Below are 132,891 nucleotides of genomic sequence, written 5' to 3' on the forward strand. Positions count from 1 at the left end.
CAAGCCATCTATTTTAAGTCTGGAGAATTGGAATTCATCACTATAGCTGCATAATTATTATTGGAGCACCAATACTGTAGCTCAAATATTGACCTCTGAAAATGAAAACTAAACACAAAAGTCGTCTAAAAACTGAAAACCAGTGACATTAAAGTTTGCTATTAAACACTGGTTAGAAACTGAAAAAAAGTGAACGCATACAAAGTTCACCTGTTGTCAGAACACAAACTATACTTTAACAGGTGCAGCTTGGGCCATGAACATTATTTGTCACGTGACATTCACCTGAACTGAGTCTGAAAGGGGAATGCTGGTACAAGCACTAAACTATTTATCACTTGGGCTTTTACTCACTGCCAAAGCAACCAGTTGGCCAAACCTGCTTCTTAGCTTTTAAAGTCGTCATTTTATGTGTCATGCTGCATTTATTTTCCTTTACAATGCAGCCAGATGAAATAAACTTTTGAAAATATAGTGTCATATCCTGAAAAGTGAGAGAGATGAATTTATACAGTTGCAAAACAAATCTGATGGATGTAACTGGTGAAACAAGCAAACGTTAATTTCTCAAGTTTCATCTGCATGCATCAATAGCCACATTTGTACAGCGCTCCCAGGACAAATGCCATTCAACTGCACTAGTCAAGACTGAAATCTGAAGATGCTAGACTTTACCGCAGTGTACGAGTGTAGTAACGAGCAAAAAAAAAAAAAAGCACAAAGGCGAAACATATAGGTAAGATTTCATTTTTTACATGTTTGCATGTTATGAACATTTGTGCTAAACAAGCCACATGATGATAATACGGTCACTTACTGCATTCACCATAAGGCAAAGTAGCACTAAATTCTAGGCTTATGCCTTATGCTACTTTTGTTGAATAAAATAAGCAAACAATGTAAATGAAATATGACAACAAGATGTAGTAAATGAGTCGTTCATAAAAGGGATTCATTCACTAACGAATCATTCCCTCCGTTAGAATGAGAAGTGAAAGCAGGAGAGGGGTGTTTTTCAGGACACGGATTAAATCAAATTAAAAAGGGAGGGAAGATAATGCATTTCCATGAACAAAAACACATGGGGCTCTATTTTGACGGTCCATGAGCAAAACGGAAAGCGCAGGGCATGTCAGAATCCATATGTGCTAATATGAGGATGGGAAAATCCGCTTTGCGCCATGGCCCAAGGTCTAAAAGGGTTGAGTTTATTTTCTTAATGAGCTATAGGTGTGTTTTGAGAATAAACCAATCAGAGTCTTATATCTCATTCCCTTTAAGAGCCAGCTGTGTCGCATCATAAGCGCATTTGCTATTTACATGACGTAAAGTAAGTTCACTTTCGCTTTTGCTCTCGTGGATAGGGAAATCTTTATACACAGACATCAATTAGCCTATAAATAATTAATTTTGTTTGTTAAGCGCAAAGATTTGTTTAAAAATTATTTCTAAATTCAGTTCTAGTTTCCACCAAACGAATAAATGATCAATAATAACAAAGTGTGGTCAAAATACTTACATTTCCAAATACACCTGATATGCCCCATATGGTCTAAAAATTGACAGGTGGGCAAATCTAAGCTTGTTTTTAATAAAACAAATATAAATATGCATATAATAAATAATACTGCTAATAATAATAACATTATACAAAAGCAAATTGAATGAACTGAAAAAGCCTCCCGAGATGAAGGATTCAAGGCAGGGGTTTTTAAATCCATGTAGGCTATAAAATAATAAGTTTTGTAATATTTTCATTTTTTATATTTATATCATATATATATGCTTATTATTTCATATATATATATATATATATATATATATATATATATATATATATATATATATATATATATATATATATATATATATATATATATATATATATATATCCTTAATAGTTTAATTCTTTTTCATATGTAAAGATATTTGCGTGTTGCTCTACATCTTGTGTGTATTAAGCAGTGTGCAAGCGAGGCGCACAACTAACGCGCTCTGCACCTGACTTTAGACCGGGTTTGTTCTGGTCTAAAGAACAGACTATTACAGTTTCTCAAAATAGCAACGCGCCAAAACACGCCTTCTTTTTTAGACCAGAACGCCTATGGGCGCACATATGAGCACAAATGCATTTGCTATTTAAAAAGCATGGCGCAACACCTCAAAATGACCCTTGCGCCGAGCTGAAAGAAGCAAATAACAATTGTGTCACGCCTTGCGCCGGGTGTATGATAGGGCCCATGCTCTTTGTTGGCAATGCCTGTGCGGATACCTTCCATCTATGTAAAAAAGTGATATAAAATTATAATTTTTGTAATTTAAAAAATATTTGCACACTGACCACCAGGAAAAATCCCTGATCAGATTTATGCATATATCTATGGCTCTGGGTGGTCACAGTTCTCCACTGCACCTTGATCCCGCATTTATTTCAAAGGAGCGCTACCCTGTGAAATGGCTGCTCTATTGAAGCATTCGTTCCAATAGATAACAACAGGGTTGGTGACATCTAATGTAAATATCTATGGTAAAAAGCAAACAATTCAGTATAGTGGATTTTATGATGTAATATATCAATCGTTCCCCAAGTTTTAATAATTTTTAGAAATGACTTTTAATGTAGTAAAGAAGATATTACTGAGTGTGAAAGGTCTGCAAATTTTCAAAGAACAGAGTCCACAATAAATTAAATTACAGTCTTCAAAATTAAAGAACCGATTATGAATTGTGCTGCCTGGAAATCAGAGTTTGGTTTGTGTGATTGGCAAGATGAGAAAGTACTATTTTCTGTACTGCAAAAGCACATTTCATGTTTCTAAAGGTTGAGGAATACACTTAAAACAATGCTATTGTTACTTTTTATATCACTTTAGAGGGAATTACATGGAGCTTAAATTCAGATAATGCCATGTTATCTGGGAATTTCACACATCAATATTTTCTGCTAACCCGAAAAGAACTAATCACATGGGGAGCAACTCCAAATCATTTTTTTCCTGTTTTATAATTTGGCAGTTCTGGCAGCATTGACAATTATTGTTCAGTTAGGTTCAAGCTGATTTAATTGGGTTGAAAACCTTAGAAGAGTAAAAAAGAGAGAGTGATATTCAATTAAATTCAACATAACACAATGTAATAAAGATCATTTTTTTCATTCACAAGTGTCTAAGGCTTAATTCCAAATCTGTTTTTAAGATTGTAACTGTACTGTGCATTTACACCGTGGCCATATTCATCTATGTAAACACACGAAAACAACACTAACATTATAGCAGATACTGTAAAACGGTTATTCCAGGTCACCCTGTCTTTTCTGACAGGGTATTCGAGTGTCAAATATGAAAGTATATAGTGGTACTGCTATACAGGAGTTATTATTATGGATTATAGATAGCAAATTTTATATTAGGGATCATAGAAGCATGTTTTTTAAATAATTTTTTTTAAAAGCATGATGGTAAAACATGAACACTATTGTGAATGTATTAAAAATATGCTTGTTTGTTGTAAAACTTAGTAATAATGACTGAAAATACTAATTTGTGCATCTCCTGACTTCCGTGTGCAACCATGCTGCTGTTGTAGATGGTGTATTCTGGGAATTTTTTGTACCCCTTGGTTGACTCCAAGTGTGGTCCTGAAAAATAATAATTTCAAGGGCTATCTAGCCCTTCCCCTTAACCCTACGCTTTCAAGCCAAAGAGAATTGGGACACCCCTACCCATTCACATGAATGTGCAAAACAAAGGGTAGGGGGAAGGGGAAGGGCTAAGGAGTGGAATTGGGATTGGACCTTAATGTTTGCTCTATCACCTATGTATGCTTATTTTCCTTTGTTATTTAGATATACCATTACCATTCCATGTGCACTAAATTAAAAGTAGCAAATGTTGTATTTCTTACATATAAACTAAACTTGGAATCATGCTCTTAAATTGGAATCCCATCATAACATAAACCCTTGCTGTCTTCCATTTGAGACATTATTACAATCAAAATGCAAATTAATGTGAAAATCAGTACTTTATGGATTTAGAAGGAGACATTCCACTCAGTGGTACTGAGATGGCAACTTCTGAAGTGTTTCCTTTTTCTCATGCGTTATTCAGTGCAGCTTTTAAACTTTCCTTGTAAACATTCCACATTATCTTCATGAAGAAATCAGTGGCGCATGGCAATGTGCTTCGTTAACTCACTGAAACAATTGCATTTTCCAGCTTTCTCTTCACTTTAGCTCTGAAAGCACGCACCTGCCATGTGAGTTTCACTTTCTTGCATTCACTCGCCACTTTTTGTTGCTCTTCAGCACTTTCTGACACACCGTTTTCCTGTAGTTGATTGTGGAATGATTTCCAGCTCCTCTGTTTCACTGATTTTCTTGCATCAATCTTAAATGCTAATTTTCTATTGAGCTTTTCATTTCAGCACATGCTGTAAGTGGCTGAATGACAACTGATTTGGACATCTGACCAAGCATTTTAGAGTCGGCAGTGTGGCCCTGCTTTCTAAAAATTAGAGAGACGGAATCCTTAAATTAAAAAATGACAGTCCCCATGGCCTTGTTTACACCTAATGATGTGTTTTGGTCAATTTGATCTAAAGTAAAATCTGAAGTAAAGGATCTCTTTAGTCCATTTCGACTATTTTCCTGATTTCATTAAAGGGTGGGTCTATTAGAATGCATTCTGCCACATGAAAGTTTACTATTAAAGCAATGCTTTTAGTGTGTTCAACTACCTTTGGAAATGGTTGAAAGTGGGAAATCCGGGGTGCCGTTTAATTTATGTTTAGTTGCATCTATTTGTAACCAAATGAACACAAACACATCCCAAACCCTGTAGAAAATGGAGCCTGTGAGAAATAAGGCAATGCTGTAATACATTATTAAAAAAGTATAGTGTTTTTTGGACATTGGATGGAGAGAAAACTGATTAAGAAGACATCTAGAAGCAAATTAACAATGTTTGAAATAACACAAAATGGGCACTTTAAAGGAATTGTTCACCGAACATGAAGATAACTCCATTATGTATTCACCCTCAAGCCATTCTCTGTCTATATATCTTTTTTTCTTTAAGATGAACACAGTCAGAGTTTGTTAGTTTTTTGTTTGTTTTTTTTTTCATCTTGGCTCCTCCATGCTACATGAGAAATGATTGTATTAACTGAGCCAGGTTTCTCCCAAGGTTTTTTTTTTTTTTCTTCACTTTTGCCCATTGGTGAAGTTTTTTTTTTTTTTCTCGCCACTGTTGCCCTGGCTTGCATAGTTCGGGACTTGTAGAGCTGTGCATCGATGAATTACTCTTTAGTGTTTGGACTCCCAGCAGTGAATATTAAAACACCTTAAACTGAACTGAGCTGATCTAAACTGAACTGAACATAAACTCTGAAAACTGAACTACACTGTTTCAATTTACTATAATCTTCCATGCGAAGCTGCTTTGACACAATTTACGCTGTAAAAGCACTATACAAATAAAGACGAATTTAATTGAATTGAACTGAATAATTGTCTTGGATATTGGTTTTTATTTTGAAGCTTATAGTCAAACTAACTCATATGCCATAAAGGAGTTAATGCATATCTCATGAAGAAGGTCATGTGTTTTTGTAACAAAAATATTTACATTTATTAAATTATAAACTCGAATCATTGACTTCCGATGATGACCAAATGGATAGTTTGAGTGACTGAAGTATACAACGTATGACACATGACATAAGTCCAGTAGACACATGTATGCAGCATTGTAAGAGTAACATAGTGTATAACAATGGTCATCAACCACAGGAAGCAGTCCATGGATCAATTGGTAGCGGGCCGCACAAGAAAGTATCAATCAATTTTTTGAGTATGAATGGTCTTTTATTTTGATAAGTCTTCTATTTTGATGAAATGACCGTATTCTCTTGCTTACATCTAAATCACGTTAGCGTAAACATTTTTAAATGTATTTGTTACAAAAACACATTGATCCAATTCATAAGACAACATATGAATTCTACAAAATAAACGCCACTACCCAACACCAGTATATAGCATGGAAGAGGATAAAATGTAAAACTATGTTGATCTGACAAAAAAAAATTATAAAAAAATTATATACATCGAAGATGGCTTACAAGTATATCACTGTATATGGTAATTTAGATTTTTGTGTGAACTGTTCTATAAAAAGCTCAATGTCATGCATAAATTTAGTGCTTCAGCTGTCTCACGATACTCGCCGCTAATCACTTGTTCATATATGCATTCCATTAGTGGCTCAAGTAATCAGTCTCGGACTGTGTTTGCACAGAGGAATCTACATGTATCCCGCCATATGACTCATCAAGTGCTGTGTGATGATTCCGACTTGATTTTGCGGCACACAGCTTTTGCTCATTCCGACTTCCTGCTTGCTGCATCTGCTTGCAATGCCCTGTGGGAATACAGCTGGGCTTTGGCCTACATGTAACAAAACCACGAAGAGCAGCAAGAAAATATGATAAACGTCTGGCTAGTTGCATTGTTCTATTTGTTTCTGGAGCCATTTGCAATTTTGCATTCCCGTTTAGACTAATTGCATAATCACAAATCAAGCACCGCATGTAATCGGTGCTTTCGTAAACAGCACTTGGTAGGTAAATGAGGAGCTTGTCATCTAAGCAATCAACACACTCCGACACGCGCATTTGTGTTTTATGTATGAGACACCTGGGATTTTTTGAATGCAGTCGTGGCAGGCTGGTGAGCTGCAAATTCGCTCTCCACAGGAAGATGTGGACAAGACAGTCGATGATTCAGTGGAGTTGTCTCAGCTTCCTGGATCCCTTGCCTGGCTGACTCTTCTCTCCCGGGCAAGTCAGATCTGTTTGATAGCATTTAGCAGGACAAGCAGATGTCAACCGTTGCTGACCTTGCCAATTATTACCCCAACGGAAAGCTAATGACAGCATTTCTATTCACCCCTGCTGGGGAACCTGAAAGCTGCCATTATGTTCCTTTAATCTATGCAGGCATTTGCATGTATTCTAATGTCGGAAAAGCTAATAAAAGAAGACCGTATTCATTACGTGAATGACTCGATTTCCGACAGATTTTTAAGACTGACAACTGGATTATGCAAACTGTCTTTCTTTGAAGCATCTGGGGAGACTGGTTTCAACAGCCTCTTTGGCATTGGTCAGCACAGGGGCGTTTGCTGATCAATGATGTTAATGCAGAAGATGCACAATGCTTGATCTCAGCAGACGGCCAGGTTCATCGATTGGAAGATTGCTCACATGCTCGGCGTCCTGAATCACTGAAACTCTCAGAGTAAAGAGAGAGAGAGAAAGAAAGAAAGAAAGAGCTATAAAGGACCCATGAATTCAGAACTGGACCTTTCTGGATTCATGTTGTTTGTGAGATGCTAATCTAAAGGCTTTTGACCCAAAAATATCTTTGCTAAAATGCTGGGAGTATCAGTATAATAGGAACAAGAAGGGAAACTATCTGCTTGTTAAGTCGTGATGTATGGAATACTGTTTTCGAGTCCTTGCTGCTACTCATTTGAATTGAGAAATCATTTGTTTATGAGCAGTTTTTAGTCATACCACATATTGAAGTGAAATGTTTTCACAACAGTATCTGTACTTGCTGCATCCCAAACACCAATATTTTAACAGTTTATTAAAAATTAATCATTTTCTGGCCATCGGATATTAGACATGGATATATATGTATTGCGATCATGATTTTTGATAGTATTACATTGCTCTGTAAACATTTAATATTACGATTTGTTGAGTCTCCCTATATAGTTTGATATAGTGCCTGGACCTGGAAGATACTTCGTGTTATGTCACACTCAACAAGCGGATTATGTATTTACTGTACATTACAAAACTATATATACATAAATTAGGTGACTAAAAACATTTTTAAAAATTACCACCAAGGGCTGGGTTTATTACTAAACCCTGTGGTGCAAAAGTGTCTATTATTTTATAGAATGTTGGAATATTTTACCAATTTCATGCATGTTCAATAAATAGGGTCAGGGGAGGTTTTTCTTCAATGTCATAAATCTTAACAACTTATTGGATACAAATGAATCATTCGATTCACAGAATTATGTTATCCTCAATGCAATGCAAGAGTTATATTCAGGGGTGCGCAACAAATCAAATTTCCTATTTCGTTTTTTTTTTTTTATATATATATATATATATATATATATATAATTATTTTTTAGGGGTTTCACTTTTATTGTGGTAGGAGAGTGGAGATTTACAGACAGGAAAGTACAGGGGGCAGAGGTAGGAGAAGGGTCGGCACAGGACCTCAAGCTGGGAATTGAACTAAGGTCACCCTGAGCACCTCAGTGCTGTGTCAACACACTAACCACTAGGCTATTGGTGCCAACCTGATTCGATCTTTTCAACCCAAGCTCATTCTGGAAACGTAGCCCCGCGGACATTTCTGGAGACCGCGATTTACGTGGTCGATTTACTCAATTTTTTTTTATCAAGCGAACGATGCGGGGCGGTGTGACGCCGCTCCGCTCCTCCTCTTCGTGCTCGCCGGCTGACGGCTTGCCTCCATGTGGAGGGCTTTCCCGCCTAAACCAGTTTGTCCGCTAAGCTCGCAGAGTTACGTCGGTGGAGCGGAGGCCCGGAGGGAGGACCTACGTTTCCACAATGAGCCTGGATTAGCTCTTTTATCTGTAGCTGATATTAACAAGTGGAGTCTAGTGGAATTTGTCAGTTGTCAATCATTCTCCAGTCCTCCTTTGGCCGCACCCATACATACGTCCTCTTTTTTTTACAAATTCTCTGCACAACATTAAAAGCATAGGCCTTTCTCAACTGCAAATATTCTGTGCTCACAGGAAGTTTCGCTGCAAAGCTCAAGTTAATTTTAGACTATCAGCTTTATTTATTTCTGCAAAAATGCTTCACACTCAACTGTAGTAGTTAAATGAATATATATCGCCCTTTAGCAATACAAATACAATTGTTTAATGAAAAGAACAAAGCGACAAAAATAATTTAAAAAATCTACCTTTTTCACAAGAAGCATATCTAAATTACAAAAAGTATAACAAAACTGGACTAAACAGCTTTACTTGAGACAAAGTTAAATACCATTTGTGCCAATCAAAGTTAGTTGTTAGCTGCTAAGTTCACTTGTATTTGTGTATTGTTGAGTGTATTTGCAAAAAAAAAAATGCAAGTACTTTTGTTTTTATTATAAAGAATTGTATACAGTTTTAGGCATCATTTGATTGCGCATCTACCAATTTTTGCAGTTTATATCTGAAATGAATGTTAACCAACAACATATTTTATTTTGTTCAATGTAAAATTTGATTATGGGGCAGATTATGAATCAATAAGCATTGCGTCTGCATAGTTTTTTTTTTTTTTTTTTTTACAATACTATGTAATAACCTTACAACATTTTTGCCAAGCATAGTGTGTGGTTTGTGAAGTTATACTATAACATTTACATCACAAATCTGTCTCTTAATGTATGGCTTGTAAAGTAATAATCTTGGGTGCTCAGCAGTTATAGTTTGCATCAGTCGTGAAATACAAATTGACAAAAAAGCAGAAACATGTCAAAAATGAGATAAAATACTGGTGGTTGGTTCACCAAATGCATTTTTATTTTAACATTATCAGTATGTCATTTTGAATGCAATGAAGAATGAACCTTTTAGTGCCACTCATCTGCAGATGTAATTTCCTGACTGATGTGACGCAAACATGGACCAGTGTAATAAAATATTGCTAAAGTCATGTTCGTCTCTTTCTAGAAAACTGAACATGCTCTTTAGTGCTAATGGACAGTTCACTTTAAAACTGACATTAAACATGCAAGAAGTACTGTACTGTTTCATATTTGACAAGATCTCTCCAAGGACAGTTATATTTATATTGTTTTTAGGAGTTTGTTTATTAAGAATTAAAATAATAAGAGGACAAATAATTCTGACCTCATATATAACTGACAGTTGAGGTCAGACTTATTAGCCCTCCTATTACATTTCGATTCTTAAACAGAGTTTAATGGAGAGAAGATTTTTTTCCATGCATTTCTAAACATAATAGTTTAATAACTCATTTCTAATAACATGATTGACAGTACATAATATTTGACTAGATATTTTTCAAGATATTAGTATCCAGCTTAAAATGCAGGGTAGGGTAAATAGACAAGTCTTTGTATAACAGTGGTTTGTGACAATTGAAAAAAAAAACATTGCCTAAGGGGACTAATAATATTGATGTTAAAATTATTTTTAAGACTTTCTTCAGAAGAAAAAAATATTATAAGAAATACTGTGAAAAATTCCTTGCTCTGTTAAACATCATTTGGGAAATATTTCAAAAAGAAAAGAAAGAAATCACAGGATGACTAATAATTCTGACTTCATCTGAATATATGGCACTTCTGATTCATTGATTTCATTTCTATGTTTTCCACAAACAGTGACTCAGTGTCTGTAACCCATGTACACTATCTCCCAATAATAGCAGAAAATATCTTCATAGGTGCTTTATAAGCTGATGTTTCTATGGGCCACTACAAGTAAGCCATCTGCTGTATTGGAACCATCAAAGCTGGTCAATGAACACTTGAGAACAAGTTGACTGCAATGTGTGCAATCATTGTAATACGCATAAATGAATATCTTCCTACAGAATATTTCAGCAGATAATTTTGCAAACTAACACAACACAGCCAGACAAAGGCATTTGCCAGCAAAACACTTTGTAAAAACATGTCTGGAGTAGTCGAAAGCAGTACTAACTTAATTGACTAAATATCTATTGTTTTAATCAATACAGTATGTGTATAACAAATGCCGACAACCCAGTTTAAAGACACCAAAGACACAAAATATGGCAATATAAGCTCATTCTGAAAACATAGCCCTATTTACATTTTTGGAGATCCCGAATTATGTAGCCAGAAGTCCATATGGCTGCATTTCATCTTTAAAATAAATGCTACAAGGTGGAATGACACCGTTCCTTTTTGCGCTTACCAGGTGACCACTTACCTCCATATGGACAGCTTTCTCGTTGTTACCAGTTTGTCCAGTAGCAGGGTTCAAGTCCAGAGAAGAACAGTTCCAGAAAGCAGGTAAGACAATAACTAAAGTCAAAAAATTAAATAAACAGTTAATAACAGTTGAGAATGTAGTAAAATCTGCAAATTTGGTAAAAATCTGAAAATGTGTTAAAAATCAGAAGAGGGATTTTCTTTTTCTGAACTGATTTTTAAATCTGTTGGTTGGGTTTGAGGGAGTGGGTCAATTAGTGCTTTAAAAAACACTATTGGTTGGGTTTAGGGAAGGAGGAGGGTGGATCAGTCAATCAGTCAGGACATATTTGGCACTCTCCAGAAATGTATATAGGGGTATGTTTTCAGAATGAGCCTGGGTTGTAATATGTAATAGAAAATAGATAAATAAAAAATGAGCAACTTTTAAAGAAAACTAAAGCAGACATTGGTCAAAGTTGAAACTTTCGAAACTGCATGTGTCGATGCTCTTTGTCCACAAATGTGTCAAGTGGTTGCCTCAAAACTGACGTTTAATTTGGGTTTTGGAATAACCACATCGACCAAGCTGTCTAAATCTACAAAGCATCTTTCAAAAGTAGTTCAGTATTCTGATGAATTTTTGATGATCTCACAAGTGTGAAATTGTCTCTTGCCTTCAAAGTCGCATGCAGCTCAGGATAGTCACTGGTGGAGGGTTTGTGACTGTTATCACTTTTTTTGCCGCATCTGCCAGTGTTTTCATGATGTAATAGTCTTATACAGTAGGCTGTGTTGCTACCAATGCAAATGTCATGGGTTTGATTCCTTGGAAGTTCATGAATTGAAGTTATTGAAATGTAAGTCACAATGCAATCATGCACTAAAAACCCTCCATTTAATCTCATCTTAACAGTATACAGTATGTCTCTTTTTCACTCAGGACACTTCAGTCCTCCTCACACATGAATTCTCCTTATTCAGTAACTTTAGTTTGGTTCCTGAGGGACGTGTAATTGCATTCGTCTCAGACCAACAGTACAAGCAGACAAGACTTATGCATTATTCATCTGCATTCCCTTTGCTGTAGTTCAAATTAGAGGTCATCGTCTAGCAGTGGATGAGGTGATATTACACTAGCCCACTGGAAATAAACTCCGACTGTGGTGGGAAGGAGAACCATAAAACTTTCATTGTATTTACAAGTACCACCATGTGGTTTCAGTATCTCACAAGATGTCTCTCTCTCTCTCTCTCTCTCTCTCTCTCTCTCTCTCTCTCTCTCTCTCTCTCTCTCTCTCTCTCTCTCTCTCTCTCTCTCTCTCTCTCTCTCTCTCTCTCTTTCACCTGTCATAATCTCTCCACCTTGACACACTGCAGGAACACTGTCTGATCATTGATTCTGCTGAAGCAGTAGAGAGCTCAATAACTCAGCAGGCACAACATAACGCCTTAAGAGTGCAATTAACGACAGACACGCTCTCATTTCTATTCTGTAAAAACAAATTGATCATTGACATTCATACGTGTTGATATTTTCAGTACAAACAGACAGTGGTGCTGCAGATCTGCTGAGCTCTCCATAAACCCTGAAACAGTGTCCCACCAAGAATGAATGCTTTTTCTGTTTTACTGGTATATTTTATTCGGAAATTTCCAGATCCTGGTAAATGTAGCAGTTGCTTCAACATGACTTTTTAACACAAAACTAAGTAATAATTTTACAAAAATATTATTTCAAACCCTAGTTTAGAATAAAAACATGTTATCAAATGTGCTGTTTTCCCATGCTTTCAGATGTAGCAGCATTTACTAGAGAAGCTGTACACACTGGTGTCATTATCTTCAATTTTATTATCACTATCATTTATTATTTAATATAATTCTGTAATTTGTCTGTGATGTGAACACAATAGTGTGTAGTTTATCGGTGAACCATGGCTCTATGTATATGCTGCTCTATTTGAAAACACGTTAAAGAAATACTTCTGATTACAGAACTGTTTTTTCGGACAAAAAGGGACATACAATGGCTTATATTATTCACCCAGTCTTTCACATCTGTGGTTCGGTTCATTTGGTTTAGACCAAGGGCAACAAATAACACAATGTAGCATTTTTCTGCCGTTTTTGGGTCCTTTTCACACCCCACTGTTTGCTTTGGTCCAAACCAGTTAAAAAGAACCAAAATGCAGTCATGTAAGAAAATGAACATATTTCCTAAACTACTTTCAATTCAATTCAATTCAGCTTTATTTGTATAGCGCTTTTACAATGTAGATTGTGTCAAAGCAGCTTCACATAAATGGTCATAGTAACTGGAACAGTGTGGTTCAGGTTTTAGTGTTTAAGTTCAGTTCAGTTCAGTTTAGCTCAGTTCAGTGTGATTTAATCATTACTGAGAGTTCAAACACTGAAGAGCAAATTCATCGATGCGTAGCTCTACCAATCCTGAACCATGCGAGGCAGTGGCAACAGCGGAGAGGGAAAAAAAACTTCACCTGATGGGAGTGAAGAAAAAAAACCTTGAGAGAACCAGACTCAGTTGGGCACGACCATTTTAATTTCTCCGCTGGCCAAAAGTCTTGTGCAGAACTTCATTCGTCGTGGTTTAGGCTGGAAGATAGCCTCAGCGAAGACTCGTCTGTCCCTGGAGCGTCGCTGGAATCAGACTCATGATCTCCACTCCCCAAGACCATCAGTGCAGCAGCAGCTCAGGATATGGCCTGGTCCCGGATATGGAATCCTTGGGATCATCACGTCGCTGGTCTTGGATCCAATCAGTGACTCCGCATAATCTGAGGACCTCGGGATGAGTATCCCCAGGTGAAAATAGAGAATAAAGAGAATAATTAGCGTAGCTGCTGTTCATAGTGTATATAAACAAGATGCAGAAGCCTGTGTGGAACCCGCTAGGTGATGCATTGAGTGTATGCTTTACTAAACAGATAGGTCTTTAATCTAGTTTTGAACTGGGAGAGTGTGTCTGAGCCTCGGACGTTATCAGGGAGGCTATTCCAGAGTGTAGGAGCCATGAAAGAGAAGGCTCGACCTCCTTTACTTGATTTTGCTATTCTAGGTACTACCAGAAGCCCTGAATTTTGAGATCTTAAAGAGCGAGTTGGTTTGTAGCGAGACAGAAGGTTGGTTAGATAAACAGGAGCTAGATTATTTAGAGCTTTATAGGTGAGAAGTAATATTTTAAATTCAATACGAAACTTAACAGGCAGCCAGTGTAGGGAGGATAAAATTGGGGTTATATGATTATATTTTCTAGACCTGGTCAGAACTCTGGCTGCTGCATTTTGAACTAATTGAAGTTTGTTAATAGAGGATGCTGGGCAGCCAGCAAATAGAGCATTACAGTAATCCAGTCTCGAAGTCATAAAAGCATGGACTAGCTTTTCTGCATCTGAGATGGATAGCATATTTCGTAATTTAGCGATATTTCTCAAATATTTTTTATATCATATTTCCTAAACAAACCGGCAGACACAAAATGTCGCTTTTTACTATGGATTGCAAACGGTGAAGGCGCATCGCAAGTTATTTCAGAAGGAGACGTGAATTAATTTAGATAAACTGCGACATGGTCATCTTCCGGAAATATTACCAACGATCCATCAGGTAACGTTGTTCCCTTTCTCTCTCTCTCTCTGTTTAAAATTGTTGGTAAAGAGTTGTCAACAAAAATTTTTCCTCCACACCCCATAAGATGGGACAGCGCATCGGTCTACGGCAGATGGATTAGTCAAAAAAGGCGCAATACTTCTTTGCGGTTGGGTCTGAATTAGTTCGGAAAATGTTCTTACCACAAACGAACCACTCCAGGGTTTGTTTGAACGTGTACTAAGAGCACCTCTTCAAGGAGATCTCGGTACGCTTTTTTGGTTTGCTTTTGGTGTGCACTAAAGTGTGATTGCTACATTTACAACTGCCCAAACAAACCGCACCAAGAGGGAAAACAAACTCTAGTGCAATTCAACCGAACTAAATAAGGCAGGTGTGAAAACAGCCTTTGTATTATTTTAAACAAACCTTTTAAAATATGAAGAATTAACAACTTATCAATACTTTATAATGCAATTATAAATTAGCTATTCCTCATTAATAAACACCATTTGTTTAAACCATTTACATAGGGAAGTTTAATGTAAAATGTTACTAAACAAACTTTCAATCTCAAGATTTTGTCTTAAACAGATTAGTAACATTTTTAAGTTTAAGTATCAATTTACACTATGAATTACTGTAGTAACACTTTATTTTGATGGTCCATTTGAGCATCAGTAGAACGTCTGATTAATATCTGTTGATACTGCTCCTTCAACAGACGTTTAATTGACTATAAGAAATTTTGCAAGTACATGTCAACTTACACTAAACCCAACCTAAACCCTAACCTCAATCTAACAGTCTATTTATAATCTGGTGAGAATTATTTGGCATGTGGATGCAATGTAACTTAAATTCAACAAACAGACCATCACAATAAAGTGTGACCATCACTGTTTATTACTTGCTTATTATTAAAATGTTAGCTATTTATTTGTACTTCAAATTATTAACCTATTCTACAGTCCTAATCCAATAAATTCAACACCTACCTTACTAACTGCTAATAAGCAGTAAATTAATACTTAATTGAGCTAAAAGTCTTAGTTAATGATTTGTTATAGCGATTATTGTACCATAAAATGAAGTGTGACAAAGTAAGACATTACTCTAAATTCTTTTCATTGCAGAAAAACAGTAAGGCTGGCACTTAATGACGTCATATAGACCTCATAAAATGGAGTTCCCTGTATTCCCTGCTTCAGATTTATAGATTGTTCACCTCAAGCGGTCATATTCAGAGGTCTTTGCATCCTCAAAACCCACAGCACTTGTATTATTTTTTTTAAATAGGACAGTGCTGGTTTCAAGGGCAGTCAGTGCTGTGGACATAACACGCTGTGGCAATAAAGCACCAGCCCTGCGATCTATCAGTCTGGTTAAATTAAGAAGATTGCAAAATGTGTTTCCCTGTGCGAATATGAACAAATGTGGCTTTTAATGTGATTGCCGGAGGCGGTTGTGCCATCAGTCAAGGTTAAGGTTGGTTGCGGTCAGGGAGTGGTTTCATTGCCATATTAAGTGTGCAACAACAGTACATGTGGATGCTTTGAAATAGCACCTGTTAAAATTAATGAGCCAGCTCTCCTCCCTTTATATGCATGAAATACTTCTGAAGACATGATGGCACCGCTGCATCGGATTACAAAACGTGCACGCTCTGCGTCCAATACAGGATGCGAAAATTTACTCTGGCAACTTGCTGGAGTCATTCATAACGTACTCGGTTAACACGTAAACGAATTTGTCAGAACAGACAAATAATCCTGCTTCGGCTTCTGCCGATTTGTCACAAGGCATCAGCGACACGCACTGCCTCTGATCATTTTGAGCCTGGATGAGAACCAGAGGATGTGCTGTTTCACTCAAGAGCCAGGTGGATTTATCAACCACATAACAAATGCTAGACACATACTGTAATTCCCCTAAAACTAAAGCCAGATGGAGAGAGCATTGGAAACAAGCAGATCGTCTCTGCTCTGTTTTCTACAGCTGGGTGTTCCTACTAAAAGGAATTCGTCAGTGTGAGCTGAAAAAAAAATGGCTGACAGCTTCCAGATTGGCATGCGTGACCTGCTAACATTGGCTCTCCGGTGTGTCCTTGCTCCTGGATGCGCAATCCCAGGCACAGGTGTGCCCATTCAGCATGAATGATCAATGTTATGTGCCATCCTGTTGTGCACAGAGATGAACTGTGTTTCCCAGTTGCTAAAACGAGTCTTTGGTTTAATACGACCTGAGAGTGATGGAACCTCAGACACGCTTCAGCAAAATTACATCTCTGTTTCACCAATGGGTCTCTTTTTCCAGCTCTTTCTCAAGTCCAATTATTATGTTTTTTTTTTCTTTTCATGTAGTGATTGTGAATGTTAAACATTTCTGCCATTGGAAAAATTGCCACCAATATTGGTTTGACTTATACAACTGATCTACTTAGATTAATAAATTATTTGTATAATGGCAAACTAAAGTCTTCATTGGCTGCCTGCAAACAAGGCCCACTTTGACCTGCCATTAAACAAGTCGGTTTTTGTTGGCAAAAATAAAAAATAAATTTGAATGTCAGTTTTGATGAAACATAAGGGCAATTTTTGCCATGATCACCAGCGATCTAACCCTTATAGAAAATAGACATTTACCACAGTTCTGCCACCATATGAACCACAACTCCCTTCAAGCACCAGACACACTGGTTCTTTGTTGATTAAACACACACACACACACAGCTGGGAGCTCAAGACTGTTTACATAAACCATATAAACAGCACATACACACACACAGAAACTGCTGAGTCTTGTTTTCCCCCGTGTAACATTACCAAGCATTTTTCCTCGTTTGTCTTTCCATGTTTCAATCTTTGCTTTGTTTTACCATTTTGATTCTTTGCCGCCTAGCCTGATCTTTTGTCTGTATTCTGACCACATATTCTGGATTACCTTTATACTTCCGTTTTGCTCGCATTTTGACCATTACCTGTCTGACTATTCTTATTATTAAAAGAACTGCATGTGAATTCTCACCACTGTTGCCAGCTTTTGTTACAATTATAAATTCAAGAAGAAGAAAAAAAGATGAGCAATAATTCAGTCAAATAAACAAATATCCGCATTAATACAATATGGTAACCTAATTCAGTTACAGAAACATCTTCTGATTCACAAATTACTAAAAGTAACTCAAACTGTTTGTTCAGCCAAAACAAAATACCTGAAAACACATAATTGCTTCAGAAAACCAAAGATTTAATGTTAGATAACAATTTTATACAGTTTGTTTTAAATATTAGCATTTACTGTGTTAAACGTATGTCAGATTAATTGGTGGTCGATTCCACTGTGGGAACCCCTGATGAATCGAGAACTAAGCCTAATCAAAATGAATGAATGAATAATTCTAGACCAAATTTAGTTATGTGAAGTAACAAATTACAAATACTCAAATTACTGTAATTGAGTAGTTCTCAGTTTCTCAGAAATTGTAATTTCTTAATAGTTTTTTAAAAAATATATATTTTTGTGTTACTTTCCCTTTAGTACATTGAGTACAACTTTTACCCCACTACTTTCCTTCAACATGCAGACACTACCTGTCTATAAAAAATAAGAAAAATCAGTCTTGTGATTCTTGCCCAATCAAATCACACATAGAAAGTAAATCCTGAAGTATATACTGAACAACATCAAGACATGGGTATTTATAAATGCAGCAAACTGTTTGGAAGCATTAAAAGAGTTCAAGAATATGTTAAAAATCTTCACACCCAATGGCCGAGAGACTGTTTAAACAGCATGATAAGAAGATGAGGGATGTTTACTGTATGATGACCAAAATGACCGATATGATAAAATGTACTACAGAATGTTATGATTACACACACACACACACACACACACACACACACACACACACACACACAAACTACATGTAAACACATAAGCCTTTTACAGTGTAATACTAAATAACCACTACTTTTGTGTATTTTTAAAAGGGAAAATTTTTACTCATACTTTAAGTAATATTTAAAACAGATACTTTTACTCTTGTACTACATTTTTGGGCAAGTAATGGCACTTTTATTTGAGTATTTTTGAGTACTATTTCCACCACTGACCAAGTTTAACAACACATGATCCAGCAGTGGAGACCTAAATTACAAATCCTTGTCAAAAAAAAATAAATAAATAAATCAAATAGGCAAGTATTTTAAATAAATTAATTGCAGAAAACTATTTTGTAAAAAATTTGTGAGTCTACTCTGCTATTGACGCTGAGAAATTGTCCTACTGTGTGTAAAATCACTGAGTATTGAGAAAGCCTCCAAATCTGATATTTGGTAATGGACGTTTCTTTTCTGATAAGCAGTAAACCAGTCACATTTACCAATCAGGGGTGTGTTTCCCGAACAACGACAAAACTTGGGGCTGAACTATCATAGTATGATGTATTGTTTGGGAAAAGAATGATGTAGTGATGAGTGTTTCCCAAAACCCGTAGTTTCTCTGTCGCAGATCCATAGTTTGAACCATGTTAGTTATAACGTAAAATGGCCAAAATGATGCTCTAAATGGGGTGGAGTACCTACTTCTTTAGAAAAAAAAAAAAACTCCATAATTTCTTTATGCAAATTATATTGTTTTACAGGCACACACATTAAAAAATAATAATTGAATATTAATCTTAGTAGAAACATGCACTGGCTTTTCAAATTAATTGAAATATATGTAAATGACACATATATAGGCCAATGTTTCCTTTACAAAAATAATTGAGAACATTACATATTCTACTCTAAAACATAAAATCCCTTATAAAAGCTAACACTTATTCTAATATCATATATAAATCATATAATTAAATAATGGGGCTATTTATTAAGAAATGAAATTTAATATTTTTTATTTATTGGGAAATTAAAAAATCCTACTTTAATAATAATATTAATAATGATGATATTATTATTATTAATATTATTATTAATACTGCTACTACTACTACCACTACTACTACTACTACTACTACTACTACTAATAATAATAATAATAATAATAATATTAATAATAATAATAATATATAGAATATTGTTTTTACTTTTTTTTTTTTTTACTGCTTTTACAATTTGACACATACAAACCACTGCAGAAATGTTCTAACCAACAGGCCCATGTCATATACAGTACAGATACATTTCTTAATAAATAACCTAGCCTACTGTAAAATAAAAGCATTAACGTATGCTATGTTTTTTGTTTTCACAGGCTTCGGAGCAAGGACTGTAAAAAATATACTAGCTTTGGAGACGTAACATAAATTCCAGCTGTGTTCAAAATTAAATTAATGTTTTCAAAATACACTGTGTAGGGAGTCCCACATAAAGATTGCTAAAATTGAACTGTAAAAATACTTTGAAAGCAAATTACACCTATAAGAGAGATCACTTTAATGTTGTTTTTTTATCACTCCAAGTTTAAATGTTAGAATGTTCTAAACGAATAGAGCATAAGGGGGACAACTGAAAAAAAGAACACAGCCAGAAACTATGTTTCTACCTACAGCTCCAGAGCTGTATTTGCAAGCTAACGATGGTTTTCGGAAATGCACCCCTGAGCAGAGATTGAAAAATCCAACAACTTTTAAATAAATAGTTAGAAAGTCTTTGAGAAATTATTTGAAAGATGATTTTGAATGTAAGTTGTGTAAATTAAGAAGATAAACGTGTTTTTTGTCTTTTGCGGATTAATTTAAACCTGTACAAATTCATTCAATTGAGAGATTCAGAAAATAGCCTAAAAGGGGCGATTTATAAACAGGTCGGTTAATCCGATAAAGAGTACAGCCTAAGGTCACATCACTTTCCTCACATTATTTACCAGTTTAATTTATCACCTATAAATGCATGCAGAGGATGTTTTATTGTGCATTTCTATTGCTGCTGAACCACATGTATAGAGATGATTACCAGCAAGCTGTTTTATCAAGAGACAGATAATATGAGCACGCTACATTGAACTTATGAGTTTGTGCTGCATGCCTTTGTGTTTCCTACTGAAAAACCTTCTCATTTATGGTGAAGCACAAAACACATTTTCATCTCCTTCTTTTCACAGCCTTTCCAGTGGAAACACATCCTTGATTACACTGAGAATATTCCCCATGTCTGCTTCATAAAGCTAAATTGGGCTGTATAGGCTCAGGACAGTCATAAGCCATTTTGATTAAGTCAAAGTGATGCGCTGACTGCTACAAAAGCCCACTTTTCATTTAGGTACTTTTTTTTTTTACATTCTAACTGTTTTCTAAATGGTCCATATTTTCGTAGCAGGATTAATGTGGAAAACACTACACTCTCATGATCACCAAGGCTAATATTTTGTATCATCATAGGACTTTTATTTTTTATTTTTATTATTTTATTATTATTTGAGATGCCTTGAAACTTGCAGCATTATTTAACGTGTTGACGTAATTTTCTATGAAAGCGTAAGAAGGACCAGATCATACCCAGCAAGCATTTTTTTGTTTTTAAAATATGTCTAATAGATGTTTAATAGACGGCTAAACATAGTCAACTAAATTTGGGCTGTCAGTAAAAATCTAATAGACAAATAAGCCAAAACTATACTAGTCATCAAATAAACAGAAATGAACGACAGCTCAAGTTTAGCCTTGTTTTAGTCAAGCTGTCCATGTTTAGATATCCTTTAGAAGTCTATTAAACACAATTTTTTGCTGGGTATTGAGCAGCTCCTCCACTTTTTACAAACATAGTTAATTATTACAGTCTCGGCCTTGTCCTCAAACCCGTATTAGCTTGTTAGCCCTCGTCTTTCAGTTGCTCTTTGTTGGTCAATGATCCTCTTATCTTTGTCTTTGTCTCTCGATATCTAAAAATGAGGTGGCTTAGGTACGCACAAAATTTCATTAGAAATAGTTTTCCAGGTCTATTTTCAACCCTAGAAATTGCCAGCATAATGATATAATTGGTTTTGACCATATTTGTAATGGTTGTGAGTATTCATTTATTGTTGTGTTGTGGATAAAATATATGCTAAATAATGATTATGCTAGACATATCTATGTGTATAAAAATTATGCAAATAATTATACTAGACAAAGTTATGTGTTATGCAAAAGTATACTTGTATAGTATGTCTTAGGTTATGTGTTACAGTTAGTATATGAATAGTTAAAGTAAGTATAGTTAGATTATAGTTAGAACAAGTTCAATGGCATCCCTTCAGTTTATTAGAATCACAGTAAGAGCTAAGTGATATGACAAGATGCATAAACATGCAATAAACAGTAACTCAGCTTTTCACATGTGTCTGTTGCCTCATTACAGACATACACATTTGTATGTTGTCTCAGTACAAATACACACTCCTGAAACCTCTTTCCGGATCTTTCTGAATGTAATGCTTACTTTATATCCAATCAGCTTGAAGTAGAAAAAACAAGCCACACCCACTGTTTTCTCATAATATACAGTTTCTCTGCATTACATTATAGAAAATTCATGCAGACTTTAAAGACTCTCCCATTTTCAAATTAAAATTCCCACATGCATAAAGATAATACTTGCTTAGGTAAACTTAAAAATAAAGGGTGGGATGTATGATTAAAGCAATCTCACTATTAAATATGTCAAATAAAACATAAAATTTTTCTAAATAAACCTAAACGTATATGTAGATATCTTGTTTGGTCAATAGAATCATTTACATTTTATAAAAATGAAAGCAAACATGCGTATTGAAGGAAATGCTCTTAAGTACAACAAATAATAATTGGTATATTAATAACTAATTATATTATTCTTAAACTATTTTTCATGAGTGCTTTTTTTTATGTTTTTCCTACACTCTCAGAAATAAAGGTACGTGAGCTGTCACTGGGGTGGTACCTTTTCAAAAAATACACATTTGTACTAAAAGGGTCCTCAACAGTATATATTAGTTCCACTTTTGTACTTTTTTAGTTACTAGTATGTACCCTTGAGGTATTAATATGGACCTTTTAAGTACAAATGTGTACCTTTAGAAAAGGTACAACCCCAGCACCAGCTCACATACCTTTATTTCTCAGAGTGTATGATTTTTATTTCCATTGTAAAATAAATCCCATATTCTGTAATGATAAGCCATAATTTGTCCTTTTTTGCCAAATAATTGTGTCAGCTAAATACAAGCTGATAATGCAGTTAGCGCATTAATTATATTAATTAACAATCAAAATCCCATACTGTATGACTACATTACATAAGAAAGACATAACTGAATATAAATGTGTGGCGTCTGGGTTCTCTGTGGCACGTGGATTGGGAAATCCTGATCTGATGATTCAGTCGGCTCATTTACCTCCCACTGATGGAGATGTGAGATGAAAGAAAGATCTTTCTGTGCCTGAACAATAAGCGACGGTGCTTTGTTGCATTGCGCTGTTGAAAATCAACATTAGTCACACTGCTCATATGAAACTCTCTGGATTAAATTATCAGCATTTCTTTCTACATGAAAATTATATGTTAATTCACTTCAATACATTTATATTTTTTACTGGTATTCGATTAATGTGTTTTTATGATCTGTCTTTTACAGATGAAGTAAAAAAGAGAAGTCACAATGCAAAATAGTGAAACAGATCATTTGTTTGATCATATATCAATGGATCTGGCTTACCAGTGCTGTGCATCAGACACTTGAATGGACATGTTTTATAGTTGTTTTCTCTTTCAATAATTCTTCCATTCTGTCAGCTTGTTTGGCATGTAATGCTGGTGTTAGCATTTTTACATGGTATATAACTTTTTAATCTTAACCTCCCTTCAAAGTTTTAATATACTCTATTCCGAGCAGTCAGAACTGGCATTATTCAATTCTGTCAGTGTTTGGCCCACATACAACAATGGCAGTGGGAACAATGCAGGAAGGAAGGAATCTACCTTGAGCTGCGGAGTTGTTGATGTCTCTAATCACTTTTTTTCTGTTCTGTTTGTGTTGTCAGGGATAACAAAATTTTAACTGAATTTCGTGACTCTTTATTCAATGTGAAATATTAGAGCTGTCAAGCTGCTATAAAATTTGACAGTGATATGAAGAGTGTACATGAGTCATAGTTCTGATACAAAATAACCAAACTTCACAATGTGTGTACTGCATGTGTGTTTAATGTCTTTTATGTATATGCAACGGAGGCCAGCTAGTGAAGTGCTATGCAGGTAAACCTCACTCCTCTGACCTCTAAAGATGCTCTAGCGACAGACACTGAAGGCCATAATCTTTAGCCTCTTTCAAAGAGCAGCCAACTCCCATGTAAAGAATCGCTGTTTTGACCCCACCTCAGCGTGAGATGGGTGCAGTAGGACCGGTGGGTTACATGAGTGTATCAGAAGCTTGCTAGAAAAGTGCTAAACAGGTAAACCTCACTCCTCTGACCTCAAAAGGTGCTCTAGCAACAGATGTTAAAGGCCATGGTCTTTAGCCTCTTTATTAGAGCAACCGACTTCCATGCAAAGAATCGGCAGTTCAATCCCAGCTCAGACCAGGTTGACAGCCGTAGTAGCGGTGGGTTACACGTGGGAGCTCGTCCGGGATGGGAGAAAGCTTTGGGGGTGAGTGTAACGAAAGCTAGCTAGCGAAGTGCTATGCACGTAACCTTACTCCTCTGACCTCTAAAGGTGCTCTAGCGATAGATGCTAGAGGCCATGGTCTTGAGCCTCCTCGTTAGAGCAACAGACTCCCGTGTAATGAATTGATGGTTCGATTCCAGCTCAGCGTGAATTAGGGGCAGTAGGACCGGTGGGTAACACATGGGGGCTCGTCAGGGATGTGTGTGAGGTTTAAGGGGTGATTGTAATGGAAGCCAGCTAGCAAAGTGCGATGCAGGTAAACCTCAGTCCTCTGACCTCTAAAGGTGCTCTAGCGACAGATGCTAGAGGTCACAGTCTTTAGCCTCCTTGTTAGAGCAACTGACTCTATGCTATGCAATGAATCGCCAGTTTAATCCCACAATTGAACAATTGAAGTCAGAATTTTTTTCCACTCAATTCTAATATTAGTTCATTCATACATTCATTTTCTTTTTGGTTTCATCCCTTTATTAATCTGGAGTCGCCACAGCAGAATGAAGCGCCAAATTATCCAGCATATTTTTTAATCATTTTTATTAATTGTTTTTATTTTTCTTATACTTGCTTTTTTTATTTCCCAGTGATGGGTTGCAGCTGGAAGGGCATCGTATGTAAGTTTATTTATATAGCACATTTCATACACAGTGGCAATTCAAAGTGCTTTACATATACAGGAATAAAATAAGCAAGTATAAGAAAAATAAAAACAAATAATAAAAATCATTAAAAAAAACATAAAAACAGATCAAATGTGTTATAAAAGAATGAAAGAGAAGAGAAAAACATAATAGTACAATCTGTCGGACGTAGCACAGTGCTCATTCAGAAAAGGCACAGCTAAACAGATGTGTTTTCAGTCTTGATTTAAATGTGCCTAATGTTGGAGCACATCTGATCATTTTCCTGATTCCAGCAGCGAGGGGCGTAGTAGCTGAAAGCTGATTCACCCTGCTTTGACCTAACTCTTGGAATTTCTAGTTTATTTGAACCTAGAGATCTGAGTGATCTGTTTGGTTTGTATTCAGTCAGCATATTTGTAATGTATTGAGGTGCTAGGACATTTAGTGATTTATAGACAAGTAATAATACTTTAAAATATATTCTAAATGTAACTGGGAGCCAGTGTAAAGACCTGAGGACTAGTGTGCTGTACTCTGATTTCCTGGTTCTGGTCAGAATCCTGGCAGCAGCGTTCTGGATGAGCTGTAACTGTCTGACTGTCTTTTTAGGAAGGCCCATGAGAAGGCTGTTACAGTAATCCACCCTGCTGCGGATAAAAGCATGAAAAAGTTTCTAAGTCTTCACTTGAAACAAAGCATCTGATTCTTGCAATGTTTTTGAGATGATAGTATGCTGATTTACTAACTGCTTTGACATGACTATTGAAACTCAGATCTGACTCCACAGTCACACCAAGATTCTTGACCTTATTTTTTGTTGTTTGACCTTTAGAGCCAAGGTACGCATTTACCTTGAGAACCTCATCAAACCTTACCAAACGCAATCACTTCAGTTTTCTCTTTGTTTAACTGAAGATAGTTTTGGCACATCCAAATGTTAATTTCATCAATGCACAGGCAGAGGGTGTCAATGGGGCTGTAGTCATTAGGCAGTAAGGCTAGGTAGATCTGAGTGTCATCAGCAAAGCTGTGGTATGAGATATACACATACACTCCGGACAATTTAATTTCCCCAATTCACCTATTCCACATGTCTTTGGACTTGTGGGGGAAACCGGAGCACCCAGAGGAAACCCAGGCAAACATGCAAACTCCACACCAACTGACACAGTTGGGGCTCAAACCAGCACCATCTTTCTGTAAGGCGATTGTGCTACCCACTGCGTCACCGTGCTGCCCTCTAACAATAGTTTTCATATCTAATTTCTGACTGATTTCTTTTTATCTTTGCCATGATTACAGAACATAATAATTTACTAGATATTTTACAAGATACTATTATTCAGCTTAAAATGCCATTTAATGGCTTAAGTAGGGTAATTACAGTAGGCACAATATGGTAAATAGGCATTGTATAACAGTGGTTTGTTATGTAGACAATCAAATAAAATATTGTTTAAGAGGGCTAATAATAATGACCTTAAAAAATGTAAAACTGATTTTATTCTAAACAATATAAAATAAATAAGACTTTCTCCAGAAGAAACAATTTAATAGGAAATACTGTGAAAAAAAATCCTTGCTTGTTAAGCGTCTTTTGGGAAATATTCGAAAAAGAAAAAAGAAAAATCACAGAAGGGCTAATAATACTGACTTCAACTGTATAGGGATGCTGACTATATTACACTATAGCAGTGCTTTTTTTTGAAAACACGTTTTTAGGATTACATCATGTTTGTTTGTTTGTTTTTTAGCAGCTTTGCACTGGCAAACATGACGCTTGTTGTTATGCCTGCAGTGCTCTGACATTGAGTTGGACGGGCTTGTGAAACTCTGCATAACTTCTGATGTGTGCTCCAACAATGAAGAAATGGGAGGCAGAGGCTTGTTGTCACATGGGAACTATACAGTTTTGACTCATAAGTCCAATTATACCAATGTGTGTTTTCTCTGTAGCAAAGGGTTCAGTTACAAATGCCAAGTTCAAGAACCTTTGAAATGATATGTTTTGTGAAATCTGTCTTCTAAGCTAAAATTGTAATACCATCATAATGACTTTGGTCTTTTTTTATTTACTCCACAATATCATTGCTTACTCTCTGAATATGTATGATTGTGTCAAATATGGGTAAACCCCAATCATTCAGTTCAATTCAATCTTTATATGATGCTTTTACAATCTAGATCAGAGGTACCCAAACATTTTCTTATGAAGGGCCAAAAACAAAACATGATGGTTGTGGGCCGAAGTTAAATGTATTGCATTAAAGTCGCCATGGGTAATTTCCTAATTTATTTCACAATATATAAAAATTCATAGCAAAAAAATACTTTAATCAAGTTACCTAATGCATTATTTCTTTTTACACCTTATAATGAATTTATTACAAAAAAAAAAAAACATTACAATTCATGTTATAACACAATGGAGTTCAACGCTGTATACACTAGTAAAGTTGCCAATGTCTTGTGCATTGTTCTCTCTCTGTCAAGTGACAGTATTTAAAATAAAAATGAAAAATCTGACTAAAATCTAAAAATCTTATTCATTTACAACATTTGATTGAAAAATTTAACTTCAGCTAGCTTTTTTGTGGCTTAACAATAAAACAAACTAAATGTCAAGTTAAATCAGAAATGATAATATCTGTTAAATCTATCAATATTTGTCATTCTCTCTTTCTCCCCAGATGGGACGGTGGGCCAAATCAAAGGTTACCATGGGCCAACTTTGGCCCGCGGGCACTAGTTTGGGCATCTCTAATCTAGATTGTGTCAAAGAAGCTTAACATAGAAGTTCTAGTAAAAGTGAAACAGCCCCAGCAGTTTCAGTTTCTTATTATTAACACTGATAAAAGTTATATTATTTTGATGATAGCTATAAAAAAATTTTTCATAAATCATTTAAGATTTTAAAGATTTTCATTGATCAATAAAAAAATATATATATTTTTTCAAAATAAAATACAAAATAAATAGCCTAATTAATATTTTTAACTTATGTATTGCTAAGCAACATATTACTTTCACATGTATTTACTTTAGTTAAGTTTAATTCAGTTTTTAAATTAATTTAACTAATATTATTATAATATAATAATAGTAATATTAAAATGATCATATGATTTATGTACAATATAGTTTGTAAATGAATATTGTCTGTGTTTTAATAGATATAAAAGAGACTTGTTTTGTTTACCAAATAAGTGAATCTAATTGGATTTGCATTGTAAACATCAAATAAAAGTTAAAAATGTATATATATATATATATATATATATATATATATATATATATATATATATATTTTTTTTTTTTTTTTTTTTTATATGTTAAGTTTGTAGTTATGATTCTCCTAAAATCATTCCGCATAAATCCGCAGATACATTTTTTTTAACAAAATATCCGCTGATTCTGCTGAGTCCTACTTATTACTTTACTTATAGTGTTAGACAAGATGCCATGCATGATGTCAATGAAGTTTATCCTTTTCAATTATTTGTGTTTTTCTAATTTAGTATTTTTTATTTGTTTTTGTTTGTTTATTAGCCAATAATTTTATTAAAAAAACTTTTTAACAAACAATTTTTGGTATAGGCTAGTTTATCCTTGATCTTTTAAACAATGCAATAAACACAAGTGCAAACTGCTTGCTCAGAAATAGGCAACGAGTTATTCACTGCAGCTCTCTGCCATGTCCCTTTTGGTAGTATGTTTTGAAAACTGTGCCATACATAATTCATATAGCTACTAAGCCAAAAGAGCGTAGCCCTCCAAGTCCAACATATGGCAGTGCCCCTCGCCAATCCGTGGAGGGGGCATTTGTCTGGAGTGCCATTCAGACCAATGACAGCAGCATGTGGGCGTGTGTTGAGAGTGTGTGAGGTGCTTTTTGAGTTTAGTAAATGACTGCAGCAAGAAATACTGAGGGGCTGAGAGGCTTGTGAGCGATGGAACAGACTCTGTGTACTGAAATATCAACGTTTGGGCTTTTCTGACGAGGATTCGAGACAAAAACAAAATGAGCAGCGTCTCCTAACTGGACCAGACAATGGAAGTAGCTTCATGCAGCACTAACAATTCACCCCTGGGAAACAAGTACGCACTAAATCAGACTACCTCAGCCAGAGGTAGCTAAAACTAACGTGTGGCTCGAAAGCGACACATTTCTTCATTGGGATGCATGTACAAAGAAGCGCGGAGGGAAAGAGCAGACGCATATGTATATTTCCCCAATGACTTTGATGGCTGCGAGGAGGTATAGTGTATAGTTTCGTTTCTTTCAAATGTTTGCGATGGAGCGTCTGTGAATATTCTTGGCGACTGCGCATCTGATGCTGCTATGGATCGTCCGGAATGAACATCTGAATTTATCTCGTCGAGTTTTTTCCACAGCGCCGCTTCTTCCACCTGAAATTCCGCAACCCGCGTGAAACAGGAGCTCCGCTTCACCTACACAGTCGCTGTCGGGAAAATGACCAGCTCGTCTGTATGCTCTTGAGATTTGTTTGGCCTTTTTGGGAATCTGAAACGAGCAAAGGACGAATTGTTCACCTCAGAAGTGCGAGAAGAAGGAATTGTAGGGCGCGCTGAGCTGTAGCTTAACTACATCCACTCATCTCCAACCTGACACAATGTTCGCACTCGGGATTTATTTGTGGGAAACTATTGTATTTTTCAGGTACGTATCACCTTGTTTTGATGCAAAAGTGTTATTGTTTTTTACTCAAACACAATATTTCATTGTTTTCCATTGAAATAGATGATTTCTTTAGCTACTTTTCCTGAGAATGTTCTGTTTAAGAAGGTAGATGAGATGCCATGTAGCAGTGATTGACTCCGTGGCCTGCTGGTTCATCTGATGAAATATAATGCCTGCTAATTAAAAATAAACTAAGTCATAATTCCGTGTCATTCATCCAAGTCAGAAGAAGTAAGGATTCCTTTTAAATTTGACTAAACAGCGAACACTAGTGGTCATTTAGTGGATAGAAAGTTATCAACAGGCTTATGAAGGAAAGTCACTTACCTATTTAACAAACAATTAAGTGGAAGCAAAATAACTTTCAGAATAATTGATTTTTTTTATAAATTATAAATGACTAACTGTAAATCTATAATATAATTAATTTGTCTTGTGCTGCTCAGCCTTTTAGCAACCCTCACGCACTTAGCGATAAACCGTTATAAAGATGCACTAGCATTTTTGTATTGTGTTGTGTAAAATCAATGCCATAAATAATGTCTGTATTTTTGTTACTATTATTATTATTATTATTTATTATTATTATTATTATTATTATTGTTGTTGTTTTTATTGTTATTATTTTATTGGTAGAGAATAATCAAGCTCTGTTGCCATGGTTACATCGTCACGTAACATCGATTACCATGTATTTAACACGCAATAAAGTTGTAAACTTTTAATTTGTGAAACGATATTAAAATGTTTTTGAAATTATGTAAAAAATTCCACACTAGACCTATATATTTTTCTTTTTCTTTTTTTTTTTCTTTTTTCTGTGGAACCCTAAGCATTATTTAAGAATCCATAACATTCATAATTCTCAACTTAAACAATGGAAACTGTGTTGTGGAATATATTAATATATATTCTTATGCACAATATTTGTTTTTGTTTAATATACAAGTATGCGTAAAATGACTGAGCCATATACATGGCACTAAAATATAGGCCTGTTAATTTTTTTGTTTTTGCACAAATTATTAATTTGCAGATGCAATCTATTTCGAGCCCTCCACATATGGATTATTGAATCAAAACACTGATTATCTCAAGAATCCTCTATAAAACAAGCACATTGTGAAGCATTTTCACCTTATCTGGCCAGTGGCTTGCAGTAATTATTTTGCATTCTATGGGCACTATTTAGTTAATGAACTAGAATCAGGATATTGCAGTCTCAGCTCTTGCTGCTGAACTTTGCAGAGCCTGTTAATTGATATCTCTTTCCCAGTCTCAGCCTGCACCCCAACCTCATTGCACATGCAGACATATTACTAAACATTGATCACTCTGTCAATGCTAATTCCATTGACGAATACAAATTGTACACAAAAATAGTTTGCTCTATGATTTGAATCTCTAATTGATTTTCATATTAGAGTGCACATTTTTGTCCATGCAGGAATTGTCTTGTGAGAGGCTGCGGTGTGCATGTCACCAGAGCTGCTAAAACACAAGGCATGCATAAAGCACACATGACGTTATGTCATTGTGATGTCATACTAACATATGCAGGTAGTTGTGTGCAGTAATCCAATCAATGGCTGTAGTCAATATTAGGCATGGGCCCGTATATGATTCTGACGGTATGATAACCTTGGATAGAAATATCAAGGTTTCACGGTATTATGATTACTGCTTTAAAATATATTAAAATATATTCTTTTTAAATGTCTGGGGAAAAAACTAAAACTTTGTTCCCCTTTGAACACAATATATTTTATTTTGAGAAACATTTAAAATAATTTGTAATAGTAAACATGTCAGGCTATATATAGTTTCAATGTTAAACCGGCATCTTTGATGTCTTTTCTGCTGGAGATAAAAGAAAATGTAAATAAAAAATACTTTTTATTACGTAGGAATGGTATAACAGGAAATTTTGGCTGTTTTAAAATTTTGTTGTCCCATGCCTATCCAATATATACACCTCATAATACATATGCTGAGCAAACCGTATTTTATCCCAATGAAATCTACCAAAGGACTACTTAAATATTATATTAATCTAACATTAAAAGAAATATCATTATATCAAGTCAAATTTAAATATAATTGTTTTATATTATGCTACATAAACAGTAAAAAAGTATACCTATAAATAGGGCTGTGCGATTTGGGGAAAATATCTAATTGAGATTTTTCTGACAGATATCGCTATTGCAATTTGATTTGCAATTTAATTTCATAGTCAAGCTTCAGGTCAATAATCTGCAAGCTGTGACAACAATTCTGCGACAGCTCTTGAAAATTACCTGTTTTTGTTTGGTGTCTGTGACTTTGAAACCAAAATATTCCTATATTACTGATGTTCTGTTTTTCTTTTATGTGTCTATTAATGCTTCTAAAGCAGCAGACGCCACTTTCACAATTGTTCACGCTTTCCTATTTTTTTGTTTTGTTTTGTTTTTTTATTGTGGGCATTCCGCATAGTTCGGTTGTGCAAATGTGATTGGGCAGAACGAAAGTGTGCTCACTCAATTGGCTAGTAAGAGTATCACACACAGACGGCAGTCATGTATATGCTCTAGGCGGGGAAAATTAGAACTAATCGTAACGTTTCAAATTGCGATTGCGTTTCAATTTCGATTAATCACACAGGCTTATAAATACTATTTATCTGCATTTCTAGAAGTAAAGGATATGCCATCACAACCATTTAAATAAATAATATGAATGCTTTGTGATTGTGCTGTACTGTACGTTTCGTATAAGCAGAAAAAATGAAAAGCAAGGGCTTTCTGTAGTCCTTTGCCAATGTCCTTGTACTCCCCCTTTTTTGTGTATTAAGTATACAATGTCATTTGAGTACCAGTTTTCATGAAAACCCATTTCATGAAAATTTACATTAGTGTTTTTGTCAAATATCTTCATGATAAAAACTGAAATAATTGCATTTGCTTCAATTAATTACTAAAATACTTACTATAAGAGATTAGCATCAGTTTATTTTCAGTCTCTCTATTGAGCAGGTAGCGACAGCAATCAAACAGAAGCAGATGCATATCTATACTCTCCCAATTCCCTCATTAAAAGTGAATGTAAATGACTGAAAGGATGGCTAGTTCAGTATCTGAAGAACAAAAAGCCTATATATAGTCGGTTTATTTTTAGGAAGGTTTGTTCCTAACTGCTGAAGCCTCATTAATAATCAAAGACAGAATCATACCACAAATAGCACTGACCCATCACTAGAGATGCTTCTTTTGATTTCGGATCGTTCTTTATGTCTGAAAAGGTTTTTATTCATCGATATATGCGGTAGCAGTTGGAGCACCTTTGGGCTTGTACTGAAATGTTCTCTTCTGTCCTTCAGTTTTGTAGCCGCATTGACAAATTGAGTGCGGCTTGAAGAAATGCCATCTTGGTGCCAGAGAGGCCTTTGATTTCTTGAGTGTTACACGATCAATAGGGATTGTGTTCATCAGTGGTCCTAAGAACATAATGAGCTACACTTAGGGCTAATGATTGGATCCTCGCATTTAAAGTATGCAGGTCTCTGGGTTGTTTGCATATATTTTCTGGCAGGATGCTCTGGTTTGGTTCCTGCTGCATCAGCAGAAAGATCAGGCCCTCTCCACTGCTTTGACCGGCATCGATCAAGGTTCATTTGTTCAGCGCTGCCTTGATCAGTGAAACTATTAATTACGAAAGATGCACATTACAGTATGTATCCAGCTGACTCTCTCCTGTGTGTCAGTGCAGTGAGATGGCTATGCAGGAAAGCAAAACTAATAGAGACTGTATCCTCAAATTTCACAGTGTCACAAAGAATAGCGTGTTTGCGTGAAGAGTCTATAGTGATGGAGAAAAGCTGTGGGAGAGACTCAATAATCTGGCATGCCATGGCTAATCTCATTATGCTGGCATTGCAGAATTGTACATTAAACACAATGAAATGTGTTTCTTAACGTGTGAGAAACAATCAACGCGTTATTTGACTAAAGCTGGATGTATTTGATCAAACGAGCTGTGTTAATTTATTACAATTGTAAATAACTGTTTAGTGTATTTTAAAATGTTATTTACTACTGAGATCACAGCATTTATTACACATTCTTCACATGAGCATTTAATAATCATTCTAATCAATTTAAATATGATTTTGTGTTCAAGAAAGTTGCTGTTATTGTTATTATTATTGTTGTTGTTATTAGTATTATTTTCAATAATATGATTGTTTTATATATACAGTTAAGTCAGAATTATTAGCCCCCCTGAATTATTAGCCCACCTGAATTATTAGCCCCTCTGTTTATTTTTTCCCAATTTCTGCTTAAAAGCAGATTTTTTCTACACATTTATAAACATAATAGTTTTAATAACTCATTTCTAGTAACAGATTTATTTTATCTTTGCCATGATGACAGTAAATAATATTTTACTAGATATTTTTCAAGACACTTCTATATAGCTCAAAGTGACATTTAATGGCTTAACCAGGTTAATTAGGGTTACTAGGCAAGTTATTATATAATGAGGGTTTGTTCTGTAGACTATTGAAAAAATATATAGCTTAAAGAGGCTAATAATATGAACCTGCTTTTACTCTAGTCGAAATAGAACAAATAAGACTTTCTCCAAAAGAAAAAAATATTGTCAGACATACTTTGAAGATTTCCTTGCTCTGTTAAACATAATTTGGGAAATATTAAAAAAAATTATATTATTATTATTATTAATATTATTATTGTCATTAATGGTATTATATACTGTATGTATATATATATATATATATATATATATATATATATATATATATATATATATAATTTATTATCATTGTCGTAATTATTATTATTAATATTATTTATTTTATTTTATTATTATTATTATTTTTGTCATTAATGGTGTTATTATTTATATATTAATATTGTTTTTATTATTTAGTTTCATTGTCTTCATTATTATTTCTTTAATTTTATTATTATCATTAATATTCATTATTATTATTATTATTATTAAAAACAGAATTAATGGTGAAAACAGTGCTGCTTAACCAAGGCTTTTTTTGTAATGCAGAAAACACAGACGGAATAGGGTATATCCCGAAGCATGCTAATAGGACTTTTAATTTGCCTGTAACCTGGGTTAACCGCTTCCGGTGAACTGAATGCCTTTGCAAAATTGGCGCGTTTAAGGTCTGTTTTCTTTAAAAATCAGTGACCTCCACTGGCTGAGTGATATCTGATATAAAGTGGGTCTCAGATTGTACAGGAAGCACTGCATTAAATTATATTTTTCCCGCCATGTCTTTAGAATATGAGCATTTATTTTACCCCAGTATATTCAATGGAGCTTCTGCGCTAGCCCGCCGATTCCGAAAGGCGTGTGCGAGTAAATGGCTTTTTGTCTCGTTTTACACTTGAGCAACTAAATGATTGCCAAACTCTGTTTAACTGATTGTTTTTTATTGTGAAATCCAACCATAAAAACGGAATTAGGCGATAATGTCGAATGTTATGGAGTTTGGAAAATTGTGCATGAACAAATCAGAAGAAATACTTAATATTGTGGATTCAAGTTTATTAACAATAAGTATCAAAAAGACCATTTAAATGTTAAGTCTGCATGTTCTCTGTGTGAATAAATGGCTAGGCTTCATTTACACACTTGTGGAAACAAACATGATGCTTTTGCCTGTGGTGTTTACAGTGTCTGCCACCTCAGCATACCAGCAGAGGACATGAACGTCATGAGTAGAGCTGCTCCTATAGACACGTCACAAGTTTTGCATCATTTTATTTGAGAAAAACACACACGACAACTCAAAAGTCTTCACAATGCACAAAGAAAAAATGTTTGGTTTTAACTTGGAACAAAGTGTGGGGATCTGTACATCCCTACTATTACTACTGTAGAGTAGGATATACTTATACATAGTAGTTATAATACTTTTATTGCATTTACATTTATTATTCGATAGATTTTTTAAAAATCCAAATAAGGGCAGTAAAGTAAAAAAAAAAAAGATAGTGGAAAACAAAAAATATCAAAGCAACAAAACAGCAACGACAATTCCCAGATGACCTTAATAATAATAATAATAATAATAATAATAATACTATTGATAATAATTTATTATATATTTTTTAAGAAATATTACACAATTATAATGTTTTTATTATAACCACATAAAACAATATTCTACACCTACGTGTACAGATTTTTTCTTAAGCTTTTGATGTTGATAAATGCTAACGCTTATCACCTCTTATGGAAGCATTTGATTAAAATTCAATGGAACATGTTTGGGTGTTCTCCAGACACATTTTAGCTTTAAAAGACACTGGAGCAGCATTTCCTGGAGTATTTCCCTTTATGATGTATCCACATTTAAATGCCAAGCACTTCTCCAGTTTAATAGTTACCCGACACCAGCAAATGTTAATGAGCAAAAAGAATAATGATGTGCAGAGCAGGAAAAAAAAAGCCTGACTATTGGTTATTTCCAAAACAATGGATAGCCGGTGACGCAGAAAGTCAATGGACATGAAAGAATAATGGATATCCCGCCAAAACAGTTAGACAGGATTCAGTGGCTGGTTAAGAAAATAGAGCAATTCCCTCCAAAGAAAGACCCATGAAATTGGCAAGAAAAGGACCATGTCTCAAGGACTTAGTTGAAATCAATATACCACAGGCTATTTTATGATTATTATCCTCCATTTTTGTCAGACACACTAATGTTAGATGGAAAAAAATGTCTATTGTTCCATTGAGTTTACAGCAGGAGGACTTGAATGAGTCGATACATATTAAAGTCCATCATGTACAGGGACTTGGCAATTAAATACGGGGCAGATAAAGAGCCCTATGGAAGCAGTTAAAATGCGACTGAAAGTGTTATAAGCTAAAAAAGCCTGTGGGAGAAGTTAAGGTCAGTTAGTGACCTGACACCGAACGGACATCTACACCGAGGTGTCAAAAGCACACTGTTAGCACTAATTAAGCTCTAATGGATCCCATTGCTAATGAAGCCACTGATACTCGTGTATGACAAAGCCTCATTTCCATCCTCTTTTATGGATTCTCCTTTGGAGCCTCGAGTCTGGATATTTAAATCCAAAGCTCTTTTTTTCCCAATTGTTTAATATCACTGTTAAAAATGACAGCATGTGATGTAACTGTGCATTTCAGCTCGGAATAAAATAAGTGAGTCAGAGATATCGCCGTGCCTTAGGGAAGAAAAAGTGATAATTAAAAAAGAAATCTCATAATGCAGCACTCGTGCTCCTCTGTTTTTTAATGCACCCATCTTTCTGTCGTTTCCACAGCCTGGCAGCATCCCAACAAGCAGCGGCTCGGAAAGCTGCATCCCCAATGCCTCCCTCAGAATTCCTGGACAAGCTAATGGGGAAAGTGTCCGGTTATGATGCAAGAATCAGACCTAATTTCAAAGGTAAGTCTATCCACCAAGACACTGCTGGATATCACAGGAATGTAGCCAAGCTGCATTTTGAAAAGTGTTTTTTTAAACACGTGTTTAGTCTCTAATGACGCATTTGGGTAACAAAAAAAAAAAATACAAAATATGCAGCGTTTCTAAAAGCACAAAGACTTTCAAATGCCTTTTTCAGTGTTTTTTTTTATTCATCTATTTTAAATCGATAATTCTAAGCATTAACATGTTGAAATTTTGGTAATTTTGGATTTGAAAATAATCATGTGTTTTTTTTAAACTAATGTTTTGAAAAACAAGGGATTTTAATAACTAAAAATTACAAAAAATATAAAACAAATTATAAAATATGCAGTTTTTTCTAAAACCACAACTATTTGCAAAGGAAATTTGCAAGTTTCTTCAGTGTTTTCTTTTTTCTTTCTTTTTTAAAAATAGATAATCATTACCATGTAATTCTGAGCATTAACATTTTGTGTTCAGGTCATTTTGGATCCAGGTATGTATGGAGTAAAATATGCCAAAATTATTTTTGGTAAAATTATGTGTGAATTTGTATTAGTATTGCTATTGCATTAGTATTAGTAGGAAAATAAAATACAAGTAAATATATACAATTAAAATAAATGTATTTTGTTTTATAACTTTTTAGAGTAACATTTATGCTATTTTGATGTTATTTGTTAGAATTAAATATGTATTTTTCTTTCATTTTGACATCTGAACAGTTTTTATTTGAGTTAAACAATATGTATTCATACACTGTAAAAGATTATATGATTGGTTAGTCCCGACAGCATATGTTTTTAAGTCATTGTAAATTATTAAACTAAGTTTATCATGTTCTAACTTAATTTTGCAAGTTACGCAAGTCAATAAGTCAATGGACTCATAAGATTTTTTTGATTCAGCTTAAAATTATTAAAGACTTTTTAAAAAACTTTTACAGTGTACAAGTCAAATTTCTCATCAGTTATACAAGTACACATTTTGCTGTGTGTAATTTCACATTTCAAATAATTTGGCTATTTCTTAATCAATAAAAAGTAGTAAAATGCATTAATAGTATGGGAAAATTGTGACATTAAAACAAATTATATATTACAAATATAATGTTACATATGATGTTTAGAGTGTAATATTAATTATAATGGTTCTCCCTAAAATACTTTTCAGATAATGTTTATAGCATATTCCATCTAAAAGTGATTTTATTATTTATTCTGAAGGCTATTTAATGATTAAAAAACAGTTTATACTTCAGTGCATGATTCAAACATAATAATAAATTATATTATGAATGCCTCGCCAGAAATAACATTTACATTAGTTATATTAGGAAACCTGCTCCAAAGCTGGCTACATTCCTGTTTACGGTCCATGATCTTGAATCATTATCCTGAGTGAATGTCTATGGTGGTGCTCTGTATCCTTTATATTATATTGTGTGACGCGTGCTGGCACTGTTAGAAATAGACACCCATGATGCATGTCAGAGGTCTCCTCATATTCAACAACATATTAATGTCAGTCATTGCAAATTATAGTCGTGCCTGTTCCCTAGCTATTCTAGGAAATGCACAACAGATCATTTTAAAGGTATGCTGGTAAAATGTAAATAAAAAATGTTTTTAAAAAGATGACATTATATTAAATACATTTAAAAATTGTGAAATGATAAATACAAAAAATGCTTATATACAGTTGAAAATATATATAACGTATATACAGTTGAAGTCAGAATTATTAGCCCCCCTGTAATATTAGTGCCCCTGTTTATTTTTTCTCCAATTTCTGTTTAATGGAGGGAAGATTGTTTCAGCACATTTCTAAGCAGTTTTAAAAACTTATTTCTAATAACAGATTTATTTTGTCTTTGTCATGATGACAGTAATTAATATTTTACTTGATATTTTTCAAAGCACATCTATACAGCTTAAAGTGACATTTAAAGGCTTAATTAGGTTAATAAGGTGAACTAGGCAGGTTAGGGTATTTAGGCAAGTTATTGTATGATGATGGTTTGTTCTGTAGACTATCGAGAAAAAAAAATAGCTTAAAGGGGCTAATAATTTTGTCCCAAAAATGTTTTTTAAAAAACAAAAGCTACTTTTATTCTAGCCTAAATAAAACAACAAAGACTTTCTCCAGGAGAAAAAATATTATCAGACATACTGTAAAAATGTCATTGCTCTGTTAAACATAATTTGGGAAACATTTAAAAAAGAAAATCAAAATCAAAAGGGGGCTAATAATTCTGACTTCAACTGTACGTGTGTGTGTGTTGTGAAAATATGACAACTAAATGGCAATGTGGATTAGTTCCTTAAAAAAACAATATATATATATATATATATATATATATATATATATATATATATATATATATATATATATATATATATATATATATATATATATATACAGTGCTCAACATAAACGAGTACACCCTTCACAGATCTCTCTTTTAAGTTCATATTTAAGTATTTCATACTTGTACATTAATATATTTGATCATATAGATGAGATCAGTCCATATCAATGGCAAATCTGCAGCTAATCTAACAACAACAGCCAACATTTTAGTTTATACGTAAATAATAAATAGTACGTAAATAGTAAATAAAATGTTATTAAAGCATAAAAATTAAGAGAAAAACTGTGTTTCAGATAGTGAAATGATTTTTGGTGTTTTTTTTTTTGAGAAATATTTCTCATATTTTGAAAAAATGCTTTGAATTTGAAAAAAAAAACACTCTGGGCAAATTTACTACCTTTTTTTTATTATGTTAGGGATGAAAACATCCACTAAATTAAACTGCTGTAAAAATGCATCAGATAATTTTTTTTTTTTTTTTCAAAAAGATTTTAGCATAAATCTCTTAATCAACATCAGTGACAGTCCTGATCAAAACTGCTACATTCTTTAGAAAATTACAGGATTTTAACTCTTTGATTGTCAAATTCATAAATGATGTGATGAAAAAAACCCCACACAAAATTACTTATTTTCAATATAAAAAAAGTAATTGTGTACTGGATTTTTTTTACTTTTTATTAAAGTGTGTGTATGTGTGTCTGTGAAAGTGAGAGTGACCACAATTACCTTGAGAAAATCAAAATTTGCATTTTCGCTCTTAGAACTACATGGAGTAAATAAAAACAAGACTGTATTTATGCACCATCAAATGTGGTTATAATGGAAGCCAATGGAGCAAAATCAGCTACCAACAGTAAATTAGGGAGAAAAAAGGAAAATCTAAAAATGCATCAATGCCAATGTTGTTACTAATGGCACACATGTTCAAGACTTTGAATAAAGGTTAAAAAAAATCCAGTCCACAATACATTTTAAATTGAAAATACGTCATTTTGTGTTTTTTCATCAAATCATTGACAACATTTTGGCAATTGAAGAGTTAAAATCCTGTAATTGTCTAAGCAATTTAGTAGTTTTGATCAGGACTGAGGTTGATTAAAAGATTTATGCAAAAAAAAAAAAAAAAAAAATGCTACCAAGATTTATCCTATGTATTTTTTTACAGTTTAATTCAGTGGATGTTTCCATCCCTAACATAGCAAAAGTGTAAGCAATTTGAACAGTGCACAAGGGTTAAATGTATTATCTTTCTATGTCTAAAGATGTAAGGTGACCAAACTTTTATTTTAATGGATAAAACTGTTTAATAATAAAAAATATTGTCTGCATTCACTGGGAAATTGATGCAAATCTTCATTTTCAAGAATAAAGGGTGTACTCATTTATGCTGAGCACTGTTTATTTGCTTTTATTGTGTATAGTGTATATATTCAATTGAATGTGAATATTCATCCCCTTTTAAAAGTATTATTTGAATGCATATTGTTTATTCTAGATGAATGTATCAGATGTGTGATTACTGTGCATGCGTGTTAACCAGTAACACTTTATAATAAATCAAGCAAGCGATGTACTGACATTCTATAACGCTTAACAAATCATTATTGTTGTACGTTTAAACACGAAGTACTGATCTGTTAAGCTTTATATTAAGCTGCATTATATCTATGTCACTAAACGTTATTATAAAGTGTTCTCCTTTGATTTGTTTAGGCAGTAACACTAATGCAGTATGCTAAATGATGTTTCACAAAGTAACCTGTAATCTGACAAATGTCTACACTTTGTATGTGTGTACATCTGACTCTTCCTCTGAAAGTCGTAGGTAGGTAAAGCATTACTGAATGATAGGAACATTACAGTAATGTATCCTTAGATACTTTGTCTGGACTGTTAAACCTGCTTGAACGCTTAAATGGCAAACGGCCCCCCCTGTCTGGTTTTGAGAGGCCTTGCATCTTAACCTTGCTCGTGGCAACGGATTTATTTCTTTTATTTATTTATTTTTTGTTGACAGCCAGTGCTGTGATACCGGGAATGAATTCTGACATCTTAACTTCTGCTGTTTGCTGAGTTTTGCTGCAACCTTGTTATGGTGAACGCCGTCATATTGCGGAGTTTGTTGATTGTTTTCTTACTGAAAATTACTCTGAAGTAGAAGAGATTCTCAAAAACTCCGCATTGTGGCTTTATGTGTGATTTACAGATCCAATCGAAATCATTAACATATTTAATTTCACATTTTTCTTTCTTGTAATCTGCCATTTAACACATTTCATTCCTCTGTGATATTATGCTGGTTAAATTAGGTTTAAAGTCAGTCACGATCATTTCTTTTGGGGATAACAGCTTAGTCAGATTGCGATGTGTTGTAATTATCTTTTATTACCAGTCACAATACATCCTTTGCATATTTTTGCAAGCAGAAAAGCATAAACTGGTCTGGTCATTTGACATTTTAATAATAATAAAAAAAAAATGAAATGATATATAAAAACAAATAATAAAACTTTCAGAGCTTCAAGACAAAAAGTCATATTTGTGGGATTTAAATTGATTCATTCTTATTAGGCCTGTCACTATATCTAGTGTTTGTTGTATAATATATTGCACTAAATATAGTGCAATAAACAATAATATTGTCATTTTAAGACTATGGCTAGGCGATTAATCGAAAAGAAATCGAAATTGACGTATAATCGACATAATTTTTTTTCTGATTACTCTCCTCTCGGTTTATACTTCCATGGCTACTTTGCAGCGCATCTGATCTCTGGTCAGGTAGGACAATGAAGCCATTTTTGAGACTTTGAACTACATTGACGATGATTGGAAGCTTGAGACGGCATATTTTTTATTACAATAAAATTGTCATTTACATTTAATTATTTGTTTAAAATACTATTTGCATAGAAGTTTTATTTTAAAAATATACTGTTTTATTTTCTACTTTTAATATGAAAAACATTAAAATTATAATGATAGTTATGAAAATAATTAAATATTTTCTCCTTTTTGTAAGAAATAAAGGGACTGTTGGTTTTTAGGCAATGTGTGTTTAAATTTAAGTAGTTCAATGTTGACGTTCAATAAATAATCATAAATAGTACATTAGGCCTGTACAATTAATCGACATTGAATCGCAATCGCAGTTTGAAACCCTTCGATTAGTTGATCGCAAGAGGCTGCAGTATAAAATATATATTATGTATTTTTTAATTTTCCACAAATGCGTGTGTGACAGTCTTAGTAGGCAATTGAGTGAGCACACTTTTGTTCTGCCCAACCAGAATTGCACAACCGAACCATGCCCACAATAAAAAGAAAGAAAGCAAACAGGAAAGAGCTGACAGGTGAGATAATGGCATCTGCTTCTTCAGAAGCATTAATAGACAAATTAATTTAAAAGAAAAACAGGATGTCTGTAATATGGCAATTCAAATTCACAGACACCGGACAAAAACAGGTAATTTTTAGAAGCTGTTGTAGAATTGTTGCCACAACTTACAGATTATTAAGCTGAAGCTTGACTACAAAATTAAATTGTGAATCGAAGCGCAATCGCAATACCTGTCAGAAAAATCCCAATTACATATTTTTCCCAAACCGCACAGCCCTATAGTAGATAGTTTGTGCTTTCTTTAATTATTTTAAAATCAATTTACCAGCATGGACCATGCAGTACTTTGACCTAGACTTTTTTGTATAGGGATGAAGGGGATGATAAAGGAACAGTAGGATGAAGGGGAAGGGAAGTAATAGGATAATCAGTGAACGGGTATGTATGTTGATCAGGCATCCTACGATGATGCCCGGAGACTCAGAGTGGGGGTACTGTCTATTTAATATTTTGGTAGAGTCATCAGACCCCCCAATTCAACCTATGAGGGAACAGAGGGTTATAAGGATTGTTATGGGAAGTGAGGAAATAGAGGGAGGGAACGTAGGTTCGAGAGAACGAGAAGTACAGTGCTAGAGGCTGGTCTGCCTTAAATAAGTTTAGGGAGTAGGTGATTGGTTAAGGAGACAAAGTGAGGCGTGGTTCTGCTGCTGAACTTTTGTTAACAAGTTAACTCTATTCAATGCACCCTTCATTCAGAAATCTCCCTCTTGCAATATGTGTGCTTATTTACTGTACAAAACATTTCCGTGAATTATAAAATGGTGAAATAAAATAAATAAATTAAATAATTGTTCATTAATCGTAATAAAGTCAAAATCTTCAATTAATCAAGATTTAGATTTTAGGCTAAATCACCCAGCCCTAGTTAAGAGCATTTTATGGCACTAATTTGATAATTCCAGAATGACGATATAATATAATCACAATGCAAGTGCACTCTTGCAAACAACACATATTTTATTCTTAAGAATATTTCATTTAATTATAGACATAATAATTATTTTATAAAAGTAATTTATAGTAAATACTATAGTGTTTTTTAATCATACTGACACCTCCGATATATTGATTATTGTGACAGGCCTAATTCTTATATCAACATGCTAATATATAAAAGCAAATCTGATTGAGATGCAATGTCAGTTGATAGCCACTGTCTGAATATACACTGGCCTTCATTATGTAATTCATTCAGTTGGTTTTATGAGGGCACATGGGCCCCGTGGTCACATGACCAGACCAGACATTATGAAATACAAAGGTTCGTCACGGCTGTCAGGTCAAGCGTGTAACTGCACTCTGAGCCGGAAGCTCACGCGTCCTCAGCTTTTCTCTGCTCCAATATTAGAGCACATCCCTAAAATTCAGATTGCAAATCCTGACAGCATCTCTCGATAAATTTTGGGTAAAAAAATAAAGTGCATATATAACGGCACTGATGTAAACAGCATCTGATGTGAGAAGACATTTTTTTCCAGCTCTTGAGAAGGAGATCACCTCTCCTGCCTCTCGTGTTGCAACGTTGAAAAAAATAATAAATGAGGAAATAAGATAAGAATTGCCTGAAGCAACGAATGTGCTGGCATGAGAAGAAATTACACTGATCATGACTGGGACTCACTGTGGGAAATCCTTCCAACTGATTTAGCTGGGACCGATTGAAATGGAAAGCTCAGAGTCTGGCATATTTGGGGCACCCCATGGAGCTTGGATCCGGATTGATAATGTTTTCAAGATCTTTTTTTTCTACACGTGCAGCTTTTCTGTCAATGGATGATGTAAGGTTTTATTTTATTAGGGTTGAAGTGTGTATTATTAATATCAGTGTGTGCATTTTTCAATGTGGTTTAGTTAATTAGTATTAGTTAACACATTAGCTGTCATGAACTAACAATAGACCAACAATAAGTGTACTATAGCTTTATTTATCTGTGTGTTAGAATGTGTAGCTTTCTTTCTAACATAAAAATTATGATGGACATAATTTCATAAATTTTAATTCTCATAATTTTACATTTTTTACATTATTCTTTAGTTATCATAGTGTCATTCTCATCTTAAATATTTATTATTATCAACATTGAAAGCGGATTCATGTGTATATGCTTTTACAGGATTTTTTATGATAGAAAGTAAAATTAGGTAGTTATAATGTAAACTTTATGCTATCAAATAATACATTAAAAATATATAATAAACTATTGAAATTTTGAAAAATACAATATTTAAGACAGCACATGGAATACACAGTGCCTTTTTAGATGCTCAAAATGTATATTTTCTCCAGTATTTTTTTATAATTGACATTGAATAATAATAAAAATAATGAATGAAATCTTTCATTTTTGATGATAGTTAAATGGATTCACCAGCCAAAATAACAACACAATTAATAATAGAGCCGTTTATTTGAAAGAAATGCTTTATTACATTATAATAATTTTTTGTCACTCCTTAATCAGTTTAATCAATGTCGTCACATAATAAAAAAAAATTTTTTTTCTAAATCTTACTAAGCCCCAAATTTTGATTATAGTTTATTTATTATATAATTATGTAATTTATTGTAGTTTTTGCTGATATAAAATGCAGGGAACTGATAGACAAACTCATCACGAAACAATAAATTGTGCAAAATGCAAAAGAAAAGCATGAAACAAGGGAAAATGGCAACATACAAGACATAAATGATCTACAAAAAGACACAGCAATGGATGTTACTCTTTACATTCATTGCTGTCTTTTTGTAGGTCATATGACTTATATCTTGGCATTTTCCCTTGTTTAAGGCTTTAATTTACATTTACCTTAAAGAAGAAACAGAAGAGAAAGGAAACGGAAATAAAACAATACTATTATTCTTTATGATGTTTTAGAATATAATAAGCTGTCTGTATAAACATACACGCACATAGACACACAGCATCATGCTGTCTGTCATTCACACACATACACAAACATAGACAGCACCAAACAAATAAACACACACACACAAACACACACACACGCACGCGCGCTTGCTTGCTCGCTCCAGAGCGATATTGTGAGACCGCCCGCTTCTGTTCAAATACACCAGAGTTATTTCGGAAAATTTATTCCCGCACCGCATTAAATCTGGTCGGGTCCCACGACAATGCACAGCTACAGCCGCGGGAATGCAGACCTATATCCAGAAGTGTTGTTGTAACAGCCGAGAGGAAAAGAGATGGGAGGAAAAGTCACGCCAGCAGCCGAGAGGAAAAGTCACGCCAGCAGGTAAAATGGGCCACAGTGAGAGAGAGAGAGAGAGAGAGAGAGAGACTAATGGAGTAATGGAGTTCACTTTCATTCCCTCAATCGCAGAGAAATAGTGGCTTCTGCTGTAAGTGTCAGTGAAAGACTGTCCAGAAAACACACACACGCAGTAAAATTGTGCACAGTTTTTGCATTTTTTAAGTAGTTGGCGTCTGGAGTGTTGTAAATACCCGCTCGCCTCCCTCGCGACATAGCACATATAAGATAAATGATGTCAGTACATAATGACCGGTTATAATTATTACCGAACCAATACCGAATTGTCCGCATCTGCATCACGGTGCACCGAAGTAACAATTAATTTTGACGCCCCTACCAAGAAGCTAGTCAGGAAAAAAAGACCTAACATTTTATTTTCAAAATATATTGTTTTAGCTATAATCATGCCATACTGAACAGGTAATCATACATTTTGGTTGAGAGTCTCCAGAAAATCTGACTTAGCAAAGAACTGAAATATTTCTAAACAAAAAATCTGAATTTAAACACAGGACCAAAATAGATGTGCCCTCAATAGTCGCATGTGGGGGAAACCGAGGGATAGAATTTACTAAGCTTTGTTTTAAAATAGTGAAGTCTGTGTAATACTGAATAAGGTTGTGTCTACAATATATAAAATATGAATAAACAGATAAAAGGCACTGATCCCAATCAGTCTCAGGGTGCTTTCACACCTGTGAATCGATTCAGTTGTTCCGAAACAGAGATTACAATTGTTACGTTGTTGCTCTTTGCTCTTGGAGCGGTTCGCTTTCACACTGCAAAGTTTCTAATCGGAACAAAGAGCTAAAACAAGTCACGTGCGAGTAAACTCTCCTCACATTGGTCAGAGTGTCATGGTTTATTTTGCAGCGTCCCGCTCAGCTGTCAGGAGAGGTGGTGGTTTGGTGGTGATTGACAGGGTGCGCGCGCGTGATGTGTCTGAGGAGAGACACGGTGGGGAGGGGTGAGAAGGGTGCGCGACGATGCCTATTTGAGGACCGGGAGGAAGACGCGAGATTACCGGGAGATCATCACTCGTTTGCGGGCTTCCGGAGACTTGCGAAACTTCCCACCCCAATCATAATTCTCTCTTCATATAGCCGTAAGCCTTTTACATATCCATAAAACACTGTGATATAACCGCTCTCGGATCGGATCGCTTTCTCACTGCAATCGAACCGCTCCAGGGTTTGTTTCAATCGAGCCGAGACCACCTCATTCAAGCGATCTCGGAGCGATTACTTTGGCGCGGAACAGAGCGCGATTGCCCTGTTCACATATGCCAAACGAACCGCGCTAACTGGGCAAACGAGATACGTTCCGAAACAAAAGTGTAGGTGTGAAAGCAACCTCAGATATTAAAATCCCTAAGTCTTCATCCTAAGCGACGTTTAAATGAAGAGGAGTAAAATCTGTTGGGTTTTTAAAAGCAAAACAAATAAAGAGGTTAGGCCCCTAGCATTTGGAGAGCTCAAATAATTCTCCTTCTAAAGATAAATTCAACTCAATTCAATTTTTAAATTGCTTTTACAATGTACATTGTGTCAAAGCTGCTTAACATACAAGTTTTAGTAAAGTCTAGATTTTAGAGTCGGAGCTCAATTTACTTCAGTTCAGTGTGGTTTAGATTTTATTGCAGAAGGTTCAAACACTGAAGAGCAAATATATTGATGTGCACGGAAAAAAACTTCACCAACTACATAACAAAACATCAAAATAATAAAACTTCAAAATCTGGAATATTTAGACAGACATGTGCCCCAAATTTTAAATGTGTATAATGTCAGTTATATTATAACATCTAATTCATATATTTATTTCAATCTAAGTCTTACCATACTGTCTCCTTTGTTATTTCCATGTGCATTTCCCCACATTCTGACCTGTTCAGTTCAACCAAAAGACAGCATCAGACCAATAGTGAGCAAAGAAGAGAAATATGTTTGAAAACAGCCATTTATTTCTTATTTTTAAATCCCATTTGTCACCACAGATATTACACACTTCGGCCTTAAGCCTTGATTTTTTTTTTTTAAAGCATCTTCCCTCGAACAGACCATTTCTAAGCGCTCGCTGACAGATCAAAGTGCTGCGTTAAACAAATTGGGGCTGTGTGAACCTGAGAAGAGTGGGGGGCGTCGGTCCGCAGACGGGCCGCTAGCTTGAGCTGTAATCTGCGGGCGCTCGTGATGAATGGTTTGGAGTGCAGCTGCGCCTCCCATACCCACGTTAACCTTGTCCCTTCTCATCAGTCACCGTGAGGAGCTACGAGGCCGACAGCCACGAGGTGCTACAGATTCCGCCCAAATAGCACAATCATCGGCCGCTTTCCCACAAACCAACAGTCTCGCGTTTGAACGAGCTGCCACCACGCATTATAGTCATGATCAGTGTAATGCTTTCTGATTACTCCTATGTCACTTTGCTTCGGAATGGGTTCGATGAGACAAGTGTACATTTGTAAATATACAGTCTGCTGCGGTATATTTACTGATTGCTTTTTTGTTTTCTTTTTGGATGTCCTGTATGTCTCTGTTACCTCTTTGCATCTCCTCCTCATTCATGTGAAGTGCAGAAGCAGCGAAGCCTTATTAGCTGGTGGAGCTTGATGTTAATTTGGTGCTATCAGCACATGCTTAATGGGACTTTAATAGGATTAATGGGAATTCTCTAATGAGTCGGGGTGCAGCGTTCACATACAAACGGCAATGGTGAACCTACTGATGCTTTTCACTCGCTTTAAATGATGACAAATGAGTGAAATCCTGCGTCTTTTGTGATGTTTGAAGCTTATCTGCTGCACGTCTCCAGTAGAATTGATGTCCCTGCTTTGAGAGGCCACTATAAACCATTCTGTAACGTCGGGCGAGCTTTCAGAGATGCTATGAACTGTATTTCCACCATGAGGGTAACGAAGCGTCTCTGGATCGCGCTAGATAATTGCGTTTTTTATCTCATGGGTAGAGAGAAAGAAGGCAATGCGTCGACGTGAGAGAGGCTGCAAGAAACAGCAAAATAGAACAATCGAATGACACCGAGACTGAGCAAGGTTAGATGTGATTTTAATTTTTCATACACGTTTTAGCTCATCGCCTACAAATTGTTCCAATTCTCACAGGGCTGCAGGGACGATCATCCATGGAAATTTAATTTGAAAACTTCTGTTATTCGCATTTGAACTCAAGGGTGCGACTCCAGAGCGATTCATCACTGTCTGCAGACTGAAATAAATTAATGTAGGATTTGCGTTGGACAATTTTCAAGTAGAAATGATTAATAAATTCCACAAATAATTTTTCCCTTTAATTGGATTAAAAAATTTGAGCAGAAAGACTACTATTTTTTAGTAAAACATGCAAAGGTAATTTTTTTTTTATTTACAACATAAATCAATTCTGAAAACGTAGCCCTATATACATTTCTGGAGGTTTCGAATTATGTAGTCAAAAGTACGCAAGGCTGCATTTTGTCTTTAAAATAAACGATACAGGGCGGACTTTTCACACTTACCGGATGACCGCTTATCCTTGGTTTTCCAGCTGTAACCAGTTAGTCCAATTAGCTCTCCTTGTACGTCCGTGAACTTGACGCAGAGAGGAGTTGACCAAGTGGTTCCAGAAAGCGGGTAGGACAAAAACAGATGTCAAAAGAATAAAAGTAAATAACATGGTGAGAATGTGGTAAAACGTGGTAAAAATCAGGTGAGGGCTTTTTTTTTCTGGATAATTTTTTTTAAACTGTCGGTTGGGTTTAGGAAAGTAAGTGGACGGGTCAGTCAGTGTGTTTGAAAACACTATTGATTGGGTTTAGGAAAGGAGGGTGGGTCAGTCTATCAGTTAGTCAGTCATTCAGTCAGTTGTCAGCGGCCTCTGGTGGATTTATGTGAGAACAGCCGTGAATGGTACTCGTGAGAGAAATTTGAGGTCTCAAAAACATACACAATGGCCTCTGGTGGATTCGCGCAAACAAAATAACACAGCTCACCAAGTACATCACCAGACTTGACGCAGAGACTAGTTGACCTCGACAACAGAGTTCAAGTCAGCCGAAGAATTGTTCCAGAAAGTGGGTAAGACAAAAACAGAAGCAAAATAATTAAATACACAAGTAAATAACTTGGTGAAAATGTGGTAAAATCTAAAAATACTGTAAAAATCAGGCAAGGGTATTTCTTTTTTTGGATTGCTTTTTAAAACTGTCTGTTGGGTTTCGGAGAGTTTGTGTGCAAGTCAATTAGTGCTTTTGAAAACATTATTGGTTGGGTTTAGGGAAAGAGGAGGGTGAGCCAGTCTATTAGTCAGTCAGTCAATCAGTCAACAACGACCTCTGGTGGATTTACGTGAGAACACCAGGCGCGAATGGCCCTAGTGAGAGAAATTTGAGATCTGAAAAAGCTTACACAGCGGCCACTATTGGATTTACGAAAACAAAAACTGCAAAAAATTTAGCTCCTGGTACGTATTTGCCACTCTCCAGAAATGTATAGGGGTGCATAATCAGACTAAGCCTGGATTGTTTACTTGCGTTTTATAAATATGCAAGAGCAAAGGCATAAGTAGGACTTTTTCTCTTTTTATATGGCATTAAAACTGTTTGCCAGGTTGTAGAACACATTACTTAATTGATATATTTTTGATTTGATCACCAACATTTGCCAAATTACATGACATTCTACGTTATACAGTACATTTAATTTTTAAGAGGCTGTCCAGTGATTCTGTCCACATTTTATGCACTTCAGAAATCCAGGGTGCTAGATTAAAAAAGAGGCCTTTTGGCTTCTTCACAATTGTTTGGAATAAAGAAAAATGAACAGAACATCTTTTCAATGTGTTTTTAAAACCGTTTAACATGGTGTTTTTCTTCTCTGAATTCTATCACTATTAGCTCTATATGATTGGTAATGGAAATCCACAGGGATTTAGAGTTCTTTAACCAAACGAAGTGGGTTCCTCCAAAAAAAAAAATTGTTCCTAATGTCATTTATCTAAGAGCTTTAGATGGGATAATCAATGCTGGGTCATGGCAACTGGGAATTGAATGGTTAACGTAGCCCTTTCACAAAGGATAAATCTCTTGGGAAGTCTTGGATTATGTCGCCGTCTGTGCTATTGGTGAACAAGCTGTTGGGCTGAAGAAGAAAGACCTGACTTTGAAATCTTTAAATCACTAGTCTGCTTTTTCCTTTGTATATGTTAATTGGGATTCAGTGGTTTCTGTTTAGGGTAACACACAAAGGATGACCACACAAAACCCAATCGGGATTGACCGAACTGTACACTATATCTGTGGTCACACATGTGCATGGTAGTGTTTTATAAGGAGCATCTTTATGTCTTGTGATTACCATACAGAACTGCGCAAGTGATGTGGATTTGTTGTAGATTCTGTATGGTTTTGATGAATATCACAAGAGGAGATTGACTGGAATCTAGTGCACTGTGACCTGCCGTATGGTTTCTAGATTAAACATTTAGGGAAAATGCCCCAAATTGGTTCTCTTTGGAAAAGAAACAAACAAAACATAAAAGAAAAGAAAAAAAAATAAACTTAGGAGCTGTTTTGTGCTCCCAAAAGTATGTTCCCATTCCTTTTGTATTGCACAGCCCTGCAACCCAGTGCCAGGCAAATCAATTTGATCCAAATTAAATCTATATTCATTTTACCGTTTGAACAAAACTCAAAGTGAAGCCAGTTTGACATGTAGTCTTTGCATTTTCCCTCTCTCTAGTGTATTGCATCTATTAGTGCATTTTGCTAACCTCTGCCTCCCGTGACCAGATATGCATTGCAACCCCCATCCTTTCTTTCATTTCAGTGCTTTGCCTCTTGTCCTGCCCGCTCTGAAGTTTTGGACGAATAAGTGCATCCCTCCTTACCTGCTCTTGCCCTTAGTATGCCCTTAGCACCCAATATCCCCTGCCACACACTTCAACGCACAAAGTGTTGGCAAGTGTAAAGTAGAATAAGTGAGCCATGCTGCTTATGTTTTTTTTTTCTGTTGTTGGATCCGCAAAGAAAAAAAAAAAAGCTAACATCTTGGTGTTAGAATATCATGTTATTAATCCTGATCTTTTTTTCATTAGACCCACAAGGCTCCAAATCGGATGGTACTCACAAGAAAGGTACTTTCTTTTTATTTATCCAGGATTATACAAGCGTATTGATTCAATGCAATCTGGGCAATATCTAGTCTGCGAAAGGGCTAAATGATACATTGAGTCATCGAGTGTGTTTGGTTAATGGTTGTGAGTTATATAACTTGAGCAATTTTTTATTTTTTGGGGGAAATGGCATGCTAACTGAGTGCGTTCACATGGACATTCTTATACAGATTATTCTTATTAAGCATTTTTCAGGTCATAAACGGCTTGAACAAACTGATTGACTCTTATTGAAAAAGTGTGGTATGTATCAGGAAAGCATTCTTACTGCTGGTTAGGGCTGGTATGGCAACAAATGGAACATTTGACTACTTCAAGATTTCAGTTTTTAAATCTTTTAACTTGTCAACATGGGATGTGTTCACATGTGTATTTCAATTCTCTTTATTAGTTTGGTCTGGACTGAGACAAAGCATTTATTCTTAGCATTCACAATGTGCTTTTAAAGGCTGAAGCTGAAGACCTTTTTCTTCGTTGCTGCATGGAGGGCGTTATAGTGACCAGCGTTTTCCGGTAGGCTGCTTAGAACTTCCATTTATAATTGTCATCAACCAGAGCTGCGTTTCTTAACTGGGTGTCAGTACTGTTTTGAGTGGCTTACGAAGTGTTTTTGTGATGCAAAACTTTAATTTTGAAAGAAAGATGTGCTTTTATGCAGTTATGCTTCTGTCAGATGCGCACGTTGATTGTAATTATTAGCAGTTATGTTGCATTTAGTTAGTTTGTATTGCGTAGTGTTTACTATTGTATGTGTTGTTCTGTCATTTCAAAATGTCATTTTATTTTAACTTTGTGCCACTGTTTTAATCAATCTGTCAATGGAACAGTACAGGCTACGTGTGTATGTCAAACATTTTAGAGAGTTTAATTTGTTTGGGTCGGGTATATATTTGAAAGAAAGAGAAAATGTTGATTTTAGCAATGGCAAGGCTTTATTTAAATAGCACTATAGATGCCGTCTGACAACAAGGGAAAAATGCCTTGCAGAAGTAGTTTCTCATCCTATTAAGTTGCATTTTTAAAAATAATCAGTCCAGGAGGTGGTGCTGATCGACAGCAGTATTAGTTCAAAGATGTTAGTAACAAGTCAAATGGATTAAAACTATTGTTTCAAAGCTGTCCGAATGTAACTCTTTATACGCATCAGGTGCTGACCGGAAGTTCTTAGCATTCTTCTTGCCATACACGCAAAGCATTTCAAGAGTTCACACCTAGCTACTGATTGATTATAAATCTTGTTTGGCATGCTGTCACGGGAGAGAGCCCTGAGCTCATAAGATCTTCGAGCTCGGGGCTCCCCCCTGTTTGCAAGGCAAGAGGGTAGTTTGAGCTCAGGTAGATCTCTAGAACTCCCCTACTGTAGTAGCTAATGAACAGATAGTGATTGCTCTTAAGAGATAACGACTTACTAGGAGCATGTCTATGGTGCCGATTTGGATTAGTCAATTAACTTAAGTTGCATGTTTTTGGACAGTGGGGGGAAACCTATGTGAGCACGGGGAGAACGTGTAAACTCCGCACAGAAACATCGACTAGCTTGGTAAGGGATAGAACCAGTGACGTTTTTGCTGTGAAGCAACAGTGCTAACCACTGGGCCACCGTGCCACCCATCTAGGAAAGGAGGAGGAGGAGTAGGGGTGGAAGGGGGGATTCTTCAAAACGAAGATGGCTGTTATATGGAACTTATAGGGTATTTATAGTGGCTTAGGATTCATCTGATTGGTGAATCATAAATTGAATAATGCAGGGCCAGCTGCAAGCAATCATAAGCACATGATCCTCTCGAAATTAGTTTATAAATAAACTTCACAAAATTTTGTGTTTTGTGTTCACATAATTTAGTGTTTTAAGAAAAATGTCTATAAATATATAAAAAAAATGCTTTTATGATATATTTTGCTGCAGAACCTTTTGAACTTTCAAAACAATGCTGTGCGCTGAGATAAGCACTTTTGTTGTATGTGTGTACGTGCACTGGTATTTTATCTGTTGAGAACTCAAAGCCTAAAAAGTGTAAAGCTTTCACAGCAGCAGGAATTCCTCTGTTGCATACACTAAGATCTGCTGCAAGCAACTTGTTTCTGACTCCTGTATTGAATTGTAATGGGTAGCGTTGCGACTGACGAGGAAAACCAGGTATGCTTGAGAATTCTGCTCTGTTTATGGTCATGTTTTGGCATGGTGCTTTATTTATTGGTGCTTTTAGACGCCTTTGGTCTATGTTGTGTTTTAGCGAAAAAGCTTATGACTAGATTTATATTGATTATCAATTAATTGAATAGTCCAATTAATTTTATTACAAAAAAATACATTCTGGGGTGGCACGTTTCTTCGGTGGTTAGTGCTGTTGCCTCACAGCATGAGGGTTGCTGGATCGAGCCCCAGCTGGGCCAGTTGGGGTTTCTGTGTGGACTTTGCATGTTCTCCCCATGTTGGTATGGGTTTCCTCCAGGTGCTTCGGTTTGAAATCCAAAGACATTCTATGTAGGCGAACTGAATAAACTAAATTGTCCGTAGTGTATTTGTGTGACAGCGAGAGTGTATGGATGTTTCCCGGTACTGGGTTGCAGCTGGAAGGGCATCCGCTGCATAAAACATATGCTGGATAAGTTGGTGGTTCATTCCACTGTGGCGACACCTGATAAATAAAGAGTCTAAGCCGAAGGCAAATGAATGAATGAAAATCTACATTCTACTTAAAGGGGTTCATTCAAAACCGAAAAATTGTCATTATTTACACCGTTTACTTTTTTCTTTTGATAAGCACAAAGGACGATATTGTGAAGAAAGCTGAAAACCTCTAACCACAGTATTTGTTTTTACTACTATGGAAGTCAGTGGTTACATATTTTCAGCTATATTCAAAATATCTTTCTTTGTGTTCAACAGAAGAAAGAAACTCAAATGGTTTGGAACCACATGAGGCTGAGTAAATGGTACATTTGAATTTTTTGATGAACTATTTCTCTAATTCAATTTTAACATGGACTTTTAAATTCAGTAGCGTGCCATGAAAAAGTACAAATGTAAACTAGAATTTGACAAAATTTAAAACTAAAAGAGCAAAACTAAAAACCTTTAATAAAGGGGTATATGCACATAGACTTTAAATTTTTGTCAGCCGGCCCCGGGACTTTCGGTTAATTGTCATCTTATAAAAAATTGCTGTGTTTAAAATCTAATTTCTTAAAAAAAAACAGCGATCTTCACTGCCTAGATGAGATACGATATAAAGTGGATCTCAGACCAAAAAGGAAGCACTACATTAAATTATATTTTTCCGCGTCATGTCTTTAAAATATGGAAATTAATTTTACCTCAGTATATTCAATGGAATTTCTGCGCTAATCTGCGGCTAATGGTGACTCCTGCGTTTAAACGTCCTGCTTTTGTCTCTTTTTACACTTTAACAACCTGTTTAACTAATTATATTTGAATTACATGCTGAAACTGAAAATAGTCACATTAAGCTTTCACCAGAAGTTTATCATTGGCTAAAAAAAATACTAGCTGTGCATGTAGCCCAAACTTTAAAAGAATATAAAAAATGAAAAATCTTCAGTAATCTTAATCTTGGTGCATGTTTGATGGGACACCAGGTTGGGTAGTTGGCAGTGTTCACATTGATTCAGTTGAATCACACTAACACCAGTCAAACACAAGTGTGAACATGCCTTTAATAATCTCTTTATTATCCATCTAGTTACAGAAAGGTTATTGAAAGGGCAGCACACATGAAGTGGTCATTATATATGCCACATTACATTATATAAACAAAAAAATATTATTAATTAATAATGTTATAATAATTATATTTGCACAAAAGACACAAAATATGAGAGCAAATGCTGCACACACTTAAACATGTAATATTTGTTTAGGAAAAATATCAAATAAGAAAAGTAAGAAATAAAAACAAGTGTTAAAACATTCAGTTTTACAGACAAGACTATTTAATTTCAAGTCACTTTTCCTTTCGCTTTGACAAATAATAAGCAATAAGTTAAACTCGTTCATTTTCAGTGGAGAGTAATTTTGTGAAGTTCTGAGATGCTAGAGTTTCAGATCCCATTTGAGCTTCTGATTCATTGAATTATTTGCAAGTAAACTGTACCTGACCTGATGTGATGCATTCTAATCAAATTGAGGTTAGATTTGCCAGTATTTTTTCCACTAAAATGTAATTATTTAAATACACCTTTTGTAAAATTGTAGTTATGAATAATTCTGGCTGAAATTTATATGTTTAATAATTGAGTCACTGTTGACACAAGATTAATATGTTTTTGCTTCAGACAAATTGGGGTAATTTGCTTTGTGTGGATACTAAAACATTTATTATATTTATTCGTATATAATATCACAATCATTAAGAATTTTTCCATCTTTAGGCAGTATGCTAGATTAATATAGGAATGTCAGAATGGTGACTTGAAAGTATAACAGCAGTAGACTATTATTAAATTGATTTAAAAAATAAATAAATAAATAAAACCACCATTTACTCATGTTAAATGGTTTTAACCTTTTATGACTTTTATTCTGTGGAACACAAAACAAGTAATACTGAAAAATGTTCTGACATCATCAATGAAATGCCATTGACATCCTAAGTAGAAACACAAATGTCAGCCAGTGACTCAAGTCAGTGACATTCTTCAGTATATCTTCCTCTGTGTTCGACAGAAGAGAGAAACTCAAACAGATTTGGAACAAGTGGAGGATGAGTTAATGTTATTTTTGGGGGAACTACCCTTTAACAGTAAATGTTCAGGCAAACATGAAATGCCAGACGTACAGTACTTGTTCTTTCTAGTGCTGCGCTGCTTTAACATTGCATTTTTTATCTATAAAGATTCTCAATAGAACTGTTTGAACATCGTGTTTAAACCCAGTGTGTTCTGCAGCATCTGATGCCCAAACCAACATAAATAAAACATTAAACTCTAAAAGTGAAAAGTCCATAACCTTACACCCCAATTTCAAATTTGAATTGTGCATTTGAGACTCCAGTTTAAACAGTTTCTGTGTATAACAGCTAAGGACTAGAGACATAAAAGTATAACATCATAGCGTTAGCGATTAGTCAGGTACAGTACACTGCCATGCATTAAAAACTATTATTTCTTTTAAAAGTTATCATTGGCATATTGTTATGGCTAATTATGCTTATAATTTAGTTAAAGATCTGATTCTTTAGTAAAAAATAATAATAAAATTGTGGCAAGACATTACATTTAAATAATTAATAGATAAGATTAGACAAGCACCGCCACCCTACCTGTAGATTTAGAGGGATAGTTCACCGAAGATTAAACATTAATTACCATTTACTCAGCCTTTAGTGGTTCCAAACCTTTATGAGTATCTTTCTTACAATGAACATAAAATATATAAAAATATATTAAACAATAATAAAAAAAAATCTTATCGATGTTAGTCAGTTTCAGTCACTTTCTAACATTCAACTGAGCAAAGAGACTCAAACAGGTTTGGAACAAGTAAAGGATGAGTATATGATGACAGAATTTTACATTTCTTTAATTATTCGTTTAAATTCATTTATACAGTGAGAGTAGCACTAGCAGAAAATATATCACACACCACAAATCAAAAACCTATTTTAAAATATTGTCATCTTGTTCAGTAAAAGTAATTATGGCAAAATACTGCACTTGTGTCTCTATGAAAACAGGATATGACAACATTTACAATTTCCACTGTCACATTTTATAATTCTCTTTTTATGCTTTATTTATAATTACAACTCACATAAAGACCACAGATGATTGTTTTTACAATACTATAGGGAAATAATCATTTTTAGTAAGTACAGTTTACCTGTTATCTCGGGATACTCATTTGCATATAACAACAGCTTATGTGCATTAGTTTTGGTTAGGCCTGTCATAATAATCAATATACTGTATATCGACTTATCACACAACACATGGCCATGTCCTCAATCATGTTTGGTGATGCAATATACTCTCACCGGCTACTTTATCAGTTACACCTGTCCAACTGCTCGTTAACGCAAATTTCTGATCAGGCAATCACATGGCAGCAACTCAATGCATTTAGGCATGTAGTATGCAGAAGAGCATTTCTGAACACACAAAATGTCCAACCTTGAGACGGATGGGCTACAGCAGCAGAAGACCAAACTAGGTGCCACTCCTGTCAGCTAAAAAAAGGAAACTGTAGCTACAATTAGCACAGGCTCACCAAAAATGTACACTAGAAGATCGAAAAAATTTTGAGTCTTGATATCTGCTGCTACGTTCAGATGGTAGGGTCAGATTTTGGCATCAACAACATGAAAGCATAAATCCATCCTGCCTTATATCAACGTTCAGGTGGTGGTTTTGATGTAATGGTGTGGGGGATATTTTCTTGCCACACTTTGGGCTTATTATTACCAGTTGAGCATCGTGTCCACTCCACAGCCTACCTGAGTATTGTTGCAGACCATGTCCATCCCTTTATGACCACAGTGTACCCATCTTCTGATGGCTACTTCCAGCAGGATAACACGCCATGTCATAAAGTGCGAGTCATGTCAGACTGGTTTCTTGAGCATGACAATGAGTTCACTGTACACAAACACCCTCCACAGTCACCAGAACTCAATCCAATAGAGCTCCTTTGGGATTCACATTGTACAGCAACTGTGTGATGCTATTATGTCAATATGGACCAAAATCTCTGAGGAATATTTTTAGTACCTTGTTAAATCTATGCCATGAAGGATTAAGGCAGTTCTGAGGGCAAAAGTGGGTCCAGTAAGGTGTACCTAATATAGTGGCCGGTGAGTGTGTATCGCCCATACACAAAAATCAATTCTATCCACATTTTAGCTGATTGTGCAACATCTCTATCCCTATTGGAGAAGTCGGTGTCAGTATGAATAAATAATACCGTAGTATTTACTATCAATTACTTTTGTTTATTTTCATGTGGGTGTCTAAAAAACTGAAAATAGATCTGGTAGCAGATATTGCAGCCTCTGTTACTTTTTACCTTGAACTATTTTGTTAACATTTATTATTTTTTTATTTAGGATATGTGATTCCAATGCCTAATGATTAAATTGTTAAAATGACTGTAATTAAAATAAATATTCCTAAGAATAAAACATTATGTGTTCTTTGGAAGAGTCCACTTGCATTGTGATAGTATTATATCGTATTACTGGCATTATGTAATGAGTGGCATAAATGGTCTTAAAATGACAATAATTTTGTTTATCACAATATATTCTGGTGCAATACATCCCACAACAAAAAATAGATATCATGAGAGGCCTAGTTTTGGATGCCACTAAACGACACATTCACATGGTCATAATGGTATTAGTTTATCTGTGATGCTATAATTGTATTTCATCGCTTGACCTTTATTTGCTGGTTGGAGGATCAGAGTAATTGGGCCTCAGGCAGGACGTTTGCAAAATAATGCATGTTAATGTATTAATTACAGTAGCTTCCTTTTTTTCTTCTCTGGCTGTGAAAAAAATGACAAGTTATTTAATTCTTTGTCGCCTCCAGTTGTTGGTTTAGCGTTGAACTCTGTGACGGCCACTATTTAGCACCAATGTATTCCTTAGAAGAGCTTTATATAGCCAGGCACGGTTTTTATCTGTGCACCATTGATTTTTCCTCTGATCTTGGCTTAAATAATAATTAAATTGGGAGAACAAATGAATTTCTCCACCTGACTGAACTGAAAGAGAGAATAAAAAACCCGATTGACACACTGTCTAATTTGAACAAATTCTGTTGCTTCAGATAACAAGCCATGGTTTCAGATATTGCGTTTAAATAATATCACATTTGATTCTGATGCATGTATTATTGTTTTTGTGAGCATTGAGGCAGTAGAGATGCATTTGTAGTCCTGTGGGCCACTTGGTTGCTGGTAGATTCTTATTAGAGGCCTGTTATTTAGCTTTATTAAAGGCATTATATACGCCGCTCACTCTCTTTATGTAGACTAATGTGAAGCTTTCTGGATGTTTGTCACGGCTCCAGTGTTCTCAAATGAATGTTCATAGGAGGAGTATCCACAAATCACATTAGTCTATTATTCTGCATTTATCACACAATGTTTAATCATCATTTATCCCAGCTGAGATTACTGCTAGCTATTGGTGCGCAGTAAAATATGTCTGTGCTATGTTCAATGTGTGTTATGTGCATATATTAGCAGTGTGTTAAGAACCGTGCTACTAATGTTAGTCATTAGTCTTTTTCTTTTTGAGTTTTTCACGCCTTGGCACCTTAAATGTAATTAGTCATGAGCGGGTAAAGGTTTCTGCCTGAAGAAGCAGGTTTTAGATACATTTGAATATGATTTTTAATTTGTTGGGGATGCAATGCTTCTGATTGGATAGATAGACTGGGGAATATTCAATGAGTTTTTTTCTTACACACAGTAATTTATACATACATACATACATTTTACAGCTCAATGTAGAGTCAGATCATTAGTAGAGCTGCACGATTCTGGCTAAAATGAGAATCGTGATTTTTTTTTTTGTGCCTAAAATAAAGATTTTCTGTAGATATAAAATAAAGGTTAATATGAGTGGACTAATATTATTGTGATTCTTAAACATGTGGTAAAACAGCAATAGGCTTTGTGTAGCTGTACTGTTGGTTAAAATGCTAAATTTTGTATAGACTTGGAATGTTGGACTTGAACAGATTTTAGATTTGTCCTGGTCATTAATGCTGATGATAATTCTGATGTTGAATTGTGTTTGAGACATGCTTACAATCTGTAATTTTTGCTTAAAATCTGTCACTGACTTGATTTTCGTGAATACAGAAGACTTGGTGACTTAAATATGACTTAGTTAACATTTAGATAAACATTTTTGTTTATTTTTAATAATTATTATGTCATAATAGGTAGGGCTCCAGTTGGATGAGGTATTTTAATACATGTGATTTTAGCTCACAATTTGAAGTAGTTAAGTCACACTTTTTTGGAAAAAAATCTATAATGTCCTATAAATAAAATAATGTCCATTAATGACAATAGCACAGATTAACTAACTATGAGCAATTAATCTGCTGCATAAAGTAACAACATCTACGATGACTAAATACTTAAAAAAATGTTTTCAGGTCACCTAATGTTAATAAATGAAGTTTCATATTTTGGAAAGCAGTAATTAAAGATTATTTAGTTTATTTGTGTTTAATTAGCAGTTCTGTATCTCACAGATATATAGCATTTTTACAATTATAGAAGTGCTTGTTAATGGAAAAGTAAGACTTTTAGAAAGCAACGGATTTTTTAGTATTTAAACAGATTTGTAGCCAAAATATATATATTTTTGCTACAGGAAAGAGGACATAAAATGGCTGATGACAGAGTCATAATTCAGTGAAAGATTTAATAAAATGAACAAAAAAAAAACCCCAGTAACAACACGTTTGTTTTTGTGTTTTGTCAATTTAATGTTTGGTGATTACCACTCACTGTAAAACGCGATTAGTTTCTTAACTGAAAAAAGTGAGTAAAACTGTTGCGTTAAAAGTGATGTGTTGACTATATTATTAGCTGTTTAGTTGACTTAACTTATTTTTTTGGAATTATGCACAGTCCATTTACTTAATAAATTTACGATAATTTGCAGTATGTAAGTTTGACACCCAGTGGTTGAATTAGGTATTGCCTCCTTGATTCAAACATGCAAGAGTAGGTTGCCAGATTGAAGCAACAACAACCGTAAAAGCAACGAAAGGAATGTTTTTTGTATTACACAGAGTTTTTGTTCTAATCAACAGCTTGAATTGATATATTAGAAATGTCTTCTCTTTCTTGCAACTGAACAACAGAAAACTAACAACAATCACCTCAGGTACACCTCATGTGCTTTATTCAGCGGCAAATGCTAATAAAGTGAGTTTGAATGCCATTTTACATGGCATTTATTGCTGAATTATATACTGCTGAAAGCAGCAGCAAATAGTTCGCCTCAGATCTTGAAAAATAAAATAAACCGTTTGAAATTGAATTTTTCGAACTGTGACAAGCCAACACATATCAGTAATTCAGCATTTACATTTAGTAATGTTAAAGGTTTAATATGTAATAATTAGGTTATAAACCTTACCATTTTGTTGTAGTGCAGTAAGTGCACATATATTCGGTGCTTAAAAATGGCTGTATTTAAATTTCTGTCATATTTCGTCTGGTGCAAGCATCCAAATTGTTTCTCACTGCAAATCTCGCCATGTAGCGTGTTGTTAGGACATGGGGTGACAATGTAACCTGCTCACCTAATGTTTACGTTTGTGATTTTTATATTATTCGCTAAATAATAACCATCTGATGTGGAACTCTAAATCTGCGTCTCATTTAGGAGTCTGCTACTGTCCACCAGGTTTCACATTTCAGTCATGGGCGCATGCTTTAAGAGCATCAAAGCAGGTGCTGAAATATAATTGGCTAAACTGGCATTGGGTAGGTCAAATGACCAAAACAAAGACAAACATTCCGGCATGTAACACACATTTTCTGAGCAGAATATCTGACTTTAGCATTGTTTTTTAGATAACAATAATGGTATCTAAATCTGCCAACATTATGGTATTCTTATATATTTTAATAGAGTCAAAAACATACATACAGCACCGTTAACTTTTTGTAACCTTTTAAAACTTTTTTTCCACCTAATGACTCTCTACAGTGCTTAACATTTCTTTATATGCAAACATTTTCATTGTTTTCTCAGTTTGGTATTAGTGGTTAAAAATAAACATGACACTTCTTTCAATTTGATGAGTCTACAGCTTTTCTTTTTGATCGATTCTTCCAAAATGTTTACAGCTAATGACATTTTTATAATTCTATGATTCTGTCTTCATTTCATACATCACTAAAGACATAGGGTTCTAGATAAATAGTTTCTCATAACTATACAGTTTAAATACATACTTTTAATAGGAAAAATATGATTATTTTAAAAATTGCTAAATTATTTTTGCTCTTAGTTAGTAGCATTATCACTTTTACCAGTTATTCACCCAACGCTGTTAACTGAAACATCTAAATAACTCTAATAGCATTTCGTTGCAATGAACAATGAAATCTGGACTGGACAGTCAAGAGCTTCAATCCCATCACGCCAGTCAGTGTAGTAGAGATTCATCATATCAGTCTAATTTCCTCCTTATCTCTAATCTCATTATTTCATACGCCAGGCTGCAGCGTATAATGAAACAATTGACAGACTCTCTGGTATCATTAAAACCATCAGTTAGCCTCAGCGTGAATCAATTTTGCTGCAATATTGACCATTTTATCTCAGGACCCGCTCGGCCGAAGCTACCCAGGTAATCCAGTGTAATCAAACTGTTGTCGACTCATTCTCTATTCAGGACTCAGTGCCACAGCCCTCCTATTGATTTATGTGTCTCTCTAGCCTTCCTCCTCCAAGGCTGTCATGTTTCCCCTATCAGTGATTCTAGCCTCAGGGGCAGGAAGAGATCCTGGTAATTTAGCAGTGTGTCATTACTTATAGGCATGTGACAATGCTAACTCAGACGGTCTCTCTGAAAGCGGCTGTCACTGCGCGGGCATCTCTACGCGTCTGAGCCGTCGCTGTCCGACTCTTATGAATTTTAATACAATCCCCTTAATGGTTAGGGTCGCCTCCAGCTGAACCCAACCTGGAGTGATGGATGGCTGTGACTGCTGCTCAATCTGGATTTGGTTTTGTTGGAGTGGGTTGTTTTAAGTAGAGAAACGCGTGGAATGTGTAATGGTGTTTCAGGCAGGGATGCGTGTTGATACTCTTTGTGTTGTGTACCATGGTTGTGTATTTTTTTGCAGGGGTTTCAATGTATTTTTTATTTTTGCCAACACATTCAGAACCTATTTTTTGTCTTTGTATTCTAAGTAGTATTTTATTTATTTTCTATTATTCTTGACTGGATTCTATTTTTGATGTGTTATAGCGTACACTACCTGACATAAGTCTTGTCGCCTATCCAGGTTTTAAGAACAACAAATAATAACTTGACTTCTAGTTGATCATTTGGTATCGAAAGTGGCTTTTATAAAGGCAAAGACCTCTAGATTATGCTTATTTTACCAAAATACAACATGATCATGCATTGATTTTTAATTATTATTAATAAAGTCATCTGTAATGGCAAAGAAAGCATGCTTGCTGGACTCCCAGAGTTAATCAAGAATCTTTGGCTTCATCTTCAATGCCTCCGTCTCATCTTACCCTAGACTTGCTCAATAATGTTCATGTCCGGTAACTGGGCTGGCCAATCCTAGAACTTGGATATGGAGGCTGAAGTATAAAAATAGTGCTATCCTGCTGAAGAATTTGCCCTCTCCTGTGGTTTGTAATGTAATGGGCAGCACAAATGTCTTGATACCCCAGGCTGTTGATGTTGCAATCTACTCTGCAGATCTCTTGCACGCCTCCATACTGAATGTAACCCCAATCCATTATTTTTTTTCTCACCAAACCTGACTGATTTCTATGAGAATCTTTGTCCAAGCAGGTTCCATTAGGTCTTCTGCAGTATTTGTGATGAATGGGATACTGTTCAACAGATGATTTGTTGGAAAAATCTACCTTAAATGATCAACTAGAAGTCAAGTTATTAATTGTTACTCTTAGAACTGGGATTGACAACAAGATCATTGGTAAGGTAGTGTAGTTGTGTACCGTTTTTGTAGCATTATAATAGTGTTCTGAATTATTTTACTATTCTATAATGTTTTATATATTTTATAAAATGAAATATAAACTAAAGTAATTATACTGTGTATGATATAAATTAAACTATGCCAAAAAAAGGAGCTGAAAAGTATCAGAAGCAATCTTCAATTCTACTCTGTGTTTAATTTTACTCTATTTTAGGCTACCAAGCAAACAATTTTGTCTTTAATGGGTGTCTAATAGACATGGAAACATAGACAGCTTGGCTAAAACAAGGCTAAACCTGGGCTGTCACTAGTACTCAAATAGACAGATTAGACAGAAATATACGGTATGTGAAGTCATTAATTTCTGTTTATTTGATGACTAGTCTAGTTTTGGCCTATTCTTAGATGTCTACTAGATTTTCACTGGCAGCTCAAATGTAGCCTTGTTTTAGCCAAGACGACTATGTTTAGACGTCTATTAGACATTTATTAGACATCTTTTAAAAACAAAAAAAAAATGCTTGCTGGGTAATCAGTTTTTTTATGGTAGTATTTTTAGCTGTTTATATTTTCTCTTTTTTTATAGCATTTTAGCAAAAATCTAAATCCTATTCCTATTTTAAATAGACATTATTTATAGTATTAAATACAGTATTCTATATTTTTTATTATGTTTCTTTTTTTCTCACCACACTAATGAGTAAAATCTCAGCAGTAATGGATTTTAAATTATGTAGCCGCTTGGTTTATTTGTGTTATCCCCTTTCACTATTGCAAAAGATGCTCAGCTCATTTATAATAACTTGATTTCTAGTTAATCATTTGGTATCAGAAGTGGCTTATATGAAAGGTAAAAGCCTCTAGATTATTTTACCAAACCTCAACAAAGTACTGAAGTGCTTTGTTAATGCTTTGGTTACATCACGGATTGATTACTGTAACTCGCTTCTCTCTGGCATTCCTGATAAACAACTTCATAGACTACAGTTGATTAAGAATTCAGCGTCTAGGATAGTTACCTGCTCGCGTACTTCTGATCACATAACTCCAATTCTCTTTCACCTGCACTGGCTTCCTGTTCACTATCGTATATAATACAAAATCCTCCTCTTAACATACAAAGCCCTTTACAACCTGGCCCCCCACTATCTTTCTGATTTTCTTCATTTGTACACTCCTTCACGCTCACTGAGATCATCTTCTGCTGAACTGTTATCTGTCCCACACTTTAAGATGAAGTAATTTGGTGGCAGGGCTTTTAGTTGTACAGCACCAAAGCTATGGAATTCCCTGCCTTTGCACATTCGCCAGATGGACTCTATTTCCAATTTTAAATCTCAGATAAAGACGTTTTTGTTTAGGATAGCTTTTAATTATTTGCTGGTTTAATTTTATGCTGATTGTCATTTTTTACTGCTTGTATTTTTATGATGTACTTGTAATCTGCTGTAAGGTGTCCTTGAGTGCTTTGAAAGGCGCCTAAAAATAAAAGGTATTATTATTATTATTATTAATGCCTCCTCCTTCATCTTACCCTAGACATACTCAATAATATTCATTACTGGTGACTGGGCTGGCCAATCCTGGAGCACCTTGACCTTCTTTGTTTTCAGGAATTTGGATATAGAGGCTGAAGTAAAATAGCCCAAAACTAAACTAGTCATCAAATAGACAGATTAGACAAACTATATATGTGTAGTCATTCATTTCTGTTTTTTTGATGACTAGTCTAGTTTTGGCCTATTCTCTGACATCTATTAGATTTTCACAGACAGCCCAAGTTTACCCTTGTTTTAGCCAAGATGTTTAAATCAGTTTTCAATGGTAGTATTTTAGCTGTTTATATTTTCTCCTTTTTTTGTAGTATTTTGGCATTTAAAATCAAATTTGTATTTTAAATATGCATTATTTATAGTATTTATACAGTATGCTGTAATTTATATTTATATATTTTTTTTTTTCTCACCACATCAAACAGTAAAATCTCAGCAGTAATGGATTTTGGATTTTGTAGCCGCTTGATTTATTTGTGTTTTCCAGTTTCACTCTTCCGAAAGATCCTCGGCTCCTTTACTGGAGCTTAACAGCTTTTTTTTATCAGTGTAACTAGAGCAGCGCAAATTGAAAATTGCCCCATGCCAATAGATTTCCTCAGCATCAGCCCATATGTCAGTGCACGAGGAGTAAGAGGAAGCCCTTGACATTTGCCCCAGTGTTGATTCAGTGAGGTGTGATGAAAGCAGTGGCGCTAACACAGAAATCCTGGTAGGGCACTTTGCTGTCCCTTTGTCACCAGCGGATCTCGGTCCAGCTGAAAACTGCCTTGCCAAGACCTACAGCCGAAGCCATATAAATATTTAATGTCTCAGTGCCATTGTATTTCTGCTGAGAGCAGCTCGATTTTTAACATGAGCAATATCATTAAGCTTTCTTTATTTATATCAGACACTTTCATTTGTGGTGGTCCACTTACCTGGGAGACATCTTAAGTGCTCGTTGTTTGCAATAAATCTGTTTTTGCTCCCGCATTGAGAGTGTCCTCTGGGTACAACATCTCTTGCACCATTTTCACACCAACTGACCGGTGTAAAACAGACTAATGGCTTTTGAGGACATATCACTCTCCGGTTGCTGCCGGGTAAGGAGATGGACTCTAGTATTGATCAGTTTAGACTTGGACCTTTGTTAATGAGAGACTGTAAACTGGTAACTGTAAAGACGAGATGTGGTTGTTGGTTTATGAAAGAGTAATTGGTCTCTCAGCTCACTGGCAAACGTGTAATTTATGAGTTTTCTAAGGAGGTTATACTTACCCGAGGGACATTTGATTAACGATTGTTCAGTTTATGCATGAAATTAATCACAATAACGACTCTCTGAATGTCTAGATTTTTCTTCGTAAATACGTAATTGCACAACGTCAATAGTGTAGCGGAAAAACGATCCGCACTCACTTTCTCTGATGAGCTTGTTTCTAGGAAAGACCAGACTGATCTTTGCGACTCGCATGTCCTGTTTGTGTGGGGGTAATAAAGAGAAGCGCAGTGAAACGTGTGAGGCTTCCAAACTACCATCACCTCTATGAGACGAGGGTGGAGGCACGGCTCAGAAATTAAGGTCTGATTCACTGGGAAAGACAGCTGAGAAGAAAGTATAAATAACCTGAACGTCCCTTCGCTGGCGGTTGCTTCCCTCTGCAGTGAGTTGCTCTTAGGAGAGCAGGGCGCAGATTGTTTGGCAAAAACATGGCAAAGCAAATCATTCTTGGCGATGACTCACCCTTTCCTGACAGTTAATGAGCTCTGTCTTTCTCTCTCTCCTCTTCTTATTGGAGGCTGGGCTCAAAAATGAACTGCAGTGGGGGTGAGGACATTAGATTTCCTCTGCGCTGCGTCACATACGGCAAGGAAAGCCAAGAACAGACAAATGATTACAGCCGGTATAATACCCAGTGGAAGAAATAAGCCAAGAGCAAGAAACTGTGGGGCCTGACACTGTATAGAGACTCCAATAGGAACTGCCTGATAATGTGCTAGAATTTGAGTCAGTTCCAAACCAAGTGCAAGCTGCCTATGAAGGAAAAGGGTGGTTGAAAAGGTAGGCAACTGAATTATGATATACAGTAGGTGAAAGACAGCATGTGTAAAAGTAGTATGTCTGGATGTTTTAGAAGTATTGATAAAACAGTGGGCAGACAGTACACCGGTGAGTTTTTGAAGTGTGTATCAACTGGGCCAACAGGAGCTGTACAGTAGGTCACATGACAGTGAATTACATCTTATTGACCACTTTATGCTCAATAGCACATTTACTATAATCCAAAAGAACAGAATTTCAGATGCAGACATTTAATGATAATGCACTGCAGCAAGGAAGAAAAAAAAACATTCAAAATGGTGGACAATACTGTGTTGATTTATAAACAATGTTCTCTTCATGTTGCTCGTTCAGTATAAAAAAGTATGCATAAAAATGTCAGATTTGTATGAAGTTGTATTAAAATTCAGCCACTTTTTGTGTTTGATTCTACTTTTTGTGCAATTAGCTTAGCAACATGCTACTGTCCGACTCTTTTGGAGTAACTTTCAGTTGCTTATCTGTGCAGAATGCTAAGTGTATGGCATCAGTGGTGTTACAATATTGGTTTGATTATGGTAAGGATTCTCCCTTAAAGGGCAGCTGCCTTTGTAGGCAGCATGCAGTGAGGTAGGTGACTAGCTGACTATTTTTTGAAGCAAGAGCTGTTGTGTATGCTAAGGTATGTGTGATTGTCAGATTTGAAATCATATGCAATTAAACAGTTGGATTGCAATGATTTAGATTCTTGTTGTACGATTATAGTCTCAGGAATAATCATGTTTTCATGGTTCTCTTGATTATTATGCATTCATTAATCTCAAAGCGCTACTAGTTTAGTAAGTCACATGAAAACGATATTTTCAAGTGTTATTTTTTGCTGCTCAGTAACTGAATAACACAGCACAAAATAATAATAAAAAATAAACAGTAGTCCATTTCTCTTTGGACTTAATAATAACTTGAAAACTGAAAAAAGTTTTTGGCATTTAAACATAAGTAGTAATGGTACACTGAAAATAAATGACAGAACAATGAATGAATGAATGAATAAATAAATAAATAATAAATAAATAGTATCTATCTAATGCAGGGATGCCCAAACTTTTTCTTATGAAGGACCAAAAATCAAACTTGATTAAGGCTAGTGGGCCAAAGGTAAATATAGATGCCATGTGTAGATTCATTTTAATTAATAATATTTAAAAATAACTAGAAATTATGGCTTTATATTAACCAATACAGTATTATTTTTTACATTTTATAATGAACTTATTACAGAAAAAAAAAACTAAACAATCATTTATAACAGAATTATCTAGTTTTTGCCTTGGCTAGCTCACCAATGTCTCCTGCATAGTCTTCTATCTGTTGAATGACAGTATCTATATTTTTTAAAAATCAGATTCATTTACAAGATTTAATGGAAACATTTAATTTCAGTTAGCTTTTTTGTAGTTCAGCAATAAAACAACCAAATTAAAGCTACTGGCAGCGTTGAAAGGGACCTCATACTAACAAAAAAAATTACGTCAAATTAGAAATAACTATCTCTGTGGAAAAACCACTCCAACCTTCTTCATCATTCTCACTATCCTCTTAGTTGGGATGGTCAAATCAAAGGTTTCAATGGGCCAACGTGGCCCGCGGGCCCTACTTTAGGCATCTATGGTCTAATATAAATCTGTAGCTACATATTAGCCATGTTTATCCCTTTTAAAAAGAACAAATGAAGTCAAAGGCTACTGAACCTATCTCTAAAAGGCACTTTTAACTATATTCCAAAACTTGTTTTTTTTTCTTTTTGTATATATATATATTTTAAAGTAGAAATGTGCATATTCCAAGCAAAGTATGAAGCTGACCAATCAGTTCTTGTCACGTTACTCGTGTTGCGCTCCATTTTTTCAACTAGTTGTGCCTGGAAAGTTTGAGCGCGGCCCGTGAGCCACTGCCAATATGCAGACCAGTCACGCGCCTCCTTTGGAAATAACAAACTTGTGCTCGCAAAAGGCAGGATATGTGAACGGCCCGTAGTTAATAGCCTCTGTCTTTAATCCAGTGTGCATGTGTATTGTTTACAGTTGGCATAACTTTTAGTTGCAGCAGTTTTGTTTCATGCGGAAACATGGTGTAGATAAGACGTTACAGTTAAATGTCTTGACAAATTAAATCACTATTACTAGTGAAATCGGTTAATCCTTGCATCCCTACTCAACAGGGATGAAAATGTGACTGTTTGGTAGAAGCTTGCAATCTTTAAAATGGCTCGCAGTGTATACAGTTTACTTTTTTATTTCAGTATGAGTGTTGTGTTGTTTTGTTTTGTTTTGTTTTTTTATCCCTTATAGACTCGTTTCCCTTATAGACTCGGTGATATATATATATATATATATATATATATATATATATATATATATATATATATATATATATATATATATATATATATATATATATATATATATATATATATATATATATATATATATATATATATATATATGGCATTGAACTGACTGAACTGAAGGTCTATCCCTTTCTGAAAACAGAGTGTGCAAAGCTATCAAATTGTATGTCGAATTTTGTCAAATCATATGTATGAGGTGATTTATTTCTAGGTAACAGTTTTTTTGGAGATTACTCTCCAGAAATTTGCCGAGTTATAAAATGACTAAATGTGGCAGGAGCTTGCAGATTGCAATATGTTTCTTTCCGGTAATCGACTCATTCAGCATCTTAGGATGCTGCATGTGCATGTCAGCAGGCAGAGAAATGGGGTTCAGGGCTTCTCTGTGCTGTTCAGCAGCTCTGAATCTGAACAAATCAGAAGTTTGGAGCAGCCTGACAGGGTCTTTACGAGGCCGTGAGCATCGTGTCACTCAGAATATTCCCCTCTCTGTTTACAGAGCCATATGTGATGGATCGCTAGTGTGTGTGTGTGTGTGTGTGTGTGTGTGTGTGTGTGTGTGTGTGTGTGTGTGTGTGTGTGTGTGTGTGTGTGTTTGTAACAGCAGAAGTATGGTTTCTGTTTAGTCGTGCACATCTCTCTCTTGGACTAGGTTTTCGTTTAACTGAGGTTCTCATTGTGCACGAGCAAAGAGATTCGCTTCTAATATTTCTAGAACACAGTGGCTTCCCTTTTAAAGGTTGTTCAGTTTTGATAACTGCACAGTTAATGTGCATGTGTTCATAGATGACTGTCTTCCTTTTCCTGCCTTTTTTGTGTTGCTTAGTCTGATAAATCATTTTACTCTTAACAATATCTTTGTTTTGAAAGCTAAAGCTATGCATAGGTCTTAAAAAGAAGTTGTTTTTTTTGTCAATGACAATGTGCTTATTTAGGAGTAAGAAGGTAAGTTTTAGATAGTATTTATATTGTTAGTATTTTGTGATATTAAGTTTTTTTTTATAAAAATTTTCTTCAATTAGTATATGCAAGTTTTACTAGGATTACAAATTACAGTAAACATTTGTTTCGGTGTCAGGTGACTTACATGTTTTTGTTGTTGTTTTCTCTATCTTTTCCTCTCCCCCAGGTCCACCTGTGAACGTAACATGCAACATTTTTATTAACAGTTTTGGATCCATTGCTGAAACAACAATGGTGAGTATAGTCATTGTGTAATGACAAGTGGTGCAATGATACTCCATACATCAAATCAAAATCAAATCACTTTCATTGTCACATCAGCAGCAGCATGTGTACTATGATGAGTGAAAAGCTTAAGTTCTGGCTCCAGATAGAGCAAAATACAGACAGTGCAAAATACAGCATACTCCCAAAAAACAAAACAATATACAGTTCGCAATGTTGACAGTAATACATAGAAGACAATCAATAGGTGTACACATAGTCTGACTGTTGGTGGTACATTTTTTGTGAAGGGGAAAAAAAAGATGATTGGGATCCGGTAGTCTGAGAACAATGATCTAATCTCATACCTTTTTTTGTAATAAAAGTGATTACCATATTTTGAGTTAGACATAGTAAGAAATAGTGTTTTGCATGTTCTGTTAACTTTCTGTTTGTTCCAGACTTTAACATTTAACAAATTATTGATTGATACTCTAAAAATGCTGTATTGTTTTGTATGTAAATTTGGATAAAGTGTGCATCAACCCAAAGATTGGGTTAAAATATAATAAATGAATCTAACTGTTGGGTTGATCCATATTTTACACAACGCAGCATTTTAAAACAACACAGCATTTTAGTGTTTATAATAGCATAATATTGACATGATCTCAATCATTGAGGTGTCATGATGCATTATTTACATAAAAAATTATCATCATCCTCACCATTTTAGCTGATTTCGCATCCTCTGTCATCTTCTGCCTTTGTATCGGAAGAATGGGAAGCTCCTCCACCACATAAACAGATTATATAGCCCCAGATAATGAGAAGACAATAAATAAAGCATTAGAGTTTTGTTGATGTCTTCATTCAGTTTGTAAGAGTAAGCCCTAAACAACCCCACTTATTAACGATATAACCATGTTCTCAGTATATAACTTGTAACAAGCCATAAACCACTCTATATGTCCATTTACTACTAAATAAATACTTTATTTATTTATATCTTTAACTACTTTTGAAATGCCATCCCAGGATAGGTAAATCATTTCAGTATAGGTAGACCGTGGCTGATCTTAATTCATTTGGATCACTATGATTCAGCATGTGATCTGTGGATTAATTGCTAAGCAATTGCTTTTCTTCCAAAGTGATTTAATTATTACCAATTTCTTTGTCCTTTTTTGGGTCTATTGTGTTAGTTTTTACAAAAAGAGAATAAATTAGAAAATAAGGCACAAGACGGGCGACGCGGTGGCGCAGTAGGTAGTGCTGTCGCCTCACAGCAAGAAGGTCACTGGTTCGAGCCTTGGCTGGGTCAGTTGGCGTTTCTGTGTGGAGTTTGCATGTTCATAGACCATTCGGTACAGGTGAATTGGGTAGGCTAAATTGTCTATAGTGTGAATGACTGTGTATGGATGTTTCCCAGAGATGGGTTTCAGCTGGATTGGCATCCACTGCGTAAAACATATGCTGGATAAGTTAGTGTTTCATTTCGCTGTGGTAAGCCCAGATTAATTAAAGGACTAAGCCGAAATGAGAATGAATGAATGAATGAATGCAAGACATGCCTGTTTGTAAACCAAGCTCAGTATTCACAAAATGATTTCAATATGTTTCTTGCACTGATACACAGTTGAAGTGTGTGCAGCCTGCAGAGACAGATACCTGATGGCACACGATCATTTTATCTGTCAGATACACACAGAATTATTCCATAATATCTGTATTCACGTAAACACAGTTGGTTATGTTCTGTATTACATAAATGCATACAGTTTGGGGGAAATCAGACATATAACATTAGTTTGGATTTTTGATGTTAAGAGAAAAGAGGGAGTAACTAATTAGTGTTTTAGTTTTACTTATATTTGTTTGACTGCTTTTAGTAATAAGAATAAAGAACAACAATCAACTATTGTGGTTATATATGGTAATTATTCATAATTAAAACATTTATTTTAGCATTTTATTTATTTAGAGAGCAAATTATAATTGTCTTCTCTTTTTTGTATTTTTTAAAAATCTAAAAATCAACATTTTTTAAAAATCTGATTCTGTGGCAAAAAAAAATTAAATGTGATCAGAATCATGAATTTTGCAATCCGTTTAAACATATTTTAAAGTAAACTAATAAACATATTTTACTTTTTTTATTTTTTTTATTAGACCAGAGGTATGGAACCTGTGGCTCACAAGCCACATGTGGCTCATTGACCAAAAATACATGGCTCTCCAGCTGTCTCCCTTCTATAATATTTAACAGTTTACAGTCACTAGAAACCAGTAGAAATAGTGTGGATACACATGTTTGGATATAACGCGGTTGTTTGACCACACTTCCTTGTTATTGTTCATTTATTCATTTGCTGGAAAATAGAACTGAGTTTGGAAATAGTTTTGAAACAATTCTTTGCGCTTAACAAACTAAATTAAATATGTAGACTAATGAATGTCTTCAGTGGAGTGCGTACAACACCGTTTCCTTACTTCACGAAAGTGAAGGAGTAAAAAGTAAATATGAAGAGAAAGAGAAAGTAAAGAGGCTAAATGGAGGTGGCTCAATCTTTATCCTCGCGCTGCAGATGGTTTGTTTAACTGTTTTCTTGCTAGTGAAGTGTTCAGTTTTTCCACTTACAAAGTCTGCCATGTCAATAGGAAATGCGCCATGGCATGACGCAACTAACTCTTAAAGGGAATGGGAGATGAGACTCTGATTGGTTTAATGCACATTATTCTCAAAACACACCCATAACCCATTAAGAGCATAACCACAACCCTGTTAGACCATGCGCCGCAGCGCAGAGCATTTTTTTTTTTGTCCTTAAAATAGCAAAAGTGGATTCTAACACACTCTTAAGGCTTTTGCGGCATGCACTTTAGACTTTGTGCCTAGATCATTAGAATAGAGCCGAAACTTTTTTCCGTCCTCTCATACTATAGTTATTTAATCAGTGGCATAAAGTGATCAATAATATTGCTACAATATAGCGCAACGATATATAGCTCACACAAAAACATATTTGATATTTAATCATTGGGATAAACCCCTTGAGATGTACCATCTCATTTTCAAGGGGGTCCCACAATTAATCACAATCACATAATTAAAAAACAAGAAGACAAAACAAAACATAAGTTACACAACATCCAAAAAATATAACATAATAATAATAATTTAAAAAGCTATACTGCATGTTCATGTGTGCCTCAATGGCCACAATGTTTAGATATTGCGATATTGAAATACCCTCTTCCAGCTATTGACCTGGAGTAGGTCATAGATTCCTGAGTCTTCATGAGCATAGAAATAAGTAATATTTTGCCAGGATTTCCTGTTTGGCATCATCCAAGCAGTTCCAAAACCTCAGCAGCTTGCAAAACCCCTTCAAGCAGAACAAACGCAGTGCTTTCCACTCTTTCTTTCCTCCATAACCAGTAGAATTGATCCGAGTTGCTCATGCTCATGTTCACACTGAGCAAGCGGCGGCAAGGTGGAGGGGCAGGAGCAGGTAACGCCAGCGATATCGATAAATCTTTAGTGCTTATAGGGCAGCCGAGAACAATGTTTCTTCCAGTAATGATCTGACCGACTCCGGCCACTACTGAGACTGGCATTCCCTCCGGCCTTCCACTGTCCTAATTGTTTACCCTTTTTGTAAGGCACGGGGCCCACGGGACAGGCGAGTGGCTATTTAATTAGCTTGCCAGCTCTTTCATTTTCTCGAGGAAGCAAGAGAGAGCAAACGTGTACATTTCAGCGTCCGTCATTTGTTAGTAGAGTTGGGCACGCGAGAGCCGTGCAAACTTTTTCTAATATGTCACCGTCAGGATAGGATCTGGCCTTGGGCTTGAATCGCATTATGAGTGGGTTGTTGCCATAAATCACTCTCCTTAGCCTAGAGAAATCAAATCAGAAAAAAAAGTTGTGTGTGCGCTGATGAATGTGCGCCCACTCCTCGCTTGTTTGCAAAATCATTCAGTCTGAAACTACCCGTACGTTTCAAGGCGAGCGTTTGACTGCGGGCGTCCTGTTTGGTTGTAGTAATGGATTTCGGATAATCACAGCAGACAAGAGCGAAAGGTTTCACTAATTTCATCATATATATGCAAGGTTTCCGGGACGCTAAATGCGTGTTTGCTAAAGAGAACAGATGTGTTTACATAACACCTGAGTAATTGGGAGATAATGCTACCGGTAATGAAGCCGCAATGTATGGCTCTGTTGTTTTTGGTGGGGTTCATTTTGCGTCTACAGTGACCGTGGGCTGTTTATCATAAAGGAGAAATATTGACAAAGTAAAATCGATGGGACTTGTTCTTTTCCCTGTGCCTCGGTGGCTGCGCTTTCTCTGAAAGGCAAATCTAATAACCTGAGACAGATGATTCTCTTCCATCAAAATATTTGGAAATTCTGGGGATGAACCGGTCACCTTACATTAGGATAATTGCCCTGAAATGTCCTTGCATGTAGAAGCTGTTTGCCATTGCAAAGGTCGTCCACTATATTTTCTGCCGATCATCCCAAGGTACATTACTGGCCAGACAGTTTAATGGTCTCCCTGAAATGATAGAACTGCATGCCTGTTTTGGAGGAGAATTGACAATTATGGCAGTGTGTTGGGGCGAAATGCCACCGCTTTTTGTTGCCTGCTTTTACCCGCTGGCCATCTCACCGGTTTGCCTGCAAAAAAAAAAAACAATTTCCTCAAGCAAGATATACACTGAAATGCCTCCAAATTAGCCTGCGCTATGTTTAGACATGCTATCAAAAAATAAAAGCTTTCACAGGATTCTTAAGCTGATGTTAGGTCTTTTTTTCCATCTCACCTCTGATCTGTTGACATGGCTGTCTTTGTGCGCCACAGGATTACAGAGTGAACATTTTCCTGAGACAGCAGTGGAATGACCCTCGGCTGGCCTACAGCGAATATCCCGATGACTCCCTTGACCTCGATCCCTCTATGTTGGACTCCATTTGGAAACCTGATCTGTTCTTTGCCAACGAAAAGGGAGCCAATTTCCACGAGGTGACCACTGATAACAAGCTCTTGAGGATCTCCAAAAACGGGAACGTTTTATACAGTATAAGGTGAGAGGACAATTCTTAATTCAATTTTGTCGATACTGCATTATATGGTGTGTGTACATGTGCTTGTAAAGGTAGACTGCGGCTTGTTGTCACGTCGATGTTTACTGCTGTCTATATTTTTGAGAGTGGATTTATTTCGGTTTGCCCTTTGAAAAAAAATGACACACAGTTTTAAATACACACTGACCTTTTGAGAAAACATGGCTTAGTATAGAGGGTTAGTTGTCAATGGAACCTTCCACTAAAGCAGTGTATTATAAAAATTTCCACATACAAATAATAATCCATTCATTCATTCATTTTCTTTTAGGCTTAGTCCCTTTATTAATCAGGCATTGATCAAACAGCAGAATGAACTGCCAACTTATCCAGCATATGTTATTACACAGCGGATGCCCTTCCAGCCACAACTCAGCACTGGGAAACACCCTTACACTCTTGCATTCACACACATACACTACGGCCAATTTAGCTTATTCAATTGACCTATAGCGCCTGTGTTTGGACTGTAAGGGAAACAAGTAATCCCTTTATAATTGTATTAATATTTATATTTATTATCAACAATTAGCAAAAAAAGTCAAATATAGCATACAAAATAATCAACATATGTTTTAGCCGAAACATGTGGTTAATGAATTGTTAAAAAATAACTTGCTTATCATTACATGTAATCCAAAATACTTCAACACTGATTTATACAGTTTTGTATGAATATTTTCATTCAGCTAGGAGACATTAATTATATGTGGCTCTGTTCACATGTATCTATATTGTTACATTAAACATTTAATTTCATATTCTGGCCTTTTAAACTTCATGTTGATCAAAACAACCTGTCACAGACTAAAACAAACTAAATTCTTAAGCAGTACAATTGTTTTTCATATTGATGATAATAATAATAGGAAGAAATTTTTCTTAAAGGTGCAGTGAGTTATCTGCCAAAAAGCTAACTAGTTAGCATAACATCTTTGAAACACAGTCCCACCCCTGCCGTCTAAAGCCACGCCTTCTGATATCATGAACGCACACAGTAAAGATGACAGTAGACAACTCTATAGATCATGTCATTTGCCAGATAGAAACCTTTATAATATTATTAATAATAATAATAATAATATTACATTTAATTTATATTGCGCTTTTCTTAGATTTAAAGCACTAATAAGAGCATCAAAACACAGTAGAACATGAAATACACAAAGTAAGAATGATAATAATAATAATACAAAATACAAAAAAAGAAAGCCTCATAAGTTATAAGCAATAATAAAAAGGTAAATTTTAAAACAGTCCAGGGAACTGGCGTTCCTGATGTTTATGGGAAGAGTATTTAGCTGCACGATAAGAGAAGGCCCTATCTCCCATGGTGCTAAGTTTGCAATGAGGCTGAAACAAGGTGCGCCCCGAAGCGGAACGTAGATTACGAGAGGAAGAGGAGGTAGATATAAGATGACATATATAATCAGGAGCAGTACCATGAACAGCAATATGAGTTAAAATCAATGTTTTAAAATCAATGTGTGACTTTATAGTACTTTATAATACTACTGAATGAAAAACTGTATTATATCTAGCACGTTTACAGTTAGCAAGCAAAACTTTCCATAATGTGCAATATTTCATGCATGCAAGGATCGCTGGTCTCACTCTCTCACACGCTTTGTCCTAAAGCGACTACTGTATCCTTAGTGATTTGGCGTGCAGGAATTACACTTACTACTAAGCCATACTTACATGCCATTTCAGACCGAATATTCAAAGTAGCATGGTGAACAATATAGGGAGCGTGTCACAGGTTGTCAATGTTAAAAAATTAACCAATGTAATGTTAATATAAAACTGACATCAGATAAGTAAAGCAGGCTAGGCGGAATAGCGCTATATACTTATGTTTTGTTGTTAAACTAAATAAAAATCTACATCATCGATGCTGTAAAAGGTTCCTTATGAAATAAAGTTTCTGAGGCAGTGTGTCAGTATGATCCACACAACGTGAGGTCGAATTAATTTTTTAATGTGCGAAAGTTACGTATGAAAATTTCGGATTTAGTGTTCAATGACCTTAACTCCAATATTGATTAAGGATTTAAAACATTTTTATTCAGCATTTGTTTTTACCTCTGTGCACGTGCAAATTGCAACTCTGCACAAACGGCTGCTCAGATGTACAAATCTACATTTGTTGACAGACAGTTTGGGCTACTTATCAGAATAATGAGAATTATTGGCCTGACAAATTTTAATTGGATGAACATTTTTTAGTCTTATGCCCTACCCAGCATATAAAAATACATATAAATACATGAAGTTAATTTATTTAGTCAGTCTCTTCACACTGCAATATAATTTCAACCAGCACTACAAAAAATGTTACTGAAACAATCACCTATTGCACTTTTAAGAACCAATTGGTTTCTAAAGGATCATGTGATTTCGGAGATTAAAGAAGTGGTTCTGAAAATTCAGCTTTGCAGGCATTAATAATAAATATGTATTTAAATAATAGGAATTAGATTTTTTAAGCTGTAATAATATATATTTTTTTACAAATCCTTAATTCTCACCATTCCTCTTCTAAATTAAATCATAGACTGCCTAAACTGCTTAATTTTCTGGTATATTTAAAAATTCTTACCATCAAAAAATGAAATGTCTTTAAGCAAAAGACAAACAACCATATGTAATCTTCTCAGCACGTTTCCAAATTCCCTTTACGTCTTATCATTGCAGCATTAAGGAGGGCTGGGGTTGTAGTGAATAGCTAGGTGGATTGGAAAGCCTGATCTCTTAACTTGACACCATAAAATGAACCTTTCAGATCAGTTTGGTCTTAGCTGTGAACTCCCTCTAAATTGCACCAGCCGCAGTGCACAGTTAAATTGAACATTTCAGGTAAATAACCACTATTACCGCTATCCTGTGATAGAGATGTGATTACAGCCTTGAGGGAGTATTGAATCAGAGCTCCTGGCTATTTCTGTATCTAGCCTCAGGATCATATGAGGAGGAGTTAATAATCACATATGTAATAGAGTTAGGTTGCATTTCTTAAATGGATTTCCATTCAAATGAATAATCAAATATAAAATCTTGAAATGTTTACTCATCTTCATGCCTTCAATACTGTATGCTGTAACTTCCATATGATAACAATGTATAGTGACTACAAGCTGTCAAACAGAACTGAAAGAATGGTTTGTTCAACCTCTGCACTTTACTTTTAGTGATATAAAGTGATGAGCAAAATGAAATTGAAGATAATTGCTGATAATCTTCACAGATAACCTCAGCTGCAGATCTCAAATCAAATGTGACACCTGTGCTCCAGGTTTGACATCAATAACATCAGACATTATTGGTTCTCCAGTGTCTCATAACCAGGTGTCTCGTAAAAACCAAAACGACCAGCACCATATTTGATTTGAGAGCTGCGGTGAGGGTGGATAATATCTGAGAAAATCAGATTCACTTTGCAACAGATTAGTGACAGCAAGTAAATAATAAGTCAATTTAACTAGTTAACTAAATCTAAAAAACTATTACATTTTTAATTACATGAAAAAAAAAACTCAAATTCAATTTTTTTGTTTAATTTATTTTTTAAGTATTAAAATCACTAAAGTTAAGCACAAATGAATAAATAAACATAAAGGTCACACTTTATTTTGATAATCCATTTATTGAAATTAAGTTACATTGCATCTACATCCCAACTAATATACATGCAAATTTTCTTATAGTACGATAAATGTCTGTTGAAGGAGCAGTATCAACAGATATTAAGCAGACAGTCTACTAATACTCAAATGAAGTGTTACCCAAATGAATTAAAGAAGTTAAATTAAAATATTTGATGAAAACAACTCAATGAACTGATAACATTATGATAATGAATTATGAAATATAATTTAAAACTAAGTATAATTTCTAAGAAAATAATCAAATTACAAATTAGTAAATTAAAATAAAAGGTCATTTCATTCTACATTTCAGCAAATGCCATAAAAGTAACACTTTACCATAAGATTCAATTGGTTATCACATATAAACATAAACCATACAGTGGTTATTTAATATATCTACTATACAATTAGAAATCACATTTGTAACAGCTAAAGCACTATGAACTGCTACAAAAAAGAGATATTGCACAACAGTGATATTTTTCAAAAATGTTACACATTTTTTTTAAAGTGTTCTTATTACAGTACATTTAAGTACTTAGTAAAATAATTTAGCTAACTGCGCCAAAGTTGACTGTTGGGTTTACATCGTAGAACGAAATAAGTAATTTATTACAATGTGCTTATTGTGTAAATATATGTTTTAAATATGCTTGTTTAAACGCCTGCATGTATGGCATCTGTAATTAATTTCTCTTAGTACATTTATAATTACACTGTTGACCATGCCTTACACCTTAACCTTACTCATACCACCAAAACTTTTCCTAACTATACCCATATTCCAACTCAAAAGTGATCTGCAATACATTGTAAACACATTAAGTACATTTTATATTATATTTTGATTTAAGTACATTAAAGTTAAGGCCACTTAATGTAAAGCGGTACCAATTATATGAATTGCTTATCATCGTTCATGTTAGCAAATGCATGTATCAATGTTTAAATACAGGACCTTAATGTAAAGTATTACCAGCAGCATTAAAACAACACTGAACTGTTCCTTCAAACATTTGAAAGGCTTGACCGGTGGAAAACTGAGAAAGTAAGAGCTGTCTAATTTGATCTGTTGTGGAGTTTGTTGCTGATAGCGGCTGTTGTTGTTTCTCAGAATAACACTGGTTCTGGCCTGCCCCATGGACCTGAAGAATTTCCCTATGGATGTGCAGACCTGTATAATGCAGCTGGAGAGCTGTAAGTATGCCCTGATCCTTTCAGCCAGATGGAGAGGATTTATTCAGTGCTGCAGAGATGGATGTTGTACTGGCTGGCACCAGCAGATGAAGAGTGTAGTGATTTAAAGCCGCCTTCAAGTAGATTCAGCAGTCAGCAGAGAGACGCTTCCAGCACAAGCCCTTCCTGACATTACCCATTTCTGTTATTTACTATTGATTCTCAGATTTGCCAAATTATAGTGTATTTCTGCTGGGGAATCTTTGTCTGACTGAAGGATTTTGAAAATTAGGAGCAGCAGGAAATAGATTTGTTGTTTGGAGTTTGTGATGGATCTGGTTTGTTGGGGGTTATGTTATGTATTAACTTTATGCAGGAAGTTGCACCATACACTGTAAAAATAATAATAATAAAAAAATGTTTTAAAAAATCTGTTAATTAACAGTTTCTGTACTTTGTGATTCACAAGTGTTTTCTGTTTATTTACGGTTGTGAAGTGCATTATGGGATCTTGGCCTCTGCTCTGTCTGCTTTTAATGTTGAAAATTCAACTCTACAATTTAACAAAGTGACTTTTACTGACATTTATGTAGTTTGATATAATATAATGTATAAGAAATAGTGGATAGAGACATACGTCTGTAAAATAACAAAAATGTACTGAAGGTTTATTTCAAGGGTTTTGTACTGTAATATACAACACCAACCCAGGCAATATAACAATTTAATCTATTAAAAATGTTAGGTTAAAATGTAAAGGTTAAAAATTGTTGGAAGAAAGATCAAGGTCCTATAATGTAATTCAAAACATAAATAAATGAAGAAAATAAAAAATAAAAACATGAGTCACAAATTAACTGTTAATTCTAGATGTTTTACAGTGTATTTGGTTATGTATTTTAATGTCATACCGTCATGTAATACAATTAGGATACTCTTAAAAAAAATAGTATCTGATCTTTGGTCTTAAAATTTGGAAAATAAAACCTGAGATGAACAACAACGTATCGCGTTAACTAAATTGAATGCCTTGATTCATCATCAGCATAGGTTTCAGCAGTTTGTTGGTCTGTTTGTTGGCTGCTTGACCAACAAAATGTTTCAGCAGATTGTTGGTCATTTCTCCAGAATATCTGAGACTGATAAGGTCACACAGAAAATTATTACTGTACGTAATTACTGCTAAAATTGGATCTACTGGCATATAAACATAGCGTGCTTGTCATTCATGGCGTTTCTATTTCAGCTTTATTTTTGGTTAATATATAATGTGCATATTGTGACGTTGTTCATCAGAGGTTTTATCTTCTAAATTTTAGGACCTGCCAAGGAACATGCATTATAAAAGGTCATATTTTGGTTTTGAGGGTCTCCAACAACAGTCTGATATGAATGTAAGGTAAAAAAAAAAACTGTTTTGTTTTGGGAACAAAATTTGTTTGTTTCCAAACCCCTCCTTTGCGTGAGGCTAATCTGTGCTGATTGGTCAGATGACCCAGTCTGTTATGATTGGTTGAGTGCGAGACGAAGATAAACACCCAAGAAGTAGTCAGAGCACAGAGTATAATTGTGAGCCCAATGCAGGAATGCATTAAAGCAATGCAGTTAAACACTAGCATATTCCTCTATTCCAGGGGGGCTCAATCCTTTTCCTGGAGATCTATTTGCTGCAGATTTCAGTTGCTACCCTGATCAAACACACCTGAACCAATTAATTAGGACCTGAACACCACTTGATAATTACAGGCAGGTGTGTTTGATATGGATAGCAACTGAAATCTGCAGGAAGGTAGATCTCCAGGAACAGGATTGAGCACCCCTGCTCTATTCTTAACCACAAGCCCAAGTAATAACAATGACACACATTCAGTATTAATCCACACAGTGGCAAAAGTTAAACTATTTTGAAAATTGACCACGCCACACGTGTGTAGGAACAGCTGATGGTGGCCACAGCAACAAACAGCAGGAGATCGCTAGCACAAAGCACATTTAAATCAGTAAAGGAAGAAGCACGTGTTACGTTTTTGGTAACACTTTACAATAAAGTTCATTAGTTAATGCATTTACTAACACGAACTAATCATGAACAACACATGAACAGCATTTATTAATCATAATTGAACATTTACTAATGCATTATTATCATCCAAATCCATGCTTGTTAACATTAGTTAAGGCACCATGAGTTAACATGAACTAACAATGAACTACTGTATTTTCATTAACTAACGTTAACTAACATGAACAAATACTGTAGTAAATGTATTGTTCATTGTTTGTTCATGTTAGTAAATGCATTAATTAACATTAACTAATAAACCTTATTGTAAAGTGTGACAATGTTTTTAACATGGTTTTGGGCTCGATTTGTGAATAGTCCATACAGATTTAACCTGAGAGAAATAATACAAGCACTGATATATAATAGATATGTGATTACAAGCTGCGTGGATAGATTACAAGCTACAACACACAATTAAATGCATATTTTGCAAACTACAGAAATTGAGGCAACCATTTTAATCACACTTCATGTCATGTAGGAAGGAAAAAACATTTACAAAATCTGAGGGAATAAGAAAGTGGTCCATACAAACTGTGTAACAGTTACTGACAAAGTCCAATACATTAGTAGTCTTTGCTGATCCTTCCTTTAATAAAAAAACGGCCAGCAAATCCCATGCTGCAGCGTAGGTTATTGTATCAATCATCAGAAAAATGACAGGAACAAACACAGCACACAGTTGGCTATATTGTGGTATTGTTAAGAAAATTAACTTTAACCCTTTAATCCTGACAGCCGCATGTCTGGCCATCTCTCAGTGATGTAATCTTCAAGTCATGATCAATCTCATGATCCCTCGCACTCCATTAGTGTCTGAAGGGAAACATGCGTTCACGTGTTACCAGATCCGGGAGTGCATATTTGGTTTTGTTTGGTGTTGATGTCGATACAAACACCCAAAAGATCCAGACGAACAATGAACATTTAAACGACTCTGAGACAAATCTGTTATTAAAAAAATCTATATTTTAAACAAGGTGCATTATCAGATTTAAACTCAGCTGGATATTTTCATTCACTTGGAGTTGTGTTGCACACTGTATGAATGGTAATTTTCAAAAACCATAATAGGGGCTCTTTAAATTTTTCACATGACTGTATGCCATTGATTTTTGTTGTAAAATGTATGCTTTGATCTTTTCTTTTAGATGTGTATAAGGTACTGGATCATTTGGTTTGGATAAAAAAAAAGATGCTTTCCAGTTACTACCAGAGTACGCTGAATTTAGAACTGTATTTGTTTGCCTAAAAGTTTGCCTAGTTTTCCTAGTCTACTTAAAAGAGTCAAAATATTTGGAAGTATAACAGTGAACTGATGACAGTTGTAATGTCAACTGTGATGCTCTGATAAGAATTAATCTAGTTATGAGTCAGTTAAGGGTTGCATCAATTTTACCCAACATCGGCTCATTCTGAAAACATAGCCTTATATACATTTCTAGAGATCGAATTATGTACCCAGACATACGTATGGCTGCATTTCACCACGCTACGAGGTGGTATGATGCCGTTTTATTTCCACAAGTAAATAACAGGGTGAGAATGTGGTCAAATCTGAAAATGTGATAAAAAATCAGGCGAGGACATCTCTTTTTCTTTTTTACATTTTTTTAAGGTATTGTTTTTTGTTTATTACATTTTTTTAATTGTTTGAATTGTTTCTAGCATAAGAAAATAAAAAATAACATAAACAGAACAAACTAAGATAAAAAGGCTTTGCTTTTTCTGGATTGCTTTTTAAAATTGTCAGTTGGGTTTAGTGAAGTCGGTAGGCAGGGTGGGTCAGTCTATCAGTCAGTCAGTCAGTCATTCATTAAGACAGTCAAACAGTCAGTCAACAGAGGCCTCTGATAAATTAACACAAGAACAGAAGTCGCGAATGGTACTTGCAAGAGAAATATGAGATCTCAGAAAGCATACACAGCGGCCTCTGGTGGATTCGCAAAAATAAATACTGCAAAAAATGTAGCTCCTGGGACGTATTTGGCGCTCTCCAGAAATGTATATAGAGGTACGATTTCAGAATGAGCCTGGGTTGATTTAACCAGTTTACCAAGTTTGTCACCAGTACACTGACAAGGAGAGACATGTAAAACATCTGTTTCCCATATCATTGCTGGGTGCTTTATTATAAGTATTGCACATATGTGATGTCTTTGCATAAATATGAGAATAAACTAGTGAATATACTTTTTTTTTTATAAAATCTCTGAAACAACCAGTTGACAGGAAAGATTCAGACTTCACAACACTACTATATAATAGTACATATACCATCCTCTGTTACTTACGTATTGTTTGATATGTCTTCCAACAGTTGGCTACACGATGAATGATCTTATATTTGAGTGGGATGAGAAGGGAGCCGTGCAGGTAGCAGATGGACTGACGTTACCTCAGTTTATATTGAAGGAAGAGAAGGATCTGCGCTACTGCACCAAGCACTATAATACAGGTAAGCATCATTCATCATGTGACATTCCTCTACATTTGAAGCTTTATTGTTATTTTCGAGCTGGCGCCCATTAAATGTGGCCATACTCGTATGCAAATCACTGTTTCTGGACTCATTGTAACAAAGCACTTGGCACCCAAACGCACTCAGGATGGGTTCAATGAAAGGTTGTGGACCACAGCTCTGCTTTGAATCTTTATCATGAACTTTCGATTGGGTTAAATACCATCTGTTCAGTCAGCGTCAGCAGTCAGGATTTGTTACACTCCAGATAAACTGGAAAAATTGCTGAAGGCCAGACTAGTTCAGATCGAAAATAGCAGCAAGCCAAAACAGCAGGGACAGTCAGTGCAGATTCTCCGTCTGCTTTGGTGAATTAACATCATCCAGCTAATTGAGAGTTTGGGTTTTTGATTTGTTTAATAAAGTCTTATTGAGGTGGAAGAGTGACTAGTGAATGTTTCTGTATTATATAATTAAGCACAATTATATTAACATGACGTTTAGTAAAAAGGGGGGTTACTTTTTAGCAATTTTAAAATCCTTTGAACGTGAAAATGTATATATAGAGTCATTAGTGGCAAACCGTAGGCAGCAGAGGATGTTGTGCTCCGCTCATTTACTTTTTGCTTTTAGTGCTCGTCTCAAAAAGAGCTCATTAGCACATTTTCCCAGAATTGCACTTGCCCTTTGTTCTGCACAGCAGTCCTATTCAAAAAAAATTGTGACCTTTTTTGCACACAATTTTCCAAGGCTTCCAAGCACCTCATGCTGATCTCATCCTTGTGATTATCTTGTTCTGTGACAAAACATTTGCCAATGCTCATAGCTTTGAGCCTCATTCATTAAACAAGCAGAATGAACTACTGTGTAAAACTATTCAACCACAAATTACTGATTTATTAAATCTTTGCCATGATGACAGTAAATAATATTTGACTAGATGTTTTTCAAGACACTTCTATACAGCTAAAAGTGACATTTAAAGGCTTAACTAGGTTAATTAGCTTAACTAGACAGGCTAGGCTAATTAGGCAAGTTATTGTATTGCGATGGTTTGTTCTGTAGACTATCGAAGAAATGTATAGCTTAAAACTTTTATATATATATATATATATATATATATATATATATATATATATATATATATATATATAAATATAAATATATATAAATAATTTACCATTATGACAAGATCTAAAACAGATTAAGCTAACAGAAGGTATAATGTTATATTTTTATATTATATTTTACACAAATCATAATATCAGCCATACTTTCTTGCTTTTCCGTCTGTTCCATTGCTCCGTTTGATAGAGGTTTTCAACTTTCTTTTGCAGTCTGAAGTGTGTCAAATGCACAGAATGCATGCCAAAGGATGTCTAATCCAATCTTTGCATTGACTTCATATGTAATTCACTTGCTTTTCATCTGCGTCTACTTACTGCACAGGCTGCAAAACAACCCCCAAACACTCTTTCATGTAATGTTAGGATTGTGAGGGCTTAGGTGAGACGTCTTTTTTCAAGAGACACTGAAATACATCACGTGCGCTGCATAACATCTAGAAGTCATGTTAAACAATTAATTGCAAACTGAAAAAAAATATAATTTGATTATATGGTTTAAATTTGAACTTTTTATGAGATTATTAAAAAAATTTTGATTATTTTGTGTTTAAATTAAGAATTTTGCAGGATCCAAAAATTTTGCGATTTTGATTTTGCGTTGGATTTAGCGATTAGGGATCGTGAAAAACTTGGGGGTCAGATAACTTTATAAAAATTCAGTTTTTGTCCAGTTCCATCTTCATGTATACTCTCTCTCACACTCTCGTTTATATGTGAGGTGCATCCCATGCGCAGGTCATATGTCTCTGTTGTGCTTCCTTTGAACTTCACCTTTCACCTCTGCCTTTGTGCCCATTGAAGACCCATGAAAATGAACTAACACTTGAGTCATCTCTCTCTCTCTCTCTCTCTCTCTCTCTCTATTTCTCTCTCGGGTTCTTTCAGCACAAGCACTGGACAGTCAGTACATGTGCTCTGCTGCTCCCCAGTCAAGCATTAACCGGAAATTAAAGTGTCGTTTTCCTCAGATTTATTAGTGGCAATCTATTTTGATTTGCAGAGCAGGCCTGTGCTCTGCAGTCCAGCAGCTTCTCAGTTTGTCTTCCACATCTGATTGCATCCCCCAAGCCCCCTGGGAAAAATAAATACTGTTGTAGTTTTAATTTTAGTGCTGGTCAGTTGCATTTTGCTGTTTTTTTTTTTTTTCCTCGCTTGGCTGTTTACAATCAACAAAGACTGCAGCGTTTGCTTTGTACGTTTGAGCTTTTGTTTGAGTCAGTATCTCTGTTTGCTTTTAGTACTAGCAGTTCCCTTTATGTCTTTATCTATATTCATAAATGCAGCTATTTAGTCAATACATAACACTCCCAGGGGTAAGAGAATAATCTAGAGGTTTATGCTGCATCAGCTTTGTAACAGCAGCATCAAAAGCTCGACAATTCCAGTTCAGCTGAGTAAATGGTAGAAGTTAAATGAACCTTGACCCTGACATTTTCAGCTCAGCTGTCTAGTTATTGTGTGGAAACACTCATGGATGTATAATGGGGCTGTAAACTAAAAATGGAATTTAACTATTCTGGTTCCGGTTTTGATTTCTCTTTACAGTTCTGGATCTTTAATGTAAAATCTAGTCATTAGAATGATGATGCTGAATATCATTGAGTAATGCAGAAGTAGTGCTTTAAACCTAATGATATACATGTAAACTGGTGTTTGTTTGTGGGAACGAATGGTGAGGTGTTGTTTGATTCACATCGATGCTTGTGCTGTTAGCATCTGATTTTGTGAGGACATGAACATATGAACTTCATCTCCTGAGCTGCTCAGACAGTCACATCATGGGCTCTTTTTTAATGATCTAGGCGCAAAGTCTAAAGTGCAAGGTGCAAAAGAATTAAGGGTGTGTCCGAATCCACTTTTGCTATTTTAAGGATGAAAAAATACGCTCTGCGCCCCGGTGCATGATCTGACATAGTTGGGCTTATTCTCTTAATGAGTTATGGGTTTGTTTTGAGCATACCATACATAAACCAATCAGAGTCTAATCTAAACTATCTCTAAATTCAGTTATAAATTCCATCAAACAAATAAATGAACAATATTAGCAAAGTGTGCTCAAAAAACGTATGCCCCATAAAACAAATATAAATATGCATATAATAAGTAATACTACTACTAATAATAACATTATACAAATGCAAATTGTCATGAATAAACTCAAAAAAAGCCCCCAAGATGGGGCATGGAGGTAGAGGTTTTTATATTTATATAGAAAAAAAATATTTTTGCAATATTTTAATCTTTTATTTATTTATTTTTTTATGTAGAGATAATTGTGTATTGCTGTAAAATTTTCACAGCATGTCTGATAATATTTTTTCTTCTGGAGAAAGGCTTATTGATTTTATTTCGGCTAGAATAAAAGCAGTTTTAAATTGTTTAAAAACCATTTTAAGGTCAAAATTATTAGCCCCTTTAAACTATATAATTTTTCAATAGTCTACAGAACAAACCATCATTATACAATAACATGCCTAATTACCCTAACCTGCCTAGTTAACCTAATCAACCTGATTAAGCCTTTAAATGTCACTTTAAGCTGTATAGAAGTGTTTTGAAAAAATATCTAGTAAAATATTATTTACTATCATCATGGCAAAGATAAAATAAATCAGTTATTAAAGATGAGTTATTAAAACTATTATGTTTAGAAATGTGTTGAAGAAATCTTCTCTCCGTAAAACAGAAATTGGGGAAAAAAATAAACGGGGGCTAATAATTCAGACTTTAACTATATATATATATATATATATATATATATATATATATATATATATATATATATATATATATATATATATATATATATATATATATATATATATATATATATATGTATGTATATGTATATATATATATATATGTATATGTATATATATATATATATATATATATATATATATATATATATATATATATATGTATGTATGTATATGTATATATATATATGTGTATATATATATATATATATATATATATATATATATATATATATATATATATTTTTTTTATATATATATATATATATATATATATATATATATATATATATATATATATATATAAATATGCCCTAGCAACTTATGGCTGGTTTTATGGAACTGGGTTATGTATCATGAACAAGTGTAATCTATTGCTGTTTACATGACAAAACACCAAAATGTATTACTATTAATTAACTATAAATTATAATAAACCCCAAAATATGGTTAAAATCTTATTTTTAAATATCTATGCTTCACTATTGCTGTTCATTCAAACACTTTTACTGTCTAACATATTAGGGTTGCACGGTTTACCGGTACTATGCTTGTTTCGCAATACTATGGCGTCAAAATACTGCCAGTGCCACTGTAAACGTAAATGGTAGTATCTTCATTAATGGTTTATCTATAATAGATAATGTTGAATGTGAAAAAGTCACTAAAATGCTCACACGTAAAATGCTCACAGCAATAGAGCATTTTATTTTAATAGTCTGTGGAGCCATTTAAGGTTGCAAACCTGTGTAGAATTCACGGCTTTTATGGTTGCTTATTGCACATTTTCTAATGCTTCAGTTCGAACGTACATCTGAATCAGTTCATTTCTGTTGCTGTTAATATAATTTAGTAGCTATACAACAACCGCAACATTCTCTTCAAAGGAACGAATCACAAAGTGAAAGTTTGTATTACTTTGGATTGTTACCTGATAATACTGAAAAAAGAAATAGATGAAATGCCTAAAATAGCAACAATTTTTGATCACTTTATATAGCCTAATTTTGTTGAAAAATATGCTCTTTTGTAAAAATGTAATAAGGTATAATTTGTATCTTTAATTTAATGTATTTTTTGTTGGTCAGTTATCTACAAAATAAACAAAAAAAATGAACAAAAATTTGGTGAAGTGAGGTGCAAATAATACTGTTTGACCTTAAGGGAATTATGAATAAATTCAAATAGGCCTATTATAACTTAAAATATCGTATTTCTAAAATATTTCTTTTTAATTTGAGTTATGATTTACAGTATCTCAATACTACTTGGTATCATGATACTTCAGCTGGTATTGTATTGTAAGATTAATTAATGGTATCACGACAACCCCCAACATATTACAATATAAACACCAGTAAGTAAACATTGTCATAATTCATTGTTAGTTGATCATAAGAAATCACTTATTATACCTAAATGCATGTATTAGCCTTGTTTGTTGTGAACAACAGAGAAACCACAAACACAGAACAATGCAACACTGCCTGTGGTTTTCTTTGATGTGCTGAGCTCACATTTAATTAAATCATAGCCTTTTGAAGTCTTAAACATTTGTTTATCAAATAGCTCTTTTGTGATTCATAGTCTACTAATCCCTGCATTTAAGATCCCTTAAAACGATAAAGGCTTTTGTAAGATATTAAACACTTTATGACCTTAAACACCATTTTATAAATCAAACATAATTAAAAATTGTTCCCACTTTCCAGCTCTGTTTAAAAGGCTGATCTTAATAAATATTCATTAACGGAACACTAGGGATAGAGTTAAAGCATGAGATGCCAATGAAAATCACATACTCTCTGTGTTTCAGGGAAGTTCACCTGCATAGAGGCTCGATTCCACTTGGAGAGACAGATGGGCTATTATCTGATCCAGATGTATATTCCCAGTCTCCTGATTGTCATTTTGTCTTGGGTGTCCTTCTGGATCAACATGGACGCTGCCCCAGCCCGTGTGGGGTTGGGAATCACGACTGTGCTGACCATGACCACCCAGAGCTCAGGATCTCGAGCCTCTCTTCCCAAGGTCAGTAGTCTTCAGCACATTCATCGTCACAAATGAGCTATTGGAAAATCCCTCCCCTTGAATGCAGATGAGCCAATGGCAGTTGGGTGTCAGTTCCACAGAGCTTCACTGCCATAGAGAAACATTGCAATATCTAAATCAGTTTGATGGTGTTTATACTACAGAAATGGTAAAAGGATGTGCCTGGGGTACTTGCAACACTGCCTCAGGTAAGTTAGGTTGTATTAACATTATGTTAGCTAAAGTCAATTGCCATTACCATGTGAGTTAAATGCAAATTTATTTAATCATATCCTGTGGTGCTTTTGCCACTAGCCTTGTGATCTGTAAAACCTATTCCAAACTAATTTCATCTTTCAAATGTATTTGAAAATCTTTTAGATATCCCGCTGTGGCATATTTACGTATCACTTGAAATGTCTTTGAGTACTGATCTTTCTTTGTCCAAAATGTATTAAAAATATTGACCTTATTCTGCAACGCGGATGTGCGCTTGGTTTTGCAATTGTTTTAGAACTTCTAATGTTTTTGCCTATGGGAGAAATTACTAGGAATAATAAATGGGAGTAATAAACTGACTATAAATGAAGTTTGGAGTCATTCAGCTTACACTAAAATAAAAGTTTAACATTTGGAAAACAAGCCATAAAATTAGTGTGTTGTTTTGACAATTGTAATGTAAAGCATTTTTATAACTAATTTATAATATTGTTATTTTTTACAGTACAATAAATATTAGAAATATTATTTTAGATTTTTATTTACACAATTTTGTAATAAAATAAATAGTAGTTTTATTGTTAAATGCGGATTTAATAATGAATTGGATATTTTGTAGGATTGAATGTCTTGTAAATAATGTTTCATACAAGACATTCAACAGCAAGTGTACAATGTAGGTCCTTCGCACAGTCACATACCCTGACATGGACGCTGACCTGTACATGTCAAAAACGTTTTAACATTGCAAATTTAACCATCTTGGTATAGCTGCAAAAATTGTGGGTGGGGCTGAGAGCTATGTTTAAAGTCCATGTGGAATCAAAATTTACAATGTTTATAGCACACGTTGTTATTTTTAGCCAAACAATCAGGTGAATAATAAAAAAAAGTTTGTTTGGTAATCTTTTACGCCCCATTCACAAGAGGCATCAGCGCTTACCATTTACTTTGAACGGGTGACGTCAGGCGTTGCCGAACTGCATTGTGGATCCGTCGGCGGCGCTTTAGTGGCGCTGCACGCTGCAGAAGTTGGAACTTTCTCAACTTTGAGCGCCAAAGGAAGCGTCAGCCAATCAGTAGTCAATTGACTATGACAATCGCATCAGCCCCAACTTCAGACACGCTCTCTGTCAAGCATTGACGCTGAAGCCCCATGTGAATCAGGCGTCAAGGTCTGACCTTTTGCTTTGCATTTGTTGTCCTTCTCCGATGATGTCAGTTTGATGACTTCAGCAACAATATTCTTAACCTTGCCCCTTTTACTGTTAGTTTGCTATGAGTGAATGATGCTCAAAAAGAAAGCCTCATCTCCTACTCAATTATCTATTTCAGTAAATCAATATGCTAAAATAAAAGTCTCAGCAACTTCCAGTTCATGTGAACTTTAACAATTTTTGAGTTCTGTGGAGGAGCTCCTGATGGATACCTTTGTTTTGTGTTTATTTCTTTATTAAAATTGTTGGATGTTTGTTGGTTTCCACCACCATCTTCCCTGAACGAGTGTGAGTTGGAACTACTAGTGAGGTCTTTGCACACTGAAGTCAGAAATTTTTGTATGCATTTTTTTGTATTCAAATATGAAAAATTCATTTTGCTCACAAGCCTTGCACACCGAGTCGGATGCTTATTAATTAATCGGTTGTGAAATAACTTGGAATAAAATGGAGTCTTCGAGTAGTAAAGCTGAGTGTGTCTTCTCCCTAAATAGAAAAAGAAAGTAATATTGGGTCCATCCCATCCTTAGATTGCAGAGAGAGGAAGGAGAGTTCCTTATCAAAGAGCTGAAGGATTATCCCAACCGATTCAAAGTTTACTTCAGGATTTTCGTGGCTCAGTTTGATACTTGGCTAGCGATACTTGAACCACATTAAAAAGAAGACTTTATATTTTATATTAGTCTTTATATTCCATACTTTACTTATCATTGTTTTGCAAGACCAAGTGGATTACTTTGCTTACACCCAAGTGGATCACTTTCTCAGATACAGCAGTCCTGAATTGTCAAAACATCTCTCAAAACACCTTTTTGGATTAGAAATGTAAACAATCAAACCCAATTCGATTTTTTTTAAAGGACAGATGAAAATTTATGGTTTAGTGTGCAATAACTTTTACAATAGCATCAAATGCATTTCTGTTATAAACTCCAAATACTGGAAAAGAAATTTGACAAAGTGGAAACTAGACAACTAGCATTTTGGATGTGTTATTGCAGAGCATCATGCACAGAATGCAGAAGTATAAATGTTCACAATAGCGTCAACTACATGCAAGGAATGGGTCATGGAATATGGCCATCAAGAAGTATAAATTGGTCTTATTCTTCAGATGAATTTTCATACCTGTTGCATTACAATGACAATTACATGCTATTATTTATTTTTATACATCTTATTTCAGTAATTCTCTGATGCCTGTGGTTTCTTGGTGCTGTTGACATAATTACTTTATAACAGGACAGAAACTGTAGTCATCATTTTTGAATGTCGGTACAGGTTTGTGTGCTGGAAAGCACTTATTCAGCCTGCTGTAGTACAATGCGAACAAGAATTTTCTGATCCCACATACTGCATTGAGATAAGACAGGATAAGGCTGTAATTTGATCATGTTGATCATCATTTACATGCATCATGACCTGATATACACACACCGTTCTGTTCAGCTTTAAACAGGCTGTGATGCCAGATATGAAACTTCTAGCATAGATTTACAAAATGAAAGAGGATTTGATGTGTAAGGCATGGAAAATTATTCCTAGTTAGTGATTTTGAGTGAAACGTGCTTCTCGGTTCAATAATGATCTTAACAGGTGCTGAAAATTAATGAGTTTATGATTAAAACAAGAACAAACATTTTCCTGTGGGCTCAGAAAAGATAGTTCATTTATATAAAGTAATTTTCATATCATGTTGTCTGATATTTGTTCTCATTTTAAGCAATTTTTGTTCCGTTTCATATATAGTTTTTTACTTTTAATTCAATTTATTTTGCAGTTCATTTTAATTTCCGATTAGCAAGTACAGTTAATTAAATATATAAAGATTAGGCATGGGTCGGCATAAAATTCAGATGATATGATAACCTTAGATAAAAATACCACAATTTCATGGTGTCAAGGTATTGTGATTACTGCTCTAAAATAGGTTATTTTAAATGACTTTTTACCCCATACAACACAATATATTTTATTTTTGGAAAAATTCAAATGTTTTGGAACAGTAAACATGTCAGGCTAAATAATTAAAATAAATCATTGACTTCCGCTGTCTTCATGGTTTCAAAAACACAAATTTATTTACAACACATCACATAAAAAGCATTTTAAAAAATGTACATATAACTTAGGAACAGTATAACGAAAATTTTTTTGCAGTTCAAGCGTTTTTTTCCTAAACCACGGTAATTCTTAAAACCAATTAAGATGCCTGATTAAGGCCTAATTAAGATACTTGTATTGTAAACAACAAAAATATTGATGTTTTAATAGTGCACACAAGATTTTAATGCCATAACTTAATAGCTTTTATTTGTTCCAAGACATTTTTAAGGCTTATATTGTGTAATTAAGACTTTTTAGACCTTTTTAAAAACCATAGAAACCCTTTATTATGCTTGAATAATATCCTTATTATTAGAACTATTAATTGAAACTGCTGTGAAGGCTTCATTTAAAACTTGATTCATTTAAATGCACTGATTTCATACTTTATTTTAAATCAAGGAATTGCCATTGATCAAACATATGAACAAAATTAGCAAATTAGAAAAAAATTAGAAAAGTAAATGTGTTGACAGTTGCACAATTTAGATTTTTGTTCAACTCTGTTTTATTTGACTCTTATTACATAAACCTAATTCTTTTAAGAAAATTAATATTCATATTTAAATTTATTCTTCAGGTACAATTTATTGAAGTCAAATAATTATGGAAAAAATACTAGAAAAGTAAAGCTTGTAGACAAACTTTAGGGTGTCTTGAGAAAGCCTAATCTGAAAGTCTAGTGATTTTACAGTTTAAAGATCTGAAGTAGTTTTTAAGAAGTTTGAAACAGTTGGCACACATTTATGTCAGCATGTTTCTAGTATGCATCGGCATGTTTCTTGCTAGGCAGTTGATAGGGTGTTCTGAGTGGTTGCTAAGATGTTGTAAAATAGCCTAAGAAGAAGAAGAATACGTTTCTGTAGTATAACAGTATGTTGGCTTTCTCAAGCCACCATAATTATTCAAATATGTATATTTTTATTTAAAAAAGAAGATTTTGGTGCATTACTATGTGTTATACATTTACATCTGTGCTGAGCTTTCATTAACCAGGTAGCTTTAAGTGTGTTTAATAAAGTGAATGTTACATGAATCATTATAATTATCATAATTATATACATAACTTGACCATTTAAAAAAAATCTATTTCTTTATCCTCTGTTCTGAGATTTTTTACCATTTCTCTCAGATTCAACATGTACTCTGCTTGCTGTGCCTCCACTGTGTCCAAACACATTTATCTAAAAAACACAGTCTCTTGGCTAAGGCTCTGATTACTATTAGGTTTTGATAATAATCTGTGGTACTGATGGAAATAATTATGAAGGTTTCAATTAAAGTGTTCCAATAAGAGCATCTGAGATTAGCGGTGAGGATCAGAGTGGAGTATTTCATCAGCGCTGTCTCACCCTAGCGAGCTCCCGTCATTTCAACAATGCTTTGTGAACCGTGCGCTCTGTAATGCCACCTAAACTCCACAACCATTTTGGTCACTGGCTTGTCAAATAAAGTGAGTCTCAGCCAAGCAGTCGGTCCAACAGCCGAGCTCTTTTTCCAGGCCAGAGAAGCAGCTCTCAGCAAGCACACATCAATCGCATGTATTCACCGCTGTCTGACAGCGATCGCACTTTGAAAAAATAAATAAATAAATAAATAACGTGCATAAAGACTCAGTTTCTGAGCCTAAATACTTAAAATTGACATATTTTATTCATACACACTTTGATCTGCTGTATCAGGCTGGCTAGAACAGTCCTTTTAGCTCTCTGGATTTCAGATGAAAGGTATTCTTCCCTATAATGGGCATATTTTACGACTTTCTCATGTGGAAAGTTCTGAGCCTTTGAGCTCAGCGAGTGACTCAGTGAGTGAACTTTGAGCCAGGCTGTGACTCAGAGCTGTTCTTCAGCGCTCATTGCCAATCCTGTTGATTTGGTCTCGCTGCAGGTCTCGTATGTGAAAGCCATTGACATTTGGATGGCAGTGTGCCTTCTCTTCGTCTTCTCTGCCCTGCTGGAGTATGCGGCCGTCAACTTCATTGCACGCCAACACAAGGAGCTTCTGCGCTTCCAGAGGAGGAGAAGGCATCTGAAGGTAAAACCCTACAGTCCAAGCGCACAGCATCTCCATGCCCTGCAGGTTGCATGATTACATTGCTGAATTTTCACTATGTTTTGGATTCAAATCTTTGATGCATGCAGAGTTACAAAATAAGCTAAATATTTCATCAACATTTTCATTCAAATAGCCTGGTGTCACATTCAGGTCATTTTAAACTTGGTTTTAAAGGTGCCTTAGAGTGCATTGATTCAGTAAGTTACAATTGTTTTCTGATATCTACTCAGTTTGTATGTGGCTAAAATACTGTAAGTGTGAAAATTTCCCCAGAAATAGTTTTATATGCACAGACATTAAGCCCTAGAATAAAAAGCTTGGTTTTGACAATATTTGGAATGGTCAAGTATTAATAAGCTCTCTGTTTGATTAGATCCCCTGGTAAATGATCATTTTTTAACTATAGTGTTAGAAAGTTTTATTTTAGCTAGAAGGAGTGAGTGAATTAAATGAAATGAATGTTTACTTATGAGTTGTGTTGTAGGCAAAATTTGAATTATACTTGACAAAAGGGACTGGCAGAGATGCCAAATTTAATCAGTTGTTTTAAAATATAATAATTTTACAAGTAATACATGTAAATAAATGTAATGATATGTAATTTATGTAATAAAGGGGAAAACAAGTTATCTTTATAATATAATTCCCAATATTTATATAGCTAAATCCGAATCATACTGCCATTAGTATTGCCAAGTCTGTGTTTTACCTGCAAATATATATTATATAATATTAATAATAATCAGACCCCCTAGTTTTTCAAGATTTTTTTTTTTGTGTGTGTGATTTTTTGCAATTAAAAATGACTGATTTTTGTGGTGGTAATTCCCAGAAATTTGCGATTAAAAAAGAATATGTGTGTGTGTGTGTGTGTGTGTGTGTGTGTGTGTGTGTGTGTGTGTGTGTGTGTGTGTGTGTGTGTGTGTGTGTGTGTGTGTGTGTGTGTGTGTGTGTGATATCTTATTAGGTAGTCTACTATGTTGGGTTTGCGATCTGACACAATGACAATGGCACTAATCATAAACATAAAGCTTCTTTATCTATATATTGTTAAGATCTAAAACAGAAATAAACTGTGGGGATAAAGTCAAAGGAAGGTTGTATAACTCTTATTTTCATCCACAATCTTTCTGTCTCTTTCTCAGATTTCACCCCCCGAAGCATTTTTCGAGAGACATTCAAATACATCACGTGTGCTGCGTATGCAACTTCTGTTGGTCATGTAAAACAATTAATTGCAAACTGAAAAAAAATCTAATTTTTGCAATTATTTGTGTTGAAATTAAGAATTTTGCAGGATCTAAAAAATTGCGACATTCTGTTGATTTTGCGTTGGATTTAGTGATCACAAAATTTAAAAAAACTAGGTGGTCTGAATAATAATAATAACGATAATATAATATAATATAATATAATATAATATAATATAATATAATATAATATAATATAATATAATATAATATAATATAATATAATATAGGGAAATACTATTACAGTTTTGAAATAATTGGTTTCTATTTTAAGCAGTTTTTCAGTTTAAGTCATTTATTTTTGTGTTTCAAAACAGAATTTTTAGGAGTTCTAATATATTGATTTGCTGTAAGAAACAATAGTATTATTATTGTTAAAAACATATGTGGTTATATTATATGTGGTATAAATGTTTTGATGACTAGAAACTCCGCCTAATGGCATGTATTTAAAATTTTATAACTGAAAATACTTTTAAACTGTTTTGATAAATGTTTGCTGATCAAAAGTATAGATTTAATGAGTTTTAATATAGGTGTCTTTTAAAAGCAAGTCATAATATTTGGGGTTTCCAGATCTTTACCATGCTGAGGCTGAACCCAACATAATGCGAGCTGAAGTTGAAACATTAATGCTCCTTCCATTCGTAGAGTAATATGAGTTGGCATGGTGAAATCTTTCAAGTAGCTCAGCAAGCTCAAAATAAATCCTGAATCCCACCGTTGTAATCCTCAGTTTGCCTCTGGGCTGTATGTAATAGGTGCAGTGAGATTAGTCTCTGCTTCCCTTAGCCCTATACAGGTAAATCCACAGAGACAGACTACACAGCCCTCACTGATAGCAGTCCTTCCACCATTCAGACGCCAAGGGCGAAGGGTGCTAACTGCAAATCCAACTGTTTGGTATAAATGCCACAGATTCCCATTCAATAGGTGCCCAATCCAAGTAGTCAGAAATTGACTGGTTAGCATAGAGCAGTTAGTCAATGTTGGTGCAGAGTCAAGTTAGTTCATTTAAATTTCTTTAAAGTGCAAAAACACAATATATGTAATTTAACTGTCCTACAGAACAGGTCTATCCAGGTTCTTTTATTAGGCAAACATATGTTATGTTAATTTTATTCATCTTATTTACAACAACGACATGTCATTTCTGTTTCTAAATAATTGCACATTTATGATCTCTATAGCAGTGGTTCCCAAAGTGAGGGTCGGGACCCCCTTGGGGGTTGCGAGACAATGACAGGGGATTGCTTGCTGATTTAAAAAAAAGTAAAAAAAAATGTATTTAACTATTAAAATTACAATGTTTTAACCATAACCCGGGCGATGCAGTGGCGTAGTAGGTAGTGGTGTCGTCTCACAGCAAGAAGGTTGCTGGTTCGAGCCTCAGCAGGGTCAGTTGGCGTTTCTGTGTGGAGTTTGCATGCTTTTCCTGCTTTCACGTGGGTTTCCTCCGGGTGCTAAAAACAAATACAGGCCACAACTGAACATTGAGAATTATTTCAGATTAGTGGTCCCCAAAATTAAACCAAGAATAGACTTGTGCTTAAAACATTGCGTGAGAAAATATGTTGCATCAACTAATTGGAAATTTAAAAAAAAAAACTGTTGAACTAGGTGAAAGTATCAATCCTGCTATTGGGCACAGTACTAAGCTTTGCGTGAAGTCTGTTAGAACTAGGCTAACGTTAAGTGCATTGTATCAATCGCTTCTAACAGATGCAATTCACACACAAACATTTACATTGTTTCCATCAGTGTTCAAATAGCCATCAAACAAACAACACATTTGGCCTTTTTTTTCTTTTTTTTTTCCTTCACTTTCATTAATTGGTGAAGTTTGTTCCTCACCACTGTTGCCACTGACTTGCATGGTTCGGGACTTGTAGAGCAGCGCATCGATGCATTTGCTCTCTGTTTGTTTCAATTTACTATAATCTTCTATATTAAGTTGCTTTAACACAATCTACATTGTAAAAGCGCTATAGATATAAACACGAATTGAATTTAATTGAATTTGAATCTGGAATAAATATGTTTAAACAGTCTACTTGAATCATCAGACTTTTAATGACCTGTTTGATTTTAATAAAGCAAACCGAAGCAGCTCAGATTTTGATGAATTAATGCAAAGGAATTATATTTTAGACTAATGCAAATGCAGTAGACTTCAGAAAATTAAGATTCTCATTAATTTTCTTTTCGGCTATGTCCCTTTATTCATGTGGGGTCACCATAGCAGAATGAACCGCCAAACTTATCCAGCATATATTTTATGCAGGTGATGCCCTTCCAGCTGCAACCCATCACTGGCAAACATTTAGACAATCTCATTCACACACATACACTACCAGGGTGTCCACGGGTTTTTAAAAAGTATTAAAAGTTAATAAAACATTTATGAGAAAATGAAAGCCCTTAAAAGGTATTAAAGTTTTAAATGCGTTTTTACAAGGTCTTAAAGTGTTTTAAAGGTCAAGTGTTTAATTCCAAAAAAGCATAAATATATTTAATTTCCTCCTGATATTAACAACAGCTTGCTTGATCCACGTGATTGGTTCTGGCCAGGGTGCGTCCGGCCAAGTTTCTCTGTGCGGGTGATGTCACGTAATTTGCGAGAAACGCGGGAAAATGATGTGACACTCCCCACATATAGCGAAACCATAGAGCGAAACAGACGGCAAAATAGGAAAATGTAAGTTTGCGTACTCCTGGTTGCAGCAAGACGAGTTTAAACAGTGGCTGAAGCTTGTCGCTAAAAACACTCACGTAATTTATTCTTTCAAGCTTTGTTTTTTTCCGAGCTTACCTGAGTTCTGTTGCATGGTTGGCCTCTATTGATTTCTTTAACGACAATTGTTTATTAACAACTTTTTATTAAGTTAAAGGTTTGATACTGATTAGAACTTGAAGTCGCGATAAGCCTGTGATGGTGTTTAAAGGCATCAGATGCTCAGCACAGATGCTCTTGAAAATTCTGAAGGGAATAATAATATAATAAGACTAATATTGATATGGTTAAGGTGTTTTAGAATGACCAAAACAACATTTTAGATGTTTTACAATATGCTCAGCCTACTGGTTTGCTGGGTCTGCACAAGACTTTTGGCCAGCGGAGAAATTAAAATGGTCGTGCCGAACTGATTCTGGTTCTCTCAAGGTTTTTTTTCTTCACTCCTATCAGGTGAAATTTTTTTTTCCCTCTCCGCTGTCACCACTGGCTCGCAAGGTTCAGGATTGGTAGAGCTACGCATCGATGAATTTTCTCTTCAGTGTTTGAACTCTCAGTAATGATTTAAATCACACTGAACTGAACTAAACTGAACTGAACTTAAACACTAAAAACTGAACTACACTGTTCCAGTTACTATGACCATTTATGTGAAGCTGCTTTGACACAATCTACATTGTAAAAGCGCTATACAAATAAAGCTGAATTGAATTTAATTGAATTGAATTGAATTGAATTGAATGGATTTGAATTAAAATGTCCATTCACACACATTTTTACCAGCACATGATCTCTCATAACAAAATCACATAACCTTTTCAATGCACATACTGAAATTTGTTCAGTAAAAGTGTTTCCATTGTAGTTTATGTGCAGTTTTTTCTTATTGAATAAAAAAATTTCCTGCTCATTTATGCGCATACGTTTTTTATGCGCATTTTCAAAATTTATGTGCATGTTGGCGTGTCCATCAACCATTTTATGCGCATATTTAACATAAAAGGTGGATGAAAACAAAGCTATTGACTATTCCAAAATGGCAGACACATTTGACATGTCTGGAGCAGTCAAATGAGGCATCTGTGTGGATCTTTACTGTCATTTTAATCACTTTAATACATTCCGATACATCAACTAAATGACAGTGTGTGTTACAAATATTAAGATGGTATAGTGTATTTATTTGCCATATTTTTTGTTCTCAAAAATGTAAAATTGAGAATTGGATGAATGTTAACGTAAATATAAATCTTGCTCCGAGTAATATCGCATGACTATGGCTGTATGATGAAATATCCGTGTGTATGTGGAATGTTTTTCCTTCTAGGAGGCCCAGCACAGCAGTAGGCTTGCTGCATTATCATTATCACCCCCTGGTTAATGAAACTCCCCAGCCACAGTGATCCACGGCTGGGGTTCAGCCCTTCAGTCTGCCTCACTGGGGCTATCAGTCAGTGCCTGCTCTCTGCACTGCAGCCCAGAGCTGTCACCTCCCTGCACTACACAATAAAACAACTCCCCGGCATTACCACAGGAGCTTATCGACCTCCTCCTCCTCCTCCTGCATATGCCTCTGAGAGGAGCTGGTGTCCGGTGTAGAAAGAGGATTCCCCCTGCTGGACAGCACTGAGATTTGTGCTCAGCATTGAGGGACTGACGCCATTGCAATACAGCTGTTTTGAAAAGCCTTCAGTATTTTTAATATGCATTCTCTTTTTCTTTTTTATCAAGATGTGAATGTGGATAAGTTTTACTTAAAAAGCCACATTTGGGGATTGAAGGCTGAAAAACATAGTCATGCACTACATCAAAACCTGATTCAGAACAGTGGTCAAAACTGGTAAATTAAGGCCCTCTCCAAACAAACACAGGTATTTTAAAACCAGAATGTTTTTCTATGCAGTTTATCCATTCGTCCACATGAAAATGAAAATCAGATAAATGAAACTGGCACTTTCTGAAAGCTCAGGCCAGGGTGAACATTTTCAAAAACTCCTGTAAAATTAAATATTAATTAGTGACCACTAAAACAATTCAATTTCACTAAAAGCGAAATTTTTGCCTTGTGATGTTAACATGGTTGACATGACTGGCCAAAATAAAGGAGAAAATTCAGCATTCCCTTGATAGTGCATTTTTTCATGTGTTTTTGTTTTCTAAATGCAGGAAAACTAACTTTATAAAAATTCTCAACATGTGGACATGGCCTAAGTCCATCAACATTGACTATACTTGCACAATCTTGCACTTGGGTTTGACTTTCCACATGCATTTTTGATTTGTATGCTGTTAAATGCTCATCATGCTAGCTTACTTAAGCAATCTTTCTGTTGCTTGTTTTGCTTCTTTGCTTGTTTTTTTGTATGTGGAGATTCTGCACACTTTGAAAAGATGAAAACATGTATTGCTCTTTTTTTTTTTTTATCAGGGGAGCGTTGTCTCCATCAGTGGTTGGAAAGAGTTTTCACTCTCATCTTAGTCTTGCGTCTTGCTTAGCTAACGTTAGCTAAATAGCTAGTGAGTGCCTCATAGAAAGCTCTTTGATTGCACCCAGTATGACATTTTCTGAGTAGGTTTCTTTGTATGAGCAAGCACTTTGTGACAATAAAAAATCTATATTATACTAATATAAGTAATATGAATGAGAAATGCCAAACACTATAGAATACACTCGTATAATTTTGAATGGGGAAAAGTGTAATGGTCAATATGGCGAATGAAGCCCACCTTCTAGTACAGGAGCCAATCATCGATTGCTATAGACTGACATTTCTCTGGGGGAGAAACTCGGACCAGACAAGTGCTTTTATGACAGCTTGTTGGTCAACAATCTCACTACAATCTCAGCGAATACTTGCTTCACAGACATATGAAATATATCAACATAAAGCTTGAAATCTGTGCTTTTAAATGAACCAAGTGTATTTGAAACAAAAGTTTTTTTTTGTTTTGTAATCTGTATGAAACAAACACAAGGTACAGTCCGTCCTGTCAATCGCACATCATAAGATCACATCAACTACTCAAACGCCAACAAACTTGTAAACAAAGAGGCTCCATTTCTGGAGGAGATTCACCATCAAGACCAAGTTGTGAATTACTTCAGAGGAGCAGCGAGATCAGACGATCGTTATCCAGAGGATGATAATGTGTATAATGGCCTGTAAATAAGGTTGGTGTCGTGATTGCTTTTGAGTGCGCATGCACAATACCTTGGACAATCTGAAAATATGCTGATATTGTTTGATTCAAACGTTTAGAAACGAAACTTAAGATACAGTTGGTGTTTAATTTTATTGGTGATTCCAACTATGTAATGTAATCGTAAGCTTGGCAAACAGTTTTGGAGAATTTGATGTTTCCCGATTCAGACAGAATGCACGAGCATACTGCCCGAGAGGCATTTCAAAGATGGCCACCAAGTGAAATTACTTGCCTTGGAATTGCAGACATGATCTATTTAGGTTGCATTGATTTACTGCTTATCACAAATCCTCTTACATGGCCTCATGGGATAGTAAAGTCTCCATAGAGTGCAACAATCAGTGTTTTTTTCTATGAGATCATTATTTTATGTAATGTTAATTATAATTTTTAAAAATATATGAATCCTGCCAAGAGAACACCTTAGCGTCCAACCATTCCACTGAAGCACTTAATACTCAATCATTATATAAATTAATCCAGTAAGTTTTTTATAGTCAGAGTGGAGCTCACTAAATCAAGAATGTGTACCACAAAGTATAGTATATTAGCATACTCTTTTATTAATTCATTTATTTTCCTTCAGCTAAGTCCCTTTATTCATCAGGGACTTCATTTTTTGCTGTGAGGTGACACTGCTAACCACTGATCCATCGTGTCTTCTATTAGCGTACTACCTTTAATATTTTAATCATATAAAGATAGATATATCAAAATTGTAGTAGTATGCTACATCAAAGTTGGTGATTCTGTTTTGTATGCTAAATGCATCAGACAGTCATTGAACAAAATCAAATCTAAATAAAAATTGTATGCAAATCCATCAAATTTACTTTTAGCTTACTTTCCAATAATTACTCTTTAAATATATAGCACAACAGACTACCAGAATGCCCCATGCCAGACTGCATGGCCTGGCAGTGCTGTATTAATAACAGGGTGAAGCAGTGTGACCTCTGGACTGCAGATGCCTTTGCTTTGCCTAACAATGACAAGAGCATATTAGTGAGTAGCCTATTGATGGAGAGTAATCACCTCGTTAGAGCTGATTGTGATGCAGGGCAGATCGCACATAGGGGACTCTGAATGCTGCAGCTGCCATTCATACAAGCGAGGATTGTCTATGCAAATAAGCACAAAGAGATAAGTAAGCCACTGTCGCGCTCCTAAAGCTGGTCGTCTTGTGTTGTAATGGTAAAGGTGCAGAGTGAGGCTGATTTGTGTTGTTTTATTGAGTTTGGTGCAGCCTGAATTATAGTGCAGCTCAGTGTGCTGGAGTGTTTAATAGAGCCAGAGGTGTTGAGGGGACTTGGCACTGGGCTATTGTGTGCTGCAAAGCACTGCAGTGTTTTGTTGTTGCTTGTTACATGGCTCTCTGGGTGGTTTGATTCTTATTGGCCGGTCAAACAATTTAGCACTCTACTACTACTATCAATGAATATTGTCTATTGTCCAGGGCAATGCCATGGTCACACTAGAGTTCGAGCATGCAAAATTCTGTCGTACAGTTCTACGAAAAGGGGCGGGATTAAACAAGATGATTTGACATTTAAAAAAGCAAGCAATTAGTTCATATTTTACAGTTCTGTCCAGAGAGGTAATGTTTTGATCTTTGATTGGTCTCATGCAGCCACGTGATGCTATTTCGCAGGACGGAGTTCACCAAGCTTGAGCTTTGCAACGCAGCGAACTGCGAAAGTTGTTGCTCAAGCTTGCGTTTCCAATCTGTCGCATTTGCATGCATATGAATGGAAGTCTATGGGGAAAAAATTACTGTGACTGCGGCTTAAGTCTGTGTAACTGATCACTCATCCAACCTGTGCTGGAATGTGGTCTCTCTGCAGTCTATCTTTTAAAAAATATATTAAAGACTTGCATATCTATTAAACAGCATTTAATATTTTAAAATACAATATAAAATAGGTTTGATGTCATTTTTGAAGGTAATAAATGTGTGCCTTCATTCAAACTAAAGTACAACTTGAAATGCATGAGATTAAAAGTATGAAGGCAAATTTTAACAAGTAAAACATCATTATTGGGTTTTTCACTCAAAGAGGAGAAGGATAAAATAACGAGCTGAAAATGAGAGATGCCAAATAAGAGTCATTTACTGGAAACATATTCAAAATTAGGGCCATCTTTGTGTTTCGATATTTACCAAACATTAGTAACATAAGAGATCACATATAATTATTTATGAGAGGTGCTGTCAATTCAAATGTGTACAAACACTGATCACATTTTGATGAAGATGATGATGCATCGGTAGCTAATTCAGACAGGACCTTTTGCCCTCTAAAGGGCACTTCAGAGTGAAAACAATCATTTCCACCATATTCAAGTGTTGATCAAAACTGTTTCAAAAATAAGGGATTTTGAAGTATCTAACTGATGGACACTTTTGGTCTCCATGATCCTTTGCTAAGAGAAGTTGTTTGGTGTCAAACAGCGTAATCCATTTAGAAGGACTCATGCCTTTGCTCTAATCCCTTCGAAGCTGTCACATTGGAGGCCAGTGTCCTGCAGAGTTTAGCTCCAACCCCAAGTATAGACACACCTGAACCAACTAAACAAGCTTTTTCTAGGTATACCAAAAACTTTGGCCCTCCAGGACAGAGTTTTGGCACCCCTATATTAGAGTATATAGGGATGAGCCCTTCTGAATGGAACGTGCTGTGGGTCTCAGATATGGTTGATGGGTTATAGTTGGTAATAAAAGGGAGGTTTACAGATCCTGGCCCATACAGTATGTAGCCACAGTACTGATGCAAAAGTGGGATGAAGTCAGTTAGTCATTTATTATTAGTAGTAGTAGTAGTAGTAGTAGTAGTAGTAGTAGTATTAGTATTATTATTGTTATTATTATTATTATTGTTGTTATTATTATTATTATTATTATTATTGTCTTATCATGAAAATGTTGTTAGGGTTCTGTTCATGTTTGTTAAAAATAAAAGATTACTACGCCAACCCTACATTTTCCTGTGTGAACAAACACCACTAAAGGTGTGATCACTTTTGCTCTTTGAAATGATCATGCTCAAAGTCCTGTTATTCCAAAAGGAACTCACATGACTGGAAATTTCACAAGTAGTTGAAAAAAATCACCGGGCAGATTTCAGTTGTGTTGGTCTCATAATTCTGCCATGCTGCCCAATTAAAAAGCTGCTTGGTTATCTCTGTGTGAGTTCTTTACACATCTGAATGGTTTTGGAAATGGACAAAGGGCCTTTCTGCAGGTAAAATGTTACTGAATTTGAGCTACTGAGCCTGTCTGGAAGGCATTTTTGTGTTCATAAGAAATCTAAAAATAGACTACAGTTGTCAATATTTGAAGTGGATCAAAAAAGTTTATCAAAATTGTCCTAAGACAAGAATGGGTGTTGTTGAATAGTTTAAACACAACTTTGACCACAGGTTTTTGATCTTCTTTAAATGTTGTTGACTGTAGTCATCGAATAGACAGCAATGAATCACTAATATATAAAGTCTGTTATTAGAATATTGTTAGACGTCTATTAGATTTTCAGTGACAGCCCAAATTTAGCCTTGTTTTAGCCAAGGCATATGTTTGTATTTCAACTAGATATGTCAACCTCTTGTAAATGCAAAATTGCTTAGTGGGAGTTGTAATACACCTTCAGTAAACTTTAGAATGTTTTAGTGCCACACTGCTAATGTTGTTGAGGTGAAACTGAAATTGTGGGTCATTCAGGATTACTTTTCTAAGGCCCTATTTACACTGTGTATTAGTTTGAAAACGTAAGTTTTGCTATAGTTTTGCCATCCGCACACACTACGCCACTCACTTTCCGTAAACTGAGCTTTTTGAAAATGCTGGAGAGGCCGTTTTCATTTTAAAACGTTGCTGCTCCGTGTTAGTGTGGATGAAGGAAATAGAGATCTGAAAATGGAGGCATGGCTGCAGACATTCGACATCTGATTGGGGCTTTTTGCTCAATATTAAGTAGCCTACACAAAGTTCAGTCTTGCATCCTCTCCTTGTAAGTGCGATATGGAAAGTTTGATATAGAAAACAAGCTCCTGAGGACACGTCGGATAAATCTTCAAAGGGAACAGTGTACTTTATAACCTCATTCACATCACCCTGGCTACAATTTTTCACTTTCTTAGCAATAAAATGGAAACATAATTTGAGGAACTGCCTATTTTCAATTTAATATTAGCAACTTAACAGACACCAAAAATGTTGAGGTGTCATGTAGCTACATTTATATGACCGTCATCTTCACTTTATGCATATTTATAACAAAACGTGTTCTATAACATAATTGCCTCCTTTCATTCTCATTGAAATTAAGAAAAAATACCCTCTCTTTTGCTGAATATCAGTTTTACTAATCAATAATAGCCATTATAAAAGTATAACGCCAAATAAGTTTATACATTATAGGAAATAAATGCAAGCAATCAGTCAAATGTGCAGAATCAGTGTACATGGTTACATTAAAAAATATATTAAATTATCTTTGCACTCAGCCAAAATACCTGAGAACAAGTAAAGAACTAGAAGATTCAAAAAGCAGGGAATGTGATTTTGGATAGAGAACAATCGAGTCACGTTTAACAAATATAGTGAGATTACATCCAGCGATAGATCCTTGATGAACAGTCCGACTTGCACAGCACTCATCTGGGTAGATGACTGCCTGGAACTCAGACGTCGACATACTCTGCATCTCATGAAACCACGTTTCATGAGCTAACAAGTTGTGTTATAAGTTAATTTTTTCCATAGAATAAAAAAAAGAGTTGTGTTCTAATCAAACCTTATGTAAAACATGATCAAAAATGCATTCACAAAAACCCACTAACTACTGGGTTTAGCACTCATTCCTGTAGCAACTTCAATTGTGTCAGAAACTTGGTCAAGCATTTTAATTGCCAATGGGAAAAAAAATCACGATAATTGTATTGTTTTGCTTTATTAGAAGAAAATATATAAAGGTTAAAGGCATAGCTCTATTAAAATAAGTGTTAAGTAAACATATTTAGAATCAATCTTTGGTTAGAAATGCCACTCTTGATCCAGCAGTTCTCATTATACTCAGAGGTCATTGCACAGAGTGACAGGAATCGAGGGGTTTTTAGATGTGGTTGGACCGATGCAGCTGATGTCACTGGCTTTTCCGAAACAGGTTTGAAAATGATTCTGGCCATTAAAGAAACCTAAAAGGAAGAAAATGCCTGCAATGATATACTCTGAACAAATGCTATTTGTCGGCTTCTCATTTAAATTCCCAGCATTTATGAGGGCACAGATGTTTATTGGAGAAAAATTGCATTTTCGTAAACATATTTCCCTTCAAGAGTCATAGCCATTGGGCACATCATCTTAATGCCTGAATCCATTTCTTATGCAGCTCCTAAAATATTCATTCCAAGTCACCCATAGGTGATAAAACCGACGCAATGCATTGTAATGCCGTGCGCAGATAAATGCAATACATCATCCCAATCTCAACGTGTACGATAGAGGTGACTTTCACTTTAATATATACTTTATATAAAATCGTCACTGTCTCCAATGCAAATGTCTGCCTTTTGAATAAATATACGATAACGGCATAAGGTTGCTACTTTACGGCCATTTCGGTTTCTCTCGTTTATCACAACATCTCAATAAAAGACATCAAAACATCAGTCACATCTCGGGACTTTGATTGATGAAGGAGCCGAGAGGCCCTGTCCATAGCGGCGGACACCACACCCCTGATTTGCAAACGCTGCCGTGAGCTGCATTCTGACACTCGCTGATAATATTGCGCTCCTCTATAAAGCTGGAGGACGCGGGCGAGTGTTGTGCTTATTGTTTTTTTTCCTCCCCTCTAACAGTCGGACTGGGAACACGGCTGGCACGCCTAATGCAGTAATGGCGGAGTTTTAATTAGGAAGGGAGGGTAATGAATCTGGCAGGGGCCGGGCCGGGAGGGAAAGTGACGCAGGACGCGGCGGTGCTGCAGCTCAGCTCCTCTTTACAGCTCCACGTCACGTCTCGGAGCCACCACATTAATCATATGGCAGCAGAAATAAAGCCGAGCATCCGTAATACTTACAAATGGTGAGCCAGTGCAACTGAAGGACAAGGAAAGGTCGTAGCATCCCGGCATCAAAGACAGCGTCGTATACAAAAACAAAGGGGCAGTGGAATAACATCACCCTTCACACGTACACACACACTTCCTAGCGTGATCTTCCATTTACCCCGGCACACATTAACAGTTATAAATGGGATGGCTGAAAGACAAGGACAGAAGGAGGACAAAGTGTCTAAAAATGGAGTCCTGCATAGAAAATGGCTGATCTTTCAGTAAAGGCGAGTAGGAGAGTTCTAGGCGCTAGATGTTTGCACCTGCAAATTGAAAACATGCGTTATGAAAATAATGATCCCATTTCGCTTCCGTGGGTTGTATTTAGGCGAGCACAATCACGCCGCGTTGAAATCTAATTAGATGAGGTGGTTATTTTGGTTCTGTTTTCATTAACGTGTAAGATAGAGTTCATCTGCTGAATCTCAAATAAGAGTGTGTAGAGGTTGGGAGCAAGTCAAGGTTAGTCAGTTAGCTCATGTGAAATATTGCGACCTCTGTCTGCACTCTCAGCCATCTAGCTGACATATGTCAATAGATAATATCCATAACAAAACATGTAATCCATTTGACTGGATTGGAAGTTTTAAATTGATACTCTATGAATAAATAGAGGTGTCACGGTGGCACATTGGGTAGCATCATTACCTCATAGCAAGAAGGTCACTGATTCGAGCCTCGGCTGGGTCAGTTGGCATTTCTGTGTGAGATTTGCATGTTCTCCTCATGCTGGCCTGTGTTTCCTCCGGGTGCTCCGGTTCCCCCACAAGTCCGAAGACATGCTGTATAGGTGAATTAGGTAAGCTAAATTGTCATTAGTGTATGTGTGTGAATGAGGGTGTGTGGATGTTTCCTAGTGATGGGTTGCAGCTGGAAGGGCATCCGCTGCATAAAACATATGCTGGATAAGTTGGCGCTTCATTTCGCTGTGGTGACCCTAGATTAATAAAAGGACTAAGCCAAAAAGAAAATGAATGAATGAATGATTAAATAAAAAAATGTCATTTACTCACCCTCAGATTGTGCCAGAAGTCCATGTAATGCCATATAATAGTAACCCTAATGCCGTGCTTTAAAGGAAAATCACACATAGCAATTACAGTAGTAATACATATGATTCCAGTGCATGAAATAATTCCATATGTTACATTGCATGATATATTCATACACTTGCAGATACTGAGGATTAGACTGTACCAGACTTGAAGGTTGTTTTGCACACAAAGTCCTGCACCTTGCAGTCTTGCACCTTGTTGCTAGGAGATGATCGACAAAAGAGATGATGCATCAAAATCAAATATTTTCCTACTATACAGTATGTGAAAAAGTTTATATGGCAAAAGACAGTATGTGATTTTGGATGCTAAAATTGCCTCAGCAAATATCAAACATGTTTGAGCTCCTCCAACTGAATGAAATCAGATTGCGAAGTTAGAAACTCAGAGTTTTTGCCCATTAAATACGTCTATATCTGTCAACGATTGCCTAAAGTCTGCAGATGGGTTCTGGCTTTGGGCAACAGGTATTGAGGCATCCAGACTGCAAATTGGAGCAAAAAATTCATGAAGTAAATTTCTACACTTAGACAGATGTTATTTTAAACTATTTTAAAACTATAAGCCAATGCTGTCATACTGTATGTATGCTCATGAGTTTACACTTGAAGAAAACAACAGCATGTTGTAAAGAATAATTAAGGCATGTTGTGAGGCCTGTGTGAGGAGTAATTCTCTGCACTTCTGCATGAGCTTAACAATGTGCTGATATTTACAATTGCATAACAGTTGGCTGGATGTGTAATGGTTTATAGTATAAGTAAATTAGTGGTTGTCTTACATATCTACTGTATATAAACATTGGGCATTTTATTGATTATGCCTGTTGAAAACAATCATTTGAAGTTTAAAAAGATATTTAAGTAACTTTGAATGTGGCATGGCTGATGGGGCAAGATGGGCTAGGGCAGGGATGTCTAATCCTGCATATTTTAGTTCTAACCCCAATTAAACATACCTGAACCAGCTAATCAAGCTCTTTCTAGGTATACTAGAAACTTACAAGCAAGTGTGTTAAAGGAAGTTGGAGTTAAACTATGCTGGACACCGGCCCTCCAGGACTGAGTTTAAACACCCCTGGGCTAGGGTTTACAGAAAATGGTCAGGAAAAAAGAAAATAGTGCATTTATGTAGGCAGTAATGCCTTGCTGGTGCGAGAGGGTTGGAGATTGACCAGACATTTGTTTCCTTAGTAACAATTAAATATTTACTGAAAGCCACCTACGCCTACCTTAGTATTGTTGTGGAGAAGTTTTATTGTTTCATTTCTACTGTACCAATCTTATGATGTCTACGCCCAGCAAGGTAATCCACCCCAAAGCTCAAAACTGCTTTGTAAAGATGACAATAAATGAACTATACTTAAATGGTCTCATAGTTTTCTGATCTTAATCATTTAAGATCTGCTAGAACAGAAGATCAACTATGCAGCTGACAAATCTGCAGTAAGTGATTATCATATCACTATGGAACAAAATTTCTGCGGAGGATTTCCAGAACCTTCTTGAATCTGTTTCTCAAAGAATTAAGGCAATTTAGAAAGGAAAAGGGGGTCCTGCCCAGAACTAGTATGGTTTACTTCAGGGGTGCCCAAACTTGGTCCTCTGGGGCCGGTGTCCAGCAGAGTTGAGCTCCAACCACAACCAGACACACCTAAAACAGCTAATCAAGCTATTCGTAGGTATACTAGAAATTTGGCTTACTTAATAAAGTGTCTGTTCAGGGTAGTTTCACATCAGATGCCATTTAAGGCTAGGGTTCGCTGAGCATTAAAGTTTAATGCACTACAGTATGATATTTTATTTCAATTTTCCACTGTCAAAAGTATCAAATTAGAAACTGATACCATTGGGACCAAATCATACTGTACTGTGCATGCGCCAATACGCAGAAGTTTAAAATATCATGATAATGAACATGCACAATATTAATATCATGGACACTTCAAAATACAGTGAATAATTATTTATTATTGAAAGTTTTAGTGTGCTTTATATGAATATTCACAGTGTATTTGCAGTGGTGTTCATAACAGAACCAAATGCTTAAAGATTAAATTGGTTATCTTAATAGTTTCTACCTACTGTACTGCATATGGTTAATAATTAATAACATTTCGCTGTATTGTTTAACTAATAATGAGACAGAAACTGTAATCTGCCTTTTCTCACTATTTTAATCCATTAACTAACATTTACTAATGAAAACTTTATTGTATAGTGTTACCTATCATACTTTATAATCTTTTTGCAATTTAATTAGCTTGAAACATTTGTTTACTTGGAACATGACTACACAATAATTGTTAATTTAAGTATTTTTGTTATTGTACCTTTTAAAGGGGGGGTCCAGTTTTTTTTTTAAGGCTTGGTTGTGTTTATAAGATCCAAAGCAATGTGTGCTCATGCTTCATTACTGCTACTCAACTAACATGAGAACGACTGTCACATTTCCTAGTTTCTCCAAAAGAGGCTCTGATTGGTCAGCTAACATAATATGCTGTGATTCGCATGCACTGTGCCTGTGCTGTATAAATACTGTCAGTCAGTATGAGCCTGAATTAGAATAAAAAGAAGAGGACACAGCTGAAGCTCATGCCTGCTCTCTAAAATAAAATCTGACAAGTGTCTTTCATATATATTCGGGTTTTAAGCATGTATATGCTAATGCAGGATGGCAATATCCATATTGGCCGATACATGCTATTTTTAATGTTATCTGTCTGATATCAAAATTAAGCAGATATCTTTAAGCCGATAGATTATGTAATTGTACTGCCTGCCTCACACATGTGTGGGTCAAACTTGTTCAGATTTGACCAGTGCACTATAAGCTTTTCTCACATTGTTTATTCCTTCAAAATCTACTCCCAGAAAGTTTTTGTGGTATTGATATTTATTAATAACTCAGTAAGCAATCATATTCCTTATCATTGTTGATGTTTGATAGAGAGTCATCATGTATTTTGGTTTAAATTGCCTGAGGAAAAATATTACATGTGTATAAATGAAAGATAACTTTTCGTGTAAGCACAAGAGAATCTTGCGGGAGTGTGGTAAAGGTGTCAAATTAACCAGCAACAAACAAGTGTACATTACTGTAACATGTTTTATTCAACAACTTTCATTTTCATTTGATTTAAAATGTAATTATTTAACTCGTTTGTTAATTAAATCTCAATTGGTTATTTAACTTATTATTTTATGCAACAGTTAAGTTTCATGTTAATTTGCTATGAAGAAATGTAAATAATTTATTTTTGGCATGCTAATTTATGTGAAGTTGTATGTATATACAATCACCTTGCAATTTTAAATATTGCTGTCTTTGAGTAGGCTATTCAAAGAAGATCAGTTCAGACTTTTATACAGTTTTTCAAATAAAATCAGTTGTTCACTGTCTAAAAATGTAATATTTTTAAATATTTATATTTATTGGCCTATATCTGTTATCGGTCTCCAAACCTAAAAAGTTATCAGTTATCGATTCCGGCCCAAAAATCTATATCGGCGTATCCCTAGAATTTGTAGCTAAATTGTTAAAAGTTCCAAACAGCATTTCCCTTTGTTTACATCCTTGTTTATGTCCTTGCTACAACATATCGTTAACGCTAGTAACTGCATGTAATTGTTCAATTTTAACAAATAAATATCCTTACATGTTGTAGCTCACAATCCACAGCTTGGTCTATTGTGGCTGGAGCTGATCCTTCTTTGAGGAGTTCTTAGCCAAATCCAGCACTGAACTGGGAAAGATTCTGGAAGCTGTCCTTTGTCAAACGCTAGATATATCTTTTTTATAATTCTCTGGATCATATTTAAATTAAATTGTCAGCACTTCTCTCTTTGCGTCACGTCCTTTATAAGCCCAAATACATAAACAGAACGAGCTCTGTGGAAATAGCAGCGTTTAGACCGCATTTTAGCGTACTCTGCTATAGCATTACAGCGCCTCTGGCCACGCCCCTTCACTGTGCTTGGTGTGTGCACATGATAAATGCACATAAACTGATTTTGTGATCTCACCTACCTGTATGTATTTTCTTGTAGTCCCCAAACTTTATTCTCTGTAGGCTTTGTTTAGCTAACTCTGTAAAAGCCAATGTTTCCCTTTGCATTGAACTTTGAGCGTATTACATACAGAGATGTTGTTTATGTTTACACGTGCTACATCAACTAAAGTTTAAAAATTGATATTGTAGTGGACCAGCCCTTTGAAGTACTTTTTTTTGTAGCTTAGGTCTATATCACAATAATATTTGATACTGACACAAGCCTGCCACTCAGTGGAAACAAGGCATTTTTCATCAACATCATTATAATAGTTTTGCATAGTTTTTGATGCTTCTGGATTGCATTATATAGACTTTACTATGGTCAGAAAAAAGTTTTTTTTTTTCAAAAGATAATCATTTAATGAATATGCTAACCGGTAGTGTGTGAATTATGGACACCTGTGCTGTATTGCAGGAGGACGAGGCGGGAGACGGCAGATTCAGCTTCGCAGCCTACGGCATGGGTCCAGCGTGCCTCCAGGCCAAAGACGGCATGGCAATCAAGGGCAACAACAACAACGCGCCCACCTCCACCAACCCCCCTGAGAAAACTGTGGAGGAAATGCGCAAGCTCTTCATCAGCCGTGCCAAACGGATCGACACAGTGTCGCGTGTGGCCTTTCCGCTGGTCTTCCTCATTTTTAACATTTTCTACTGGATCACTTACAAGATCATACGCAGCGAGGATATTCACAAGCAGTAAAGATATTCGAATACACCCGCCTCTACGCCCCTTCCTCACGTCCCACCGTGCCCGCCTTTCTCTCAGTGCAGTGCTCTCACTCGCTTTTGGTGATGACGAGTCCCCGGCAGAGGTATTTATTCCTCCTCCTTTTCTTTTTTTTCCGTCTTTTTCTCTTCTATCCTCCTGAATAATCCGGACCTGTGCAATAGCAATGCAGTAAAATGCATGATATATGAATGTGGCAATATATTTACTAAAAAAAAAGAAAATGACTAAAAGTAAATATTCAACTTAAGAACTTCTGATGACTGGGAATCCAAGAGGATATCTTGTAAAACATTTTTTTTGCAACTTGAAGACGTACTGCATTGCAAGAATACGGAGAAACATTACTGCTGTAATATATCCTATATTTAAATGATAATACTTCCAGTGAGAAAGCTATTGAAGCATTTTTCGGGTTCTCGAGGCAGTTTGGGGCTTCCATGAATACACTATGAAAATGTTACAGGTCTCAGAGACCGAGATTTGCTTTGGTACGTGTGTCCTGGGGTCTCCTGATGTTTCATTCTGATATCGATTATTAATGGATCTTGATGAGTGCCAGGTGAGAAAAAGAAAAGAGTTTATTTATTCAAGCTGTGGTCAATGTGTTCCTCTATCTGTGCTCATTTTCAGATTGAATTATGTTGTATTCATGTGCCAAACGTTATTTTTTTAGGTTGACCAAAAAACAATTACATAGTCTTATTTATTTATTTATTTATTTATTTATTTATTTATTTATTTATGTTTTTATCATTTAATTAAGCTGAAAAAGCCTGACTGAGGCTTGAGGAAAATATTTAATACAAGTTTAAATCAAATAATATGTAGAAGTATATATACTTTAAATCAGTGTTTCTTAACCACGTTCCTGACCACCAGCACTGCATGATTTAGATGTCTCCTTCGTCCATCACACCCAATGACTGTAAAAAATATAAACAACGCTAAAGCTGTGAATGCAAAATACCTCATGATGGGCACAAACTGTCACAAAAAACTGCTGAAATTGGAGCCTGGGCATGCGTAGAAGGACTGCCTGATGGAGCCAGAGGCAGAGCCGCAGAATTAAGCTTCCAACCAAACGCTTGTATGACAAATCAACCCCTGTGTGATGTAAGCTGTTTTTAATAATTTAATAAAAGCAATATATGTTGATCTGAAAAATAAATGATCTTTCATACATTCTAGCCTAGGTTTAGACTAAACTATGATGAGCCTAACATATTTGTCTTATAACGGGTTGTTGGTATTTATTATATTATTGGGGTAAAAACAACACTTGTAAAATATTAAAAATAACATAAAAAACACAAAATTTTTGAAAGTTTTTTATTTTTAATTAAAAATCAACAAAACCCAAGATATACACATCATGGATAGCTATTTGCCATGCGGGAAAAATCATGCGCTTATTTTAGCAAAAGATAAAAACAGCAAGATTCGTAAATGTCAAGAGGTTATTTACACATCCCAGCACTATTTACAATAATCTCTATCAATTTGTATAACAAACTCAGCAGTATTAATACATCAACTGATGTCTATCGGCACCAGCAACATTGCTTGTATATTGTTTACTTTTTATTTTTATTTTATTTTTTATTTTTTTTGCCTCCATTTTCATTTGGTTTATCCGATGTCTTAATTACATCTGGCAAAGAGAAATTTACATTCAAGAATTAAAAATAAAGAATTACTGCTAAATAACCATCACCTGTTTTCCCTGACATGATACCATTTTGCTTGTGTCACCGAACAAAAGCCCCCATTAAACCAAATAAACAGTGATTCGTCAGATCCTGTAGGTGAGAAAGTATGGTTTACTGCTGAACAACTCATTCTATTATAGTAATATAACACAGACATCAAATATTGGTACTTCAATCTTCTCCCGAAGCCCTGACGGTCTGCTTAGAGAAGCTGTCAATCACAACTGTCAATCACAATGACAAGCCCTGTTTTTATAGCATTAAATTACTTGTTAAAAACATAATGTTTACAAAAATGACGATCTGAACCTATATCAGCTTGACAGCCAGTGCCTCAATTGACCAAATCCATTTTTGGGGATTTTTTTTTTATTTGTGCTCAAGTCTACTTGGTTAACATGGGGGAGGCAGGCTTTATAACTTGTACTGCAGCCAGGCCCCAGGGGGCGATCTAACAAGCATCACTCAAAAGGAGGTGTGCGGCACACTTGGTCACACCTATTACAGGTCTTTCAGTCTCTGCTAATGAGCTGATGATCTGAATCCGGCATGATTGGTTAAGGAGACATGGAAAACGTGCAGAGCTGGTGGTCCTCCAGGAACGTGGTTGAGAAATACTGCTTTAAAGCATTTTTTCCTTTGAATCTTTTTTAATCTCAGATTACGAAGAGAAAGAAGGTAAAGGAATCTTTTCAACACTCACATTTCAACAGTGTTATTTTTATAAGCTTGGTTTAGCAGTACAACCAGTGCCATGAAACTAGATCTATATTTCCAACCAAATGTATATTACAGCGATTTTTCAAACTATACTGTATGTATAAACACCACATCGTGCAACAGATTAAACAAGTGCACATATTTCATGGAATTTAGAATGCATCTTCATCTGGCTTCTCTATGCAATAATCGTATATGCAATTATTTTCAGTGTTCATCGTGTCAAATATGGCCAATTTATTCTGAAGGCTCTAAAAGATGCTATTTCATACGTGTTCAATTTTCTCTTCCAGTCATGCTCAATTGCTGTCTTTGCATGGCGAGGCTTTTTTTCCCGTGGTGCAGATGATATCGATGTCATTTTTCACTTTTGTAATGTTTTCTTTGACTGGCGAACTGAAGAAGAACACCATTATAATGAAGTAGATAGATGCTCTGCGTAGGATATGCAAGATTTTTTTGCCATTCTGGTTTTTGCGTAACTCTTTCTTTGTTTGAAACCAAAGAGCAGTTTTGTTACTCTATTGTCATTGCCTTTCAGGTTTTCAAACTCAAGTTAGATGTTTCTTTTTGGGTATGATATTTTAATTCTGTTGGATGTGGACATTGACCAATTTTGTAAGGCCTATAACATTTGTAATTTGTTCAGTTTTTCACACAGTATTCAAGAAAACCTGCAAAAGAAATTTCCACCTAGGTCAAATATGGTTTTAATGTACAAACTTTGGTGATGTGAAGCTTGAAGTTGTTATCTATTTATTTTGTATATTTATTTATTTATTTATTTATTTATTTATTTATTCCACTTGTTTAAATGACCAGTCATCGTTGTCAATTTGAAGGGCTATTTTTGATTATTAATATCAGATCATTTCCCTCAATTGAATCGGCATATGTGAAAAATTGTGCTTTAAATAGAAATTGTTTATACTTCACCAATGAAAACACTAGATTACGTATTATGTATTTTATATTTGCTCATTCCAGAATTGCGGGTATACTTCAACCATTTTTGAGAGAGATAATACAATACATATTTATATAATAGGGCTGCACATTATTGGAAAAAAACAGACATTGCAATGAGTTTCATATACTGCAATATATATTGCAATAAAAATTCAATTTCACCAAATTAATTTTAAAAATTCTTAATTTTAGATCAATTTGGATATTTTGAAGAGGAGTGTATTTGCATAAATTGTGGTTTAAAATATGACCGTTAAATGCAACAGATACAAATAAACAATGATTTATGATTTTCAGTATTCAGAAACAGAAATTAAATAATCACAGAATAATAATAATATGGGTGTCACGGTGGCACAGTGGGTAGCACGATTGCCTCACAGCAAGAAGTTCGCTGGTTCGAGCATCAGCTGGGTCAGTAGGCATTTCTGTGAGGATTTTGCATGTTCTCCCCGTGTTCACATGGGTTTCCTCCGGGCGCTCCGGTTCCTCCACAAGTCCAACGACATGCGGTATATATGAATTGGGGAAAGCTAAATTTGTGACCCCAGAATGCAGATGTGGTGACCCCAGATTAATAAAGAGACTCAGCCGAAAAGATGAATGAACGAATTCATAATAATATAATTAATAACAAAAACACTTCATTATTTTCATTGATTAAATATTTATATAATGTACAATTAATCTTTAATATACAAACATGTCATTTACTGTGCCCAAATAGCTTAAATTAGCTTGAAATGCTTACACAGGCCTTAAAAACACATGCAAATTATGAGCTTTCACTCTAAGGTTAAAATTTGAAATAACTCCCTTATGATGTTAATTGAATTGCCTGATCAACTATAATCCCAACTACATTGCAGACCCCTGCAATGTGACTATTGCAGAGTCAATTCTGAAACTATAATTGTGCAGCCCTACAATATATATATACATATATATATATATATATATATATATATATATATATATATATATATATATATATATATATATATATATATATATATATATATAGTTTACTGAATCCATTAATATAATATAATGTGAAATGCTTAAACGTGAACATTTTACCCTCTTACTAATTGTTGTTTAACTTATTGTTTAACAATTTAAACCAATAACATAATTGATAATAGGAGTTGATATTTTTAAGTTGCTAACCTCAAACCAGATACCGCATGACATGACAGAATTTTATGCACTTTCATATTGTTGTTTTGAAAAAGTGAATTAGAAATTCACTAAAATTGACTCAATTTACATTTAATCATGTAACAGACACGTTTATCCAAAGTGCGGATGAAAGAAGCACTTCAAATCACTAGATTTGCAATATGTAAATGATATGATGAATCTAAATGACTTAATATACAAATGTAATTTCTTTCTTTTTATTCCCATGCATATAGTAAAGAGTGTGTCTTACAGGTGGTTTGTCAAACCCACTCACCTGCAGAGCACACCAAAAGTAGAAAGATGTTTTCAGAAACATAGTGTTGATAAGACAATGTCTTAATCTACAGTACCATCGGTGTATCGTAAACATTGTGTACAAATTGACATGCCTCAATGCCTTCCAGAGTTTCCTGCCAGAGGAAGTGACATCATTTGGGGTGAGTCACAGGCTTTTTCTATCAGTGCTTTTTATAACCGATGACACAAAAATGTATTTTTTATACCTGAAATGACAAATAATACTGAAAGTAGATGTTTCATGCAGATGTTTAGTTAACGTAGTAGAGTTAACACAAAAAAACGCTAAACATTTGACAATTATTAATGATGATTTGAAGCTGAATGCAGGATTCAGAGTTAAAATAGGTATAGTGGGAAGACCCTAAATACACCCACAAGCGTTATTTTTTTTAAAGAAAGCTTGTGTTATTATTCAAATTCATTAAAGTTGTTGTTTTCGAAAAATAATACAAGTTTTATCCTGGAGATGTGAGATGTACCCGCAATTCTAGAATCACTCTTATACAGTTGCCATTAAACAGGAGCAGAATTCCATTAGTGTTACGTAAATTCAAGGAGGAAGAACATTGTAATGTGAAACGCTTACCTCCATGTGCAGCACAATGTAGCAAGAACGCATTTCACACATCATTTGAACGCTCACACATGATGAACTGTGCTGAAGGGATTGTCCACGACTGCGTCTCCTGTAACATTACAAACAAACAATATGAATCGATGTTATTTCAAACAGTCATTCATCCGGCAGGTGGCACTTCATCTGTGAGACTGATAGAGGCACACGATGTATAATTTACATCACCGTGTAGGGTGTGTGTGGGAAGTACATTCAATGTGCTCATTCTTGACTGAAATGTGGAATCTTAAATATGTAGTCAAAAAACATTTGTACATCTATGTTCAGCTCTTAACTTGCAATTTATTTACTGATGAACCCTGCTTAAGGCTAATGAGTTGGCTGGACTGTCCCGCGTGTAACTGACAGCAGCGACGTTCCCAGGCCCTCACACACTCCATGTGCTAAACGCAATATACGAGACGAGATATAATAAATAACACTGGCTCTGGAACACAAAGGACTATGTGATGTGAAATATGTGCTATATGCAAATACACTTTGTTCTTTGGCTTAATAATTATGACCGTATCGATCCCATGTCCTGATGATGAATTCATCCCAATTTGAGCTATTTCGTTTTGAATATTTATTGATTTATTGTGTTATTTTCTTGAGAACTGCCCAGGAAATGGTGATGGGCATCCTATGTAACTTACGTACGCAAGACTGTGGGTGAAATTTTTATTTTTGCACAAGTTGGTATGGCCTTAATTTGTTTTGGTGGAGGTGGGGAGGGGGGTGTATTCGGCTTCTTTTGTGTACTGGCACAAAGTGCATCTTTTCATTTGCTTCTTGTCATAATCCGAGTGCATTTCCAAGCGGCGCAAAACAACAGCAAATTCTTATTTTTATGTTCCAATACTAAAACATGAACTTTTTTTGCATGAATAGAATTAAATGGCAGATATTTTTGGCTTGTACAGAAATGTGAGCAATTTGAAGAAAAAAGGAATGTACCATTTCTGCTATATCTGTATATAACACAATATTTATTGAAATATGTCATAATGCTAAATCTAATTCTACTATTAAAGGTTTTCTGAACTAAACATCTAAACGCTTTCTGGGAATTGTTACGTTTGGACTAAGAAAAATCACTGTGGTGTGCGTGTTTGTTTGAATTTGTTCATTTACTCCAAAAAATAATCATTTTCTGTCAGTGACCTCTTGAATGATGAACAGGTTTTCATTTCTGAATATATATTTATTATTAGAACTTTTTGTATATTTTTGTGTAACGACTTCACTCACTTTATTACACCTTACTAGTACCGGGTTGGACCCCCTGTTGACTTCATAACTACCTTAATGATTTATGGCAGTTTTAACAAGAAATTTTGTTCCATATTGACATGATAGCATCACACAGTTGCTGCAGATTTGTTGGTTGCACATCCATGATGCGAATCTCCCATTCCCCCACATCGCAAATGTGCTCTATTGGATTGAGATCTGGTGACTGTGGAGACCATTTGAGTGCAGTGAACTAATTACTTGATACCAGTAAATATGCAGAAAACTTCCAGAACAGCTTCTGTAAGTTTAAGACAGCCATGTTCACACAGGCATGGACATTCTGGATTTTTTCCGGAAGAGACCGTTCACACATCAATTCCAAAACCCTGGTAAATTCTGACATCATTAACCAGAAATGACCTATAAACAGCAGCGCTTGTATCTGTAAACATAGAAGGGGTCTGGCGTTTGTGTTTTGTGTAGAAGGGATCCAGCTATTTCACTTTTATTTAAAGCCTTATTTTTTATCCAGCTGCTTTGTGAGAAGAGAAATGCTAACCGCAGCTAATTGTTTACACTCTTGACTAAGTTAGAAAAGATGTGGATGGATAAGTATTGTGAACAACTTATATGAAAACATATGGAGGAACACGAACATATGGAAGAACACTCACATGTTGTGATGTTCATAATATGTGTGTGTGTGCTGGCGCTCACCGACTGCTTCACGTGCACACGTGTCAAGTAACTAAAGCAGAGCTTGAAGGTAAACAAACAGCGGTTTATCATTAGCATTTTATCGATCATTTGTATACACAGTCAGCATTAAGAAGGAACATAGAAACGTTATCTGACTAACATCTAGCAGCTAAATGTGTCTGGAAAAATATTCAAAGTATAATCTTGAACATATTCAAAGAGATATTCAAAATATGCCCACAACATTACACCACCACCAGCCTGAACTGTTAATACAAGGCAGTATGAATTCATGCTTTCATATTGTTGATTCCAAATTCTGACTCTAACATCCGAATGTTGCAGCAGAAATTAAGATTCATCAGATCAGGCAATGTTTTTCCATTCTTCTATTGTCCAATTTAGTTGAGCCTATGCAAAATATAGCCTCAGTTTCCTGTTCTTAGTTGACAGGAGTGGCACCCGGTGTGTTCTTCTGCTGCTGTAACCCATCTGCCTTAAGGTTGGACGTGTTGTGCATTCAGAGATGCTCATCTGTATACCTCAGTTGTAATGAGTGGTTATTTGAGTTACTGTTGCCTTTCTATCAGCTAGAACTAGTCTGGCCATTCTCCTCTGACCTCTGACATCAAGGCATTTGCGCCCATGGAACTGCCGCTCCCTGGATATTTTCTCTTTTTCTTTCTTACCATTCTCTGTAAACCCTAGAGATGGTTGTGAGTGAAAATCCCAGTAGATCAGCAGTTTCTGAAATACTCAAACCAGCCCGTCTGGCATCAATAACCATGCCACATTCAAAGTCACTTAAATCACCTTTTTGTTCTCCATTCTGACGCTCAGTTTGAAATGCAGCAGATCGTCTTGATCATGTCTACATGCCTAAATGTGTTGAGTTGCTGTCATGTGATTAATAATTTGCGGTAACGAGCAGTTGGACAGGTGTACCTGATTAAGTGGCGGGTAAGTATATATGCAATAAGGAGTTATGTTATTAATTTTGCCAATGCCAAGTCACAAAAGATGTCAGCAGTATACAGCTTTTATTTATTATTTTATTAGAATGTGCAAAAAAACAGCCTCTCTATAAATTGTCTCTTCCTGTAATATATTTGAGTAATTTTAATTCGATTTAGATTAGATTTCTTCACCTAAAACTCAAAAGTAACTCTCTTGTCCTATTATGCTTATTTTTCTATTTTTATTTTAAAGTCCAAGTCACGTTAAATATTGAAACAGTTCTTATTATGAAGCATTTGTTTGTTTGGAGTTTTATACACCCCAAACAATTTTAAAGAAAAAAATAAAGTCAATTAAGCAGATTCAGGCACTGGAAAATGCACTGCACGAATTTCCCAGAGGCTCCCGTATGGCTGCATTTGAATACATCCATACTCAGCCTTACGGCCATCCTCGCTCAGGCTTTTAAATTATGCAAGTGGATTATGAACCACAAAGGCTCAGTCAATTTCTCCCCTCGGTTGAGTAGTCTGGAAGAGCCCCCTTCCCCCAGCGCCAGACCACCCGGCCCTCCATCCCAGAGCCCCTGCGCTTTACACTGGGACTAGAATTACATTACAGCTGACACTGAAAACCGCCGCGGGGCCTGAAGCCACTGAAACATGAAGGCTTTGACAGAATGTTTTTCCCTCAATATATGAGAAATGAATATTTTCAGTCTCAGCTGAGACACCGAGGTGTGCGTTTTGTTTTATTAACCATTTGGCAAATAATAAAAAAGATAGAAATCCTGAGGTAAATGTTTGTTAAAGCGATTTTAGAACATTTGTGTTTGGAGCTGTATAATCGCTTGTTAAGTTTCTAGGTATTGAATGGACATTATTTTCCACTCTCATTGGTTTTAGCCATAAAAACGGATGGTTATCCTGCTTGATGTAGAAAATAGTTTTTCTTTTTATTTATGTTTTATGTTAATGTATTGTAATGAAGACACTTTCCTTTAAAGCAAGTACAGTAGTAAACATTTGAAGTGAATCAGTTTTGCAAAATTGTCCCAAAACAAGACAGGGTGTTGTTGAATTGTTTTAAGACAATTTTGATGAAAGGTTTTGATCCACTTTAAATGTTGACTACTATAGTTTGACCATTTTCTGCAATTAGTCATTTACGTCATAGATAATCACAGTGCATTGCATTATAAGGTGTACCAATACAGTTAAAGTCAGAATTTTTAAACAACATTGAACAAACTTCTTAAGGCTTTTTGAGATAACTTAATTTTATATACAGTTTAAGTCAGAATTATAAATTATTATATAGTAATATGAACTCTTGTGTGATCAATTCTGTGTATGTTGGGGTGACCTGAGCCTCAACCCCTCAAACTGATAGGTGTGAACTAAATGACCCTTTTTACGATAAGTGTGACCCTTTCACAATCGAAATAGATATATGCAAAACAACGGCTGAAACATCTAATAATAGGGTCCTGCTGAGGCTCGTAAACACAAAATGGTTTGTTCATTGCTATTATAGATACTGTCTCACAGACAGTACTTTGGGGTAAGTTACTTGAAGACTGACGAGTTAACTTCAACGCTGAGGAACTGCACTATTCACTCTTCAATAAATTCTTCTCCCCATAAGAACTTTGGTCAGCTTACTTATTTTATTTATTAGAGTCATCTAATACACTGGTGAGCCACCAAAGGATGGTTAAGTTAAATACAGCAAAATCAGAAGTCAACTATATTGTGTCAACTATAGTTTTGTCTTAAATGGAACACTGCTTTTTACTAACCAGAAATTCAATTTGTTTCCCTGCCGATGTTTTAAATGTTTTCAGCTAGATTATAAGTTCGAGAAGAGCATGTTTAGATAATAACCCTGATTTAGATCCCACTGACTGATCATGATGCACAGAACAGGTCAGTCTTTTCTATGCAGTCACATTGAAAGTTACAAAAGTACAGTGCTTCTGTGTTATCCAAGAGAGCAAAAATTAAGCTGTTCCCTTTTTAAATGTAATGGCCGATTCACTTCAAGTCTGATTGATTCATTCACAAGTTAAAGTGGTCTGGTTCAATTCACTGAATAATCTGGCTGCAGTGGTTAACAGCTCGCTGGAGGGAAAGATTGTCATTGAATAATGACTTTAATTTCACTCTGTTTCTCACATAATTGGTTTTGAAGACTTGTATAAGTCATTCTGACCATTCTTCTTTTTACTTTTAAAGCATCGTTAAAATTGCAAGGACAAAAGCAACCAACACAGTTCCTCAAAATAAATGTAATTGGACCAAGTTGAAAAAAATGGGCCTTTCTATTTTCACATTTCTGGTTTTCTCAGGTATGGAAGTCATTAGTGGGTAAATGTGTATTTTCAGTCACATGGCTGTATTAATGCCTACCATTGATGTCAATGGCTGTTTTTTTCCAACATTCGTCAGAATATCTTGTTTTATTCAAAAGAAGAAAGACATTTGTAAAGTCTTTTAAACATTTAGAACCACTCGAGTGTGAGTAAAGGCTGAGAAAATTTACATTTTGTGTGAACTATTCTTTTTCTACTTGATACTCTTTGTTATTTTGGTCTGGACAAAAGAAGTCATTAAATTTAGTCCTAGTTCACTTAGCATTCACACTCTAATTTTTAAGACCAAAACTAAAGGGACAAAAAAAAACAACTTCTATCTTATTTCTTATCAATTACATTTTTGAATATAAGGACTTTTATTCTGGGGGTGTAGGTGTTTGAGGAATGCATTAATGTTCTTGTTTACATCTAACATATTATTAAAAGAACACTTTTTTCTTAATTGTGCTTATTTCACAATTTATCTGGAGTGAAAAAAAGTTGAATTGCACCGTTTTTTAATCCATCTAGCTAATCTCTGGGTCTAGCGGGAACACTTTTAGCTTAGCTTAGCATAGATCAATGAATCTGATTAGATTATTAGTAGCTATCCTGCTCGAAAAATTTAAATAATAATTTCACATGAGTACAGAAGAGTCATTCTTTAAATAGGAAAATGATCAAAACCCTTATTATTATTATTTGAGTGAGATGCTAATGGCCTAATTGGATTCAATGCTCTATGCTAAGCTATGCTAAAACTGTTCCTGCCAGAGCTGGCGATTGGATAGATTAATAAAAAAAAAAAAAAGGTAAAACTCAGCTTTGTAACTCTAGAGGAAATATGTGACCTAAAATGTCAAATGAACCTATTTCCAAAAAAACAGAGTAATTCTTTTATGGTTGTTTTGTGATTAAATGGTATTGTCAATCTGCTTTCTCCATTTCCCCCGTAAGAAAAAGATCCTTAGAAAGACAACATGATATTTTGAAACAAAATTTACCAAACATTAAAAACAGTGTTGTGCGCTGATCTGATTATGCTTGTTGTATATGTGTGCATGTGATGTATTTATTTTCAGTTTAGAACAAGTGAAGAGCTAATAAAATGCTTAAAGGAGCCGAAACGGTACCAGAAACAACTCCATTACAAACAAATGAAGATCTGCAGCAAGGTATGCTTAAGCATTCTCATGACATAATGTCCTGTTTTTTATTCATGTAGATGTCTGGAATGTGTTGCATTCATATTTCACTCAAACCACACCAGACTGTGTTTAGAAGCAGACCAAGATCCATCTCTTTCAGTTGTCTCGGTTTGCTTATTAGTGTGTAGCTTCAGATAGAAGTGTTCACGCCAAAGTCTCAACTGCACTAAAGTTCATTATAAACCAGCCAAACCAGTCAAGTTTGAACACATCCTAATGACAAGATTCAATATACATGCATTTTTAATGCATTTAGTTATATTAAGAATTTGACCCAGAATGCTGTGTCATGGGAAAATATTTGACATGTTATTGTAGAATTGTTCACCTGTATAATTGTAAATGCATTTGGTGTTTTAATATTGCACAGTATTTATTCATTCATTTTCTTGTCAGCTTAGTCCCTTTATTAGTCCGTGGTCGTCACAGCGGAATGAACCGCCAACTTATCCAGCACGTTTTTACGCAGCGGATGCCTTTCCAGCCGCAACCCATCTCTGGAAAACATCTACATACTCATTCATACAAACACTCATACACAACGGACAATTTAGCCTACCCAATTCACCTATACCACGTCTTTGGACTGTGGGGGAAACCAGAGCACCCGAAGGAAACCCACACGAATGCAGGGAGAACATGCAAACTCCACACAGAAATGGCAACTGGGCCAAGTCAAGCCAAGATTCGAACCAGCGCCCCAGCGACCTTCTTGCTGTGAGGCGACAGCACAGTATAATACTGATAAAAAAAAGGTGGTCAATAGACTCTTTTGTTTTTTAGTCAGATTCACGATATGTGATGTCTCTTAAAGTCGACGTGAAATCAACATTTTAAATTTTTATATTTCTAGCGCACCTTGTGATTTTTTTTAGGTAAACAATTAATCTATATGCAAGTTGAGTCACAGAAAAAAGTTTGTTTTGGTAATTTTCAATTGAAGCCTGACCATTTGCTTGCATGTTTGAAGTGGTGGTCCTTCTCTGTTGACTCAATTAACCGTGCCCCTCTTACTGTTTATGTGCAAAAAGAAAGCCCACCCCCCCTCAGTAGGAAGTTCACAGTGAAATTAAAGTCTCCACAACTTCATGGGGACTTAAAATTATTGTGTCAGTGACTATATATATATATATAGAGAGAGAGAGAGAGTGGCAGCTGTAAAATCAAATGCTGAATCAAAACTTTAAACTCCTGAATCAACATTGGAGTCACTTTTGCACGCTGGAGGAAGAATGACACCATGGCTGAAGTATTTCTTTTAGACAGGTAATGTCATGCAAAGCTTATATAAATTTTTGTTTTAAGAAAGGGTTTAAGCATGGAAATGTTGTTCAGCCACTGAAGTCTTCCAGCGAAAGATTGATGTGACCTTTTTTTTTTGTTTCATAAAGCCCTTTTACACCATCAGTAATGTAGATTTGATTTGGTTTAACAACAAAACATAAGTATATAGCGCTATTCTGCCTAGCCTGCTTTACTGAGGTGAGGTTGTTTTCACATGACATATAGTTCATTTTCGAACAATGACAACACTGTGGCGCACTGCTTATATTGTTCACCATGCTACTTTGAATATTCGGCCTGAAATAACATGTAAATATGGCTTAGTAAAAAGTGTAGTTCCTGCCGATCACTAAGGAAAAATCAAGAGAACTATCAAAAATACGCTCACCAGCCACTTTATTAGGTACATCTTACTGGTACTGGGTCGGACCCTTTTTTGTCTTCAGAACTGCCTTAAATCTTTGTAGCAAATATTCAACAAGGTGCTGGAAATATTCCTCTGAGATTTTTGTCCATATTGACATGAGAGTGTCACGCAGTTGCTGCAGATTTGTTGGCTTCACATACATGCTGCGAATCTATTGATCCACCACATCCCAAAGGCGATTTATTAGATTGAGTTCTGGTGACTGTGGAGGCCATTTGAGTACAATGAACTCATTAGCCCCTTTCACACAGTGATACCGGTAAATATCTGGAAAATTTCCGGAAAGACTTTACCGGTATATTCAAAAAAGCGCTGTTCACACAGGCGAGGACGTTACGGAAATTTTCCGGAAAAGAGCATTCACACATCCATTCCAAATACCGGTAAATTCTGACATCATTCACCACAAATGAGCTTTAAACGGCTGCGCTTGTATTTGTAAACATTTGACTAAATTACAAACTCTGTGGATGATCAATATTGTGAACAACTTTCGCAGGATCACTTTCGCATGTCGAGATGTTCATAATATGTGCGTGTGCAGGCGCTCACAGGCTGTTTCACAGGCACACGCAAAGCTTGAAGGTAAACAAACAACGGCTTATCATAAGCATCTCATCGATGATTATTTACACAGTTGGCATTAAGAAGAACATATAAATGTGATCTGACTAACTTCTAGCAGCTAAATGTGTCTGGAAAAATATTCAAAGGTTTTTATTCTCACAAACCGCGCGGACGTAAATGCGTCTGACTGTTGTGATTGGCTAAATCAGACGTCTCACGTCAGCACGTTCTAGATGTGCACGCGCTTATTACGGTAATCTTCCTTCTGCATTCACACAGCGCAGCATTCCGGCAAATTACCGGTAATGTTACAACTTCTTTTTCCGGAAAATAGCCAGAACGAATTTACCGGTATTTTCAAAAAGGACCTGTTCACACATACAACCTTTTCGGAAAATTGCCGGCAATTTTCCGGAAAGGTCTGTATGTGTGAAAGGGGCTATTGTCATGTTAAAGAAACTAGTCTGAGATGATTCGCACTTTATGACCTGGTGCCTTATCCTGCTGGAAGTAGCCATCAGAAGATGGGTACACTGTGCTCATAAAGGGATAGACATGGTCAACAACAATATTCAGGTAGGCTGTGGTGTTAACACAATGCTCAAATGGTACTGATGGGAAGAAAATATCCCTCACACCATTACACCACCACCACCAGCCTGAACCTTTTTTAAATATACTTAGTATTTAAAGGTTACATAAAAAAAACATGCAAATAAAAAGTTATCAGCCTTTCAAATTTTATTTTTTTTTAATTGGATTGCGACCACTGGGGTTATTATGTTAGATTAACATCTCAGCAATACTGTTAGTTGCAGCAGATGGATTTTATGGTACAATGGTAACCTTGGACACCTCTATGGCACTCGCATACCTTAAAAATAAAGGCCAAGACTGAACAAGGAGGACGATCTCCAAATGGCTCCTAATCTCCAAAATTAAACCAAGAATAGTCTTGTGCTATTACCACTGTGGTCACCATCCACATTAAGTGAGAATAACATTAGATTAAAAAAATAATTAATGATTATAAAAATAGACTGTTGCATTTTTTTGTGTGTGTGTGTGGTTCGTCAATAAGCTTGAAAAGTTTGAGAACCCCTGGTCTAGACCTTGTCTACATGTCTAAATGCACTGAGTTACTGCCATGTGATTGGCTAATTACAAATTTGTGTTAACAAGCAGTTAAACAGGTGTACCTAATAAAGTGGCCAGTAAGTGTTTATATTACATTTCACTTAATATTTAATTTTGTAGTTTGTTTAGTTTGTGTTTCTTTTGAAATTAAATGTATTGTATTTTATTACTAAATATGTAATGTACCCACAATCTTAGTGACTATAATCGTTTAACAAAACTTAGTTTAAATGCACCCAAAAATATTGTCCATATTTACTAAAAAATGAAATTTTACTGTA

The 132,891-nt window shown here is 35.2% G+C and overlaps 2 protein-coding genes across 5 annotated transcripts in view; both read left to right on the forward strand.

Annotated features, from left to right (window-relative positions):
• LOC147833963 (uncharacterized) overlaps positions 1 to 11,119 on the forward strand; it is a 278,169-nt gene extending 267,050 nt beyond the window's left edge. For both annotated transcript variants that reach the window (XR_015507502.1, XM_087281515.1), the window contains one exon: positions 11,025 to 11,119. Coding sequence is in view for 1 of the 2 variants with exons in the window: in XM_087281515.1 (XP_087137641.1) it covers positions 11,025 to 11,080 (56 nt within the window). In the remaining variant the exon portion in view is untranslated. The remainder of the gene's footprint in view (positions 1 to 11,024) is intronic.
• A 17,666-nt stretch (positions 11,120 to 28,785) lies between these two features.
• Positions 28,786 to 117,827, forward strand: glra1 (glycine receptor, alpha 1). 3 transcript variants are annotated; one of them, XM_087280105.1, is made up of 10 exons: positions 28,786 to 29,559; positions 36,903 to 37,031; positions 52,173 to 52,211; positions 72,054 to 72,121; positions 76,963 to 77,186; positions 81,990 to 82,072; positions 86,437 to 86,574; positions 92,280 to 92,494; positions 97,927 to 98,073; positions 116,920 to 117,827. In XM_087280105.1, exons 2-10 carry the CDS (start codon positions 36,998 to 37,000, stop codon positions 117,205 to 117,207), a joined length of 1,236 nt encoding a protein of 411 aa, XP_087136231.1. In that variant the 5' UTR covers positions 28,786 to 29,559; positions 36,903 to 36,997; the 3' UTR covers positions 117,208 to 117,827.
• The last annotated feature ends 15,064 nt before the right edge of the window (positions 117,828 to 132,891 follow it).

Source organism: Danio rerio, chromosome 14, assembly GCF_052040795.2.
Source record: "Danio rerio strain M-AB ecotype USA chromosome 14, GRCz13ab, whole genome shotgun sequence".
NCBI classification, from domain to species: domain Eukaryota; kingdom Metazoa; phylum Chordata; class Actinopteri; order Cypriniformes; family Danionidae; genus Danio; species Danio rerio.

Excerpts from the sequence above, each read along its gene's own strand:
- glra1 (XM_087280104.1), top strand. The coding sequence starts at position 29,513 with ATGTTCGCACTCGGGATTTATTTGTGGGAAACTATTGTATTTTTCAG. Across the intron at positions 72,122-76,962 it reads CCATTGCTGAAACAACAATG|GATTACAGAGTGAACATTTT; the intron begins GTGAGTATAGTC and ends TGTGCGCCACAG. Across the intron at positions 86,575-92,279 it reads CACCAAGCACTATAATACAG|GGAAGTTCACCTGCATAGAG; the intron begins GTAAGCATCATT and ends TCTGTGTTTCAG.